The sequence below is a fragment of the Stigmatopora nigra genome, chromosome 17, assembly GCF_051989575.1.
Source record: "Stigmatopora nigra isolate UIUO_SnigA chromosome 17, RoL_Snig_1.1, whole genome shotgun sequence".
Taxonomy (NCBI): domain Eukaryota; kingdom Metazoa; phylum Chordata; class Actinopteri; order Syngnathiformes; family Syngnathidae; genus Stigmatopora; species Stigmatopora nigra.
Window position 1 is genome coordinate 9,814,209 of NC_135524.1, and position 144,179 is coordinate 9,958,387.

Genomic DNA, 144,179 nt, shown 5'->3' on the forward strand with positions numbered 1-144,179 from the left:
TGTTCTGAATGCCGTTGTTATTCCTAAATGAATGTTATCAGTAACGGGCCGTATATGGCCCACGCGGCTGAAGTTGAAAAACACGTACACACACGATCCGGGGATGGGGCGAGCGAGCGAATCCCGTTTTGCCGAAACGTCCGTTCGGCTGGCTATCCGTTCGGCTAACTATCCGTTCTACACTCTGCAAACTCTGTCATTCGGCCAAACATCCTTCGGAAGCTAACTTTGGCACACAAACACACATCAAGACAATTTTAAATTAGGATAAGCGGAGGACAAGGCAGTGGCTTCCACTTCCGAGTTTAAAAAAAATTGCTTCAGTGTTGAGTTCTTTGTTTTCGCCCATTCTCCTACTAGCAAACAGAAGACAAAGGAGTGGTGGCTTCCGCTTGTGAGTTTCAGCGTGGATTTACACATTTTTGTTAACTTACAAAGAACATTTCCATTAAAAAAAAAAAGACATTTCCTTCAGAAATCAGCATTCAGGGATGTAGAGTGTCCCCTCGCTACTTCGCGCTTCAGCAATCGTGGACTCGGAGCTTTGCAGATTTTTTTCAGGAAAAAAAAAAAAAATTAAAAATATTAAATTAAAATTATAAATTAAATCATTTTACAAGAGGTGGAAACAAAATATTTAATAAGAATTAGTAATTGCATCAAAAAAGGCCAAAGAAAAGGTCAATAACATGGTGAGAGTTCAGGAATCGCATTGATGACATCATGGCTGTTCTAGGCGCATCTTCACCGCCCAAAAAAAACAATGGTCACAACTCCCAATAACGATGTTTCTTACGTGCAAAAACCCCCCAGAAGATCCTCCATCCGGACTACTATGTTTTTGCCTGCTGGTGCTTTTGTGCACGTGTTACACGTTTCTTTAAGCATTTTTGAAGGGGCACGCCTACTTCGCAGAAACGCAGCTATTGCAGGGGGTCTCGGTCCCCATTAACAGCGATAACCGAGGGAACACTGTAGTGAATCTGCGAAAGTTGAAGTGATATTCGAGGGATTACTCTATACATTTCGCTCATAAAACACTTTTACGCTTATGGTATTTCACATTACATTTATGGAATTCGGCCTGCAATCGAATGCCAAAGTCAATGGTGTACTCGATCTTAGCTGATGAGACGTTTAGGGAGCAAATCGGGCATCATAGTTCATTTTGAACTTTTTGGGTACTTAAGTTTACTGATGTCTTCATAGCTTTAGGAATCGGAATGCATGTTTTGATCTGAAGATCTCAAGTACACCTGCTCTCATACACACAAATAACCACTAAAAAGTTTTCAAGTTTTGTATTTAATGAGAAAATATTTATAATATATAGAATAGGCAAATAACTGTGAACCATACATGTGATATAAATTGGAACACAATTTAAACATAAGAGTGGTTAACATAAGCCCGGTGGTTATAAAGAAAATTATAAGGTTGCAATGTCGCACACTGAAGTGACTTAAGTCAAAAACAAAGGTACTATCTAAAGAAAAATACATCATCTTTGCATCGAGAACTCAAACAAAATAAGATGCAAATTTACCACTGAGAATTGCAAACACATTCAATGCAACTTGTGTGAAGCAGCAATATGTTTTGTGTCACTGGACATTAGAAAGCTGAAGCTGAAACAAACAAAAAAAAACGTTTTTGTTGACAAAGGTTTTTTAAAGTAAATGGGCAAGAATCAACTGGTGCTGTGATATCATCTGATTAAGCCTCTAAAATGACAATGCCCTGGACATTTTTCATCCTGCAGTGCACTTTATGAAAACCCACATCAGCACACCAATACATTTAAAATATTTTTATCCACAAAATATATTATTAAATGTTCATTAAATATGATGGGAAGCCTTAGTTTAGTAAAACACCTCGGCACATTCTGTTTTTAACTCTGGTTTCTTTGACATAAATTAAAAAGACGAGTAATTTAAAGCTAGGCTTATGTCCTAATAAATACAATCGAAGCTGGTGGGTAGGATAACTGCAATTCCCAAACTAGTGTTTGTAATGCATTCTAGTTGGGCATTTGATTGAGTGTCAGCATTGGGACGGGCAGGCAGGATAGTGTCTAGCTCGAGGACACTTGGACAAAACACTGACTGGTCAAAATGGCGACTACTGTTTTCAAATTATTCAAACCGCACAGTCTTGATATTCTCAGAGAAAAATGACAAAGTAGTAGAATAATTTTGCTGCCACTTTTCAGATCAAGTGGTATACAAAAATGCGGAAGTATAAAAAAATCGTAATTAAGTTTTTCATTCCTTAAATTAGTCGGGGTTTTACATTCATTCCAGATGTCCACATTCAGTGACTGAGTTTCGTTATATTGTGTAGAGACCATTTCCTGATTAATACTATTTCCTTAAATAGGGGAAATGGTCCTCTCCCATATTCATACAAAACGTGTTGTTCTCTAAAACATTTGTTGCTGCACCATGAAAAGCTAGTGAATACAGTATAAGTACACTGGAATACATGTGCATTTGTCATATATGTAGCCCTACCTCAGTTTTAGATAACAGCTGACATTGTCAAAAAAAACAAACAACAGAAAACAATGGTAAAATAAGTGATTTCAGACTATATATACCTAGTATATACAGTAATCCAACCCCCTTATGAAGACACGATAAACGAGTTTGACCTTGCAGTCATCCTATTTAATTCTAATATCAAAGAAGTCATCAATAAGTCATAACTAGTGATAGAGCATAATTTATTGTAAATTGTTGCTTTTTATCCTAAAAAATTAAACTGTTAATATACTGGATTGGAGATTACAGTACATCATCATATGCGTCAGGTATCCAAAAGTCTAAGGCCAAGAGGTCAAGCAAGTACTTTTCCAAGATGCAATGTAGTAACTTGGAACTCTCAAGAAAAACAAAGCCTTCTACGTATATTGAAGACAAATATAAAACGATTCTAGCCTCACATCTAGACTAATTTAGACGACGACAGGCGGTCGTTAAGAGCACGAGACTTTCAGGGACTCAGGCAAATTTTCAAGTGAAAATCTATGTATTTAAGTTTCTTCCTATGAATGCTTAGCAACCACCATTCCAAAAACTTTCATCCCAAATTAAACTTCTCTTCTCACCTTCTCACTTTCATCGCCTAAATTCTGATACACCTGCAGAATCCAAATTCAAACTCCATTGGTCAGCCTAGAGGGTCACGTGATCATCAGAACACAAATAGTAAAATAAATACTGTTTCCTCTGCATGTCCTTTATTTCCAGCATCTTTTTTCACTCTTCTTCTTCTTCCTCCTCTTCCTCCTCCTCCTCCTTCTCTCCTTCTCCATCCTCATTTGCATATGTACCAGCTTCCCACTTGAGCGCCATATCACTTTTCCTTCTGGTTATGCGAGTGGCCTCCAACACCTATTTGAAAGAAAAAATCACCTATTACTTCCTACTGCTGGCCTCATAATATCACAATTATGCATGCTCTCCTAAACATTAACATGCACAGTGGGCACTTTTGGTTCACTACAGTTATCCCTCCATTATCGTTACCTCACTTATTGCGAATTCAGTACTTCCAGATTTATTTCTGTTATTAATTATTAAAAAAGATATATATTTTTTTACTTTAGTGCTGAGTCCCGGTACAAGTGTGGCTTCCGCTTACGAGTTTCAGCATCAATTTTCACAATTTTATGTACTTAAAAATATAATAATAATAAAATCAAAATGTGAAAATCCATGCTGAAACATTGAAGCAGAAGCCAGTCTTTCTAATAGGACTCATCAGTGAAGTAAACAAATAGATATGTGGGTTTTCTTTTTAATGGCGGTGACCCTACTTCACGATTTTTCGATTATCGAGGGATTACTGTACCACCACGATGTTACCTATCACTACTGTTCAATATATAAAATAAAACCTTTATATTGCAAGTGACTCAGTTTACATACTATCTTTTGTGATGTGAACAAACATTTGAGTGGTCATTACTTTGCTTGGAATTGTGTCCAAAAACTTGACACACAATGGCACTCCCATCAAGTAGAATTTTGGCGGTACTCTGACTTTTGGCGGTACTCGGACATTTGGTCGCCTGGACGTTTGGTCGCCCGGGCGTTTGGTCGCTCGGACGTTTGGTCGCCGGAAGTTTGGTCGCCAGTCAAATGGTGACAGAGAGTAAGTACTGTTGAAAACAGCTCTCAACTAGAGTTTAATATCTAAATATCTACTGTTGATTCATGAGAGAGAGGTTAATATCTAAGTTTTGTTTAATATCTAAGTACTGTTGAAACCAGCTCTCAAAATTATATTCACGAGAGTATAATATCTAAATGTCTAAGGTTGATTCATGAGAGAGAGAGTTTAATATCTAAATATCTACAGTTGATTCATGAGAGTTTAATATCTAAATATCTACTGTAGATTCATGACAGTTTAATATCTAAATATCTACTGTTGATTCATGAGAGAGATAGAGTACTGTTGAAACCAGCTCTCAAAATTATATTCGCAAGAGTTTAATATCTAAATATCTACTACTACCACTTTTCCCTCTTCATTGTGCAATTTTTGGATTGTGTGACTTTACTCAGATGGGACTTAAAGTCCTGAAAATATGATAATTGTCAGTCTTTTAACAAGGTGTTTCAACATAGGTCTGGCAATGGGAGTGAGAGGACTTAACCTATGACCTGGCGTCCAAGTGTGGACATTACATTTTTGGTTGTCAAAGACTACAATGTTAAATTTGCGTCCACTTATGATGTGGACATAATTTTTTTTTCAGAACCTACATCATGTAAAAAGATAATTCTTTGTTTTTACGCTCATGAGATCCCACTATGCCTAAATATCAAAGAGAAAATAAAAATCCATGCCTTGCAAGAGTCGTAGGAGTTTAAACAAAGCCTCTACACAGGAAACTGTTGTTGAAATGTTTTTGTTGTGTGTTTTTGTGAATTTGATTGTAGTATTTTAATCTTAATGTGGTGATAAATGTCAGACACACAGGCAGCATATTATTTCAACTTCTCGCTTTGTGGGTGCTACACTGCCACTTAACTTTGTTATACAAAGAGAGTGGAGTGTACATTTGAGCAATCTAAGTAAACAAAAATTAAACATGATGGCTGATGATTTCTTAAAAATATTAAACCTATGTATTCTCCAATGTATTCATTCTGGTGCAGCGGGTCAAACATCACTCCAAGTCCAAGTGCAAGGGCATGCATCAACAATACCACTTTAAAAGTGGACCACACACACAAACCTGGGACATATTTTTCTCTTTTAGATGCAAATGAATCAGATGTATTGCCCTGTTTACTGCTGAGTTTTCGTGAATACCAAAACAAAGTCATACAAGTTGTATTGGGCTGTGGGTTGTCCATTTAGAGGATGAGTACAAAAGCCTCATTGTAGTACTCATGACAGCACATTTACATCTTTTATTTTTTTTTAAAGGAAAATTAACTTCACATTGCACAAAGACTGTCCCAGGTCTGCTAATAATAAAGGTAGGAATCAGGGATTTTGGTGTGTGATAGGTACCTCAGTGGTTGTTACTTCATTTGCCAGCAACAAACGGGCATACTGAGTAAGCAGCAGGAGAGAAGCAACAATACAATGGAATCAACACACATGATGCCACCATGGACAAAAATGGAAAACAACAATCTTATATTGTTGGAGTTATGCACACATAATTATCATTTATCATACCTTTGCAACATTTAGAACGAATTTGAACGCATTCTTATTTTAGACAAAGAGTTGTCATCGTTTCATTTCTTCCCACCAATAAAGGATGTTTTGTTTATCCTTATTCAAAACGTGAAGAGCCAAGATGCGTTAGTCGCATGAGTAAATGCAACGCTCGGCAATAGATCAGGAATTCAACATGAAAGTAGCCGAGGAGGAAGCAGCCACCATCGCAACAGCAGAAATCAGAAAAAAAAACAGTCGTGCCTACTTAGACGATGTTTGTCTTGTGCATTTTGGAAACATTATTAAAAGTTGTCAAAGCTAATTGTCTTTGTAGTTTTTTTTTCAAAAATGTTCGTCAACCAGCACTACAGAAGCAGGTAAGAACCAGTTGTGACTTATAAAATGGGTGTAAAAGTACATCTCAAAGAAATTATAAAACTTTAATGTTTGTTGTTGATTAATGTTGTAGTTTGAATTCTTAATGCTGTGTTTTTTAAATGTGTGTTCATGTTTGTGTGCTATCTCTATGGGTTAGGGTTGTCCCCGTAGCTTTCACTTGTTCTCATGCGTTTCAACACGGGTAGATTATGTATACATGTTATTCATTTAGTGACATTAATAAATATGTCTATGATCATTTTATCTCATTTTTGTGTTTTTCACAGCTTTCTTACAAAATTGGGACATGTTGACCAATTTTTAAAAGGATTTAGTTGGTTGTTGTGCTAGGACTGTGGAATAAATTAGAGAATTTACATATGAAGTACAGCTCTAGTTATGAAATTTGCAAGTTACGACAAAAGTTCTGGACCATTTAAAATGTCTTAAATAGAGGCATGACTGTAAAAATACAAATGCACCTGTAGGTTAAAGCAAATTAACTTTAGGATTAGGAAGGCAATTGAAGCCAACAATGCGCAATCCTGTGTGATCCTGCGATGATAGTCACAGGGTTGCATGGGTTGCTGAAGCCTATCCCAACTGACTTTGAGCAAAAGGCAGACTACACTCTACACTGGTTGCATCTGAGCCATAGGGCACGCAGAGAGACAAACGACAAGTTCTACTCACAATCATATGACCACCAGTGGCAATTGAGCCTGTGCCTGCCCGCATTGAAGCCTCTACACACAATGAGGTGGCGATTTTATTAGGTAGACCGTATAAATTGCCACTGTTTACTATAATGTAGGAATTAAATGAAGTTAAATTAAAGGAGTACAAGAGGTAAACATTAGAAATTGAAATTATGATTTTCCTTCTACTCCAAACAAATTAATTTGTTCCAACGATCTCAAAAAAACACCAAAACATCGTTATTACTATAATGGACATTACTCAGATGAGAGAGGCAGAAAAAGGACAGGAGAGAGACTTGATGGATGCGCTCGTAACATAACATAAACTTTAAATTTAACTTAAATGAATTTAGATTAGTATATATGCACATTTAAAAATAAATTTTAATCTTATGTTAAACTAAATTTAAACCTTCTTGTACGATAACCGTGGCAAAGATGGTAATGTATTCCACTGCGGCTTTTGGGGCGGAACTTCCTGCTACTCCATGCCTCAGAACCGAGTGTTCTGCCAGTTAATATTATTTTTTTTAATGTAGATGTTTTTTTTCACAGATTATCGACAGGGTCACGCTATCTCAAGTAAAAATTGCACCCTGTATGCCCAGTGCTTGTATATAGAGAGCTTAACTCGAGGGAGCTGCGGCGAGAAAGAGAGCGCAATGTTATCATAGGCAGCTTTTATGTTTATATATTTGTCTGTTTCTTTGTCATTGTTATTTGTACATTCATGTATATTCATGGTGAAGGTTTAAATGTCATTATACTTGTATAATGACAAAAGCATTACATTCAATTGAACTCAATGTAATGCACGGTGGATTAATTTATGGTGACGCAGGACGTCAATGTCGATTCAAAATCCAAACAATGCTGGAAGAGGCTCGCCATAGTCTTTGTGTGTGCGATACGAAAGAGGAAGAGGCAATGTTGTTTGGTGTGTCATTCTTATACAGTGAAATTCTCTTCTGTGTTGATTACCAATCATTTCAGCGCTAATAAACCGCGATGTACTGAAGCCAAGAATGTTGAAGCTGCGAACTAGTGAAGGATCACAGTGTCACTCGTGTTGTAGAGTTAACAGCTGTGAAGTTTTTCTTCATCTTTACTTAGCTTTACAAGGTAATTTTAATGGCTGCATATTTCGAATACTTACTCTGTTGTCCTCGATTTTCTCCCTTCTCTTCACCTTGTGTGTTTCATAATCTTCCATGAGAGTCTGCATGAAGTTTTTTGGTCTAGATCCTCCAGAGTCCTCACTGCCAGCATCAGATAGGGCTCCCTCTGATGGAGATGGTGAAACAGGCGGAGCGGGTCGAACCTTCTCGATCTTTCCTATGACGCAAAAGTGTAAATAAACAACTTAAGCATAGATCACACATCATTTAAATTGTCCAATTGGAACACAAATTGTCATTAAGATATAGGTAATGATATAGATATAAGTATACACCTACATACAAGCAGTAGTCAGGGGCTCTCTCTCTGCTTGTGCACTCTTTTTATGAGTTTTGTGTGTCTTGTCGAGAGCTGTTTGTCAAAACCGGACTTTAAATTTGAACATCATTGCCTGCATCAGCATTGATGTAGAAGCAGAGCTATTGAAATAACTTACCTGGCGCTGTCCTGGATGTCAATGTGAGTCTCGTTGGCAGGCTATTGGTCTTCAACTTGTCTGCTGGAGGTATCATGGTTTTTCTTATTCCTGTTGTTGCAGGACCTTGACTGCTGCCTGATGAGTTCTTCATGTGATGAATAGCAGCTGGTTGTGTCTCTCTCTGTTTCTTGAGTTCTTGCTCTCTATGCTGAGCTGCTCGGATCTCCTCCTCAATCATGGACAATGTGTGTTGTTTCTTGGAGCGAAGGCGGAATGGCCCACTCGCCACTTCTGCCTCAGGGCCTTTTGTTGGGACTGCTGTGCTGCGCAGTTCAGCTGCTTCTGAGTACTTACTGAAGTAGCTGAATTCTTCTTTTTCTGGGCTCGGCGGAGAAGGGGGATAGTATTCTGTGGCTGGCCTGATTAAGTTTGTTGTGCTCACAGGGCAAGGAGCCGGAGCGGCCGGGGTCGAGGAAGCCAGTGCTCTGGTGTAAGAAGACTGGATTTTGATTCTTGGCCCACCCTCTTTGGATCTCTGCGGCAGAGAGACAGGTTGTGGAGTTGGAAAGGATTGCAACGGTTGGGTTGGACTGAATGACTCTTTCTGGGCCACAGGATCTTGTGTTTCTGTCGGGTTCTCCAGAAAAGCCACTTCTGGCAGCCGGTTGGGCTGTGGGGATGGGTTTAACGGAGCACTGAAGGAGACAGGTGAATGGAGATGTTCATCTTCTCCAAAAGAGAGAAGGGAGGAAGAGACCGGCACTGGACTAGTTGTTGAAGCCGAAGACTGTGAGCTGTTAATTAACGAGGAATCTAAGTTTGGGACAGAAGGCTGCCAGTCATCTCCACTTGTCGAGAGGGCATTTTGGATAATATTTTGGACAAGGACTTCTGCCTGGTATTCCAACTCATCCTCTATGGCAATTCCAGGGATTCGCTCATTGACTGGAGTAACAGGCTGGGGCACCGGGGTAATCGGGAGAGGAGTTGGGGGAAGCGAGGCCCCACTATCTGAAACACTATCCAAGCTAAAGAGTGTCGTGTCTTGGGAGCGAACAGATAAATCTTCCAGTCCCGAGTCAGTCTCCTCGGGGTAATAGATTTGAAGCGACTGAGTCTTTCCTTCTTCTTCATCACTTACATTTGTCATCACAGCTTGAATACTGGTAAATTCTTTTGCAACTTCTTCATCAGACCAGGTCACATGGCACTCTCTTGTTTCTGCAACAATGTTGCCACTCCCAGGACTGCCCTTGTGTACTGACTTGGAGAAGGGTCTTGCAGAGTATATGTGAGGAGCAATGGAATTCTTGGTCACTTCCCCTTGTAGGAATTGCTTCCTGGCAGATGAAAAGTCAATCTTTTTTTCCAAAATGTCTTCCTTTCTTAATAACTCTGGGTCAAAGGTTACCAGTGTAGGAGGCCCAGTAACTTGGGGCTGTGATTGGGGATGAAAAGACTGAAAGTCAGCGCCATTAAATCACAAACAAAAGGTCAACAATACATAAAGCACAATGTGCACTGTCCAAGTTATTTTGTAGTGTTTTTTTATGAAGCCGACTTTCAAAATGTATTTAATGTGTGGATTTTTTTCTACCGCATGAGCTGCAGGGCCAACAATACATTACAGGCGCAGTCTACATATACAGTTTTCTTGTCAAATTTGGAGATTCCAGCTCACAGCCGGAAATTAGGATACAGAAATTCACTTAAACATTGCATATATTTCAGAGGAAACATTCTGCTACCTGTGTATACGTATGAGTTGAATTCTGCTTCTGCGTTTTTCTCTCTTGGTATTTTCGAAGTGACTCCAGTTGTTCTGTCTCTAGCTGTTCTTCCAAAGGAACCTAAAAAAAGAGAGAAATCAATCAAAAATCCTCTCAACACGTTTGATCAATGCTATATGAATTGATGTTTACAAAAGAAACCAACATTTAATAATTTACTACCTCTTGTGGTGGGTTCCACCAACGTTGAGCAATACCAGGGTTTTTCTTTACTGCCTGATCTCGGATCAACTCCTGACGCTCACGCTCTAACTCCTGGACCTGTAGAACAGGTAATCCATGATAATCCGCTTTATATAAACATTGCCTCAGTACTGCAAAATTGGATCTCGCTCTTTTCCAATCTCTTTGAATTTGGAATAACATCTTCCCTATTGAAACAAATATATGACTATTCCCCCTCTGCCTCCATTGTCTTAAATAATTTTCATTATTTTAATTAATTGGAAATGTATAATTTTTTAGTCGCAAATAAAGACCACAGGACACATAAATTCATGACCCCTACTCTTATTAAGACATTCCGCTATGGCAATGCAAGTGTTTCAAGTTGAGCCCTGTGGTTTCTTAAAAAACATTCATAATCTAATAGATGACCCAATTATCGTATTTTTTCGCATATTAGCCGCCTCTGTGAATAAGACGTACCCATTAAGTTGCCTTAAAATTGTTGAATTTTACAATTTCTCTCGTATAAGACGCCGCTGATTCACAATTTTCACCTTCATATTCATGGTTTTAATAAGGAGTAAAAATGTGTTACTTTGAAGGGAAAATCTTAAGAAAAACTATCGCACGTGGTATTACTGAGATAATGTATCAAATCGATTGCTGGATTGCACATACCTAAACGGTGTTGCCTAGACGTAGACGAATTAAAAAAGGAAGTCATGTGAGCAGTACAACCATGAAGTGTGTGCGTAGCAGATTTGTTTGTCATCCGAGTGATGGCAGGTGGTTATTCCACATTTTATGCAAGATACGGTTTATTTTTTTCTTCATTCATTGACACCAAAATAAATGTGTCCTGCGATATGATGTTTTGAGTTAGGGCGTTGTGCAAGTCAAGTGTAACTTGTGCGCGCATATGAGCCATACACTCGATTCAGACATCGTCTTTTTAGTGACAAATTGGCATATATGTGCAAAAATACGGTACTTCATCTGGATTCCTTCTTCTCGTCACTTTGACTTGCTGCTCTTCTCCAGGTGTGAAGAGTTTTGCTGGCCGTTTGTCCTCCTGAAAAGCTCTCAGCTCAAACTTTGCACTGCTCTGGTTCAATTCCTTCTTCACCATATGGCCATTGGTTTCAAATTCATCCGGATGAAGGAGGGTGTTTTGTACTTGACCCTCCACGATGATTGGTTGGTGATTTTCAGGAGAGGAATATGACACACACACAGATGAATAGTTTTCATCTATGTTGATTGGTTTGGTGCACGCAGACGGTGAAGATGTATTTTTTGGTGTGACTGAGGCTGCATCCAGAATCTGATCCAGGTAGTGGATCTCCTGAGAAAAGAAGAGATATTAAAATTAGGCCAATCGAGAAAATACAGTCTTGTACAGCAAGATTAATAATGATTGCAATTCTTCTAATCAAGCGATAATAAACCTTCCAAACACAATGCGGCACATATTTACTCACAAGGTGCACTTAATAGTAGACGAGGTGCCTAGTCAGTTATTGTGCTTTTTGTATGCACTAAATTCAACATTTTTTAGATGTCGCTGTACAAGGCTGATAGCTTGACATTGCTTCCTGACACGCTATATTTATATAATAAAAAAAAGGCCGACGTGACTGATGCGCATTCACATATCATGCTTTAGACTTTTACCAGACACTCCAAATTGGTGGCTAGACAATCGCAGGGCACAAGGTGACGGACAACCATTACTGCTCACATTCATATGCCTACAGTCAATTTATAATGTGTTCAACAAGCCTACATGCATATTTTTGGGATTTGAGAGAAAACCAAATTAGCTGCAGAGAAACCCACACAAGCCCGGGAAAAACATGCAAACAAAGTGACGACCGAAAAGGGATCGAACCCTACTAACCGCCCCAACTACATCCACTAACTGCTTATATGTGGTCTACGATTACCGTTCCTTTGTGATATTTATCTCCTAATCAGTCAGAAAATCTTGACCTTTGTTTTTCATTCTTTTTTTTTGTGTTACCTCCTAAAATCAAAAAAAGGAAGCTGAGCAATTATGACAATGAAAACTAAAGAGGGGGTTTCAACGTGTTTTTTTAAGTAAGAGATGATGCTAAATTTGGTATTTGGTAGGTCAACATTGTTATATTTCTTCCTCAATGACCTATCCTCGTAAGTGGTTTACTTTAGATTTGATTCAGCCTCAAGGAAATTGTTGTTGTAATGGTAAAAGTACAAGACTGGAAGCACTGAAAATCCGGCAGGTGAAAACTTTTGGTCTAGCCTAGGAGTCATTGAATTAAAAAGAAATACGGTATTATTGATTTCATAATTTTGGTGTAAGCACTGGTTTCCTAAATGTTTGGATTTTGTCTGGAATTTTCATTTCCTATACAAAATACATGGATGAAAAAAAAGCTGTTGGACCAAATAACTATATGTAAATAAACAAATACAAACCATTTAGCATTACAATTGCCAAAATAGCTCTCAGTCATCTAAAGATTGGTGATGTTCTTGAAGTCAAAAAGTGTGACTTCACAAAGGTTTCGAATGTCATTTGTAAATGACATCACAGCTCTATATGCACTTCACAAGATTTTTGTAGTCATGGCTGACCGCTCGAAATTACAACATGCACTTATCAATCATTTTTTTTCAACATGATAATGTAAGCGCAAGAAGAAAAATGTTATCTCGTGCGAGGGACCTAGCATTTGGTCGGTATTATTCGGCCAAACAGAAGCTCCTCAGTGTTTTCAGTGAGGAAGAAAAGAAATTGCTGGAGAATCAAGTTGAAGACCTCAAAGCTCAGCTCAAATTGGCAAAGGAAGAGATCAACTGTCAAGGGCAAAAATTAGCAGACTTGTCTGCTAAACTGAAGTCGGAGGGGAATGAGAACAAGATTCTCTGGGACCAGGTGGAATATTTGACCAATGAGGTCCAAGTAGATAATAAAAAGAAAGACACAGACGTCAACACAGTCAGAAAACCACAAGAAAGATACAGTAGCTTTTGGGAAACACGCCTGAAGACCAAGATTGTCAGGGAAAAGGATGGGGACGTCTTGCTGAATGGCGAAACGTTGCAGCCAGTAAATGCTCACTTGGAAGTAAGGTATAGCTCAAAAGTAAAACATGGAGATACAGTTTCCACAAAGCTAAGTGAGTCAGTGTCCAATAGTGATATGGCATCTGATTGCCAAAGTGTTTCATTGTCTCATGACAATGATGACAGCAACAGTGCTTCATTATCAGAGGACACGTATGATCTAGACTTCAATGAGACAATGTGGGGGGACATTAAGAGAGAATCTATAGAAATACGACGAGACAATAATCAAATGGTTCCAGTAGAGTGACTAAAAGCATGGAAAATTGACTGTAAAATCATAATGTTGTCTTTCATGTTATTGTAGTTTTGATGAAATGACTGTTCAGCAAATTTGGGGAAAAACAAGGATGAGTCTAGTTCAGGATATGTGATAAAACAGTGTGAGATGACACTATAAATATAAATTTATTTTGCTATACAGTTGTCTTTTGATTATTGTTTCAACTTAATCTGAAATCCTACATTACGTACATTCACAGATGCAATGTTGCAAGATAACGTTTTTTACAAAGAAATGTTTTATAATGCTGTTTTATATAAGTTACATTATGTTTTATCTTCCTTGACATCATGTTGAATCAAATGTTTTATGATGCAATGTTTTATATCTTAGATAATATGTTATAGTATTTCAGAAAAGTGAGTACACCCCACTGCATTTTTTTTAATTACTGTATCTTTTTATGAGACAATGTATGATATTCACGGTAGAGCTTGAATAATAACATAACTTTATTGTATCTTCAATGCAACTCAAAAAGTAGCAGCAAATATTTAAAATGATGCCAACAAGTGAGTACGTCCCAAGTGAAAATCGAATGGTCGGAAACTATAAGTTCTAAAGCAACATGCGATCTTTATCGCTGCCCTAGTGGCTCCCTGAATGATTTTCAAAAAGGTTTGAAAATGGGGGAGGAAAAATATATATTTAGTTTTTATATGGATTCTGTAGATTGTGTTTTCCAAGACTATAAAATGTGTAGAATAAATCTTAAATATTAACATTTCTGTGAACGAAGATATGCGTCACAACTGCCGGCACACATTTTTATCAGCAGGGTGGGATGCCAGGCAAGTCGTTGCTGTAAACAAACCAGGTGATGAGTACAAAGACAAGTGTGTCTTGCCTACCTTGTCTATTTATGTCTAAATTGCCTTTCTTATTTCTGCATCCTCACCCTCTTGCTACTGTGACAATGAAATTTCCCGAATACGGGATGAATAAAGTTATCCAATCCAATCCAATGGTCTGGGGCTGTATGAGTGCTGCTAGAATAGGAGAGATAAAGTTCATTGAGGGAACAATGAACGCCCGCCATGTATTGTGGCATATTAAAGCAGCGCATGATCCCCTCTCTCCATAAACTGGGCCGTGGTGCAATATTCCAATAGTATCACAACACTCAGAAAATTGCAGAAATCACTTTTGAATGATACTGTACAGTTAAAATATGAACACTTCGTTGTTCACATTTTCCAATATAGATGTAAAGTGTAGGTCAAATTAATGTCGAACATTTTTGCAATGATTTGCCTATATTTTTTAAACGTATATCAGGAGCTGACAATTTGTATTCTTTTTACATCTACTGATCCAGTAAAAGTATTCGATAAATTTAGAGACATAGGAACATGCTTTGTTTTTTGCACTCATTTCACGAGTCTAGCTTTGTTTTTCCCATCACCTAAAATCATTTAAGCCCTATTTTGAGTGACTTCCACTTTGGGAGATGCTGCATACCTTTGCTAAATCACTGTCAGGTGTCTCTAATTTCACCTCCACTGTGTTGTGGCCGTGGACACTGGATCTGCTGAGGCAGCCATGCTGGATTTGTTGGCTCTCCACCTCCATGATTAACGGTCCGTCAGAGATTATGCTGACTGATTCCTGGAAAGTGACACTCTTCAATGCTCTCTCTTTAAGTGCTGGAACATTACCATCCTCTGGTCCGTCCCATGATTTCTGTGAGACAACCGAAAGAAAGAAAAAAAATTGGCACATTCCAGGTCAAATGTTTATCTAAGAAACATCTATGCCTATATTCCAGTAATGCACAAGCGAATGCATGGAGTGTGTCTTACTTAGTCCAAACATGAATGGAGCCAACTTCTATCCATAAATGTAAACAGACAAGGAATAGCCCAACCAAGAAATGGAGGCTTTACCATGGTCACTTTATGACAAACAGACTTTTATATCCTCTTAAGGACAAATCCAGTAAACCCCCCTCGTAGTAGCTATAAATACAAAATTAATTGGTTTCAGAACTTGTTTCGTAACTTGTATTTTTTTGTACGTAGAACAGTACTTTACACGTAAATTATTTAATTCTTTCTACGATCCTCAAAAAAAACCTACTAAATAAAACTTTTAAAATGATCAGTGTCCTAATTTTGTAGAAAACATGCGACAAACAAGCAATGAGAAGAGAAAATGATAATAAAATTATTAATTTATTAAAATGAATACCATTGCTCATTCATTTTCTGAACCGCCTAATCTTCACAAAGTGAGGGGGTGCTGGAGCCTATGCCATATATATATATATATATATATATATATATATATATATATATATATATATATATATATATATATATATATATATATATATATATATATATATATATATATATATATATATATATATATATATATATATATATATATATATATATATATATATATATATATATATATATATAAATATATAAATATATATATATATATATATATATATATATATATATATATATATATATATATATATATATATATATATATATATATATATATATATATATATATATATATATATATATATATATATATATATATATATATATATATATATATATATATATATATATATATATATATATATATATATATATATATATATATATATATATATATAAAAATATATATATATATATATATGGGATATATATATATATATATATATATATATATATATATATATATATATATATATATATATATATATATATATATATATATATATATATATATATATATATATATATATATATATATATATATATATATATATATATATATATATATATATATATATATATATATATATATATATATATATATATATATATATATATATATGTATGTATATATATATATATATATATATATATATATATATATATATATATATATATATATATATATATATATATATATATATATATATATATATATATATATATATATATATATATATATATATATATATATATATATATATATATATATATATATCCCATATATATATATATATATATATATATATATATATATATATATATATATATATATATATATATATATATATATATATATATATATATATATATATATATATATATCCCATATATATATATATATATATATATATATATATATATATATATATATATATATATATATATATATATATATATATATATATGGGATAGGCTCCAGCACCCCCTCACTTTGTGAAGATTAGGCGGCTCAGAAAATGAATGAGCAATGGTATTCATTTTAATAAATTAATAATTTTATTATCATTTTCTCTTCTCATTGCTTGTTTGTCGCATGATTTCTACAAAATTAGGACACTGATCATTTTAAAAGTTTTATTTAGTAGGTTTTTTTTGAGGATCGTAGAAAGAATTAAATAATTTACGTGTAAAGTACTGTATATGTAATAAGTAATGTATATGTATATGTATATGTATATATATATATATATATATGTATATGTATATGTATATGTATATGTATATGTATATGTATATGTATATGTATATATATATATATATATATATATATATATATATATATATATATATATATATATATATATATATATATATATATATATATATATATGTATGTATATGTATGTATATATATGTATGTATATATATATGTATGTATATATATATATATATATATATATATATATATATATATATATATATATATATATATATATATATATATATATATATATATATATATATATATATATATATATATATATATATATATATATATATATATATATATATATATATATATATATATATATATATATATATATATATATATATATATATATATATATATATATATATATATATATATATATATATTTATATATATATAATGCAATTACTAATTCTTATTGAATATTTTGTTTCCACCTCTTGTAAAAGGATGTAATTTATAATTTTAACTTAATGTCTTTAAATTTTTTATTTTATTTTTTTCCTGAAAAAAATCTGCGAAGCTCTGAGTCCGCGATAGCTGAAGCGCGAAGTAGCGAGGGAACACTGTATAAATCTATACATATGTACATATATACATAGGTACATATATATATATATGTACATATACATATGTACTTATATACATATATACATATGTACATATGTACATATATACATATGTACATGTATACATATATACATATATACTTATGTACATATATACATATGTACATATGTACAAGAATACATATGTACTTATATATATATATGTACAAGAATACATATATACTTATGTACATATATACATATATACATATGTACATATATACATATGTTTCTTTCATTGCTTTTACCCCTGGTTGCAATGCTTCCAGATGTTTTCATATTGAAGAATTTAACCAATCACATTTCAGCCATTATTTGTTGCCAGGGTCAGAAATCTGCCTCAATGCCTTCACAATCAGTTGTGCGAGCTCTGCTGCATTAAACAAGCATCGATAAGACTGTTGCGTCAGCCAATCAGAATTCGATTTGGCGACACCAAGGCCATTTTGCAGATGGAGGGATACGTCATCGCTTTCACCAACTATGATTGGCTAGTAGGCGGACCAAAGCCATAGTGAGCCAACCAGAGATCGCAAACTCCACCCACAATGGCAGACAGAGGAAAACAAATGGATTTGGTTGCAGATTTGCTCACAAAGCTATTTTCCAGACAGACTTTTCCAGAAAAAAAATGGACATCATTAAGAAAGGGCAGTCAACTCCAAAGCTAGCAAGCCTGTTACAGCCGCGAAAAGGTTGTCTCTGCCACTTTCAGTGCACTAACTATGAGAGCTACCGAGCTGTATTAGGAGCGATCTCCATGAGCAAATATATTGGTGTGTTGATTTAAAGCCCTTTTCAAGACGGACTATGGCAGAAATATGACAAGACAGGCTCAACCTTCAACACTAGCTTCGATGGCGATAGAAAAGAAGGAAGAAAGAAAGTAGGATGGACATTGTGTACAGTTTTAGTGAGTAAAATATGGCTATATTCCTAATTAATATTTCAATTGTGGGCCCGGTTCTGATATCTGAAAAGCTTCAGTACATGACAATAACCCCAAACACATCAAAAGTGGTAATGGAATGGCTAAATCAGGCTATAATTATGGTTTTCAAATGGCCTTCCCAAAGTCCCGACTTAAATCCCATTGAGAACTTGTGGACAATGCTGAGGAAATAAGTTCTTGTCAGAAAGCCATCAAATTTAACAGAACTGAACCAATTCTGTCAAGAGAAGTAGTCAAAGATTTAACAAGAAGCTAGCCAGAAGCTTCTGGTATACCCATACCTAGGGGCAATTTAGAGAGTCCAATCAGCCTATCATGCATGTATTTGGAATATGGGAGGAAACCAGAGTACCTGGACCCCAGAGCTGTGAGGCCGGTGCACTAACCACTCGCTCCATTGGGCTGCTCTATCTATGAACATTTAAATTTTGAATGTACAGCACACTCACATTTGGAAATGAATGGCTTCTGGTTTTTGAAAGGGGAACTAACACAACAAAATTCAAATAACTGCATTAACCCTGTGTTCAGCAGTTGCTTTTTACATATCTGGCGTCATCTAGCGTTATGAATGGTTATAATGTCTAGAGAGATTTTTTTTTCAGTCTTAATTTAATGCAAAAAAACTGCTTATATTCGGGCCAATATTGTAATTCATTTGCAGTGCAATCATTGCGCTGGATAGTTTTTCTTTTGCACTGAGTGTGCGAGCAGTGAGTAATTGCACTGTTGCACAACTTAGAGGGAACGATGTGTAAGCCTGATTAAATGACACCAAATGTCATTGAAAAACAACACAAGGTCACCTCCTCCATTACTATTTTCATGCCAAAGGACAGTCTGGCACGTTTTACTTTGAAGTCAGCATACAGTGTCCTTCATCATATTCATTAATGTCGTGTTTGAGGTAGCTACAGTATGTGTGGAATGTCAGGCCCTCCCCAACAACCCCCAAACCCACACCCACACAAACACAATCACACATTAATGTGTTATGATTTTGCTCAGGTCTCAGAGGCAAAATTCCATATGAGAGATTTTCCTGAGGCATTAAGTAACAGGATATCCTACCCAATTCTATGACATCCTCTCTAATGGATGTGCACTCCTCCCACACACCTTTTATAAAAGTGGTCATGATTGAAGACTTAATGTGCGGACAATTGATAGCTGATAGTCATACAAGTATTTTTTTTTAGATTTTGCTCACCCAGAAGCAAAGTGCCTTCATTGAAAGCCATTAGACTTAGTAGCCACACTTTCATCTGACTGGCGAAACCACAAAAAAAATGTATTAGAACACTGAAAATATACACTTCAAACAAACTATATTAAAAGAATAAAAGTGAGCTCAGAAACACATAGCAGGAATCAAAGACCTAAAAAAAGATGTACGTATCGGTCTGTGACTCAGCTGTTACTGTCTAATTTTTCGTTCTCTCCCTGGCTGTCATCATCCCACATCTGGAAACTCTTATGCTCATACTGTCACACATACAAGTCACAATCTCAAATATGTACATGAAGACCATTTTTAGAAACTCCCTTGCATGCCTACAACTGAACAGGGGTTGAGGGGTTATGTGTATGTAAAACAGTCACAACCCAACTCAAAGTTGGTCTGAAGAATTCCGGTCCCGCATTAATTTCCTGAAAATAAAAGTCTCACAAAGGACAGTATTTCAGCCAGCCATTTTCATTCAGCCTCATCCTGGCTTCATTTTTATGATTCCATGAAGTAACTGACACTTCTGTAATACAGTATTTTTAGACTCAATGAACAAAGTTGATTCTCTTTTGTGGTTGTGTCTCTTGAAATAACTTGAGCGTTGGTCTTGTGATGTCATTTCATATTTTCTGATACATCATTGAGTAAATTACATATTTATTTACAATAGATATCTAATTTTAAAAATCATCGCAGAGCACTATTATAGTTAAATCTCTAAGTACAATTTAACAGCAACACCGGAAAATTTTTAAATACGTAAATATGACTATCCTTACCTGTTTTTTCCTTAACAGCACGTTTCTCTTGGTAAGTTTTCTTAATCCATTTATTTCTAAAGTGCCTTCAGGAGACTTTGTTATACAACTTTCAATAATGTCTTATCCTCCTGTGCTCTTCCACCCTTGCTTCGTTCCTGCTCCATATTGTGGGTGTGCCAGACTTTTTCCTGGCCAAGCCTTTTCCTCTTCTTCTTCCCCTCCTTTTCCTCCCCTTCAATTTCTTTCCTCTCCTCCACAAAGCCTGTCCTTTTTCAGCAGCATTCCTGCTGGCCGCTTGCCGAGTTGTGATGTCATAGTGCAGAAGTGTGAGTGCATATGTATGTGCGCTTTTATTTCTCCAAATGTCCTCATGCACAAAGATGCCTTCTGTGCCGAGGGCCAGGCAAACATCTATATGCCTCCTCCTACCTTCCAGTCTTAAAGCATGAACCTGTATTATTTGCCAATGAACAAAAGATGATTGAAGAAAGGTGGAGGAGAAAGTAGGAGAATAATGTTCTTCTATTCACCTTAGGATTGTTGACTCTCGTGAGATTTAGCGAACTGCTGCATGTTTCCTGTTTTCACATTTTATTAAAAGTCTAATGAAATCCTGGTGACAGGAAGAGAAGAGACATTGTAGGAAAATGAATGATAGAAGGGATTGTCAATGGGACTTGCTATATTCGGTGGCTATATGCTGTTTTGGAGTAACATCCACCATGAAAAAGTATCACCAATTTGGGACAGGGTTAAAAAACTGATGAGTCACATTTTATAAGGAATGCTCTGTTCATGAATCGATATCTAATGGTTTTGTTTGTGTTTTGTAACAGGATCGTAGTTAGAGCAACCGGAGATACAGTATCAAGGCTCACTTTCTTTGCTGATTACATGCTCAATGGGGAAACACTTTCCTTGAATGTACAAGAGCAACTATCAATAATGTTAGCCTAATTTACAATACAACAAAAATGCTGCTATAGGCTAGGCACAAATATGTTTTTCTTTTCATTTTCTAAACGCCTTATTCACACAGGAGTCGTGTGATGTGGAGCCTTTTCCAGCTAAATATGGGCACCTGACACCCTGAATTGGTGGCCAGTCGCTTGAAGAAGCAACATCCTCGCCCAAACAGTTTTTCAAACTATAAGGCGCTTACATTTGTCATTTATATAATTTAATTATTGCTATGATCAATAATGTATTTATTGTTTGTTTGATTTATGGGTATGATAAAAGATGAATATGTGTTTTGAGCACTTAACTGGAGCAGGATAATACAGTTATGATCTAACAAAATAGTTTGGAGGTCATTCAGCAAAACTAGAAATGGAAACAAATTGAAACATTGGATTACAGGGTGCAAAGTCTGTGAAGAATATAGTAGTCTAAAATAAGCCTGGGCGATATGACAAGAATTGTGATCACGATAAAAACTATCAGTCGATATCGATAATTCACGATAACTATCAAATCTTTTATCTTTCAAATTTGAAACGTCACACTTCTGTGAAAAGGAAAATAAATAACTCGTTAGGCGGCCCAGTGCCAGTGTGGTTACTATGTCGGCCCCATAGTTCAGACTGATGTTTCAATCCCAGGTCCAGGATTTCCTTTGGCGATGTCGCATGTTCTCCCCGGTCTTAGTTTGTACTCCTGTTTCATTCTACATCCCAAAAACACGTTTGGTAAACTGGTTGAACACACTGAATTCACTCTAAGTGTGAGTGCTTGGGTGGAAATTTTGACCATGTCCTTGTGCCCTGCGATTGGCTGACCACCAATTGACCCCTGCTTGGTGCCCATAGTTAGACTGGATAGGGTCTAGTAGACCTCAGAATTGTTTCAAAGTTCAAGCTCCGGGCGACGTTACAGCGGCCATGGAAGTTAAGTCCAGGCAGCCGACTATCGCTGTTGTTTTAACCCAAAAATAGAGCTCCCTGGACAGGTGATCTGGACGTCGCAGAGGAGCAAAATGGAAGTCCAAAACCCAAATTAAGAAACCTCTGGAACCAATTGATCTCGTAAGTAGAGTTACCACTGTCACGTCAGACAAAGCAAAACAAGAGAGAAGTTAAATTGGAGTATGAATCAACTTTAGCCAAAAAATGTTTTACATGTCCCCCACTCTTTGTCGTCATGTAGCTAAATAAAGTCAGTAGTATTCCTTCAGCAACAAAGAGCAGTTCAAGCCTTTTGAATAGTTGCCAAAAACGACACCATTGCCATCGCATTACACAGTCAAAAATAACAGTTTTTCTGCCAATGCTGACCTCAACACCCTGTAGCTTGGTAAGCTACTACTTTGCAGACACTTTAGCTCAAGAATGCCCAGATCATCAGCTTTTTTCAACTTTCTTAACATGCACATGGGAGGAATAAAGAATTGGACCATTTGAGTAAACAAAATTGTGGTTAATTTTTTTCCACAGATAACCCGACAACATTGAAAAGGATTTTTTTTCAATGACTAAGTTAAGAAGTAAATAATTCATTCATTTTCTGAACCGCTTATTCTCACAAGGGTCACCTGGGGGTTGAATTGTGGTTAATTTTTTTCCACAGATAACCCGACAACATTGAAAAGGATTTTTTTTCAATGACTAAGTTAAGAAGTAAATAATTCATTCATTTTCTGAACCGCTTATTCTCACAAGGGTCACCTGGGGGGTTGGAGCCTATCCCTACGAGCACCAGGCCTGGGGCACCCTTAATCGGTGTCCAGCAGGTCGCAGGGCACAAGGAAACGGACAACCATTCACGCTTATAGCAGCCTACCCTGCATGTTTTTTTTTGGTATGGGAGGGAACCGGCGTACCTGCTGCAAGGCCACATAAGCCCGGGGACGAAATGGAAACTCCACGCAGTGAGGACCGACCCAGGACCCAAACCTCAACCCCAAAACTGTGACCAAAACTAGTAAATGACATATATTTCTTTCAATATTATATTTTTCCCTCCTAGCCAACTTGTCTCCTCTTTATTTTATGCACATGCAGACAAGTTGCGATTGGTATCATGAACTTCATCCATGTGGCGAGACATGCAGTACCTTTCATCCATTTTGTAAACAACAGCACTAATGGCCAACATTTCCATTGCAAAGCGTTGTCAATCTATCAGTGAATGACAAAAAAAATATCTTTTCTTTTGACAATTTAAGTCATCAGAAAAAAAAAGTCAATGGCGGTACAATTTGATAAAATAGCATACTAGTCAAAATATTCTAATATAAAAGTTGATAAACACAGCTGATTGTCAGTAGATTTGACATGAGACAAATATATTTTATCTAATGCAGAATTACAGTAAAAGAATGTAATAGGAGCACACGGTATGTTTAATTTATGCATGTGATTGTCCAAGTGGGTCAGTCTTAACAGGTCACAAAATTTTTCAATTGTTCCCTGCAACAATCCATCATTCCATCCTGACTGAAATCACCAGGACTCTAAACTTGCGGTACCACGACACACAATCCCTTGTTTAATAACTTCGGGGTGAGGTAACATTAAAGGTAAGTGAGGAGACAGTGAGAGGTAAGTGATCCGCTCGGGGGGTGATGCCATATATCCATCACAGCAGAATGCCAAATTACAAGTCTGAAATTATCACTTATCTGGCTCTTTTGCCGAAAAAACACACCTTATGGATCATACGCAGTTTCGGGGTATGATGACAATTAGGCTTTTGTCGAGTCAATGACAAAGCCTATGTCCGATTATTATTATCAACACAGACACTGCTCGAAGCCCTGTTGTGTTATTGTAGTTGCTGATGATTATTTAGAAAGACAGCAGCTGAACAGTTTGGCAATTTTATTTATTCAAAAGATGAGAAGATGAAATTTGAATGAAAGATTTCATATCGCTTGAAGTTAAACTTATTTAGCATGTTTTAAATACTTGTTTAAAGAGTTAATAATATATTTAATAATACAGTTAATAATATATTTATCAAGGCAATTTTCAGACAATAAAAGTGCCATAGAATAAAGACAGCAAAAGCTTTTCACGGTTTACTATATTTTGTGTAAAGTCTATGTATAGTCCAGATCAAATGTCCTCTAAACAGGAAACTTGTACTACCTTGTATCTACGGATATGGCCTCCCAACAAAGGAAATGCAAGCTAGCTAAAACAAAAGGCCACCTGCAAATTACCACAAAACAAAAACAATGCACTAGCACTGTCAGGCTAAACGTTATTACAATTCAATTTATATGTCCCAACCATGTAAAAGAAAAGATTGTCCAACATTTATAGGGAAACTGTCATGGTCCAGTTTCTCTAACTCTTATGTCAAATCTTAGGAAATTTGTGTATGTATTAGTTTAAATCTAATGCTGTGCCCCTATATTATTTTTGTTTTATTTACTATTAAAGCTAATAAAAAACATTGGTGAAATTTGAGACTGGAAACTGACCTTGTCATCATCCACAAAGTCCTCTTCTTTGACAGATAAGAGTTTGGAGCGGATTCTAATAAGGACATCGCATTCCCAGTCTTTTTAGTCCCAAGAAAACATTTTAACACAGAACATTCTTCTTAGTGCTATCTAGCTGCATGCCTTAAGCACTTTGCATTGGTGCACTCTGAGAGCAGCATTGAGCTAATCACCTGTCTATTTCAGGAAACCTGCTCATAAGCCTGCAAAATTTAGATAGAGGAAGGAGGCTCCACACGGGATGAAAACAACAGTTTGTAAGTCAGCAAGTCTGAGCTGCAGATTTCCCTGTTCATTCATCTAGAACTGCCGATTCATTTTCCTGCTGTATTCCCAACTATGGATGCTTCTATATATTGGTGAGAACACATCAAAGAAGATAGTTATATTTTCAAATGTAACACTATTCTATGATCTCATCCCATTTTCTGAACCACTTTATCCTCATGAGATTCGTGGGAGTGATGGAGCCACTCCTAGCTGTCTCTGGGCCAAAGTTAGGGGACACCCTGAATTCGTGGCCAGCCGATTGAAGGGCACAAGGAGACGGACAACCATGCTCACTCACATCCATATCTAGGGGCAAATTAAAGTGTCCAATAAGCCTACCATGCGACCAGCTTTTGTAATGTGGACGAAAACTACAGTACCGGGGGAAACTCACGGAGGCCCAGGGAGAGCATGCAAACTCTATCAAGGTGGACCGGTCTGGACTTGAACCCAGGACCCCAGAGCTGTGAGGCCAACACACTAACCAATCATGCCGGGCCTCAGTGTTAATAAATAGAAATGTATTATATTCTGTGTGAAGAAAAGAGCTGCGGTCAGATTTCATTGGCCACACTATGACACATAACCTCATGACTGCATAGCGTGACCTATTTTTAACCTTAGGCTAACTCTTAATCCTTACATGGAGGAGAAACATCTAAAAATCTCCTACAAGTAGGTCCGATAAATTTTAGTGGGCGTTATATTGTCTCATAAATTATTGCTGATATGCGATAATATTGTCAATATTTATCATTTTTTTCAAAGGCAATATATGGTAATTTTAAATAAAACACAAAAACTATATAAGTCCCAGCCTGCAGGCTGAGCGGTTAACGCATTTGCCTTACAGTTCTGGGGATCAGGGTTCAAATTCAGGTCATTACACCTGTGTGGGGTTTGCATGTTCTCCTGTGTGGGTTTCCTCCCACATCAATCACATTTTTCATAATAGCCGTTACTTGAAAATTATTTTATTGTTGGATCTGAAATAGGTGAGAGTAACTGCAGACATACCTGTCAACCTTGGCCAATTGCTCTCCTTAGTACTGATTGCAATTCCCAGAGCGGCCAACATTTGTCCTCGCCATTTAAGGAGTACCCTTGTCCCATTCAGAATTCCATTTGGTGACACCAAGGCCTTCTAGCAGGCGTGGGGATACTTCATCGCTCTCACCAACTATGATTGGCGATTTATAGAGTGGACTAGCCAGAGCTACCAAACTGTATCTGGAGTGAGCTGCACAAGCAAATATATTGTTGTGTTGATTTAATAGCGGTTTTGTCAACCCGCAATGGCAGAAGGAGGAGAAGAAATGGATTTTTTTGCTGATTTGCTGTCAAGGCCATTTTCAAGACTGACTTTTCAAGAAAAAAAAGCTGGACCTCATTAAGAAAGGTCGGACAATCCCACAGCAAGCAAGCCTGTCACCACTGGGAACGAACCTTTTCATCACTAAATCTATTAAAACATATGCCAGAAATACGACAGGACAGGCTCGACTTTCAGCATTAGCTTCGATGGCAATAACAAAGGAGGAATGAAAGGAGGATGGATATTGCGTACAGTTAAAAGGGATTTTTGGTGAGTAAAATATGGCGAAATTCCAAAATGACGGCACGCACTGACGCAGCAGCTTTATGCTCTTAATAATATTTCAATTGTATGTGGTTATTATTGAAAAATGTTTTGTGTCGTAACTGTAGCTGCAGTAGAGGTTTTATAGCCATAGTTTTTGAGGGTTGGATTGATTCCGATAGCTGAAGGCGTCACTAGGAAATTTGCTTCACTGGACAATGTATGGACAAAAACATCGTAATAAGAGTTTGATTTTGAATTGTCCTAAATTATCTTATTTTTTAGATTTTATATTAATTTTGCGTGAATTGCTTTCACTCCAGATAAACTCTGGTAAGAGGACAAAGCTACTCCTGAAATGGGGTCGGCAGAGGGTCTGCAACACACTCCGTGGGGCTGCATGATCCAGCTATTGAATTTGGCAATCGTACAGGCGCGAAAATATGTAGGATGGTATGTAGTAATAGTAGGGCTGATCCTAATTTGTAATTTTTTGATTATTGCAGCCATGTCTGGTCAACATTATCTGCAAAAAACAACAAACAACAAACATTAGTATATAACCTTTTCCAATGCATTTACTCTCCGACTTGTTCACTGTTTGTGCATGCTTGTGTTTGCAATTTTCTTTGTATTAACACAAAAACTTCTCCAGCACACCACACCAATATGCGGGGGATAGCGTGTGGACAATAGTGGGCAACTGGCCGTTGCGTGATGGCGACCACCACAAAATCAGTTTGTATAATTTCATTTCCTTCCTCCTTTGTGTTCTTTGTCATTCTGAGATGCCATTCAGTACAAAATTATAGATGGACATCTCGTCTCATTTTCTGAAGTGTTTTATCCTCCTTAGGGTCACGGGAGGTGTTGGAGCTTATCCCAGATGACTTCAGGCCGTAGGCGCAGGAGACCCTTAATTGTTGACCAGCCAATCACAGAACACAAGGAGACAAGCAACCAACCATTCACGCTCACACTCATACATATGGGCAATTTAGAGTGTCCAATCAGCCTAGCATGCATGTCTTTGGAATCTGGGAAGAAAACGGAGTAGCCAGAGGAAACCCGACTAGGTTTGGAGAGAACATTCAAACTCTAAACAGGTGGATCGACCTGAATTTGAACACGTCTCCCACTGTGAGGCCGACGCGCGAACCAATCAGCCACCGGTCCGCCCTTAGATGAACATACAGAAACCGAAATTAAAGGTTCCACCATAATGGTGAATAATTGTGTTAGGAGATACAGTTGTATTCAAAAGTTTACATACACTTGTATTCTCCTTCTTCATTATCCCATTTACACTCTGTAAAGCGCCAATACCATTGGCAGCAAAACAGCCCCAAAGCATAACACTACCACCACCGTGCTTGACGGTAGGCATGGTGTACTTGGGGTTAAATGCCTCACCTTTTCTCCTCCAAACATATTGCTGGATTTTTGTTTTGTCTGACCACAGAACTTTCCTCCAGAAGGTCTTATCTTGGTCCATGTGATCAGCAGCAAACTTCAGTCGAGCCTTAAGGTGCCGGTTTTGGAGCAAGGGCTTCCTTCTTGCACGGCAGCCTCAGTCCATGGAGATGCAAAACACGCTTGACTGTGGACACTGACACCTGTGTTCCAGCAGCTTCTAATTCTTGGCAGATCTTTTTGGTGATACTTGGTTAAATTGTCACCCTCCTGACCAATTTTCTCTTAACAGCAGGTGATAGCTTGTGTTTTTTTTCCCTGAGCGTGGCAGTGACAAAACAGTGCCATGCACTTTATACTTACAGACAATTGTTTGCACTGTTGCTCTTGGGACCTGCAGCTGCTTTGAAATGGCTCCAAGTGACTTTCTTGACTTGTTCAATTCAAGGATTCGCTTTTTCAGATCCACGTTGAGCTCCTTTGACTTTCCCATTTTAGCGTTTGTGGGCATTTGCATCCAATGAGCCCTATTTAAATGGCCTCAGAGAAGTCACCAGCTGTAGTCACTCATAATCTCTCCCAAGAAGTTATGAGGCCATGTTACGAAGCTCATTTCACTGACACAACTTCTAAGTCACCAAAATTGCTAATTTGTGTTGCTGTATGTATATTTTAGACCCAGTAGATTTGATCACTTTTTCTAATAACCCATAATTAAGTCATGAAATAACCAAACTTCATGATTTTTTTTTGTGTGACAAAGAAGTATCTGTTTCAATCACTCTAATTGAGAAAATGGCATGACATTATGTTCTTCACAAGTGTATATAAACTTTTGACCACAACTGAAGATAAAATAAAATATAAGAGTAGTATTGGGTACTTTCAGCCACAGATCTAATGAAAATAGAGACCATCCTCAAGCTGTGGACTGACTTGCTTTGATTAAAATCATATAAGATAATGCATGTTTTCTAATAAATTTATTATTGACTTTACTTTTAAAGTTTGATAAAATAAAGAAAGTACAATCTAAAATCAGTGGCAGGTCATCATGACAGTTGTTCCTCTTTATCTCTGATTATGTTGTGATGACGTGTGGAATCTAATAAGAATCTGGAACAGGAAACAACAAAGGAAGAAGTACATCCTCGGAAAAAGATTGTCAAATGATGAGAACAACTGAACAACTTAAAATAAAAAAAAACTGAACACAACTTTGTTTCGCTTGAAGGCCTTTCACATTCTTTCTGATAAGCTATCCACCTTGTAATTCTGTTCTGACCAGCTGGTAGTAATGTTAGTTTTATGGAATTGTTCCCTTTAACTCGAAGTGCAGTACCAAAAAACCTGTCACAAACTGTATCAATCCCACAATATGAATGCCATTTAAAGAGTGAATGCCAGTCCTTCCTGGAATGCAGCCAGTGAAGGCACATCAACAGATGGGCCTTTGAAAGGTGAAAGGCTAGCCCGCTGTTAATGTCAACAACACTTGAAGCTGTGTGAGGCTAAGCAGACTTCCTCCCTGCATCCTCCACAACACACCTCCCCACCACCAATTTTGTCATACGCAGAGATGGCAGTGGCGGGCCGTCAGGGCCTTCAAGGCCTTCTCTGCTGGCCTAAGAAATGTCTGAATCATATATTATATTTTGTCCATTAATACTTATTAAATAATTCCAAATTGTCTGTTAACTTCCTTTCATTGCTTTTCCCCCTGGTTGCACTGCTTTCAGATGTGTGTTTTCATCTTAAAGCATTTAACCAATCACATTCCAGCAATTATTTGTAGCCAGTGTCAGAAATCTGCCTCAAGGCCTTCACAATCAGTTCTGTGGGCTCTGCTGCTTTGAACAAGCATCGATAAGACTGTTGCCTTAACCAATCAGAATTCGATTTGGTGACACCTAGGCCATTTCGTAGGCGGAGGGATACATCATCGCTTACACCAACTATGATTGGCTAGTAGGCGGACCAAAGCCACAATGAGCCAGCCAGAGATCGCAAACTCCACCCACAATGGCCGACGGACGAAGACAAATAGATTTCGTTGCAGATTTGCTCACAAAGCTATTTTCCAGACGGACTTTTCCATTAAAAATGGACATCATTAAGAAAGGGCGGTCAACTCCAAAGTTAACAAGCCTGTTACAGCCGGGAAAAGGATGTGTCTGCCACTTTCAGTGTGCAAAATATGTGAGCTACCAAGCTTTATTTGGAGCGAGCTGCACAAGCAAATATATTGTTGTGTTGATTTAAGGCCATTTTCAAGACGTACTATGCCAGAAATACGACATGAGCTTCGATGGTGATAGAAAAGAAGGAAGAAAGTAAGGAGGATGGATATTGTGTACAGTTAAAAAGGATGTTTGGTGAGTAAAATATGGCTATATTCCTAAATAATATTTCAATTGTGGGCCTAGTTATGATATCTGAAAAGCTCCAGTGTTTGTATTTAATCACTAAATGCTGCTAGGAAGTGGATTTTACCCCATTTTATGTGCAATTTTTGCCGTTTCGCCTTTGACGTCCATTGGAATCTTTTTTCCGTTTGAGATACGAGTAAATTGACATACGAGCTCAGTCCCGGAACGCATTAAGTCAGTATCTTGAGGTACCAAGTAAACCCACAGAGACAAACCATCACCAATGCAGATTTAAACTCTTAAATGAATACCGACTCCAAATATCGGATTTACCCCACCATCCGCAAGAAACATGAGTGTAATACTGAGGCCACCAAACCGGACCCCTTAACACCAGGGCTGCGTCTCGATATTCTGTTCATAAAAGTTATGAACAGGATCAGTAAGATAGGGCAGCCTTGGCGTACACACAAACAACAGTCAGGAAAACTCATTTTGGCTGATCACTAACAATAAATCCTGGTCATGACAGGGGCACATTGGCTAGTTATGATTGTGCTTTCTTTCTCATGGAATGGATACAATGAACTAAGATAAAGAACTAGTTACCTGGAACTGAATACCAATTACCATGCATGAACTCTTCGCCAATCATCTTCAAGCCTGGCTGTTAGACGAACAAAATTGTGATTACAATGCTGCCTAGAACTCTGCTACTTGTGAACGTGTATACTATGTCTCACCATTTATCTTCAAACTGCACAAAGGACTAAAGTAGGAAATTAGCCTTCTGCTACAATCTTAAATATTTTAGGGTAAACGTTCATTAATATGTATGTCTTCATTAATATGTAATGTCCCTTTATTAAATAAATCACACTCAAACTAGAGATATGTGTAAATGTTCCATCTTATAAATTATTCAACTAAATGCTGAGGGTCAATATTTGTTTTAAACAAAAATTCAAGGTTATTGCACTTGATTTTATGTTCATTCATTCATTCATTTTCTGAACAGCATTGTCCTCACTCGGGTTGTGGGGGGTGCTGAAGCCTATTCCAGCTGATTTATGGTCAGAGGCAAGGGAGACCCTAAATCGATGGCCCGCCTATCACAGGGCACGATGAGATAGACAATCCTACACGCTCACACTCATACCAAAGGGCAATTTATAGTGTCCAATCGGCCTACCGTGTCTGTTGTTGCAATGTGGGAAGAAATCGGGGTACCCGGAGAAAACATACACAGGCCGGGGAGAACATGCAAACTCCACACAGGTAGACTGACCTGGGATTAAACCCAAGACTCCAGAAATGTGAGGCCGGTGTGCTAAGCACTCATCTCCCGTGTCGCCGCAATCAATATTTAAATAAAAATTAAAAAATCGAAAATCATACAAATGATTGCTGTTCATTATTCAATTTTCGGCTATGACTAAAAGGGGATGCAAAGAGTATGAAGGACACTGCTGAGAGGTTTTCTGTACATTGACCTCATCTTTCTGCTCTGCAGGGCTGCAGTCCTGTGTCCTTCACCCATTTAAGTCAGTCAATGTCATTGCGGGTTTGTTCTATTTAACACACGCACCTTGTTCTGCTAACAAACTGGCGCGCTTCATGTTTATACGTTCAAGCGCTTACACTGTCCTATAGCAGAGCTCCAGTACAAGCTTTGGTGATATTCGCTTGGAGGAGAGGACTCATGCTGAACCAAACAATGGGAGAAATTCAATAACAGCGACGTAAACTTACCTACTGGCAGTGACGTCTTCTTTCTCCTTTGTCTTGTTTTGTCTTACTAATGTTCTAAAATGCAGTAGAAAAGCGCAACGTTTAACTCCAACGGCTACGGATAATCCGCTAGTGGTCTGTCCAGCGCTGGCGGTTGACACGCGCCAGTTTTGAGCATTCGCCTGTTCTCTTTTTCACTGCTCCCATATTTGCTCACCCCCCTCCACTGTCGCTTGCTCGCTCACTCTCCCAGCACGTGTTCTGAATAATGCAGTTTGCGGGAGTGTGTGCGAAGCCCTTCCAGAGACAATCAAAGCACTAGCGCCAGGCAAGCACAATGGGCGCCGACCCCGAGCGCATCAGGTTACTTCTGTTGAGGGACTTCCTTTAATTTATTGCGTTACACAACGTATTCTGTATGGAGGCCCATAGTTGATGCAGTCTTGAGCCCCCTCAACCAGTCACCCCCCTCTGCTCCCCAGTCCACATGGAAATGTCCAATGCATTCTGTTTCCATATGTACTGTGAAGAATTACATTTGCCACGCATTTGAAATTTGTTATCATTTCATCCAATCATTTAATTTTCTGGAATTTGAAATAACTGAACATCATAGGCGCTGTTCAGGGGGCAGTCAGTTGCAGTAGGTCCCTAAACCCTCACTTGTATTCTGTTTTTACAGCTTTTTTGAACGCTTTTTTAATCCTTTATTTTTACGTTTTATTGTCTCTTAAGATTTTACTTGTTACTTCACTTTATATTTTATACTCCATATTAGAATGTTTTACCATTTTATTTTTAAGACTACTTCAAGACTCAAGTTGTTCGAGAGGCAGTATTTGATCCATTAGTTTAGTTTATCTTTGCAAATTCTGGACATTACATTCTTGAACCATTCAGCCATGCCTCGGCTGTTTTACACAAAGGATCATCTGTTAGCACCACGCAACACCTGGATGCTCCTGGACCTCTCCACAGAGTTAAAGAGTAAGAGAAAAGGATGCAGAGCTGGTCAAAAATGTCAGGAGAGAAAGTGACGCTTCAGACCCAGCATTCCATCTATTATTATGGGGAACGTAAGATCTCTACCCAATAAGATGAAAGAGCTAATGATGCTTGCCAAACTACAAAGACAATATCAGAAAATCTGCATTATGTGCTTCATGGGGACCTGGCTGAATGAACTAACGCCAGACGCTCCCGTCTCCTTGGATGGGTTTCAGCCGGTGAGGGCGGACAGAAATGCTGAAGAGATGGTAGGAAGAAAGGTGGGGGACTAGCTATTTTTAATTAATAGTAGATGGTGTAGCCCTGACTTTCTTTCTTTATTTTAACTCACTGCAGGGTAGATATGTGTAAATTTTTAGTTTATTTGATTGATAGTGTGGCTACACAGCTTTGTTGTGGAAACTGGGTATTTTATTAAAATTTATAAGTTATAAGGTTTATATAGCCTGGTCACAGTAATGTGTGACCACAGTATATGGTCCTGGTGTTTATTTATAAACAATTGTTCCTGCATTCTGACCGTTGCAGAGAATGTTTAAAAGAGAGTTATCGAAAAACTTTTCTTAACCTGTGCCCCGACATCCTGTCCTGCTCTTATACTTCAGAAAGAAGTCTCATATCTTGAGATCTCTGCCCTAACAGATGTTTACGTTAAAACCCACTAGTGTCTCTCCTCATCTCATCTCATTTTCCCAACCACTTTATCCTCATTAGGGTTAAGAGGGGTGCTGGAGACAATCCCAGCTGTGCCCGGGCCAGAGGTGGGCGACCCCCTGAATCAGTGGGCAACCAATCGCAAGTCACGGGGGGACAAACAACCATGCAAACTCATACCCACACCTAGGGGCCATTTAGAGTGTCCAATCAGCCTATCATGCATATTTTTGGAATGTGGGAGGAAACCAGAGTACCCGGAGGAAACCCATGCAGGCCCGTGGGAGAACATGCAAACTCCACACAGGTGGATGTGACCTGGATTTGAACGCAGAATCCAAGAGCTGTGAGGCCGACGCACTAACCACCGCTCCACCGGGCCAACACCCACTGGTTTTTGTTTGATAAAAAAAAAAAAAAAAAACAGTTCCTGAGTCTCGCAATAATCCAGGGGGCTTGGTATCATAAAACTCTCCTTTCCATAAGCCAGAGGTTTGGCTGAATTGCAGATTTAAACTCTTAAATGAATATCGACTCCAAATATCGGATTTACCCCACCATCCGCAAGAAACATGAGTGTAATACTGAGGCCACCAAACCGGACCCCTTAACACCAGGGCTGCGTCTCGATATTCTGTTCATAAAAGTTATGAACAGGATCAGTAACATAGGGCAGCCTTGGCGTACACACAAACAACAGTCAGGAAAACTCATTTTGGCTGATCACTAACAATAAATCCTGGTCATGACAGGGGCACATTGGCTAGTTATGATTGTGCTTTCTTTCTCATGGAATGGATACAATGAACTAAGATAAAGAACTAGTTACCTGGAACTGAATACCAATTACCATGCATGAACTCTTCGCCAATCATCTTCAAGCCTGGCTGTTAGACGAACAAAATTGTGATTACAATGCTGCCTAGAACTGTGCTACTTGTGAACGTGTATACTATGTCTCACCATTTATCTTCAAACTGCACAAAGGACTAAAGTAGGAAATTAGCCTTCTGCTACAATCTTAAATATTTTAGGGTAAACGTTCATTAATATGTATGTCTTCATTAATATGTAATGTCCCTTTATTAAATAAATCACACTCAAACTAGAGATATGTGTAAATGTTCCATCTTACAAATTATTCAACTAGATGCTGAGGGTCAATATTTGTTTTAAACAAAAATTCAAGGTGGATGGAGACAATCCCAGCTGTGCCCGGGCCAGAGGTGGGCGACCCCCTGAATCAGTGGGCAACCAATCGCAAGTCACGGGGGGACAAACAACCATGCAAACTCATACCCACACCTAGGGGCCATTTAGAGTGTCCAATCAGCCTATCATGCATATTTTTGGAATGTGGGAGGAAACCAGAGTACCCGGAGGAAACCCATGCAGGCCCGTGGGAGAACATGCAAACTCCACACAGGTGGATGTGACCTGGATTTGAACGCAGAATCCAAGAGCTGTGAGGCCGACGCACTAACCACCGCTCCACCGGGCCAACACCCACTGGTTTTTGTTTGATAAAAAAAAAAAAAAAAAACAGTTCCTGAGTCTCGCAATAATCCAGGGGGCTTGGTATCATAAAACTCTCCTTTCCATAAGCCAGAGGTTTGGCTGAATTGATCACACTAGCTAAGGACATTGGATGTCCCTTTTAAACTGCAACAGACCCACTAATATTCAAATTAACAACCACTTTTGTCTGCTAGAAAATGAGCTTATAAATGGAGTCAAAAGATCAGAGATCTCTGTAAATAAAGGATGTTGTTCTGAGAACTGACCAAGAAGCTTCATTATGTCTGTCCTGTCCGTGTCTTCCTATGTTTTCACAAAATCTTCCAGAACAAAATTAGGAACACTAACAGCACTAAGAGCAGTGCCCTATCTTATCAGAAGAATCGGGCAAACCAAAATCCCCACAACTCATGGAAGACGGGCACAAGTTAATGAAATGAAGAGAATCTTGATCATTCTTTTCCACCTCCGCTAAGGCTAAGATTGTTATAGAATGCCCCAGCGGGCTGTTTGTGACTCCACTGTCGGGGTAATAAATTCCTTGGCTCAGAACAAGTGGCTTTTGATAGAACTATTATATGGGAAGGGACATGCATGGAACCTTGAGAAACAAGGAGTTAGCGGGTGATTTAAAACGCAGTGTTCCTAGAAATGCCTACTACATTCATTAGCATCATTTGGTAAAGAGTTATAAGCCTTCCCTGTCCTCAGAATTTCATGACGCCCTTGTGTGATAGAAAAAAACTGAGAGCTTTTTTGGATTTCAGAATCAAATGAACAAATACACTTACCATAGCTGTGGGAGGCTGTCTGCTCTGCATTGTGGCTTGATATCCATTGTTTGTTGTACTGTTAATCCCATTCCCTGGTAAAAAGAAAAACAAATGTATATTCTGTTTATATATTGATATTTACCATTTTCTCTCATGATTTGAGTTTCCCCAAGTCTGAATGTTTCAACTTTCAATTGGAAAATGTTATGGTTTTGTTTACACCTGAACTGTATGGGATAAATGATTAGTAAATATAATAAATGCAAATGCTGAATATTTTATGCATGTGTTGGAACATCTAGTAAAGGGGTAGAGAACCTATAGCTCGGGAGCCATATGTGGCAACACTCAATAGGGTTGCAGGGGTTGCTGGAGTCAATCCCACCTGTCTCCAGGCCAGAGGAGGAGGACACCCTGAATCGGTGGCCAGCCGATCGCAGGGCACAAGGAGACAGACAACCATGAACACACACATCCATACCTAGGGGCAATTTTAGAATGTCCAATCAGCCTACCATGCATGTTTTTGGAATGTGGGAGGAAACCGGAATACCTAGAGGAAACTTACACAGGCCCGGGGAGAACATGCAAACTCTACACGGGTGGATGTGACCTGGATTCGAACCCAGGACCCCAGAGCTGTGAGGCCGACACGCTAACCAAAGGGTCCACCGGGCCGCCCAAGTGGTAAAATGACCCCAAAAAAATCACATCTCTTTTTCACATTTTTACTCTTGAATTGTTGAGTATGGCTCTCAAGGAATACAATTTTAAAAAAGGAATTGTTCATGGATCCCTGTGTCGACCCCTGATCTAGTCTGTTTTATTTATTACCTGTGGAAAGGCATTAAATATATATTTTTTATTTAATCCAAATCTATGATTTTCAACTGGCAATATGTAATTTCAAATTTAAGTACAGGTATATACTTTGATTTTGAATTTCAAATATAGACCTACATAGCACTTACTGTACATTCACCTACTTTGTATATTTGGTATAGTGCTGTCAAGTTAGTGTATCAAAGAAAAACATGCTTGCTTAGCTGATTCATTCAGAATGTACAAGCAACTATATTGAATAGGAACTTCATATGTGATTCACCTATTTTATTCCAGAGTTTATGTTCCAAAATGAATACAGTTTAACATTTCTAATTTTGATACACTGTTTTCTTCCATCAAAGCAGATGCGTCCATAAGAAATACCACACTATTTACTGGGTTTCTGCATCTACAAGCCTTAGTCATGAGCACTACAAGATAATGGTGTATGTACAGGCTGAAAGTCATCTGCCTTATGTTAAATTGCCAGTGTCCCAACATAATTTGATAACAGAAGCCAGGGATAGAATATGAGTGTGTGGCCTGGATTTGGTTGTCATGGTATATCTAACATTATAAGCTATCATCCTGTTAGGTCTACTGAAGCTAAGTATCACCATACTTGTAAATTTCCAGTTTATTGTGATGTTTCATTTAATTATAATGTGTAATAGATGCTGAAAAAGATAATAAAGTAGTATTTCACTCACTTTCTCTTCATTTTATCTAGCTGCCCAGTCATATTTCTACGCATATTACAGTTAGCTTATAAAAAGATTGTTGTATTGTTTTGTTATATGATGTATGATGTGTAAAAGGTGAAATACTGAGTAAATGTTATAACATGGTCGTACTGCTCAAGATTATGGTGTGGCGAAGTTGTGGAAAATATGTTCTATTTGTGCACTTTGTCACCCAAAAAAGGGTTTATACCATGCAAGTTTACATTCACCTCGCTTAACCCCACTTTGCTTGTGAGACACCGATTAAATATTTTGCATCATCTACCTCAAATTAAATTTACTAAAGATGTTATTAGATGAATGCAATTTTTGTGAGTTGTACTAATATAAATGTCATTCTTTCTCTAAAAAAATATTTTCTATTTAAAATTCTCAGGTATTCCAATCACTTTCTTTCTCCACATTGTTGTTGTTTTAAGTGTTAGTGTATATTACCAAAAAAGATAGAGCGGCAGTGAAGGGTCCTTGCCTACAATTACCGGGTTCTCCATTGTGACGATGGGGGTGCGGTAAGGTCGGCCCCCGAAAAAACGCCTGTGCTCAGAGGAGCTGTAGTGGGCTGAGGTAGGGGATGTTACCTATAAACCTTAATTGATAAACCATGACCAGCAAACGTCAAAATGTCGGGGAAGCCACGGCGAAGTGTTGGGCAAGCAGGGCAGTAAGCAAGGGCAAGGAACGCAATACTCTGACAATCCGCCAGTTGTGGCCGGAGTTCTTAAATACTGGATGCCTCAATCTACTGCGGGTATGATGATACCGCCCCCGTCTCGTTGGCTTAATCAGCTGCTGAAAAGACTCATGTCATCATAGGCAGTAGAACATGACAGCAAGAGACAGCAGAAGCTGAACTCGAGAAACTCAGCTTTATTTGATCGTAAGAGGATACAAAGACAGGCAGAGAATTGGAAAACTAGAGTGAGGAACAATAGGGAAAAAGAAAGATGTGAACATTATAAAATGGCTCCTTTTGTAATGTACCGTCCCTATAACCACAAGGGGAGCCACAGTGGAAGAAGGGGCGGTCCCCAGTTTAGAACACATCTGTGTTGTTCCTTTTTTGGGGTAACCTATTTTGGTTATATGATTGCAATTTGTATTGTTGGAACTAGTTTAAGACTTGCTACATAATCTGCACAATTCCTGAAGACAAAGATTTAAGACTGTAATTTTAAACACGATAACAATAATTGTCTTTACTGCAAATAAAACCAATTGGGTAGCACAATCAAAACCAGTCAAATGAATTTTAACTTTCTGTGTTTGTTAAGTCTGGATTGTAATTGTTTTTCCATTGCTTTCTCCCTGTGTTGTGATGTTTGTTTCCCTACTCTTGTTTGTCCCACCTGTCTTGCCGTTGCGTTTGCGCAGTTGCGAGTCATTTAAAGTTAGTACCTGTTTTGTCTATTTAAACCCCACTGATTATTATGTCATTTGTCGGATCGTCTGCCTTATTTCCCTTGCCATGTGTCTGCGTTACCTCTTTCCTTGATTCCCTGTGTTTTTCTTAGTCAGGTTTGGTTTTGTGATTTGATTTTTAACTCTTTGTTATTTTTTAAGATAATGCCTAAGTTGTTAAAGTTTTGTTAAGAGCACTACTTCCCTCATCCTTGCCTGCTTCACATGCGATTGGGTCCTAATTCCTGGTTACCTCGCCACAACGTCCTTGCCAAAGACCTATAAGTGTTGTACATTTTAATTGTACTCATTAAGGTGAAGTTGGATCCTATACCCAAGCATTTTTCGCAAGTTGTATATTGTGGCACCAAGGCCTGTTTGTAGGTCAAATTCCGATTTAACATTTGACAATTCTTGATTTGCATTTTTTTGGAATTATAGTGTTCCCCCGCTACTTCGCGGTTCAGCTATCGCAGACTCAGAGCTTCGCGGATTTTTTTTTGGAAAAAAAAAATACAAATATTACATTGAAACAACATATTTTACAGTTTTTTTGTTGTAACATGAATTTCACTCTCTTTACCCGTATTCTATATAGTGTACTGTATGCAGGGGGGTAATTAAGGGGGGAAAAATTAAAAATAAAGAAATATTTTTTTTGAATTAAATTCAAATTAAGCATTTTTGAAGGGGAATCCCTAATTCGCGGAAATGCACTTATCGCGGGTGGTCCCGGTTAACCCGGCTGACCGTGATAAGCGAGGGAACACTGTATTTGGTATAAAATTAACTTAAAGGCTTGAGCTATATTCGAATTCGCTTTCTGAAGCATGGTGCTTGTCACTCACTATCTGATCATGGAGGTTCCTCAGCATTCTTCACAGCAATGTGTGAAAACAGAATGTAGCCCTGGTTGTTTGTTGTATGAACAATTGAGCTGTGTTCTAGAAGTTGTAAAGCTTTTCCTGACCACTTTTATTGTTAAAAGGGAAGTGTTCTACAGTGGTGCCTCGAGATACGAGCTTAATTTGTTCTGGGACTGAGCTCGTATGTCAATATTCTCTTAACTCGAACCAATGTTTCCCATTGAAATGAACTAATAACAAATGAATTTGTTCCAACCCCCTGAAAAAAGACCAAAAACAGGTTATTGGATTGGACTTTTTATTTATTTATTTTGATCGCCATCTATTAACCAAGTAACACAACCAGTGGTTTAATTTGACTAAAATCTCTTTAACAGAACTAAAACTAGACTGATTTCGAGGAGGGTAGAGGGTACCTACTCGTATCTTAAATTGCTCATAAGTCGGCGTGCTTGTATGTCGAGGTACCACTATATCTTGAGAATCTATGTTCCAACAGATGTGTAAGTATAACCAAATAGTATTTGATTTCGAACCAGCCATGTTCCTTTGTAACTGAAACCCACTCACTTGTATTCAATTTAATGCCCACTTTGGGCAGAGGCTTTAAAGAAATAAAGTCAGCATGAGGGTCTTGCCTCTTGTCAATAAATCATGGGAGCTTCATTAATGTCTTGCCTATATTTTTGTTGACACTGGTTTCACCTGATCTTGCAGAAAATAAGAAAAGAACATTCCACAAATGGTGATGCCCACCATTTTTTGTTCTGAAGGTCCAGAAGAAACCATGACTTTCCTTGCAGACTCTTGGAGGACAAAACTAAAAGGCAAGCGGATTTTAAATCCTGCTTAATTTACAGAAAATCAACATTTTAGAAGAGTCTGTGGGGAAATATCTGATATTGTCTTCCTGGTGAGATAAGATTTTTATTGTTATTCACGGATGGCATATTTTTGTTGAAACTGTTAAGGAAACTCGCCTTTTTCTTTGTGGAACTGCGCCAGAAAGCTACATGCTTTTTCGAAACAAAGTCTCTTTTCTATGTGAACTGCATGCAAAAGTTGCTTGTTTATTTGATAAGCCCAGATAAAAACCCTTACACTTTTAGCAAAATAAGGTCACGTTCCTGTGTGATTTGTGCACAAGGAACTGTGTGGTTCTAAAAGGAGTCGCCTTCATGTGTGGATCGCGAAGGGATGTGTGTACTAATAAAAAATGTGTAAATATTTATTGCTTTTAAAAACAAAATAAAAAATAAGAATACAGAGGTTGAGAGAAAAGAAAGAGATAGAGTTGGGGAGGGGGAGGCATTGCATATAGAGGATGTCAGTTTGGTTATTTATTACAGTAAAAAAGTTTTGATTTGGTGTATGTTTAGTTAATTTGTGTAATTGCATAATGGAAAAAAACTAATATATTTCTCAATCTTAACATGAAAGCAATGATCATAATAGAATACCAGCAAATATACTTAATTTTCACTGATATGGCTTTTGGATTTTCACAAACTATAGTGATTGAATATGTAAGATTATTGTGATTTTTGCTTATTGGTGTGTTAAGATAATTTGAATGGAGAAACAAACTAATTTTATTAAAGTGATAAATGTTAAATACTTCATAATGATAAGTGATACAAAAGAGAAGTGGATGAATGAATGTACTTTGTTATTGTGTTATCAATGTGGCCAAAAGGACATGTTACTGTTATTTCTGTGTGATAATGATTTGCTAGTTTGGGGTAATTTTTTAGGTTAAGACATTGTGTTAGAATGCAAATAACAGAGATTGGTATGTTTTGATGTCATTATTGGATGTGATAATGTTATATAATATGTTTAGAGTGCATGTATGATCATTTGTTTACTTTCATTCTTAAGGGTCCGAGGAGTGGAGGATCTTTGTGTTTTTTCACAGATCTGCGTGCGTCTTGCCAAGCAGTTTGCCTCAGCCTGATTGTGAATCTATTTTTTCCAGTATCGGTGTTGTGCTTTAAAGTACTATCCCTTTTAATGTGAACTCCTATATTGTTGAATTGTATCATAGGCACTATTAATTGCTCATTTATACAAAATTAGCATTGTGTTTGACTATCTTGCAAAATCGAAAAAAATGTTAGCTTCTTTTACTACTTTTATTGTTCTTGTTCTTGTTTTTACTTCTTAGTTGCTGTATTGTTGCATTATGAAAGCTATGATCGGGTGATTTATTTTTAGTACTAATATCCCAAATATTTCTGCTATTCAATATATTGTTGTGTATGATTTTCCCATTTACTGTTCTACTATTGGCTCTCCTTCACATGATCATTTAGATGCTGTTTGTGTGGAAGATCATGAAATAATGCCTGTGACACATTGTTAATTTGCTTTGAAAGTGGACTTTTATTGTTAATGGACCCAGACTGAAGAAGAGAAGGAAGAACTACAAGAAGAACTTCAATGGCCATCTGATTGAAGTGGATTTGATGCTTATATTATCTTTCTAAATATTTTGTTACCATGATGAAGTAGTGTGAAAAGTATGTTTTTTTTTCCTTTCCTGTGTACGTCCGATTTAAAAAAAATGTTTTAACAAAACTAAAGGTAATGTTATTTTTATTTGATTAATAATTTGTTACATAGTTTTCTTTGTGTAAACAAGTGGTCTTTTATGAATTATCTGTTATAAGAATTAGCTTAAAGGTTTGAGCCATGTTGTAATTGGCTTACTGAATGAAGCATAGTGCCTTTCAATATCTGATAATGGGGGTCGTGTAGCATTCTTCACAGCACTGAGTGAAAACAGTATGTAGCTCTGGGTGTTTGTTGTATAAACAATTGAGCAGTGTTCTGGCAGTGTTGTAAAACCTTTCCTGACCTCTCTGAATATCTTATTTTTTATGGTTCAAAGCGAAGATACATACTGTACTATATTATACTGTCTTGAGAATCTAGCTCCCAACAGATCTTTCTCTCATTTTCTGAACCGTTTTATCCTAAAGTCGCAGAGGGTGCTGGAGCCTATCCTAGCTGATTTCAGTCCAGAGGCGACGGTTACACCCTGAATCGGTGGCCAGCCAATTGCTGGGCACAAGGAGAAAACAACCATTCACGCTCACACACAAATAGGGGCAATATAGATTGTCCCATGAGCCTACCAGGCATCTTTTTGGAATGTGGGGTAGAACCAGAGTACCTGGAGAAAACCCACGCAGGAGCGAGTAGAACATGCAAATTCCACAAAAGTGCACCAACCTGGATTCGAACCCAGGTCTCCCACTGTGAGGGCTACGAGCTAGCCACTCAGGCTCCCAGCAGATGTTGATTACAGTGAAACCAATTAGTATGTTCCGTTACAACTGAAACCTACCCACTTGTATTCAGATTAATGCCCACTTTGGGCGGAGGCACTGGAGGATTTAAAAAAAAAATGCTTATCACGAGGGTCTTGCCTTTTCTCTATTCAATAAAGAGAACTGGTTAGGGAGCTTCAATAATGTCTCGCCTATATTTTTCTTGACACTTCTCTCACTAGATCTTTCAGAACAAAGAAAAGAACATTCCACAATTTCCAGTGGTTGTCAGAATATTTACTCTAAAAAGCAAAAAATGTTGTGCTCCGTAGTAGGAAAATTCAACATTTGCTTGCCAAGCAGTTAAGGCACAACCATGCACATCATTGAGATGGTTAGTTAAGATCTTGCTTCTGCAAACAGTTTTTGCATTCTCACATGCCTTTTGGAATACCCGTGACACATTTGCAGAAGGAATTAGCTTTCAGGAGAAGATCAGTTGAGCTTGTGAAATCAAAGGGAACAAAACAAAAATTGGTTGTGTTTTAACTGGAGTATGTGGTATTTTTAGTGGTTTCTGGTTCTTTTAAGGAATTTGGAATCATACTCAATCACGGGAGTACAAAAATATATTTTTAGTATCGCAGATTTACAAAAAATACTGGCAAAAATATTTGTCCAGGTAATTCCATGCGATTTTCCCACAAAAAAAGCATACGATGAAAATAGTTACAAAAATAAAATAAAAAAACCTGATCGACAGCCTCCGGTTGAATATGCTTACTATGTTACTTTTATGATATATTTAAATTCTTCACCTACACAGAAACCCCTGCAGAAGGTAACCCATTAGCCAGTCACTCAGCAGCAGTTGTCATGGCAATCAATAAAACCTGTTTATTATAAGGCAGAAAAGGACACAACTAAATTTTTTTGCTGCAATTTAGTTAATGGGCAAAATTTAAAATTGGAAGCTTTGTTAAATAGTGGTAAATCATAAATCATAGTTACAGAGCTGGTTGTAGAAACAACATTTATTAAATGGTGGCAAAATTTAAATTTTAGTTACAGACGTGTCAAAAGCACCATTCAAAGATATTTTGTGAATTGATTAATTTGGATACTGAAATGAGCTCATTTTTATATATATATATATATATATATATATATATATATATATATATATATATATATATATATATATATATATATATATATATATATATATATATATATATATATATATATATATATATATATATATATATATATATATATATATATATATATATATATATATATATATATATATATATATATATATATATATATATATATATATATATATATATATATATATATATATATATATATATATATATATATATATCATGTATTTCTCATTCCTATGCATAAAAGGAAAGATAATCCTCTTTTTGCATCAGCTTTTTTAAATGTTAGCGTTGGAATCTTCCAAAATTGATATAATAGAATGCTTTAATCTCAGTTTTACATACACTATTGCTTCTGTATAGGCAGTGTGTGATATGTCAACTGAGACACACGGCAGTATCAAAGTACATACCTGTTTTTATTTTTGTTGGTGTTTTTTTTTCCTGAGGGGACAATTAAGAAGGTGCTTTCAGTGGTACTTAAGGTGTAGGGTTTAGTGTTTTATCTACACAGAGACAATTAATTGGTGCTTGTCATCTAGTAGAACAGATAAATACAATACAGATGCCACTTTGAGGAAATATTCTAAGCCGACAACATGAAATATTTACATTTCCAATTTATAAGCCTCGAACGGGGTGTGTGAGATTCCAGTTTTTGGAGGCTTAAGGTGTACTCTCTTTCTACTGTATATAAGATGTTGCCCTGTATTTCAAGGAACATTATTGTAGCATATATGTAAACGTGGGCCTTCTACGAGCACAATGTGAGAGCTGGCAGTGTTTCAGTGGAAACCTGCATCACTGAAGGACAATGTCCATAATATACTTATGTTGTTGTGTCTTTTGTAATACTGGTCGTTAGCTATCCATTCCTTTTCGATACCACTTCTCATTAGGATTTATACAACTGAAAAACCTATTCCATCTGACTTTGGATGAGCCGGGTGGGAAAGAATTTGCATTCATAGCTCTGGAAATTTTGGACTACTCTATAAAGCATCTTTCTGGAAAATTAGCACAATAATAGTTCATTATAATGTAATAGTGACATGCAATATTAAAATTAGTCTTTTTGTTTAAGCTGACAGCTCTCACTGTCAATGATTATCCTTATGTTCAATGCGTTCATGAATTAGTCATTGAATGGAAGGAAGTAACGTCATCGGCAGATTACTTTGAGTTGATGCACAAAACAAACCATAACTCGCATGATAACCCATTGACTCCTAAAAATGACAAATAATGAATGCATGAAAAGTGGAGAATATTCTAAACGCTCGATCATGAATGTATTTGTGAATGAACATTGCGACACAACTGCCTTCGTCAGACCATTTGTTTAGTCATCTCCGACAATCGTGGTGTCATATGAAAGGACATTGTGTCACGATGTTGCAGTCTGTTTTGGAACAGACAAGACCAGAAACTGCCTGATTGTCACAATCCGCCTCAATGAGCACGATGGATCTATATGACACGTTCAATCAGTAACGGACACTTAGGCACTTTTTATCATAGAGTGATGGTCATCTGCTCTGCTCGAATAAATCCATTCACCATAAACAAAAGGGAAAAAAACGGACCCAGATTTTAACTTTTTGGTCAATTTTCATCCACAAATAGTAGGAATGTGTCGTATGTGTCACGCTATGCGACACGACAAGCACAAATTTAGACACGCCAAACTTCCTGCGACATGTTTGTGAGCTGCACAGTACGCAGGATAGATATATATATATATATATATATATATATATATATATATATATATATATATATATATATATATATATATATATATATATATATATATATATATATATATATATATATATATATATATATATATATATATATATATATATATATATATATATATATATATATATATATATATATATATATATATATATATATATATATATATATATATATATATATATATATATATATATATATATATATATATAAATATGGCCGTGAAAATGTCAGCCTTGGCAGTCTATGGTTCTCCAGAATGTGTTTGTTGGACTAAAATTGGGCATAAATTGAACTATCTGAGTGAGGCCTAAGTGTCAAGAGCTTCAAAATTACTTTACCGTAAAATGTGCCATTACAAAATTTATCTGGCACTGCCACTAGACATATGGAAATGCACCTAAGTAAACTAAAATAACGTTGTTGGTTTTTAAAGAAAATCTAATTGCGCAGTTGTTTTATTGACTGTTCCGGTTAAAAATACAGTGACAAATGACGAAGACATGGCAATAAGAATCATGTGAGCCACATACATTCTAAACATTACTCTAGTTTCTTTAAATTGGGTGTAGGTGTGTTTGAGTATGAAAATAAATGGACATGAGAGTAAGAAAACATTCATTCATTTTATCCTCACAAGGGATCGTGGGGGTGTTGTAGGGTATTACAGCTAACTATGGCCAGTAGGTGAGCTACACTCTGAATTGGTTCCCAGCCAATTCTAGGGCATATGGAGGCAAACCACCATCCACAAAATCATACCTAGGTAAAATTTGAAGAGGTCAATCAGTCTACCAAGCATATTTTTGGGAGGTAGGAGAAAATCCAATTATCCTGGGAAAACCAACTCAGGTGTCGGCAAGAACATGCAAACTCTTCACAGAAAAGCTGAAGCTTAGTAATGAACCTTTGAAGGAAGAAAACTGTGATTTATAATTTTGTACTTATTTCACAAGGTTTTACCTGTTTCGTAGGAAGTTATTGTTTAGTTTCAGAGTGTATGCTTGGAATAACAATGTCTTTTAGTGAAATCTTGATAACAATAGTAATAATTTGTCTTTGTTGTGATATGACTAGCAATAATACAGTTTCCTTATTAGTGATTGGTTTGGATCTATTCAACAAAATTTTGTTAGGAAGATGAGAGCCACTGTGTTGGCGCAAAGGATTAAATTATGATTGATTAAAGGAGTAGCAGAGTGAAAAGTCAAAAGACGTGTGCAAAAGTGTGGCAGTTGCTCAGAGTCCAGACAGGAAGTGCCTTCAGTTAGTAATCATCCAAAGATAGAGGGAAAAGAGGAGTGTTGTGGGTAATCATAAAAAGGAAGCAGAAGATTCAGTCACATGACCACGCAGCACTTGCAACGTTTCCTCTTGTCTGTACCTGTGGCAGGGGTGAGACCGGGAGGTGGGGCTTTGTTGGCTTCAGATTTAGGCAGGGCTGATGCAGCGCTGTCAGGCTCACGGCCGTCCGATGACAGTTCCGTACTGACTGCCTCTGACGTGACCGGCCGACCCGATACGAGGTCAGCGGCCGTGCCGTCCACGACTGACAGGTCTGTGACTGTCTTCTCTCTCAGGGACTTCTCGTCGTCTTCATCGATCAGCACTACCTCAGCCTTAACGGCGCCATCGAAGCCGAGCAGCTGATGGCTTTCGCTCACATCCTCCGGGTCTTGGTATCCCAAGAATATCATGGTGACAGGGTGCTCGTCGCTGGCTTGAGGCACAGCGTTATGCTCGGATCCCAAGCGGGCCAATGGGCTGGGCTGCTTGATGACAGGACCCAAGGATGGGGGCCGGGTCTCCATCTGCAGGGTGACCTGGGCAGGTGGGCTCGACGGGATGGACGGCGGGGCACAGGAAGGCGGGGACAGATCATCCCCGGCTGCTGACAACGCACAGGCCTGAGGTGTAATCGACACGTGACCCCTTCTATCGTCTTCTGCTTCCACGGGTCCGGCCACTCTTTGGATTAGCTGGTCGACTCTCGAAGAGCTCCACCCGTTCTCAACTGAGGTCGTAGACACGCCGCCAGAGGACTTGACTTCGTAGACCACTTTCCTGTCTCGATCGTAGACTTTGACGCCGCGCGACCCCACTTCCATGGGGCTCACATGGTTTGCAGACAGGACGTGCTGCTCTCCAGTCAGGGGACCTTGCACGTTGATCTCCATGGCAAACATTGCTGTTAGAAAGAGGTGGTGGGGGTGGGGGATATGCAGAAGGTAGACGGGTGTGAAGAGTGGTGGAGAAGTGAGGGGTGGAGAAGTTGGAGGGAGTGAAGTATGAAGATGGGGACACACAATAAACTAAAAACCTTATTAAGTCAGTCACAGCATTTCAAATTAAAAACTATTGGGTTTCCACACTATAAGATGCACCTTCAATGAATGGTCGATCTTAAAATTTGTTTCATATATAAGCTGAATAGGATTAGTAGTGGTGGTGATAAGTGGTGGTAGTGGTAGTAGTAGAAATAGTAGTAATGGTTAGAAGATGTGTTATACTACATCAACTAGATGGAGTTGTGCTAAAGGGAATTTCACCCATATGCATATAAGGCGCATCGGGCATATAAGGCGCATTGGATTATAACGCAGTGCTGGTTTTGGAGAAGTCTTTTAGTTGCGCCTTAAAGTGTGGAAAACACGTTACTTGCATCCAGTTTGAACAAATGCAAGCATAGCATATATTGCACTTTTGCAAATAAAACGATGGGCCATTGTCATTTACACTGCTAACGTGTTATTACTGTGGTTTGCAGCAGTATATATAGATCTGTACATCACCATGTTGAGCATTTTTTCCTGCAGCTGGGTAGACACATACCAGTAGTTTTTTGAATGAATTATTTTTTGTACCGCTTTTCCTCAAGAGGGTTGTATGATCTTGCTGGAACCTATCTCAGCTAAGTATGAGCAGGAAGCACGCCGCACCTCGAACCCAATCGTATGGCACTTATAGACAAACAACCTTTCATACTCACACTCACACCCATAATGAGTTTAGAGTGTTCAATCAATTTACCATGCATGTTTTTAGGATAAGGAAAGAAGCTAGATTACCAGAATAAAACCCACACAGAACATGCAAAGTCCACACAAGTCAGCCGGAGCCTGAGACTGAACTCATGATCTCAGAACTGTTAGATTGATCTGTTACCATATCATCCATCATATCGCTGTATTTAAAATTTTGATTTGATGATTATGCAAGTGGTATTGTTTTGTCCCTGATATCCATGGAAAATAATAGGGGCAGAAGCAAATGTTAAAGATTCACACCTGCCCATCCATTTATTTTGGTCAAAAAACAATTCTGCCGATCTCATTGATTCATTAATCTTCTGTACCACGCAACCTTGACTACTACTATCCTGGACTGGTCACCAGTCAGCTGTAGAGCACACAGAGAGACATACGGCCATTCGTACTCTCAATCATACCACCTGACTGCACAATCAGGCCGCTCACTTCTGACTATCTATGATCTGAAACTTCTAGTTTTATGTCTCAAAATTAGCCCCACCCCATAGTTTTGTTGGCTTGCTCAATATTAGGTGGAAAACTACAATAATTTATATGGTGCTTGCATTGGATATCATTGGGCTAGTTTGTGCTAATATAAATAAGTATGACTGATATGAAATACACTATGAGGACAAAAGTTTTGGGACACCAAGCATTAAACAAACATGAGGTTAATTTTTTTTGGTTGCAGTCAGGGTTCCCAAATTGTACTGCATTGATTTTTGCACACCTGGGCACCAGCAATGCTGAAAGAGAAAATCAACTTTGCCAAATTAGTGGAAGCATGGATTTGTGTCAGATGACTCCTGAACTAAAATGATTGCCACAAAACCATTGTCCATGTAAGTAATACGCATTTGGGAATCTATCCAAAAGAGAAAATGGTTAATAATTTTAATCAGTCGGATTCTGGTGGCCATATATTACATTTGGTCAAATATAAAACTTCATATTTCAAAAATTTACTCTGAAATGCCCAATGTTGAGAATTCACTTCCATAAAATTACCTTATTATAGTGACTGTTGAAATAAAGAACTAAATATCTTAAATCAAATTTTGTTAAAATGACAATTTAAACAATAATGTATTTTATTTCTCTTTTTATACACACATTCTGTACCTTCATTGCTACACAACCCTGTAATTGCCTGAATTCTCCATTTAGTTTCGTGCCTTATTTACCAACAAATTTTCTGAAAATTTTGTTATATTTTAAAAGCAAAAATAGTACAATACAGATCACCCTACATCTTGAAAATATATAAACTTTGTGATGCATCAAGTATTTTTGCGGCGACACTAGGTTGTTCTAAAACAGATGGACACTAATTAAAATATTCCTAAATAGTAGCCAGTGGTTAATTTCTACCCCTAAAATGGCACCTAATTGACCATATATTCCAATGTCGGTGCTGTTCTAAGGTTTAATTCTCATATGTTATTGATGTATTTTGGATTTATTTATATATATATATATATATATATATATATATATATATATATATATATATATATATATATATATATATATATATATATATATATATATATATATATATATATATATATATATATATATATATATATATATATATATATATATATATATATATATATATATATATATATATATATATATATATATATATATATATATATATATATATATATATATATATATATATATATATATATATATATATATATATATATATATATATATATATATATACATACATATATATACATACATACATACAGTACTTCTTTACTAACCTGTCTTTGTGCTGTGCGTTTCTAAACTAACTTCAGCACATTCCAAATCCTTGATGCCTTTTCGTCCTTCATCCCTTATCACCTTTCGTCTTGCTCTCTTTTCTTACCGGGTGTTAGAGCTGCCTTCTCCCCAGGTGCAGGTGGGCAGGTCCGGGGCTGCGTAGCTACGACGATTTGATCGTGGTCGAGGACCGCACCGTCCGAAAGAGCAGCGGACGTGCAGCTGCTGGGCTCAACTGCGCCCGTTTACAAAAGGGAGGGGGGCAAGGGGCAATGTAAAAGACAGTTAGTGTTATAGGCTGACAGAGAAATACACACACATACACACAAATAAACATAAATTTATGAAGTGAATCATAGACTTGTAAAAAAACACACACAACCTTATACACACCCTGTGTCCCTGTCCTTGTCGCACTTCTGTGCCCACGGCAACCGTAGTACCCCAGAGGTTCAAGTGCTTATGCAGCAAAAGCATGTGTGCGTGTGAGTTCGGGAGTTTTTTCATGTTCATGTGATGGGGAAAAACAAAGCGGCAGGGGCTTACATGGCTTTTTGGAGAATAGGGAGTGCATAAAGGCAGCGACTGCAGGATGCAGAGTCATGGCCTTGTGTGAGTTTGAGTGTCAATAGTCTTGCTGAGCGTGGCGTGTGTGCGTGTACGCGTTTTAGTGTCTGTGTTCAGGCAAGTATATGTCTGTGTGCTCTGCTTGTGACGATCTGAGTGTGCGCTTAAAGGTTCATGGGGCTCTCTGGCCAGAATTGGTCCTGCCTCAGCATGACTATTATATCCAGACAAAACACACTGACACATGCAAACACTGGGTAACAACAATGAGTCTCTTGGGTAGGAATGGATATTTTTTGTAGTTTGGGTTTTGGCCCATGTACTATTTGGTATTTTTCAAAGCGGTCCTGGTGATTAAATGATTTTTTCGACAAATACTTACCAAAAAAATCTTTGAAATGTTGTAAAAACAAATACCACTCTGTAATTTACTGTTCCAATTTAAACAATTAAGAATAACATTTTCAAAAATATAAATGGATACCTTACTGTTGATTCCTACAGTAGCATTTTGCATTCACCTTAAAACAAAAAATCCCTGATCCTTTTTTCAACTTAATTTATTTTTGGGGTTGTGTTTTGAATTCATTAATTTTGAGAAATCTGTTTTTCAAAATCATTTATTTTCCGGGGTTTTGAACAAATTATTTTCCATGTCTGTTTCTCTGCTTAATTTATTTGAAAGTTGGTTTTTGAAATTTAGTTTTGCTCTGTTTTATACACCTCATTTCATCTCATTTTCTGAACCGCTTTATCCTCACTAGAGTCGCAGAGGGTGCTGGAGCCTATCCCAGCTGACTTCGGGCACGAGGCAGGGGACACCCTGAATTGGTGAACAGCCAATCGGAGGGCACACACCTACTTAGGGGCAATTTAGAGAGTCTAGCTAGCTTACAATGGATGTTTTTGGAATGTGGAAGGAAACTGGATTCGAACCCAGGTCCCCAGAACTGTGAGGCCAGACTGCTTACTATTCATTCATCGTTCCAGCGTGCCACCTCTTCGTGTTTTTTTGTTGCTTTTGTTGAGACTTGCAGGAAAGAATTTAATGGAAAAAAAGTAGTAGAGTCTAGCTGACTTTATCGTACGACTAGCCAGAATATGAAAACAAAAGTGAGTCAGTATTAACCATTGTTCCAATAAAAATGATTGATTTGCTTAGGGAAAAACTGCTTAAACGTTGGCTGCCACGTGGATGAAATTACACGGATGAGGATGCTAATCACAAAAAAGTCTCCCTCTGCCTAAATCACTTCCGGTAAGTGACTCTGGCTTCCTGGTTAACAGTGGGATGGGAAAAAGCAGTGTTTTGCGTTATTATGCTTTATTTCAGTAAGGAATCCAGGTTGTGTCTCAGTGAGGTCCAATCTACTGAATTGAAAAAACAACAAAAAAACTGAGGTGACTGTTAGACTTTAAACGAGTATCTAACTCTAATCTTAGGGATACCAAGTATCCTTTTGGATTGTCTTGGTGTGTATTATCGATTTGTGTGCATGTGTGTCTTTGTGAATGCATGGGGATTATCATACCTCCATCATGTGTCATCAAACTCTGAAAAAGAAAGAGAGAGCAAAAAAGAAAACCAGTCAGTATGATTTATAATGATAACGAAAGGAGCAACAGTTATGTACTGTAAGTATAAATTAAATATTGTCTCAGGTGAAATACATAATTAATCTGTACAATTAATTTTGGGTGGCCCAATGGCACTATTTAACAAATTGTGGATGACAATTGAGGTTTATCTATTTTACCAAAGAGTGGGTTTTCATGTAGTGTAAATTTGTCATGTTCTTAACTGTATTCAATTCAAATTAAAGCAATGCCCAAGACAGCAAATCAGCATAATCTGTTTAGAAGTGTGCTCAGTTCATTATATCTTAAAATACAATACATGTTTGTATTTTTTCCATGTTCATGTTTTGTACCTTCTGAAGGTCTTCTATAGATTGTTCTGTCTCCTTCAGGCGTTCCTGTAAAACTTGCTCTTTAGCAGAGATTTGCGATTCTTCACCCTCAAGCGCACTGATTTCGGATTCAAGCCTGAAAATACACAACAAACACATTTAGTGTCCATATTGGATATATTTGCACATCTCAAACCAACAAATGAGTTTCAGAAAACTTCAGAATCAATAACAGCAATCGCATATGTGAACTGTGAATGAGTTTCGTAATTTACAATGACCCACTAGCACCAGTCTTCACAGACATTTTCAACCTCACTAGAACAAGCTTCCATGCCAGGCTGCCTTAAATCGGTCACCATCAACTCAGTACCCAAGAATTCATCCACAAAAAATCTGGGGATTACTGCCCAGTAGCTCTCACACCAATCATTACAAAATGCTTTGAACAATTGGTACTGCCACACATCAAAGTCTGTCTTCCCCTCATCCACGACCCACATCAGTTTGCATATTGGCTGAATAGATCGACTGAAGATTCAATAAACCACAGCCCTCCAGGCTGCACTGAGGTACCTTGACAAAAGAGGCAGCTATGTCAGAATGCTCTTCATCAACTACAGCTCAGCCTTTACCACCATAAGACCGGACATTGTTATCCCCAAGTTGGCAAACCTGGGGTTTCCACCTTCTCCTTGATTAAAGACTTTTTGGTCAACCGAGGCCAGAATGTGAAACTGGGTCATCACCCTTCATCTGCCCAAACGCTCAGCACTGGCTTGCCCAAGACTCTAAGCTGAGTCCACTACTCTACATGATCCGTACACACAACTGCAGACCCAGCCAACCTCAGAACATCATTGTGAAATTTGCGACCGGTGCAATGGTGGTAGGGATGATCTCTGGAATGTGAAATCACTGATCAAAGAGGAGAACCAGTCGGCTTACAGGGATGAGGTCCCTGGACTCAGTGTGGTGAACACTCAACAAACCGGCTCTGAATGTCTCCAAAACTTGAGAACTGATCCTGGATTACCGACAGAAAAGGGCAGCTCCGTCCTCCCTGTATATCAACACGGTGAATATGTGGAGCGAGCGGAGACCTTCAGATTCCTGAGGGTCTATATCTCTCCTGATCTCCCTTGGGCGGCAAACACCACAGCACTCGTCAAGAAGGTGCAGCAGCGGCTACATATTCTGAGAGCAATCAGAAAGGAGCAACTAGACACCAACCTGCTGGTGACCTTCTACTGACATTGAGAGCATGCTGACCTACGCTGTGTCAGTGTGGCACTCAAGCTACACAGAAGTCGACAGGAAAATAATGAAGAGGGTGAGCAACACAGCTCAAAAGATCATCAACTGCCCCCTACCTACTGTATTTTGCTGTATATGAAATGATTTTTGCTTTTTTGAGCCTCCCGTTTATGCGCCATTTAATAAATCCCTGCCATTTGATATATCCCTGCCATTTAATATATCCCTGCCATTTAATATATCCCTGCCATTTAATATATCCCTGCCATTTAATATACCCGGTTATATTAAACAGCAACTCAGATTTTTTGGCAAGATTTGAATGGTGTTCATTGGGATGTAATTATAGATACTTAAGTTCATTAAAATTCCAAGTCAGACTTTATTCAGCAGTAAGTAGTTACTAGTCGGATAAAGACTTACAAGTCTGTCAGAAAAAGACTTCTCCTCAATTACAACTTCATCTTCATCCTCTTTCAGCTTCCTACTCCAGTCCTAAATTTGGCAAGGGATCTTTGGTTTTCTTTTTCTGCTCCAGCAAAGCTTTCAAGCCGGAGTTCAGGTCAGCGTTGCAGTGAGCTGCCCCTTTCTCCTTGATGCTACAACATTCAAACGCTTTGCGGAATTTGGATGCATCCAGCATTATCCGTCCTGCAGGACACAAACTTTACTTCCTGATCCCAGCCTGGTCGCCTCCTGTTTCCCTTCTGTGTGAATTCCCTCTTTCCATTCTCGAACCAGTCCTCCCAATGTTCTCGCATTCATGCCTTGAATGCTGAGTTGATGGCGACGAGTAGAGGCATTAAAAGGTTGGACATGCCAGCTGGAATATACCTCAAGCAAGCTTTCGGTTGGTGGGTGACTACTTGATGCTTTTTTAAGGTGTGAGCCATACCTGTACATCACGATTACTCCCGGCGTATTCAGCAGTAACAAATTTCGGGCTCGAGGACTTTTTTAAATCCAATTCTGCATCAGCGGCTCATTCACCGAACCACTTATTGCAACGGCTAGGACGATGTTCTTTGGAATGGTAATATTCGGTATCTTTTTCAACCCATTCAAGATCACCATGGTCTTCAGCACCTTACCCGAGATCGAAACCCGACAGCCGGGAATCGTGTGCATGACCTGTATCCACCGCCTCAACTCCTTTCTTTCCCTTGAAGTGGAGCGTCTTGCTGGATCTCATGACCAGGTAACATGTGGTCTCATCCATTTTTTGCTCTTGGTTTATCCAATTTTGGATCTGCGCTGACTGAATGCTGTGGTCTGAGCACACTTTCGCTTGTTGTTGCTTAAAGTGGTTCGAGTAGATTAGTAACCTTGGCTAAAGTACCAAAATCTCTTGTGCTTAAAGTGCAGCCCTTATTTTGTTTACTAATGAAACAGATTAAGGTTAATGCTGTTACATTCCCAATTTAAACATAATAGAGGTAGTCTACAAAATATTGATGCACTCCGTCACGTGCGTAGTGGATCGTACCTTCCCGTTTGTGCACCATTTAATATACCCCTGCCGTTTGATATACCCAGGTATATTAAATGTGGGGTATAATAAACACCAAAATACAGTACCCTGTCCAGCGCCGACAAATCCCGGTGCCTGGAAAGGGCAGAGGGAATCATATAAGACAATTCACATCCCGACTTCCTCCACTTCAACATGCTGCCATCTGGCAGGCACTACAGTGCCATAGCAGCCGGGACAAATAGAGTCAAGGACAGTTTCGTCCCGAAAGCTGTCACCATACTGCATCTATGAGGACCTAATCAAGATTTACGGCTAATCCCCTGAGTCACTTTGTACCTCCTGTATTTTGCATATCGCCATATTTGTTCCTGAAAAAATTATGACTGAATCGAGGGTATGGCTTTTATGGGCTCTAATGAGAATAGCAGAAAAATGTTAGGTGAAAAAGACGAAATGCCATTATGCAAGACATTGCGGCTGAAATTGTCATTTATTTCAAAATAGGGAAAAGATGAACACCTAAAAGGCTTAACAAAATGTATTTCGACGTCTATGCATGAAATTCAAGAAAGAAAAACCTCATCTTGAATAAAATGTGAAAAAACTCACTAAATTGTGCCTGCCATTGCTCGCTCGTGGCGCCGCCATCTTAGCTAGGATGACAAACTAGACTGCCATCGACACATTTTTTGGTTGTACTGACCACGTACGTGCTTTTTTCATTTATATGAAATAAAACATGTAAGAAATTTAAAAAGATGGCACCGGTCAATCGGCAGCCGGTAGCGGCAGCCAGTTGCAGCAGCCGGTAGCAGAAGCCAGTAGCGGTAGCTCCGTCTGCCCTTGCTCGTTTTGTGTTTTTGTTGCTCTTCATCTTATTTAATTGCATTTTAGTATTTCTTAATGCTTTCCCATATACTTTGCCTTGTACTTTGCGCTTTTTGCTTTGTTGTTTTACAACATTTGCGACTCGTATCCACCCGTCACTTGGCTTGGTTTCTTTGTGCTAGTCCAAGACGTTGTTGGAGCCGTTCAGCCGTGCCTCCGCTGTCATGCACGCGGTATCAGCTGTGAGCAATGGACGATAGTGCCGGGAGAAGAGACGGTGCTCCAGACCAAGCATTCCATCATTGTTATGGGACCGTGACATCTGTCGATGCTTGCCGGTCTGCAATGGAAGGGTTGTGTGCTTAAAACCCAGCCCTCACTTGGACTAGTTATTTATTTATAATTTTTTATTACTTATTGATTGTTTTTTTATTTGTCTTTTTGTTTGTTGTTGTATTTGTGCACTTCATAGTGAAGTCCTTTAACCCTTAAATCTCATTATACTTGTATAATGAAAATAAAAGCATTCAATTTAATTAAAAACATTGCAATGTACTGAAGGCGCGAATGTTGAAGCCGTGAAGTGGTGAACGAACACAGCAAAAGTCAAAAGACTACCAAAACTGACGAAATCTGTTACTTTAAAATTTCTTAATGAGGACAATGCTGGTTAAGATAAATTTTATGGATTGGATGTCTGGCGCCGTCTAATGGCAGCGAAATAAACACTAGACTTGATCATAATGCATCTGAATTTGGCCACAGAGAGTGAGAGAGAGAGAAAAAGGAAAACATTGACACTCACATGAAAAGATAAGGGCAAGTAATGTCAGACACAGTCATGTGAAGAAAGGAATTTTAGTGCATACATATTTACCTTTATACCACAGTGCAGCCCATTTCATTATTTGCATTTTCATCACAGCTAGCCTAAAATTTGAGATGCTCATGTGTAAAGGATGGTGTCAAAACACTAGGCAAAGCAACGTTAAGAGATAGATGCAGAAACAATAGAAGGAAGTGGCTAGGGAGGAAAACCATGCTTGCTTCCTTACAGACTGCCAGCACTGCGAACACTTTAGTAAACTCCTCTGGGATACAAAGAATGTGTGTGCCATATTTACTCTAAGTGTGAAGAACGAAGATGATAGTGTCACACAAGGACCCGAACCTTTGTTCTTGCCACACGTTTCCAGAATAAACAGGTAGATCTTAATTTTTAGCATCATACGCAATTTTATTCACTGCTGACTGTTTAGGGGCACTTTTATTTGCCACATTTTCAGGTGTACCAGGGTGAAAGCATTGTGGTGTTGCCAACTTGAAATCTGATTGGTTAAAGAAACAGTTTTATTGACGCTTGTTTTATGCAGCAGAGCCTGTAGAACTGATTGTGAAGCCCATAAGGCAGATTTCTTACCCTGCCAACAAATAATAGCTGAAATGTGATTGGTTAGATGCTTAAATATGAGAACACACATCTGGAAGCAGCGCAACCAGGGGAAAAGCAATGAAAATAAGATCACAGACAATTTGGAATTATGTAATAGGTATTCATAGACAAAACATAATTAACAATAGTCTGTGGTTCAGATTTTTTTAGGCCAGCAGAGAAGCCCTTGTAGGCCCGATGGTCCACCACTGCTAAAATGTGATATTATTCAGTACAGACAGACGGTAGCGTTTACTGCAGAGTGCACGGACGAGACAGAACAAGAGAGGACAGGAGAGAGACTTGTCGAATGGCAATGCGTTCGTAACATAACAAACTTTAAATTTAACTTAAAATGAAATTAGATTACAATACACACACACTTAAATGGGGGTAACTGTATTGTGCTATAACCGAGGCAAGGGTGTTAATGTAATCTGCCACGGCCTTCAAGTCGGATCTAGCTGCTTCCCCGTGCGTCACAACTGAGTGTATCACAACTTTGTTTTTTTTTTAATTATCGAACCAGCCACGACTCGCTTTGAAGGGTTCAGGCGGTGTCTTTTTCAGATGATTGCTTTGCTTCCAAGTCCATGTAGAGTCCGCTGTTTTTTTGCGATTATTGACTCTGTCAAGCTATTTCACACTAACTGTTTATCTTTTAACCATATTAAACGAAGGTTCTCCATCTCATTATGAATGTCACTGCGCAGCTTGCACTGGCTTGCTTTGGACACATTGCTTTTCCCCTTAATTTTGCACTGATTAATGCAGAAAATGCTGTGTGGCCGGTACTCGTAGATATCTTTACGAGAGGGAGATGCGCCAAGAAAGACAGAGCGATGCTCTTCTAATAAGCAACCTCTCGCATACTCCACCCAGACAGCCGCATCGGGAACCATCTCGTATGCTCTCAAATTTGTCTCGTATCGTAAGGCAAAAAGTGCTATGAATTTTTCTCATGCCTATGCCCGTGTCCCGGTAATGCTTTCTCCTCTGCCACGATGAATGTCCGCCTAGGCATCTTTTTCCAAAAAAGACCAGTTTCATCGCAGTTGAAAACTTGCTGGGGGATGTAACTTTCCTCGGCGATAATCAAGGCAAATGTTTTGATGCGTCCTTCTGCTTAAAGATGGTGGAAATAGTTGATCTATTATTGCCTAGCGAGCTCAATAACATGTACTCCACTCATTTTTCAATTATTTCGCGTTTCATGCCCATTGTCAACGGTCGCCTTTTCTTTGCAAAACTCTGCCGATCCACAGTAATATTGTTTACCTGTAAATGTACCCAACGCCGGGGAAAAAGCTGGCGGATGGGGAAATGCAATGTCCGCCCAGTGGTTGAAGAAATATTTTATACATGAAAGAGATGCAAAAAGCCAGTGCCATGGCCACCTGGCTTGGTCGCATCACAAAATTTTGATCGTATCTCGGGCGAATTATTCGTTTGAATTTTTTGTCGTAAGAGAAGAATGTCGTATGACGGAGCGGTTGTATCAAAACGTTTGACTGTACTTATATGTTTTTGTTTATACAATTTGAAGTGAATTAAGTGGTATAAATCACCTCCAAAGGGATCCATGAGGGGACGCTAAGTAAGAAAAACTGCTTTGACGCCCCAGTTAATCAATGCAGGAATAGCACAAGGCAGTGTCTATTGAAAAGCTAAGATGCTACCTCTCGCAATGTGTAAAATATTTGATCACACAGTGCGTTGTTTGTCATGATCATTTTGATCTCCCGTTGTTACCATACCTGTCAACCTCTGCCGATAACTGCCCTTATAAATGATTATGATTCCCCGTATAAACCCCCCAAAAACCTTACAAACTGTTTGCAAGTTTTTTGGGGGGTTTGTACATGGAATTATAATCACTTATAAGGGCAGTTTTCAGCATAGGTTGCCAGGTATGTACAGTTTCATTTGTAATATTGGTCTACAACTACCAAAGATGAATGATAATGTAAACATTGGATGAGAAAAATAAGTGGTGAGGACTGTGTTTCTGTGTCCTTTTCAAGTAAGGATGGATATATTTCTTCAAATTTCTTCAACTTATGACATCGGCAAGGCTAAAAGAAAACCCAATGTTTCCGTCCTGCAGGCTATTTGCTATGGAAACATTGCACGTCATGGGACAGGGAAAAGTGCATATCTGATCAAAGGCCATCCAAATGATTACGTATTCTTTTGTGAGCCAGTTTACGAGATACAGAGCTGCTGAAAAGATCACATTGGTTGAGGTTAGCCTCTGTAAGTAGCGTCATAAAGCTACAATTATTCCAAACATTTCACGGGTGAAAAAAAATACTTCTGCGCTCTTAAAAAAGTCTCAAATCTATTTTCCTCTCATGAAAGTATCAAGTATCTCAACTGAGCATGTCTTATTTTTGTTTGTGTTTTCATCGGATTCCATCCATCTATTTACTAAACGACTTGTCCTCATTAGGATTATGGTGTAACTAGAAGCAATGCTTAATGACATCAGGAAACGAAGGGCTACAATGTGTGAAAGAAATCACACAAAAAGTGCAACCGAAAGGCCACAGATTTGGCAGAAAATATAACTAATAAGAGACAAACAGCAAACTTTGCATAACAGTTGAAAAGTCAGAAAACCTGCTTTCTGATATGTAATATTTTCTTTCTTTTGTCTGTTGTTTCATTGGATTCCATCCTTGTCCCCAATAGGTTTGTTGGGGAGCTGGAGTCCATACAAAGGAGTTGAATTATAACTTTCCTGTGTGGAGTTTGCAGGCCTGCGAGGGTTTTCTCCGGTTTCCTCCCACATCCCAAACATGCATGGCAAATGGGCTGAACACCGTATGAGACTGAATGGTTCTCCATCTCCCTGTGACCTGTGATTGCTTAGCAACCAATTCAGGGCTGTGATGAGCTTCACGCAGGGGATAGACCACCTTTGACTCTTGTGAGGATAACCGTTACAGAAAATGAATGAATACATGAACCTTATGCGGACCATCGAATGAATGGTTTAGCACGTCGGCCTCAGACCTCTAGAGTCCTGGAGTCTGGGTCGCCTGTGTGGAGTTTGGGAGTCCCCCGAGCCCATGTGGGTTTTTTCTGGGTGCTCCGTTTTCCTCCCACATTCCAAAAACATGCATAGTTGGCTGATTAGACACTCTACATTGCCCCTAGGTATGATTGTGAATGGTTGTCCGTATTCTCATGCCCTGTGACTGACTGACCATCAATTCAGGGTGTACACCGCATCTGGCCCCGAGTCAGCTGTGATAGGGCCGCCAATCAGTATACATCAGTCGTTTATGTTTTGGGATCACTTCTGGTCTGCTTTGGATTTGTTTATGCTTCTATGCTTCTTTGCTTCACTTAAAATGATATGATTCTCAGACAAAGCTGTCCACTCTTGAGAAAATTATTTGACGTAGGGGATTTGGTCTGCATTGCTATTCTAATGTGTTAAAAATGATAGCATCATTTTTCTCTAAATTACACATCTATAAAGTAAACTAGAAGGAGTTTGGCAATGAGTGAAGGTAAGACCATAAAACACCAGTAACAAATGCTATTTGGGGTTTCTTCAAGCAATCGGGGGTGACAGAAAAATATTAACATTCTTCATTGAAATGAACATTTATTGCTCTACAAAGAGGCAAACCAATCTGTTAATTTATACAATTGGTAGTGTACAGGGCGGCCCGGTGACGCGAGTGGTTAGCGCGTCGGCCTCATAGCTCTGGGGTCGTGGTTCCAAATCCAGGTCATGTCGAACTGTGTAGAGTTTGCATGTTCTCCCCGGGCCTGGGTGTCCTTCGGGTATGTCGGCTTCCTCCCAGATCTCCCCCCCAAAAAACATACATGGTAAGCTGATTGGACACTCTAAATTTCCCAGACGATTGGTCGACAGACGCTTGGTCGACGGACACTTGGTCCCCGGACGTTTCGTCGAACGGACGTTTGCTCGCCGGATTTCGCTCGCTCTCAAAATTATAATCACGAGAGAGAGTTTACAATTGAAAGCGATCAACCAGGTAATCTCTCGCTCTCAAAATTATAATCATGAGAGAGAGAGAACTGTCCGTCGACCAAACGTCCGTTTGACGAAACGTCCGGGGACCAAGTGTCTGTCGACCAAACGTCTGTCGACCAAACGTCTGTCGACCAAACGTCCGAGTACCGGGTGTGAGTGTTCATGGTTGTCTGCCTACTTGGCCCTGCGATTGGCTGGCCCCCGATTCAGGGTGTCCTACTCTGGCCTGGAGACAGCTTGGATTGGCTCCAGCACCCCCACAACTTCTCGCCGTCACCACCCCCTCGTCCAGGGGGCGCATCCCCGCTGCCTCCGGGCGCGCAAGAGCTGGGCGGGCAAGAGCTGGGTGGGAAGGATCTGGGCGGGCAGGAGCTGGACTGGCAGGAGTTGGGCGGGCAGGAACTGGGCGGACAGGAACTAGGCAGACAGGAACTAGACGGACAGGAACTAGGCGGACAGGAACTAGGCAAACAAGAACTAGGCAGGCCAGTCGGCACCGGAAGCCTGGTTCGTTGGCATGTGTGCGACTGGCGGCCCCGATGGCATAGGGGGTATTTTGCGTGGTTTCGGCACGGGAATTTGGGAAGCTTGGAACGGCGTGGCCGGCTGAGGCGTCTGGACGGGCGTGGTCCAGCGAGGAACTTAGACGAGTGAGGTCGAGCGAGGAACTTGGACGGGGGAGGTCGAGCGAGTAACTTGGACGGGCAAGGTCGAGCGAGGAACTTGGACAGGCGAGGTCGAGAGAGGATCTTGGACACGCGTCCAGGCCCCCCTTCCGCTTCTCCCTGCGGCGCGGCGCTCTTCACCTCCTCCCGGAGGACGGCACAGCACACCCGCCACCATGTGGTGGCCCATTGTAGATAGGACAGCCGACACGGTGAAAGACCATGCTGCTGCGCCTCCCCACAAAGAAGTCAGACGGCGTTTGAAACTTCTCCCTGAGCCTCCCCGCAGGCCGCCACGCGCTGTTTCACTGTAGATAGCCCACCGAAAATGCAAATGATGGTCCGGGTAATCACGTAGAGGACCAAGCTGGAATTGTACAGAAGCATTGCAGGAGTAGATGGGAAAATGCCGGACGCATGGAGGAACGATCCGACAATGATGCTAGGACTCATTGATGTTTAAAAAGCAAAACAGGAAGCTGCTCTGCCCTGACGGCACGCCAGGATTGACAAACGGGCCGCTCCTGACACACTCCCCTCCTGTCATTGTCCACTTGAGCATACAAGTACCCCAGCAGAACGAGGAAGACCCCCGGAAGGAGCAGTCTCCAGCAGCCCCTCCAAGGACTTTCAAAAAGATGTGTACTCTGAACTGCTGTTAGGTGTATACACAAACAACAGTTAGGTCCCGTCCCCCCACGCAAAGACGGAGGGATGCTACCCTCCTGTCCACCGGGGTAAACCCCGACATACAGCCACCGTGCAACAAGTATGCCCACACCTGCTCGGCGCCTCTCACCATAGGCAACTCCAGAGTTGAAAAGTTTCCAACCCCCTCAAGAGGAGTGGTATCGTAACCCAAGCTGTGCAGAGAGGTTACCCCAACTATGTCGAGCCGGAATTTCTTAACCAGAGAGGTGTCATTACGCCGCCCTTTGGTAGTGATGGAAAGGTATGTGTTAAAGGAGTGTTTTAGGAATATACAAATTACAGTGGTACCTCGACATATGAGCAATCCGAGTAAAATTTTGAGCAGATATTTATCTTAATATAGGGGACACATTTTGATATACGGGCAGACAGTGGACGCGAGACACTGCTCATAAGAACATCATGGGCAGTGTCTCTCTCCCCACATTTCCCTCGTGTAATGTCTCTGTGAGCAATGGGCGGAGCGTTGCATTTTTTCAGTGTTTTCTTTTTTTGTTAGTCAGTGCGAATGACTTCTCGTTGGCAAGTGGTCATGCGTTATCCTATTGTGAGGGCATTTGTGTGCCTTGTTTTGGGAATATTTTGAAGACAATACAAAAGCAAATGTGACATGCTCAAGTGTGTAGGTTATTAATGATAGAGTATGACATGCTAAATGTTTAAGTTATTAATGATTGCATGTTGGGGATTACAACTAGTTTTGGATTGGATGTTTATCAGTGTTCGATTAGTGATGCCTTCATCCAAATAACAAGTAATGTGTTAAAGTCTGTATCGGAATTTGATCATCAATGTCTCGGTGCACATAGGTTGAGGCACGAGAGATTTTTAGTCATTACAGTAAAAGTTGGTTGAAGACAACAACTAATCACTGTGTGATCATTTCTCCCTGTGTTTCAAGCAATAAGAAAATGCAGGGTGTAACACAAAGAATCAAATTGTGCATGTGAAAGTCAGGGTGGAGGCAGGGCAAATAGAACCAACTTGGCCGGGAAGAAGAAATGTACCAAAATTGAAAACTAAATTTGAATTATGTTTAGCGTAAGGTTAGATTAAATTTATTTTTGAGTGTGTCTGTATCATAGTCCAAGTTCATTTAAATTTGTTTTGTGTATCAAGCTCGTATCTCGAGGTACCACTGTATATGGGATTGTACAAATGTGGTTATACAACAAACACCAACATCAGTTTTATGAATAAACACATGCATGGGTAGATCTTTTCGACTTGAACATTTCTTCATTAGCTCGTGCTATAAAAGTGTGAGCTCCCCTAAACATACTGCTGAGCTTTGACGTCGCCCAGAAAAAAGTAGATTGCGGGAGGTTGGTTCCTGGGAAAACAGATCTTGAGCAAAACCTATTAACCATTTGTTTTTTTTCTGTAATAATGGCTAAATGTGTCTGCAACATGAAATGGCAGCAATCCAAAAGTAGAATTGTAATGGCAAACTTCAGGTATGTGCCACATAGTAAAGGGCATTTTACCTTGTTTTTCTTTCTCTCTTGTTTACTCAGCTTGCTGTGTAATGATAGGGTTATTTGTAAAACTCCCATTGCCTCAGTTGCTCACTCAGTGTTTGTCCTTCAGGCAGGGTGAGAGTGAACGTCCTTTGCTGCACACAATGGCTCCTCTTTCTTCTCAACACTCAGTTTTTATATACTGCTCTGGTTGGTTTATGATCCCAGAGAAATGTAGCTAAAGATCCCTTTTTAGACGCTTGCTTCCTTATGTGTACAGAACAACGATTATGCAGTTTTTATAGATTTTTAATGATGTCATTATTTTCTTTTCTTTCATAATATTTTCTTCGGACAATTTTATAAGTTACTTTCTTCTTCTCTGGTATTATTCTATCTCATATAAGCATATTAATAACTACTGCACTCTCTTGGTCTTTTTTTTTAAATCACCCAATAGTTTTGCCATCTGTTTGGAGCAAGCCATTTTTGGGTCGGGCTGGCGCCGTGCTCTCCTGTCGCCTAACCAGCATGGCTGCCTAAAGTGCGCTAACCTCCATTACGGCATCTTAGAGACGCAGCTTTGTTTCCAATGGGACCCCAGCTGAGTGTTGGGAGATCAATGTGAAAGCAAAACATAAAATACTGGATACAGGAAGTGTATTTACGTTTGGGGGATATTTGCTTTTGTTTGATGTTTCAAAACATGGATTGTTTTTCCTATCTTAATCAAAGCTGCTGTTAATGTGAATATTTTGTATGTAGAAGCATTCATAAGTGTATGTACCAATGTATTTGTTAACATGAATCCATGCTACAAATAACAACAGCTTGGAATTCCGGTTACTGGTTAGATTCTGATAAATAGAGTAACTAAACCAAAATGAATTTGTTCGAATCCTTTTTCGGTAGAAAAACGCACCCCATTGGCTAATTGTTACAACATGTGTGTTTGGCACACCACACAGCAAAGGCTGAAACCGACCATCGAGAAAAATGCACTGCAACAATTACTGTACATACACTATGTGATCGTCAGCATACACGAATTGCAAAAGTGATGAAATGTGAAAAAAATGTGTGTTGTGGCGACTGGGACTAGATAATGTTGGAAGTGGCATTTTAGCTATTACACAAAATTTTGCATTGAACAAAAAAGAAAATTTGACGGCGATTTACACAAACATGCTTTCAAACACCAAAACTGGAATACAATCTCTTAAGTCTCAGTCACATCTATCCGTATAATGCAGCTGAGGAGCATCTGCTAATACCACTTCATCATGTTCTCTTGAACAATGTTTCTTGGGGATTAGTGTTTTGATGAAAAAAACTGGCACTTTCTTTGTAGCACCAGTGAACTCACAAACCCCTTCAAAATAGAAATAAGTATAGTAGAGTAATGCTCAATGAATCTTCTTCCAAAGATACAGAAACAGGAAGTACGTACATCTCTATCACATTTGGTCACTTTTCTGCTTTGTCATTATATTCACCTTCACCTTTCTCATACCTCTTGCAAATGTTTTGACTTGATGAGAAATTTCCCCTCTTTTATCGTTTGCTCTTTAAGCTCATATGGCTTAAGCGTTAAAAGCTGTTACTGAAATACCAAGGAGCTATTTTATACACTTTCAGTGTTCATATGTTGATGGGCAATTTGATGACAACAGATGAGAGAATGTTTGTGATGTGCCACTTGCAGTACTACAAAATTAGAATTCTATTTTGAGATGTACTCCAAGGGCCACGTGTAGTTAAGTGTTGGATGACTGCTCTGTGAAGAGTAGATGTCCAGTATTTTTTCTCAAAGAGAAAGTGGATTGTGAATCATAGGGAGTGCAAATTTGATCTTGGCTGGCCTAACTTAGGAAAGAACACAAAACCAATTTTGTCAGAATCAATGTTAAAATGGCAAAAAAATCCTCTTATTATTATCATCACTGTTACGATTTGCATCTGTTAGGCATATCTTCTTATCCAATAAAATAAATAAGGACAAAAACAACACCTTTGTATCATGTCTTCCAGCCTTTTCACGTGCTCCTCGTCCAGTTCTAGCTGTTTCCGGCGTGCCTCCTCCTGTTCCACCGCCATTCCCTGGAGGAGCCATCGCTCCCGCATGGCTTTGGACTGCAAACAGATATATCTCAGGTGATGCTGCTACTGCTAAATATAGAGCTATCCTCTTCAGCTATAAGTTTGTGAGAGGAAATAACTTCCCACCAGCAGTCATCTCCGTCTGAGATATATAAAGCATGCACGTTAAACAGCTTCATAGTGAGCGGAATAAGAATTGTAATACTAAGTTCTACCAAGTCTGTATCACTAGACTTGTCGTTAATTCAGTTTTTTTTTCGATTTGAATGCCTCAAATTCAAGAGGATCCAATTATATGCCAGAGTGGACTTTGCGTCACCAAATCTTTTGATCTTTGACACTTGGCTTCATCTCTAACCATTTTGAGTGCCGACCTGCAACTTCTTTAAATGTCAGAAAGTTCAACCAGTTTAAGTTTATATCACCACCACAAAGTGGTGAAGGATATTACTTTAAAATATACAATACTATGATTTTTACTTGCCTATTGGACATCACATACAATCTGAGAGGCTGCGGCTGTTCTCATCCATTGAGTGAGTTCAAGTCTTCGTAGTCTTTTGGGGCACTGGGTCCCCAGAGGGAATACTACAAAGCATGCGTCACGCTACTTGGCTTCTTGGTACACAGGTTTAATTGCCATTTAATGGGATTCTGTGGCAAGATACTGATTACATCAAGCTGACTGTTGGTGTGTGTGTGAAAAGTAAACAGGGCAGTGTGCTGACTCCAGGGGAGTGTTGTGCTCAAAAAACAAGGTCTCCTATACTGCAGATTCTGCTGCAATAACAATATTGATTATTTCATCCTGGATAATGTTACTGGCCCAGTCAATACTTTTTCATAAAGCAAAAAAGGAATAAAAAAAAAAGAGAGAGATAGAGCCGTTGGCTCATTTTGGCTTTAGAGTCATAAGATTATGCCGCAGACTGTAGTTTTAAAATCTGGTAGCTTTAAAAGACAGACATCGTCAAACCTTGGTTTAAATTTTTTTGCAAACTATTATGTTGTGAAAAAAACTGAACATACAATGAGTTTTCATCCAGGATCCTACCTATGTACTATATTCTTGTGTAAGGACATTGTTTGGCTCATGTGTGCATGAAGAATTCAACTGCATGGAGTACGACACTTTAATGGCCAAAAACAAGAGGTGTGCATGGCTTTAATCAACAATCCTTTGTCGGAGTTTCTAATGAGTGGGTGTTTATAAGTGGAAACCAGAAGTAGTCAGGAATCAAACTTACTTAATAAAGGACTCTTTCATTCCAAGTGTTTAAAAGCCTTTAATTAGAGAAAGGAATGTATTTTTTTTCCCCACTGACCGGATATTCATAGGAAAATGGCCACCCGCAGGCAGTTTCCCACGCATTCTATCTTGCCTCAGCATTTAAAACCAATTCACTTCATATTTTTATATATATATATATATATATATATATATATATATATATATATATATATATATATATATATATATATATATATATATATATATATATATATATATATATATATATATATATATATATATATATATATATATATATATATATATATATATATATATATATATATATATATATATATATATATATATATATATATATATATATATATATATATATATATATATATATATATTCAATTTGATTGAATTTCTTTACCTTATCGAAGCTTTGAGCATTTGCAAGTGTTATCGAGTATTGAGTATGCCTGACCTGAAATATGTTAGCTTGCTTCTCTCTTGAGGTATTGAAGATATTAGCTGCTAATAATAGTAATAAATAATTAATACATGGAATGTGCTATTGAAAAATAAGTCAAATGGCTCTAATAAAAATAATAGATTAATGATTAATAATTGCAGTGTGTTATTGAAAAACCAAAAGGTGTTCCTAAAACATAACATAATCACCTATCTTTTCTGTAATGTTGGTGCCTATACTTCAAATTGCTTGGGAGCTATTGAAGATATTGGGTGCTAATAACAGTAATAAATTAATAATTATAAAATGGAGTGGGTTGTTGAAAAACTAAAAGGTGTTTGTTGAACATAATGAAATTGCCTGTCGTTTCTGTAAATTTTGTCTCAATCTGTCAAATGTCTTAGGAGCTATTGAACAAAATAACAACAATTAATTCATATATAATCCTTATAAAACATGATTTTTGGAAGTGTGAGTATATTTGTCTGTGAATGTGTAAAGTAAGAGTCTTTCACTACGTTTCTCCAAACCGCGCAACGTAGAGTTGAAATGTTTAATGGTGGCCAGAAACGGCTGTCGGATCCTAATAGACGAGTGACTGAATTACTTCACCTTCTCTAAGTGTGTAAACTCAATCTTTCATTTGTTAAACAATCATTTTTCAAAAGAGATTTTTTTTAATAGCGCAACAATTGTGTTTTGGTTCTAAACAAGCAGGGGGGGCCGGCGAAAAAAAATTGTGAATGGAATAAGCCGGTCTGGCTGTTCATTGCAGAGCACACAAAAAATAGCATCTTCTACACTACAGTCACCTCTAGATCCAGCCCTTGTTGATGTGTTAGGTCACAATTAGGGTAAGGGTTGACATTAACAACATGTCACATGCTTACGTGTCTTTGCATGTTTTGTCTGCTGATAATGTTCACGAGGTCAAAGCATTCATCGCTGTGTGAAATATAAAAGAGCTCAATCATAAATTACTCTCTGTTGCGCTATTTTCTTTTTAATTACTAACAACATGTTAGCTGTATCTTCCATTTATTAAATTGCAATAACCTTTGTGAACCTTGGCTATTTTTCAGTTAATTTTTGCTGCGATTTCTATATTAATTCTGCAGGCATTTTAATATTAAAGTATCGTACTGGTATGTGCACTGATGACTTTCTTATGTAAAGACAAAAACTCCAAAAAAATAAATACCAACCTTGATATGTTGTAATTGTAAAACCAAATCATCAAGCTGCCTTCTCCTGTCTTCAATCTCACTTTGACGTTTTCGTTTTTCCTGCATGGCACAAAAGAAAGGATATTAAACACCCTACAATTGATGCATCCATCTTGTCTACCACTTATCCTTACTAGGATCGGGGGTACCAAAAACATTTGCCACCTAACTTGAGTCAGGGTGCATCCTAGAAAAAGTATTCATTTGCATTGGGACCCAATAAATATTTAGAGTTTTCAAAGGTTTTGGCAGTATTGGATTGGATAACTTTATTAATCCCGTATTCGGGAAATTTCATTGTGACAGTAGCAAGAAAGAGGGGAATGCAGAAGAAAAAAAATGTAGTTGGCCGGAGTAGCCAAACGAAACCCACAAAAGCACAGAGAAAAACTGGGGCTTGCGTTTCATCAACATTATAACCTTGCTGCTGGAATTGGAAATGTAAATGAAAGAAAATTAAACAACACCCCAATAAAACTAATAATGAAACAAGGATTGTGGGCTGGAAGTTGCTAAAAGAATCAGCCCAGTTAGAGCTCCCAGTTTGTCAAGGAATGAGAGGACTTAGTAATCATCTGGTATCTAAACTTTAATATGCCACTTGGGCCCCTAAAGAGAGCAACCAGAGATGGACTGGAGAGAAAAAAGTGCAAATGTGAAAAATAAGAGACCAAGATAGTATGAAGTAGTTGTCCACAAAAATACATGGGAATGTAAACAAGACTGCAAGGAGTAGAAGGGCATGAGAATTTTTCGACTGCTCTCTCACACTCGCACACTTCCTCTTAGCTTTAAATAACCACAGAAAACAATGTCCACGAGTGTAGGCCACAATCAGACTTATTCACGGTTGTTGTATGATGAAACCAGTAAATAAAAAAGAGAGCAAAAGGAAAGATGTTACCCAGAAGTAGAGTGAAATGTAAACTGTTCCTTTAAAATTATAACATCACAAAGATTTCTGGCCTAAAAAAATGTAAATGGTTAAACAAAACCATGTTCACTCTTCGTACCCTTTCATTTTGTCTTTAAATTAAACGTTTCGTTACTCCATTGACATATTACATTTTTGCTATTTTGCCCCTTTTTGCACTTTCACTAACTGAATAGGGATTAACTAATTCTGTTGCAAAAAAAGTGAAAACAAGTTCCTTTTATCAGGTTTGCTGACGGAGCATGACATGATGTAATGGAATGGAAATGTGAGAGAGAGTATACGAGGAGTTTGGGGGCACCAGAGGGTAGTCTTGTAGGAAAAGTTGACACTAAGTCTTCATTTGGTGCAGTACAACGCAGCATCTGCTCCAAATAAACCACACACATTCAAATAGACACACCTCCTAGTGGGTGGAACATCTACATTGTGGTAATGCTGGTAGCAAAAATAGCAGTAGTGCTTCTACTGCATGTGGTGAGAAAAAAAATGTTTTGTGAGATTCATCCACGTTATTTCCACAGGTGGCTTCATCAATGCTAATCCGGATAAAAAAATATGTAAGTATTTTAAAACAGGTTAAACAATGTTCCGGTCTTTAATTTATCTTAAATATGGGATTGAAAGAAAATCCACAATATTCACAGTAGTTTCCCCCACAGGCACATTATCCTCCTCAGGAAAACTATGTTGACATTCTTGACAACACATAAATAGCCTCCCACAATCTAACTCACTGAGTCGTTGGCCAAATTTGGTGGGCAACTAAGCTCTCATGCACAGATAACCACTTGTTCCACAGATGGTGGTACACGTCACAAATACAAAATGTCATGGCTCTATTGAGTTTGCAGTTATTTCTACAACTCTGATTTTTCTCTGTTAGAGTGATTGGAACAGATACTTCTTTGTCACAAAAAACATTCATGAAGTTTGGTTGTTTTATGACTTTATTATGGGTTAACAGAAAAAGTGTTCAGATCTGCTGGGTCAAAAAACTACATACAGCAACACGAATTGGCAATTTTAGTGACTTAGAAAGTTGAGTCAATGAAATGAGCTTCATAGCATGGCCTCTGAACTTTTTGTGAGTAATTATGAGTGACCACAGCTGGTAACTTCTCTAAGGCCATTTAAATAGGGCTCATTAGATGCAAACGCCCATAAATGCTACAATGGGAAAGTCAAAGGAGCTCGGCATCGATCTGAAAAAGCAAATCCTTGTTTTGAACAAGTCAGAAAAGTCCCTTCGAGACATTTTAAAGTAGCGGCAAGTTCCAAGAGCAACAGTGCAAACGATTGTTTGTAAGTATAAAGTGCGTGGCACTGTTTTGTCACTGCCACGATCAGGAAGAAAACACAAGCTATCACCTGATGCTGAGAGAAAATTGGTCAAGAGGATAAAGATTCAACCGAGAATCACCAAAAAGCAGAACTGCCAAGAATTAGAAGCTGCTGGAACACAGCTGTCAGTGTCCACAGTCAAGCGTATTTTGCATCTTCATGGACTGAGAGTCTGCCGAGCAAGAAGGAAGCCCTTGCTCCAAATGCGGCACCTCAAGGCTCGACTGAAGTTTGCTGCTGATCACATGGACAAAGATAAGACCTTCATGAGGAAAGTTCTGTGGTCAGACGAAACAAAAATTGAGCTGTTTGGCCAAAATGCCGGGCAATATGTTTGGAGAAGCGGTGAGGCCTTTAACCCCAAGTACACCATGACTACCGTCAAGCACGGTGGTGGCTGTAGAAATAACTAGAAACTCAAGAGAGCCATGACAGTATGTTTCAGTAGTGAAATTTCAGGTAGTGAAAGAATACAACTGTATGCAATTTTTAAAACAAGTGCAACATCAGCCCACATTCAGTATAAGGTAGAAGTTATAAAAATACTCCATCTGATGCTTTGATTCAACGTTAATATATGAGAGGTACGACACAGCTTCACATTCTGCTCATTCCAACACGGCCAAAAGAAACAGCTCCCTGACCGAGATCATCTTCCGTTGGGCCAAATCTACCAGAGTGCAGCACCTTAAATTGATACTTCATGGTAAATAGTATATCTGGAAACTTCGAATGATATTTTTTTGCATCATGCAAGCTTGCCCACTTTTCTGCAGTTGGCATCAGAAAAAGGCAAACCTAGCATTTAACTGAAATGTCCCATTCTGGGGAGATATATGCAATAGTACATGTACTTACAAAGTGAATTGTTTCTCAACGTGCATTTTTCTTTATTCAACTAGTTTTTTAGATGTAAATTCTCAAATTTGTTCCATGGTTCTCCAAAAAACCCAACTATAAACCTTGTACAATGATCAAAGTGTACCAATTTAGTATGAAAGATGTAAGAAACACAAAATTGAGAAAATGATGAGAAAAAGATTTAATAATGTATTAAAACGAATTACAAACAAGCAAAAACATTACATTTTCATGCATGAATGTAAGGAGGAAGCTAATGTTAGGCAACAGACAAAGCACACAAACATATGAACACAAATTATGAATTTCAAACAACATAGCATTATTTAGCTGCTTTTTTTGAAAAAATAATCAATGCTGTCACTGTACCCTCCTCTATTTACAAACACATTCGCATATTTATATATGTATATATATATATATATATATATATATATATATATATATATATATATATATATATATATATATATATATATATATATATATATATATATATATATATATATATATATATATATATATATATATATATATATATATATATATATATATATATATATATATATATTCTTTATTCTGTCAACATTCCCCTCTGTCCTCTGTGATTTAAATGCTGCCCAATCACATTCTCAGGCACAACCATTCAGTAGGCCCAAAACAGCTGCTGCTAATTCTGAATGGCATGCAAATAATGCCTGTGGTGTCCAAGGCCACTTAGTACTTACCAGTACTACTCTCCCACACCGTTGCCACTGCCTGTATTCGATCCAATCATTTTGTCCAGAGTGTGCCCCTCCACACACACACACACACACACACACACACACACACACACACACACACACACACACACACACACACACACACACACACACACACACACACACACAAACACACACACACACACACACAGTTAAACATCAGTTCGAGATACCCTAACCTTAAAATACATTGTCAACTGATGTTAAAAGGTGATGCAAAAATATAAATTAGGTGTTGTGTTCTCTCCGGGCCAGCGTGGGATTTCTCCGGGTACTCTAGTTTCCTCCCACATTCCAAAAACATTCATGGTAGGCCAATTGGACACTCTAAATTGGCTGTCCCAAGGTATGAATGTGAGAATGGTGGGAATTTGGTTGTCTGTCTCCTCAGCTGTCCTCCATTTAACTGAAGTCAGCTGGGATAGGCTCCAGCACCCCCCACGACCCTAGTGAGGATAAAAATGTAATGAAAAAGGCTCTTGTTCGCTGGAAACCAATTTCCATTCATTTGTAATTGTTGGAGAAAATTGTCAATCTACTGTCGTATAAACTGCACAGTGCTACAGGCAACAGAGCCTCCTCTCTATTCACTACTTTGACGGAGTAATAGCAGTCACAAATCTCACCACATGCCAATGTCTAGCCATTGCATCCCCCTCCTTCACGCTCCGTCCCACTCGCTTCCCGCTGTAAGACCCCCACTAAGTGGATCCAGAAAGTCACCAGAATCCGTTACGATCATCATTGAGTCAAACTGGGAGCAATTTGTGGTTGAACCGCGTGTGCCTTAGAAGCTAAACTATCATTACTTTTACCTGATTTTCGATGAGTCTTCCAGAAGTGATTTACTTTATCTAAAACTTTGATCGGCCACAGTTTCTGTGTCGTGGTCAGTCCCTGCAGATCTCCTCCAACTTCCCTCTTTGAAATCTACTGTGGCATGTCTGAAGGCTGCTTAAAGTCCAAAGTACTGAAGAGATCAGTGCAAACATGTCCCAGACACAGTAGTGACCAGTGTGTTCACATTTTTACAAATAATTTGGAATGTGACCTCCCATGTTACTGCTCCCTTGGCTATATGCTACATCTTCTGTATTAGAAAGCTGTTGCACTCACCATTCATTGGCTGAACTTCAAAACACCAAAATATATGCCCGCATCAGTTCTTTTGGGAACCCTGACCAGACTCTACTCCCCAACTACTAAAATTACATGGAAGGAACATTACAATTACAGGCCAAAATTCAAGACTGTGACATCAACTTCATCTGAGGAACCACAGACAGCATCACCACAGCTTTCTGATAGGTTGAAAGTGGGAATTATTTTCCCTGTATTCGACTGCCAACCGACTGATGAAGTAAGATTGAATAGCTCTGTGTTGAAAACGGTGCATTGTCTGTTGTGTGGAAAGAATACAACTCAATATGACCCTGACATTAGTTTATTTATTTTCTGTACCGCTTATCATCCCAACTGACTTTGGGCACAAGGAGGGGACACCCTTAGTGGCCAGCTAATGTCTGGGCACAAAGAGACAGCCAACTCATACCTAGGGGCAATGTAGAGTGTTCAACCAGCTTTGTTTGTAGGTTTTTCAAATATGGGAGTGGTTAGCAAGCCAGCCTCACAGTGGGGGACCTGGGTTCGAATCCATGTTTGTCTACCTGTGTGGAGTTTGAATATTCTCCCCGGGCCTGCGTGTGTTTGCTTCACTCAGGCTCGGGTTTCCTCCCACATTCCCAAGACATGCATAGTAGGCTGATTGGACACTCATAATTTCCCCTTGGTATGAGTGTCCAAAAACCTGGACAACATTCGGTGAGGCTATGGAGAAAGACTTCCGCGTGGCTTCAGGAAAATTTCAGTCCACTATCCAACGTCCCAGGAGGGGAAAGCAGTGCACCATCAACACAACCTATAGTGGGGATGGGGCGATACTGACCTCGACTCGGGATGCCAGCAATCGGTCTGCCGAATATTTAAAAGACCTCAACTCCACCGACACACCTTCCCATGGGGAAGCAGAGCGTGGGGACTCTGTGGCAGATTCTCAGATCTCTGGGTTTAAAGTCATTAAGGTATTTAAAAAGCTCCTTGGTGAAACACCTCGGGGTCGGATGAGATCCGCCTCGGATGGGCTTGTTATAAAGCCGGTGCTCCTCCGTAACAAGAGGAGTCAGACGAACTGGCTCGGGTATCTGATTAGGATTCCCCCCGGAGGCCTCCTCGGTGAGGTGTTCTGGGCACATTCCAACGGGTGGAAACCACAGGGCCGAGCTAGGATGAAATGGAAAGACTATGTCTCCTGGCTGGCCAGTGAATGCCTTGAGATGCTCCCGTAAGAGCAGGATGAAGTAGCTGGGGAGAGGGAAGTCTGGGCTAGCCCGATGAAGCTCCTGCCCCCGCTACCCGACCTCATCTAAGCGGAAGATTAGATAACTTGACTGTTTTTTTTGTATATAGAGACAACATTTTGTCATTGAGGCTTTTCGTGACCTGAATATTTTGTACGTAGATACATTTGTACCCCTGTATTTATCAATTCTTGTCAGGGTCATGGCTGGACCCTATCCTATCTCTCTTTAAACAAGGGTCAGCCTATAACCTCTAATAGACGCAGCCAATAGCACCAAGCTACAATGTCAAACCCTGTTCCAAAAATAGATTTTTTTCCATACAATTTTCAAAGCACGTGGGATATGAAAAGAAAACACTTCAGCAACTTAGCCTTTATACCACTGTTCCACTATTTATTATTATTTCGCTGCCTATACCCCAAACTCTGAGTTGTTCATTTCATCTATCATCTATTTATGACGCTTTTAAAGTCTAATTGTGACATAATAGTGGTAGTTTTATCAATTAATGTGAAAGTATGAGAGCAAAAGCTGCCAACAGCTCACTGCTTCATGTATGAGTGCTCCATCAATGGTACATGAATATGCTTGCATCTGTCTCATACGTCCCAGTGGCTCTCCATTTAAATGGATGAAATAAGACCAGGCATGGCACCACGGTGGTAATGGGCGTGGTTAGTTCATTTGCCTCACATTAGTCTGAATATGTTGGCTTGGGCCTTCTTGTCTTTCTATGTCATATGGCTTATAGGTGTAAACTGTATCTTGAACAGTTGTTTATGTGCTTTGGCTAAGATGTACGCCTAACTCAACTGAATCCGATTTTTGCGACTCAATGGGCTATAACTCACTTTGTTTACTTTACAACAGATTCAGTCCGATTAAGATTTGTATACTGTGAGTTACAGAAAGTTCAGTAGGCCTGATTGGTCTCTCTATGAGTCATTCATCAAGCTGGCTAAACAATGATGGAAAGAGAAACTGATGTAAATGATAATTAAATTTTCAACCATGAATAATTGATGCAATGACTGACTCGCCAGCTGGAAAGCACGTATATTGTAAAGCTCCAGATGAGTATACTGAAGCTTAGTCAAACAAAATATATTTTTTTAAGAAAACAGAACTAATTAGTAGTTAAGCATTAAATGCATATGCTGCTGAACAGTCGTTGAATTCATATCATTGGCATAATATATGTGCAGTTTATCATTGTCATATTTCCACTGGTGCTCAATTGGCTTCTGTATTTATTTACATTGGACCTGCTATGGTTCACAAGTGCTTAGTGACCTCTGAGAATTGTCAGCAGTGTAATAATAACCCTCTGATGAGTTTGCTTGAGAATCATAAGTGCTGGTGTAGGCTTTTGGAGACAGGTTGCACTGACTCAAATGATTTACTTGCATCTAACTGCTCAATGTTCTTTATATCACATATTTTGGCTCAGCAAGCAGAACCTCAATAGGATATTTCAACTGACTTCATGGCACAATTCTTTATAGGGGAAAGTTTACAACAGCTGCCACCTTAATCTGCATGCTTTGCTTCTTTTCTTTGCCACATGCATCACCCAAATGTATAAAACTACAAGATGTGTTACTTTTACCAGTAATAGGAAGTTTCTGCTTGTTTTTTTTTTTAATATACCAAGCTTGGGAACATAAATAAGGCGTGTCACAGTAGCTAATATTTCATTATGTTGGAAATAGTTTCTCAATCTGGAGTAGACATTGCTGCTGTTCCTTTTGTTTTTATGTAATGGGAATGCGTGCGCCAATTGCTGGCGCCAAATTTAGTCACATACACGGGCTCTATGTCTGACTCTTGCTTGAAAGTCCTATCAGCAGACAAACCAACATTTCGACAGTCGCGTCTGTCATTTATTACAAATGTGATTAATAAAACCCCAGAGAATATTCTTGTGTTTTTACAATAAATAAATAAATGAAATAAAGATTTTAAGCTAATGAACATCAGCACTTCCGAGACAGAAGTCAAGCCACGTGAGACTGCAGGCTTTCAAATCGGCCTTATTTTGTTGCTGTGTGCTGAGAAAGAACTTCACAAATCAATTGAATATATTTTCAAAATGGTGCCTTCTTCTCAACATTCTCAGTCAACTGCATGTGAAGTCTACATAGCAAAAATCATCTATTTCCATTGGCTCCCTAATCATTCATACAACATGATTTCAGACTGCTGACAATAAATAGTGTTCGCATATTTTCACTGAAACATTTCAATTCAAGTCACATAAAAGAATCAGGTGGCAACATCAGCCATTAGCCTTTGAAAATGCAGATATAATTGTAAAATCACTCTGACAACATATTTTCCGATGTATCTGCTACCGTATTTGGCCACAGAGGCACACTGCTTAAACTTAAAGACTGCTTAAAGATTACTTGATCAAGGCTGTACAGTACACCATACATTATTGGCTGATAACACTAATTATCATCTAAAATAGCACAATTAATGTGTTATTGCATCTATCAAACCTTACTTCATAGTCTGCATAACGTTGTCATCACTGTGGCAGCAGTCTCTATTATTTTTCATACAAACACTATACTAAACGCTATCATCTTGACTACTTCAAGCAAATTTATGTGTCTTCCAACCGATCCATACCACACACACACACACACACACACACACACACACACACACACACACACACACACACACCCTGTGTCTGTTATAGATAATGACTGCATTAACTGAGCTAGATGAAAGACAGATAAACGTCGTGGGAGATGAGACAGGCTGGTGACAGAGGAAGCGTGACTGGAAATATACACACAGGCAGATGGGAAGTGTTTCAGCAGTCCATTTAGGAGTTTGAGCCAATCAAAGGCAGATAGACAGATGAACGAGGGCACAAATAGGTAAGCGGAGAAAGTTTGAAGACCATGTGACTTACCGCCAAAGCCTGCAGCCTCTCTTTGTGAAGCTGAGCCTCCTCGCACGACATCCTGAGAGGGGAAAGTAGGGACGAGGGAAGGCGGGATGAGTGAAAGGAGAACAAGAGGTGAGACTGTGGGCAAGCTAGGGTCCGATATTGGAGAGACGGATGGAGAAGGTCAAAAGGGCAGGCAGAATAAGGTCCTTCTTTAGGAATAATCCAACAGACAGAGGATGGCTCACAACGATATCTTATTCACTAGCCATGAGTCTCCCACTCTCTGTTGCAATCAGTTATTCTTTCTTTTGGCCGGCAGTCTCTACTCCCGCCCTTCACCCTTGCTTCGCTCCCTCCCTCTCTTTTTTAGGCGAGAGCCATGTGCGATTAAACAGCTGGGAGGAGCAGCTGAATGAGAGGGAGGGAAATGACAGCATGTGGGACAGGGTGAGACTTAAGGGAGAAGGACAAGGAATAACATAAACATTTAAGTATGCCAGATCATTTTTTTTTACCTTATTATCACATTCATTCTAATCCCACACTGGACCAATGTCATTTCCTCTCATCATCTGGCACTTTCAGGAATCACCCTCTGTTGGTTTATTGTACAAAATCCCCTTTCCACTGTGCACATATCAATTCTGATTTTACTTATTCCAGTTTTGAACACTCTGTCAGTGTGCATGGTTGTTTGTCTCCTCGTACCCTTTGTCATCATCATTGACTTGACGAAAAGCCTAATTGTCATCATACCCAGCTGCGTATGACAAAATTAGCCTTAAATATTGTTAATTCATGCACTGTCTCAATCAAATAATTGGATAAATATATCATCCTTTTTAAACTAAGGACCCAGTAATGGAAAAATGTCTATGTTTTAATGTTCATTTTTATAAGTAAATTATCACTCCTGCTTAAAATTCTACTAGTAAATAAAGGATCCAATGTATACTTTTTCTACAACAGGACATACCACTTCAACGTCTCTACTTGTTTCATATAAACATTTTCATTCAATCACTTTCTTTTACGACCCTCCTTCATTCCTCTCCCTACTCTCACTGCCCCCTTTTGTGGGCTAATATCCTTATAAGGAAAAAACCAGCAGCTGTCGTAGTAGACTCACTGGAGAATACAGAAGCATGTAACACAAACACACCTACACTGTATATGAAAACACCGCAGACATAACATACACTGGATTACTCAGTTCGAGAGCTGGAGAGTTGTCCTGTTAGTCGGCTGCCACTCAGGACCGATATGGAATTTGGAGAAAAACAAGTCACGAGACTTACACATTCTGACAATGTTTCATACAGTTTGGTGGCAGTGAACTCATTCCATTTAATAAGGTGCCCAAACATATCCACCGACTGATGTTTTAAAATATATTTCATTCTATTATTAGTTTTTCTATTGTTAGCTTTTTATTTTTATAGAAGGGTTTACTTTTATTACACAGTTTTTTACAAGCCTGTAAGAGAATGCAAGAAGACAAATGGTTAAACAAACAACTACATAATATAGTGTGCAAATAGCAAGACAAATTAATTACCATTACATTTTCCACATAATCGATTTCATCAAACCAAACCGCAAGAAGCAACGGACAAAAAATCAAGTTCAAGGAGTGTGTGAGCATGGCACACGTGGTCGCACAGTCGCTGCTAACACAAGCACAGGTAACTGTTGTAGTTCATTTAATTCAATCAATGTCCGTTCTACTCATTATGATCACAGGGACTTCCAGAGCCTATTCCAGCCAACTTTTGGCACCTGAACTGGTTGCCAGCCAATTGCAGGACAAAATGAGACAAACACTCCTACCCAAGGACAATTTTAATGTTCAACAAGCCTTTCATGCAGATTTTGGCATGTGGGAGGAAACTGGGGTACCTCGAGAAAAAACCCATACAGTCCCAGAAGAACATGCAAACTCCACACATGAAGGGCTTGACCTGGGATAAAAACCTCAATCCCACCAATGTAAGGCCGAAGTGCTTACTCGCTCACCGGACAACCCACATATTAATGTTACATTTTTCAAAATTATATATTCATATTCTGTACATAAAATGATTTGTAATGCTAACCTATTTTCTTTTATGTTAATTACAAATATGTCTTTGATGCCAAGTATATTAGAGTATTTTTTTTCAAAGTAACATGATTTTTTCAAGTTGTATGAATGTTATTTATGCTTATTAATGTATATATTTATTTTTTTCAGCTGTACCAAAGGAATTATTTGCGTGAATCTAACCTAACTTTCATTTACCCATTCATTGTCAGAACGTCGCGGAAAGGCAGACTACCGTATTTTCATGACTATATTGCGCACCGCATTTAAAGGTGCAGTGCAGTGTCAGTAACGGGTGCTATTTCTGTATTTGACGCACACACAAGATGCACCGGACCAAAACACGCTGCCAGGCATGGCAAAACATACACCAGCTTAAACATACGGACACACGCTAAAAACACATTTTTAAAAAGGCAACGGAAGCAAAACTGAATTTGATTGTACTTTATTTAGCCATTTTACAATGTACTCACGGTTTTTTATCAATCATCACCCATAAATCCATCAAGGTCCTCATTTTCTATGTCCGAATTGAACAACTGTCTAAATAATTCATCAAAAACGCCGGGTTCCCTCATCTCCGTTGTCAGAGTCACTCACATTGCCATGTGGCTCGACAAAAATGATGGCAAAAGCTCGAACAACAGTGCAAGCAGACACAATCCATTTGCAAATAGTGGCGTAACTAGCCTGGCGCTGCCTGCCACCCTTCCTAAAGCTCTGTTCGTCACCTATCATCCACTGTTCCCATGCCGCTCGCAACTTTGCTTTGAAAGCCCGGTTGATGCCGATGTCCAGCGGTTGGACTTCTTTAGTTAAGCCTCCAGGAATGACGGCATGCTCAGAGTTCATTTTCATGACTTGGTTTTTCACCGTTGCTGCGAGATGGGCACACACAATTCAACTTAGCTTCTTCTTCTTGACTTGGCAAAGTTCATTCTCCTTCTTCCTCCATTTGCTAGCCATGGATTAGTTGATCTAAAATTCCCTCGTGGCTGCTCTATTGCCATGTTCCCCTGCATAATTGATGGCTTGAAGTATGAACTGAGCTTCGTAAGCGTTTCTATTTGTATTATTCTCTTTCAGGGGGCCTTAGAAACCAAACTGAAATTGTTTTGCAATAAACATGCCCACACTATATACGAGTACCTGGTAGGGGTGTCCTTTTAATGTCCGACCCCACCCACGTCCACATTCTTTGTATATAAGTTCTCTCAGTCAGGCTTTGGAGCTTACACACGGCGCTCCGCATTATAAGGCCCCCAGTCTATTTTGGAGAAAATTTAAGACTTTTTACTGCGCCTAATAGTCATGAAAATACGTTGTACTCTTGTCTGATCGCCAGTCAGTCGTAGGGCACATAGAGACAGACAAACAATCAGACTCATAATTGCCACCCAGGCACGGGGAGATCATTCATTCATTCTCCAAACTCCTTAAATTACACAAAGGTTGCGGGGGTGCTGTGGCCTATCCCCGCTAACTATGGGCACCAGGTGGGGGTCACGCTGAATCAGTGGCCAGCCAATCGCACGGCACAGAGAGGCCAACCCTTCACATTCATACTCATACCTAGGGGCAATTTAGACCGTTCAACCAGCCTACCATACATGTTTAAGGAACCCAAGGAAAAAAAATGTATGAAAAACTTGCAGTGATTGTTTTTAAAAAGGGGGAGATAAGGAAATGTAATGTATATCTATCATCATTTGAATTTAATCCTAAAACAGAAAGTCGGCCCTATTGATTTTCTTTCTCGGGACGGACAAAATGATGCAGCGGGCCAGATTTGGCCCCCGGGCTGCCACTTTGACACCTGTGCTTTAACCAATCAGATTTCAAGTTAGCAACACCACAATGCATTGTCACAGGCGTAGAGATATGTCATTGCCTTGTCGCAGGCATAGGGATACGTCATTACTTTCACCAACTATGATTGGATAGTGATAAAGTGGACTAGCCAAATCTGACAAACTGTGTCTGGAGCGAGCTGCACAAGAAAATATATTGTTGTGTTGATTTAAACCCATTATCAAGACGGACTATGCCAGAAATACGACAGGATGGGCTTGACTTTCAGCATTAGTTTCGATGGCGATATGAAAAAAGGAAGAAAGAAAGGAGGATGGATATTGTGTATAGTTAAAAAGGATTTTCGGTGAGTAAAATATGGCCATATTCCTGAATAATATTTCAATTGTGGGCCAAGTTCTGATATCTGAAAAGCTCCACTGTTTGTATTTAACCACAAAATCATGCCAGGAGGTGGATTTTACCCTATTTTAGTGCGATTTTTGCCCTTTCGCCATTGACGCCCATCGCTGTCTTTTCCCAGGGAAATGACCCCCCTGCCCGGTTGTAATGTCTGAAAAGCTCCAGTATTTGTATTTAATCAATAAATGCGGCTCCAAAGTGGATTCTACCCCATTTTAGTGCATTTTTTGCCATTTTGTGTATGTCTTTTCCCCGGGAAAATGATACTCCGGGCCTGGTTCTGATGTCTAAAAAGCTACAGTATTTGTATTTAATCAATAAATGCTTTTTTTGGCTGGAATTTACCCCATTTTCGGGCAATGTTTGCCGGTTTGCCATTGACATTCATCGCTGTCTTTTCCCGGGAAAATCACCCCCCAGGCCGGTTGTAATGCCTGAAAAGCTCCAGTATTTGTATTTAATCATTAAATGCTGCTAATCCGTGGATTTTACCCGTTGAAAGCTCTACGAGAAACTGCACTGACCGCCACTGATACAAAGTATAATATTACACAAAAATCAATGTATTCTTTGATATTTGGGCACTGTGTCTAACCATCCACTGTATTTTTTGTTCATCAAAATGTTGACCTTATTGGCTTTCCCTGATCATTGATAAAATTGAAAATTTCTGCAGCTCCCTCTTTATTGAACTGTGATGAAAATGTACCCGTACTTGATACACAAATATGCAGATGTGTAGTATTGTTGTTTTCTAAAAAAATGAGTTACACCAAAGACTTGTCTGGCTGTGAATTATTACCAATCACACTGTGCATCTAAATCGGTCTGTGCTCACGGCCATTGCCCACATGCTTCTTCTCTTTATCCCCAACCTTTTCAATTTCTCACAAGACTGTACTCTGTTCCGATTCAGTAATACTCCTTATTTGGCTCCTAAAATTCTGCCATCTTATCCCCAGAATTTTGGCGTCAGTTACATTACATTAGTTGCCCACCTATGGCGACAATGGCAACATTGTTCATTTGCATTGCCACGACAACACTGTGACCTCATTGGAGAGTTAACCCAGTTCCTCCCACATTCAATCCTAACTCGGAGATGATGGCCTCCAGATGTAGAACCAGAAGCAAAACACATTCACTGCCAAACACACATACAGAGGAAAATAACAACACAAAGACGGCTTAATGGAGGAAGGGAATCTTAGCAAAGATCGGCTACAAAAGTAAACTCTGTGTGAGTGAATGTTTAACCTCAAGAAGTTACGTTCCTGCTAATGGGACTGGCAGAGCTTGACCTCATGCATATTTTATACATTAGGGAGGTCCACATGTTTACAGGTGATGTGACACTCTGCTTGTCATCTTCCCGACATTCAGATTCTAACCCAATCAGAAATCTTAGACTAGATCTGGAATCACTCATGTGGTATTTTCTGTAATTATTAGCTTATAATGTATGCATTGCAATACATCAGTGGCGGTCCATGCATTTTTCAACGACGCCTTCAATCCAACCTTCAAAAAAAAAAAAAAAAAAAAATATATATATATATATATATATATATATATATATATATATATATATATATATTACATTTTAAATGAAAATCCAACACAACCTTAAATGCATCAATCTTAAAATGTTACTATCCCCACAATGTCAATTAATTTGATTAGCATAACGTATTTACTCGCATGTAAGCCGCTTTTGTCGGACAAAAAATTATGAATAGAGGGTACGGCTTATATGCACATAAAAACACGACATGCACGAAACTGTAAGTTTCACGACAATATGACGCGCTGACGTCATGCGACCGATACTGTCATTTATTTCAAAATAGAGATAAACTGATAAAAAGCTAAACAAAATATATTTTGTCATCTATGAATATATTTCAAAGAAAAAATAAACAGTAACTTGCATAAAATGTGAAAAAACTCACTTGTGCCAGTCACTACTCGCTCAGGGCGTCGCCATCTTACTGCAATTACACGTGCGCTGATGGGCCAGACGTGAGTACACTTACTTGTGCCTGCTATTGCTCGCTCAAGGCGCCACCATATTCCCGTAGTTGAACGTGCTCAGACACTAGCATTTACTATGTTATCACATCCCAATAGTTAAGGCTGATCGAAAGTCTTGCGGTCGATCGCTAAAATATAAACGTAGATACCTGCGTATTGTGTATGCTATTATTGCACCCAGAAACTTGGTGAATGCTACATATACCGCTATGGGCATATTTCCTGGTTGTGCTTACATTACTTCCTTTTTTAATTTGTCTACGGCCAAACAACACCCTCCTTTTCGGAACACAGAAAGGAAAGGATTGTAGATTTGTGATTATGAAATAAAACAAAATTCCTCTTTGATTTTTTCTTCTTTTTATTTCTTGTTCGGAAGTGACAACTATTGCAGTAATATGAAGAAATTTGGCCCCCATCTAAAACTTCTGGTAAGAAAATTGGACTTTATGTCCTTAAAAAGCATCAGGTTCTCATCAAAATAGACTTATTTCTTTCTTCAAATTAAAAAATTGGCTATTTCGCATTAACAAAGATAGGCATATTAGCTTATGATATTGACCATAATAATATGTTTCTGATTCATACGGTATCTCAGAAATACCACTTGAGATTATTTTTCTTAAGATTTTCCCTTAGAAAATAGATTTGTACTCCTATTAAAACCATATATATGGAGGTGAAAATTGTGAATCATGGAGGGTCTTATAGACGAGAAACTGTAAAATTCAACAATTTTAAGGGTGTGGATTATACGATCAGGGGGCTTCCAAGAGAGTAAATAGAGTATATAGACCTCCATTATCCTCTAATAAATTCTATAATGAGCTTCAGGCCCTACTTGGGGAATGCAATACAAAAATGTTATCTGGCTTGAAATTTTACAATTTACCTATCTTGATAAATCAATTCGGAAACAGTTGAAATCACTGTTCTTCCGATCTGCACTTATCAAATAAGCATGAGAGGATCCAAAATATATTCAATATGACTACAGGTTGATCAGACCATAGCTTCATCCTCTTCTCAAGAAATCTTTTCTCATTTCATTTTCTGAATCACTCTAGCCTCATTATTGTTGCGGGAGTGCTGCAGCCAATCCCAGCTGTCTCCGGGCCAAAGGCGTGGGACACACTGAATCGGTGGCCAGTCGATTGTAGGGCACTCTTGTCAATAAATATTCCTAAAAGTAGATACTCATTTGCTCGAAGAAACATATCAGAGCAGATAAGACTACCAAAAACAGAGATCCCAAATCTGACCCAGGCGTTAGGTAAACATTATCATTTGGGACGATTAGCTCTAACATAACCATACTGAGGACAGGTGCAATACTTTCATAACCATTACCCTGGACTCAGTGTCTACATTCACAAGAACAATTAAAACAAAACCATCAAAAAATAATCACCTCCCATGGTTAAATGATGACAAACAAACATTAATGAAAAAACTGTTACATGCTCGCTCACTCGCTCACTCACTCACTCGCTCACTTGCTCACTCGCTCACTCACTCACTCGCTCACACGCTCACTCTCTCACTCGTTCACCCGTTCACTCGTACACTCGTTCACCTATTCACTGACTCGCTCACTCGCTCACTCATTCACTCGTTCACTTATTCACTCACTCGCTCACTCGCTCACTCGTTCACTCGTTCACTTATTCACTCACTCATTCAATCATTCACTCACTCGCTCATTCAATCATTCACTCACTTGCTCACTTGCTCACTCGTCCACTTGCTCACTCGCTCACACGCTCACTCGCTCACACTCTGACTGGTTCACTTATTCACTCACTCATTCAATCTGCGTTGTGGATAAAAAATCCAAGAAAAGTCAGACACATACGTACATGTGTCGCCTGAATGAAGATGACAGATAATATGTCACAATTCCGACTGCAGTGTGCTTTGCAGGGGTAGCACGGTTAAAGCAAGGGAGGAGTGTACACTGCATTCCGCGTGTTTCCTCTCCAGTCTTGACTGTGCAGTGGCCACACCATGACGGGGCACTGGTTCCCATGACAACCCATGTTAAATGGATGGTGAGAGATGAAGACGTACATACAGGGAAAGGAGAGACAGAGGAAAAATAGATGGAGGTGAATTATGAAGAGTCCACTCACCGTAGCGTGGCCGTGCCATTCTGCTGCAACAGCATGTCAGACATCATGGCTGCAGCACCTTCCCTGTGTCCTTTTCCTTGCTTCCTTCTCTCCGTCTTCCGTCCAATACCTTTATAACTGAGTTGTTGTCCTTCTCCTCGTTCCCTCTCCCTTTCCTCCTCTTCTTCTCCTTTCTTTTTTATGTCTGTTTGTCATGCAACGTATCAGAAACACTGCCTTATCTCCCACCTCCCTGCATCACCCTGATATAAAAGGGATGGAGGAGAGCCTACAGTTTGTGTTCATGAATGCCCAAGAGAGAAAGTGAGAGAGCATTAAACAGCTTCAATTGTATGTCCAAATATGCAGAATTCCCCTAATTAAATCATTCCAAAATTAATACAGATAAACAGTGGTACCTCTATTTCCAATTTATTTGATTCCAGAAGTGGTTTAATAACTTGCATTTTTTTTGTAAATATAGACACAGTTTACATTGATATATGGTAAGTCATTTAAACCGTTCTAACATCCCCAATACTACCCCCAAATCTCTTAAAAATTATAAAAATATACCAATTTTGTATGAAATATGGATATGTCAAACACAAAAAAAGAGATAAACGATCAGATTATTTATTGAGCCATTATAATGAATAAGACGCACAAATAAAAAATTCCATTGAGGTGGATTGGCAAGTGCATACATTTGGGAATGACATAAACATATGTACACATGCAGCAATTTAAAATAAAAAAATATTTGGTTACATATTGATCCAATGACGTTTGCCATTGACAACTTTTCATAATTTTCCTAAAATGCAACCTGGATGCATCGTCAAACTGAGCGAAAGGCAACAGCAAGTGTGACTGGATAAAGTGTAAGGCTCTCGGGTGGACCACATTTAATAAAATAGCATTTAGCACGCTACCCTCGGCCGCTATTATAGTTAGCATTATAATGTGCAGTGTATGATGGTCGTAGCAAAGGAAGCTATGTAATTGAGATTCCATTGTTTGCTCCTGCTGAATAGTTAAGGACTTCTCTAAGTTGGAAAAACAAAAGGTAACACAGGTTACACAAGTTATGACTGTTTATGGAACAAATACATTGTTTTGTGTTCTGACGGGTTGTTTATATATATATATATATATATATATATATATATATATATATATATATATATATATATATATATATATATATATATATATATATATATATATATATATATATATATATATATATATATATATATATATATATATATATATATATATATATATATATATATATATATATATATATATATATATATATATATATATATATATATATATATATATATATATATATATATATATATATATATATATATATATATATATATATATATATATATATATATATATATATATATATATCGTATTCGGGAAATTTAAATTTGACAGTAGTAAGAAAAGGCATAGTTATAAGTTAGACAGTACAGTCAAAAATGGCTACAGAACAACAAAGCAAAAGCAGAAAGATTAAAGCAAATCAGTATACTATAGTATAGTATATCAGTAAATGGGATCATTGGGAATCACAAAACTAAATCCTTAAGGCAGAAAAAGCAGCAAAAACACAAAACGAGCAAGAGTGGACGGAGCTACCGCCATTATATATTATTTGTTGGCAATTATAGCTATAATCATTTAAAAAGTGTATATGGAATACAATTACTGATTTCATGTATTTCTTTTTCATGAATCAGGTGGCCCGGCAAATGAATTGTTAGCACGTTGGCCCTGGGGTCCTGAGTTTGAATCCAGGTTGGTCTACCTGTGTGAAGTTTGCATGTTTTTCTTAGGCCTGTGTGGGTTTTCTCCGGGTACTCCAGTATCCTCCCACTTCCCAAAAAACATCCATGGTAGGCTGATTGGACACTTTAAATTGCCCGTCGGTATGAGTGTGAATGTGAATGGTTGTCTTTCTCCTCGTGCCCTGCAATCGACTGACCACCGATTCAGGCTGTCCCCCGCCTCTGGCTCAAAGTCAGCTGGAATGGGTTCCAGCAGCACCCGTGGCCCTAGTGAGGGTAAAGCGGTTCAGAAAATGTGATGAGATGAGAATCTGCAGAGTGTAACGCTTAAAACTACCACAAGAGAGCAGCAAGTTAAGATATCTGATTTTTTCCTATGGAATGGAATCTATAAACAAAACAGTAAGCTTAAGGGGATACTTAGACATAAAGGACAAAATATACAGAAATTCAAATGATATGCATACTGAGTTATACTATAACATTCTGCATCAGTATGATTCGTGTCATTCAAAGAATCTCCGCACACTGCCCTCTTGTGGAGTGTTGGGGACATTTGAAAGACCACCAGACCCTCCCAGTTTATGCTAACCTGATTCAGTTCATTCTTGGTTCTTGCTCACTACTCATTTTTTCTGGAAGCCGTGGTACATTAATAATTCTATTGACTGAATTAATACGGTAGTCTTCAGGATTTAATTCAAACATTTTAAAATAGACCTATTGTTATCAGGGTCACATGGTGCAAGAGCGCAGATTCGAAGTGGCGGTCTGGGTGCCAAATCTGGCCCATCTTATCATTTAGTGCAGTCCGAGAAAGTAAATCATGAGTGCAGACTTTCTATTTTAGGATCAAATTCAAACGAAGGTTATAGTACATTATCTTTCCTGATTTCCCCCTTTTTAAATCAATAATCGCAATTTTTGGATCCAATTTTATTTTGTTCAAAAAACATTTTGTTAAATCTATAAATAAATACGTACATAAAAATATTTTCTGTTTTCCACTTTAATAGTGAACATATTTAAAACTATTTATTTACTTTTCTTTTGAAATGAAAAACAAAGGATTAAAAGACATTTTCACTTACCAGGAAAAAAAGCTCAAATAAACATTGATTTAGGTCTATAAAAAACTGCTGAATATTTAGGAATTCTGATCCAATTACTTTTTATTCGATTTTTTAAAAAAATGGGTTAAAATATTATATCTAAAATCATCCGACCCAGATGAAATCGAGTTGATGTTAATGCGGCCCACGAACCAACTCAAGTTTGATACCCTTGTGCAAGAGCAGGGCCGGAACAAATCTGATCAGGGTGTGATGGGGATGGGTACGACCGGGGGTTGCTATAATATGTACCTCCGCATAATTAGGCCTCCTTTACGCCCACACACTGGACTCTCCAAAGGCCCCGCAACCTCTGGCCCCGACAAAACTGGTCGGCTAAATTTACATTACCTGAATAAATACATGAATGATAAAAAAAACATCCAAAGGCTCATGCAGGGGTCGAGAACTTTTTGGACTGAGATAGCCATAAGCAATTCATATTTTTAAATATAATTCCTTTGAGAGCCATTTGCAGAATTTAAAAGTAATTTTTGTTGTTGTTGTCATTTTAAGTACAAAAAATATCTAAATTATTTTAATAACATTGTTACCCTGTTGCTAATAAATGAGTATATGCAGCATGTGCAAGAGAGTGTATTGAAAAGAAAAATGATTACTAATGACTAAACAAGCACTAGAATTAATGTTGGCACCTTTTAACTAATAATGTGCTAACACAGGGGTGTCAAACATACAGCCCGCGGGCTGGATCCGGCCTGTCTGGTGGTTTGGTACGGCCCGGGGAAGAAAGCTGCATTGTATTTTTAAAAAATGAATTTTCTTTAAAAGTTGTAGTTCTTGTATTATCCGCTAGGGACGCAGTGTTTTAGTACGTGCAGACAACATGAATTGACATTTATTTATGTTCTTATGTTATTCTCTTGTTCATAATATATTGTTCATAATGTAAAAGGAAAATTATTTTAATAAACATTTTGATAATTTACTCATTCTTTGCACTAATTATTAGTATTAGTGACTAATACAAAGGAAAAAAGTGGGTTTATTGTTAGTTTTATGTAATTTTGCAATGAGTTTACTGGTCCGGCCCGTTTGATCTCAAATTAAGCTGTATTCGGCCCGCAGACCAAAGGGAGTTTGACACCCCTGTGCTAACGCAAAGCTCCCATTGGTCAGTGGGACGCGTTCAACGTAATGTCGTGAACACAGATGTGCCAAGACGAGGCTCCCATTGGTCGATGCAGCGGTGGTAGCGTTAGTGTTGGCACCACTTTGATATATCAACGCTAAGCTCCCATTATTTGATATACCAGACCTCAAGGAAGTGTCAGGGACACAGTGATGGATCAACATGAGGCTCTGATTGGTGAATTCGAGAATCAGCTCTCTCACCAGCGTATTCCACATTTTAGCCTACAGGTCCGCACCCATAACAAAGACATGTCATGCTTGCGAGCCGTAGGTTCCCAACCCCTCATGTAATGGTTCATACTCCTGACTTCGATGCAGGTAGTGTTGAATTGATGGACAAGCGGTGTTGAAAATGAATGAATCAATGATTTAAAGTGAAAATTTAAAAAATAAACACCATGTATTATCAGAAGAACCCCTTTAGAGGGTGCTGTGTACCAGAACTTCAGGCCCATGCACGGGGGATTTAACTCAGCTATAAATATCAACTCTTGTGTGAGCAGAGGTCACCAACTGCATTCCTTCAGGGTACCAATCCAGCCTTTTGCCATTTCTTTTCCTACAACACACCTGAATCAAATGATCAACTCATCAGCAACCCATCTAGAACCCTGATTATGAGCCTGATAATTTGTTTCTGATGTGTTGGAGAACAGTGACATGGAAAACAGACTGGATAGGGAGAATCAAGGATTGGAGTTGGTGGCACGTGCACTGGAGTATGCACAAACATTTATAAATAGCCATAATGGGTAATAATAGTAACATCCATTTGATGTATGCCATTGTGTAGAAGTTATAGTCTTTGTTTTCCTCCTACTAATCTGAACAGAAGGTTTAAAAATGTCATTTTATTATCTTTTATTCTCTTCTAGGTGATTTGCTAGGGATTTCTCAGAATTCCTATGTTTGCATTTGAATTAGAATTTGGGGGAAGCTAACGTTTAGTGACTTTGTTCTTAATATTGTAAAGTCATTGAAACGAATGAAGCATCTTCCTATAATTTTTTTTCAAATTAAATACATTTTTTTTGCTTGGCAAAGCTTCTATTAATAAATATAAAATACAGCACCAATATGATAAAGCTGAACTAAAAATGATTATAGAAAGCAGCAAAGCTAAGGGAAGAGAGCCAAAGGTTTTTCATATGGCAGTCACATGAGATGGTGGGGTTTAATTTGACACTCAAACATGCTCAGAAAAATATGAACAAAGACTCCATATATTGTTCAAATATATAGGCATGATTAAACATTTGTAGTTGATGAATATGACAAGATTCATGTTGAAACTGACAGAAAACACAAGCCATTAAGGTTAAATCCGTGACCGGACGTTTTGTTGTCGGACACTTGGTCGACGAACACTTGGTCGATGGACACTTCGTCCCTGGACGTTTCGTCGAACGTACGTTTGGAAGAAAAAGTGGAGCACTGACTGCTGTCATTTTTTATCCTGTCTTCCGCTTGCGAGTTTCAGCACAGATTTTGAGATTTTTATGACATTTTATAATTAAGATTAAAAAAAACGATGTACTGAAGCCACAAATGTTGAAGCTGCTAAGTGGTGAGGGATCCAAATTTGTGTTTAAAAAAAGGCTTGTATTTTATGACTTGTGTGATGATTGCTGCCTGAAAGGTCGAAGTTGTTTCATCCGCATGAGTTCACCATTAGTTGATGATGGCATAAACACAATCCATATTAAAAGAAAAGCTGCATTGACATTTCGAAAATATGTCCTTACTACTGTTAGACAAGTTTTAACCTCTATGCCACCAAATTGAGACCAAGGTTTATTTCTCCTTTGTCTTAGGTTTTACTCTGAAGCAATACCGAGCACCATACCTGAATTTACCCTACGTTTTAGCTTTAGAAGAGATAGCTGGAGCCTAACCCAGCTGACTTTGGGCAAAAGGCAGACTACACCTCCACAATTATACTGCCAATGCAGGTTGTGAATTATATCCTGTGTTTATACGAGCAAAAGTCAGGCCGACCTGCCAATAAAGATCCCGGCCGATGTGTTTTTCCCAAAATGACGACGAAAGAGTGCAGATGTGTGCTGGTTTCATTGATAAAGAGCCTATAAAAGACTCCAAAGTTTTGCAATAAAGGTCTTTCCTCCTGTCTGAAATTAGAACATAGTGTGCATTTTGTTCAAACTCCAATAATTGGCGCCACAGAACTGGGAGCTGAAGGGGAAGGCGTTGAAGGCTGACTGCTCCACGTGCTGCATATTGCGAATCTATGGCCATAAAAGGTAGGATTTCTTGTCATTGGATTGGCCATACGGTGTATGTGTGAGTGTCTGGAGTCAATGATGTAGTTCTAATGATAATAACTATTATTGTAACATCCCAGGCGAAAAGGACCTTGTTGAAAAAGATAGGAGGCAAGACCTCATTTGCATCGAGACAAAAAAAAGGGTCTCCATGTGTTTTATTAAAAGGCTCAAGCCCAGCGTTTAGTCAGCTGATTGAAACCTCATTGGAAGAAAGGAAAATAGTTTTGAAAAGAGGGCAGTGAGCCTGCGGCCATCAACCTGAGCTGCTTTCCTCAGGAGAAACTACTTTGGGTCCAGAAGCTAATGTAAAAGTGTTAAATTACTTATGACTTAACTTAATTGTAATGTCTCTTTGAATGTTACTTCCGGTGTAGCGCGTCGGCGAAATTGTAGTCCTCACCTCCAAAAATGCCTCAGGAGGAAACGCACTATCAATCCCGGTTTGCGCCTAAAAATAAATCATGGTTTGAGTGAATATTTTTATTGATATTTGGTTGGACCGACCTGTGAGTGTTTAAAGTAGCATGAGCGTGAGGACATCAGTCATACAGTTGCTATGAGAATGGACTCAATAATCATGCGTGTTTATTAATGTATACTACAATTAAAAAAAATGTTAGGATGGCGTGTGTTTCCAAGTCTCTGCGTGCGCGAGAGCATAGGAGAGTGTATGTGTGGGTGCATGTCTTTACCAGATGACAGGCAAAGAAGTATTAAGGCATTAAACATAACGAAATGTGCCGGAAAACGTGTGATATGCTTGGGACTGTGAGGAAAATAAAAGTGTTAAATATATCTTGTTAGAACTCCTTTTGGAAAAACGTTGTTTTAGTGGTCACTTCTGGAACAGTAAACACAATATTGATGTTGGTTAGTTTGCAACCAGTAGTAGTAGAATTTGAGCAAAAAAATTTGTTGGTCGATATTCTGTTGCGGATTGGCTAAAGAATTCTGAATTAAGCGCTGTGGAGTTTTCTCTGTGCATGCGGCTCGTGGCTATAAACAATCACTTTCCACCTGAATAGATGATCGAGAGCTGTATTGAAAATCTCTGTTGAGAAGAGCAACTTGAAGTGTGAGTATTTTGTGTGCGATGAGTTGAGATAAGACTTAAGCTGTAATCGCTATAGTTAGAATCTCTGCAAGTGTTGTGAGCTATTTCCCTTTCGGAAATGAACTGAATGTTGAGTGGAGCATCTAAGAGAGTAAATCAGAGGGCATGATAAATCATCCCTCCCTTCACGGAAGTATTAGGCACAAGAGATCAGTGTGGATTTTTATTTTTTGCTACCATTGCATTCTTTTGAATTGTATTGCTCGCTTGAGAATTTAGATTAACTCTATGCATACACAACCATCATTGATTAAAGCGTTTGAATTGACAACAGTTTGTCTAAACAGGCCACTATCCAGCTTCATATAAACAGACGGTCTGCGTTAGATCTTGATTAATCGACATTAAACAAAACGAGTTGAGTTTTTTTTAAGGTAGCTCCACGGCATAACTAAACATTTACCAACTTGTTATTTGGAAAACATTGTTAAGATGCCTTTTCCTCCGACGATTATTTTGGGAGTCGAATATCCAACGAAAAAAGACAAAATTGAAGACTTGTAGGAAATGGGCCAAGCGCACAAAGAGTTTTAATCCTAGCTAGCCTGCAGGTGGAACGTTTGATATAAGCTTATGTAAAGATATGGAAGTTAGAATCAGGGACTACAAAAGATAAGAGCGATAAAAGACGGGGAGAGAGAGATAGAGAAATGTACGTTTTACAGTTGTTACAGTTGTTTATAAATAAACGTGAATTCTTGAGGAAAAATTAAAAAAACTAAATTGCTAAACCACATGGGGAAATGAAGCCAGGATGAAAAACAGGATGCAAGGGCATCTTAATGGTCAGTGTTCAGATGTGATGCCATCACGTCTATGTCCTTTCACCACCAGTGATGTAAAAAATTCAGGGGATGTGGACTTAGGACGCAGGAAGTCATTAACCTTTGTCACCGTCCCAAAGGATGTCAAGCAATGTTCCCTCTAAGCTGCGCACGTGCGCAATTGCGTACTACTTTCATCTTCTCCACGCACCAGCAATCATTTGTTTTGCGCACAAAATAAAATCCAAACAGTTTTTTTCCGACATGATGGCGCCGTTTTGGCGGCATCCAGTGGCAGTAGCTCTGTCCACTCTTATGTTTTTTCGTGTTTTAAAGCCCTTCTATCTGTTTTTTAAATTACATTTTAATATTTCTTAATACATTATTTTTTACCTTACTGTACAGTTAGAAGAACAAGCGGTGAAATCGGGTGAGAACTGTCTAAATATGCTGGGTGTGTGTGTGTGTCTAGTATGTGTGATCGTTTGTCTTCAACCTACACAATTGACTATAAATGGAAATAAGCCCTCTGCTACAATCTTACATATAGATCTGCATTAACATGAATATAAATATGTGCTATCCCTTATTAAATAAATCAAAGCAAAATCATGGAAAAATATTGCATATAAATGGAAACTTGAATATCGCAAGTGACACAATGAGCAGAAAAGTCAACTGAAGTGATTTATCCACTTTATCACAAGCTGGAGCCTATCCCTGCTGACTTTGGGCCAGGAGCGGGGGACACCCTGTATCGGTGGTCAGCCGATCACAAGGCACAAGGAGACGGACAGTCATGCACACTCAGAAAATATGCAGAGTCACTCTTCTTAGCTTTTCCGCACTGTGCCTCAGTAGTCTGGAACTGAAGAATCAACAGTCACATAGTACACCCTCTCAACTTTGTTTCCGGCCTGGTAAGCGCCGGCAGGTCTTCCATCTTATCAGGGAGGGGTCTCAATTTCCCAGTGGCAGGCCGTCAGGGCCTTCAAGGCCTTCTCTGGTGGCCTAAGAAATATCTGAATCATATATTATATTTTGTCCATCAATACTTGTTATATAATTCCAAATTGCCTGTTAGCTTCCTTTCATTGTTTGTTTCCCCTGGTTCCACTGCTTCCAAATGTGTGTTTCTCTGTTGAAGCATTTAACCAATCACATGTCAGCCATTATTTGTTGACCGGGTCAGCAATCTGCCTCAAGGCCTTCACAATCAGTTCTGCAGGCTCTGCTGCATTAAACAAACGTCGATAAGACTTTTGTCTTATGTCTTATATCTTTGTCTTATATCTTTTTGTCTTTTGTCTTATGTAAAATGTAAGGCTTTTACCGACAAGATTTCAAATTGGCAACACCACAATGCCTTCTCGCAGGCGTAGGGACACGTCATCGCTTTCACCAACTATGATTGGCTAATGATAGAGTAGGCGGACCAAAGCCAGAGTGAGCCAGCTAGAGCTCGCAAACTCAAACAAAAATGGCCCACGGAGGAAAACAAATGGATTTGGTTACAGATTTGCTGGCAAAGCCATTTTCCAGACGGAAAGGTCGGACACCTCCTAAGCAAGCAAGCCTGTCGCAACCGGGAACGAACATTTTCAGCACTAAATCAAATAAAAACGTATGCCAGTAATACGACAGGACAGGCTCGACTTTCAGCATTAGCTTCGCGATAGGCGATATGGCGATAGAAAAGAAGGAGGAAAGAAAGGAGGATGGATATTGTGTATAGTAAAAAAAGATTATTGGTGAGTAAAATATGGCTATATTCCTAATTAATATTTCAATTGTATGAGGTTATTATTGATGTTTTTTATGTGTTGCAGCTGTAGCTGCATTAGAATTTTAATAGCCATATAATAGTTTTTGAGGATTGGATTGATTCGCTGAAGGCGCTGCTAGAAAATGCATGGACCGCCACTGCTCTTTCCCCATAATAATAGATGGAATGGTTGGTCTGAAGCACTTTTGACCAGCTCTGGATTTCCAGCGGCATCATGGTGTTGCTCCTTCTGCTGCGTATTGTTCACAGCTAGTCGCATGTGTATGACAGCGTAGGCAAGGCTGAATGTGTAATATAAGCTGAGTCACTACTTGCAATTGCTTGTTAGTATTGCATAAGTTTGTCGTGAGTAATGTAAAATGTCGAGTCATGTTGAGACATCTGCTGTGCAGATGTCAGGGCGTATCAGCCCACACCCTCTTTCTGTTCTCTTCTCTGTACAGCATATGTTTTGTCACATATAAATAGACACACAAACTGTTTGTTTGGAGAGAGTCGAGGCGAATAGGCTGTGCGTTCGCAGCCGTTCGAGCTCTTCCTATCTTGCAGTCTGGTAATAAACTTATTTCCTTTAAATTGGTCTCCCTCTTTCTAAACCTGCTCCTGAAGTTGTTTTACAGAGATCCAACAGAATGGTTCCAAAAAGGAAGTAGCAGAAAGAAGCCAGGCTAACAGAACAAAGAAAGTTGTAAATATATTAAGGTAAAAAGTATAAAGTACAAAATAAAGTAAAATAGGAATGTATTAAGAAATATTAAAATGTAATTTAAAAAAGATAGAAAGGCTGTAAAACACGAAAAACAAATAGGAGTGGACAGAGCTACTGCCACCGGCTGCCGCCTGACGGCGCCATCTTGAACATTGGAAACTCCTTTTGAACTCCTTTTGAAGGGGATCATGTTTTGCATGTCTATCATTTGGGAGCTGTAACTTGAGCTTGGTACAGAAGACTTACCAAGAAAATCACATGCATTTGGCCAATGAGCTCTTTACCGAGAAATGGCGATTTGGTGATGAGCTCTATACCTGATCACTCGGATACACATCTTCAACACCAACCCACCCCTCTGTGGATTGTAAGTACATAGCTGGTTGCATTCACAGAAAAATTCATGTTCAATGTTTTTTGCCATCTGTCCTTTAGGGTTCTTGTCATTATACACACTAGAATCACCTTTCGCTTGGACGCAACAATGTTCTGACTACAATGTCACATGTGACCATAATAAATAAAGATTTTCTCTAAGAATCAAATTTGAACATGTTACATTTTGAATACATCAAGCCCAGTGGGCAAGTGGTTAGTGCGTCGGCCTTAGAGTTCTGAGCTGAAGACCTTCGGGATCAGTTCTCACACCAGCATTTTTTTATTGCAAGTGAAAATTACAACCTCTGATATTTTGACTCCCATTTACAAATTGTTATTCAATAGGTAAAAGTGGGCGTTAATTTAAATATTAGTGGGCGAGTTTCAGTTTAAAGGCAATTTCCAAATGAGGATTTTTCCTCGACTAACTAGTCCGTTAATTAACTTGATTTAGCACTTAAGCCTAGCAGGATGCTTCAGGCTGGACTGAAAATAAATCTTTCTATTTATGTTCAAGTGAGTACTTTGAAAGTGACTTTTTTTTTTCTAACCCTAACCCTAACCCTAACCCGTAGACAGCAAGGTTGTAACAGGGAAGGAATTATAGTGGGGAATGTGTAACACATACAAGACTTGAGTGATAATACAAAAAGAATACAGTCATACCTCTACTTACGAAAAAAAATGGTCCCAGAATTTTTAACTGCCCAATAAAGCTTTTAAAATTAGTCAAAGTTTCCCAATTGTGTATGAAAGTTTTGAAAAACACACAAAAATGAGAGACAATTATAATTATCAATGTCTTAAAATTAATATAATGCCCTAAAATCCCTGTGAAAATGTGCCCCGTGACACTGAATTGTTCCCTCCCCTGTAATATTCGTGTGAAATATGTGCTGTGTTGCTTTTGTGCGGTTTGTAATCACTTAATAAGGGGAATTACAATCATTAATAAGAGGAGCACTTAGCAAAGGTGTACAGGTATGTAAAATAGAATCTTGAAACATGGATAGTGGTTGATATGAGAGAGCCAAGTCAATTGATTGAATACTTTAATTGTCATTACATGAGATAGAATGTGGTCGATGAAATGAGAGCCCAGTAGCGGTTAGCCAGGTCTCTAAAAGTGAGAATCAATGCATTCGCGACAATATTTTCAAAATAAAATAACGGATGAGGAAATGCATTTACTTTTGAGGGGGATTTCATAACTTGGATCTTTTTTGCATCTTGAGTAACTCATTTGCATGTAAAAAAAATCGTAACCTGAAAATTTCGTACCTAGAGGCATTTTTAAGTAAAGGTATGACTGTACATCATTAACGTGAGTAATGCCAAAAGGGTTACAGGCTGGTGAGGATATATTTTTAATACATGGTCAAATAAAATCAAAAGCCTTTATTGGATATATTTTGAATACATGATAGTCCTCACTGCGTGGAGTTTGCATATTTTGGTCAGGCTTGCATGGGTTTTCTCCAGGAACACCAATTTCCTCCCATATTCCAAAAAACATGCATGGTAGTCTGGTTGAACACTTGTGACTCAGAATCTTATCACCACCAATCTTTACATAGTCCAATCTGAGTACAGTGTTCCCTCGCTTATCGCGGTTGATGGGGACCAGGACCACCCGCGATAACTGCATTTCCGCGAAGTAGGGATTCCCCTTCAAAAATGCTTGATTTGAATTTAATTTAATTTTTTTTACCCCCCTGTATACAGTACACCATATAGAATACAGGTAGAGAGAGTGAAATTCATGTTCTAACAAAAAAAACCTGTAAAATATGTTGTTTCAATGTAATATGTGTATTTTTTTTCCCCAAAAAATCTGCAAAGCTCTGAGTCCGCGATAGCTGAACCGTGAAGTAGCGGGGGAACACTGTACTTGTATAAAGAAAATAGAAGAAAATGTAACTGTCCCGTATGTAAAGAAGTCCATGTAATTGCAATGTTTTCTTTGCATTGTTTGTGTCTTTATCAGTGTGTAGCTGTGGGGGCGTGCGTGTGCACATGTCCGTGTGTGTGTGTGTGTGTGTGTGTGGTGCTCTCAATTTTTAATGGCAATTCCGACAGAGCCCTTCCAATCTCCATCACCATGGCAACCAAGCGGGAAAGCAGCCACGTTTGTCCCGGGGGCCTTAGCCTTCTTTTACGTGCCATAGCTACACTTGAACACATCCCGACACACACACACAACGCTATGCTAACACATTTTCAAATATTCCACTGTACACATACTTAACCCCACCAGACCTACAAAAATACATTTTCACTCATCTTAAATTACAATAAACTAAATCAATATTTATCTTCACACATGCTGCATTGCACCCACCCCACAATCTTGATCAAGAGAGTTCTTTTTAAAATGATTCAAACCTCCCCCACCTCCAACCAATGCCTAGTATTTCTGAGTCATTCGCTTCAAGGGCCTTCTGAGATTTTTAATCCTTATCCTTATCAGGAATTTCCCCTATGCTACATTTATGACAATGGCTGGCTGTACTGTGAGATTTTTTCCGGGTAAGATATTTCATCCCTTAATATCCCCAAAATGGTATTCTGTCATATTTTGCTACCCATAAGGAATGGCTACTTAGGGATTCTGTGCTTGCGTGCTATGTCATTCATGTTAGGGCCATAAATATTTTCTCCCTTTGTCAAGATGCTCTCAAACATCAGTAACTAGAGCACGTAACCCGATTTATTTGATAGGGTGCAAATGGAAGATCAAATTATATTCCCATTAAAATGTAAAGATTGAAAATGTATTTATTGATCAGCTCAAGAAAGGAACACAAAATCACCTGTTTCCAAAATGTGGACAGGGAAAGAAATTCCTGAAACAGAAAGCAAAGAAGGTCGTCATGTCCCAGCTTTGTGACTAAGTGACACACTGGCAAAAAACACTAACAAAGAGTATATAAAATGGCCAGTCTCACTACACACAGGTGTAGACACTTGGATGATTTTGAGAGAAACTTGCCATGGTGAGCACTGTAGACAGGAACAAACAACGTAAAGCAGGAAACATAAATAAGATAATTTACACAAAATCACTTTGCTCACTGCAACACGTAACACAAATGAAGTGGACGTAGGAAAAGTATGTATCCTTTTCCTTGTACAAAACTATATTTGTATAAAAAGAATAAACAGAAGCCACAACTGCCCATCACCATGTTCCTTCTGCAGCGAAAAGCTCTTGCAAAGGCTTTTGCTTCGCCTTGGACGCCGCTCGAATGTGACAAAGAGGCATTACCTGACTTGGAATAAAACTCTCAATAACCTTTTCGTACATCTTCATTTTCATCCTTTTCGCTTCACCCTCATCATAATGCACAGGTCTTTAAGTTTTTCAGGAAAAAAAGTAAAAAATTTAAAGATATTAAGTTAAAATTATAAATTACATCATTTTACAAGAGGTGGAAACTAAATATTCAATAAGAATTAGTAATAGCATCAAAAAAAGGCCAAAGAAATGGTCAATAAGTTCAGGAATCGCATTGATGACGTCTTGGCTGTTTACAGGCGCATCTTCACCGCCCAAGAAAAAACAATGTTCACAACCCCCAATAATGATGTTTCTTACGTGCAAAAAAACTGCAAAAGATCCTTCATCCGGACTACTATGATGTTTTTGCTTGGTGGTGCTTTTGTGCACGTGTTATACGTTTCTTTAAGCATTTTTGAAGGGGCACGTCTACTTCACGGAAATGCAGCTATTGCGGGGGGTCCCGGTCCCCATTAACCGCGATAAGCGAGGGAACACTGTATAACCACCCCAATTTAAAAAAGGCACACTGAGAAAAACTCAAGAATTTAATTTAATACTTTTATGGTCATTATTGTATACTGAGACTTATAGCCTCACCTCCAAGTGCACAATAATGACAACCAACAAACAAACAAACAGAATACATAGTCAATATATAATAACAACAAATAAATAATCAATAAATAAGTAATAAAAAATTAATGAAACAGTCAACATAATAGGTAGTCAACAACATAAATAAGTAGGGAAATGCACAAATAATAACGACAAACAAACTAATGAACAGATAAATAATCAAAAAATAACAATCTATAAATAATAATAGTAATAATTATCAATGTAATGTTATCAAAGTGCGTGGGTCTGCAGTTGTGCGTGTAGAGGGAGTAGTGTTGTGGATTCAGCACACAGCCTTGGGGTGAACCAGTGCTGAGCGTGTGGACGAATGAGAGGTGGCGACCCAGCTTCACATGCTGGGGTCGGTTGACCAGAATGTCCTTAATCCAAGATGGGGTGGAAGATAGGGGCCCCAGGTTGGGCAATTTGGGGATCAGAATGTCCATTTTTAAGCTATAGTCAATAAAGAGCATTCTGACATATTTTTCCTATTTTCTCAGGGTAGCTCAGTGCAGTATGGAGGGCGGTGGTTATTGCAACAACAACTCCGTGACAAGGGGAAGCGCAGGAATCAGTATATCACCGCTGGAAAGACAAGGTGGGTCTTATCTTGACTCATTAATTACTCGATGTGATCACCTTGCACATATATAGTGCCACCGTGGATCGGAGGCCAGCGAAGTTTTGGGAGATAATTGGAACCCTAAACTATGACAATAAAAAGAAAACATCGTATACAGATTCAAGAGCTCAAGGGCTCATGGGCTCTGTGCCCATGATTAAGAGCCTGTCTTGCTTCCTAAGTCTAGAGAAGGTGCTCAAGAGAAATTCTTTTCAACACTGTTATCTTGAAGTATCTGCACTTGTACTTCACTTGATCTTTTGTAAATTTGACAGATTTATATTTCTTGGAACAGTAATTCACATATCAAAGTGTTTCCTAATCTGAAAATTTCAGACGTAGAAGCAGTACCACAGTATTATGTCTGCTCTTCACACACCAAAAACACTGGCAATATGCTTTGGACTGCAATGTGTGGGTGCTAATGGAAACAAACCAATTGTCTCGTCCTCCTTGCTTGCTTCCAATCCGTGTGGTCTGCAATTGGCCTGCTTCTCATCATCAGCGCACATTGAACCTACGTATATTTGGGGGAGGAAAAAAGGGGCTCAAGAACGCCAAATATCAACCGGCACCAGGCAAAAACGCCAAATATTGGATCGCACAAGCCTAAAAACATCAAATAATCAATCAGTAAAGTTGGATTTTGCCACGTTGTCCCTATGGCCAGTCTCGGCCTGTTGATGACCTACTAATTGAGCTTGGTAGGTATGATTTTGAAAATGTTTGTCCAATTTGGCCAATGCACCAGTGGACCAGAATGAAATATTAAAACTAGCCATCGTTAGGGTTCTTGTTGCAGATACTATTAATATTTCAGATAGATAATATTTGGAGGGTCCCAAAGAGTAATTGGCATGAATCTTAATTAGTTTTATCTTACTTCAAACATATGAGCGCATTTAAATGCATGCACCTCTGACCACCTATCAGAAGTAGTCTCTCAATTCAATGTTTTCTATTTTATACAGTGCGCTCACATTATTCAACTTGACAACAATACATTGCTACAAATGGCATAGAGCACGTGTCCTCATTTTAATGAGTCATGCCTCTACTGGTTGAGTACTCTAGACTCCCCGAAGCTACAAAAATGACCTTTAGAACGTATGTGGCGTAAGCCACTGGCAACTTTCTTCCATGATAAAAAAATTATGAACTGAAGGTAGGAGGATTTGTTTTAAAACAATTATTCTTCAACAGCTGGCAACTTGAAAAAGCAAGCTGAGTGTCATTTGAATTGACTCAATCAACTGTTTCGGAAATGGTGTGAAGTAGACATGGGCGATATGACAAAAATGGTTGTCACGCAAAAAAAATGAGTCTATCGATAATTAGCACAATAAGTATTACATCTATTTTTTTCCAACTTGAAATTTCAAACTTCTGTGAATAGGTAAGTAAATTACTTTCCTTGTTTTTAATTATTAAACTAACTATAACCTTATTTTATAAGAAGAGAATATAAAATTTGATGATTTTAATTTTGTTGTTGTTCTGTTGTACAATGAAGATAAGACATGTCCTTCCACAAAAAAAATAAAGAACAAAACCTGCTGAATTTTTCACAGGTGTCTGGATTTGTATAAGCAAAGCAAAACTTGCTGTGCAATATGAAATAATCAACTTAAGATATCATCACCATTGGCAAATAGAATATTTTAAGCCTCACAAAAAGAGACAATAACATTTTCCTTGGCATATGGCCATTTACAAAAAATAATTTAAAAATTGCTTAAGACATTTTAATCCAAGTTAAATAGTTTTAGAGATAAATATTACATGCTGTCCTCAAATGAGGACAGTGGGATAGGGAAATTTTCAATAGACCAGCTGTTTGTGCACAGGAAATTACATGGGATTTAAAATAAAACAAAAGAAAGAAAATGGAGAATTGCATTGGATCTTTCAGTGGGTCGGCTCGGTGTTGTCCAGCATTTCATAATCTATTGTCCTTTGCGTTCATACTACATGTTAGCTGCTCTTTTGCCAACCATGCTAAAAACAGTCCTGAAGACCCCAAGGAATCTTCCAAAGGTCCAGTTTTCCCTCCTCATCGGCCTGTGACTCGTTCCCAAATCTTTCAGGAACCCATGTTAGCCAAAGTTGACCCGGACAAATGTGAACAACAGGTGACATCCGTGTTTTTCTTACACAACCATGTCCGCTTTCACAGTTGAACATTCTAATGCAAAATTCAGGTTTCTCTTTCTCCCCAATAATCAGGCTCTTACGCAAGAAAATTACTTGAATTTGTCTACAGCAGGGGTAAGGAACCTATGGCTCGGGGGCCACATGTGACTCTTTTGATGGGTACTTATGGCTCTCCGCTAAACTGTGAGCTAAAATCTAGACACTACGTCTAGAGTTGCTTTAATCTTCCAGTTTTTAATTAAACCTTTCTGCATGCATCCCATTGATTAGCATCAGGGTAACAATTTTGTCAACATGTTCTTTTTCTACTTTAAAGGCAGTGAAATGACAAAAAAATGCACACGTTTTCATGTATTTTTACTTTTTGTAAATTCTGAGTATCGCTCTCATTGAATAACAATTTAAAATATGAATTGTTTATGGCTCTCTCTGTCAAAAAGGTTCCCGACCCCTGGTCTACAGCTTTAGAAACTTCGGCTGCGCCTACGCGATCAGCGGTCAGAGCCTCTCTCTACTTGTGCACTCTTTTCTTATGTTTTGTGTATCTTGTCGCGAAACCAGACCTTAAATTGAGCACCAGTCAGACATTTTCAACTTTCTACTAGAACTAGCTTCCGCTCTGCCTGTCTAAAATCAGTACCAGTGCTAGTGGCTAGCATTACATAGGTATGCTTTGGGGCTAGCATAACATACGCTAGCCTTGTGTCATGCTAGCGCCTTATCGGAAGAAGCGTCCAATGTATGGACAAAAAACAGAAAATATACCCATAAATGAGACTGCGCCCTATAACACGGTGTGTTTTATAGGTATGAAAATACGGTACTACACATACTATGTCGAGCAATTATTTAACTATTACTATTTACTAATTATTCATTTATCATTACTATATAACAGTGGCGGGCCGTGAATTTCAAACTGAAGCCTTCAATTCTATATCTAAATCAATCCAACCCTGAGAAACGATTTTATGGCAATAAAACCTTTACTTCAGCTACAGCTGTGACACATAAATAAGTATTAATAATAACCTCATGCAATTGAAATATTATTTAAGACTATAGCCATATTTTACCCACCAAAAATCTTATCTGTACACAAAATCAACCCTGTTTTCTTTCCTCCTTCTTTCTCGCCATCGAAGCTAATGCTGAAAGTGAAGCCCGTCCTTTCGTATTCATGGCATAAAGTTTTTATTCGATTGAGTGCTAAAATATTAGTTACCAGTTGTGAGAGGCTTGCTTGCTTTGGGGTTGTCCGACCTTTTTTAATGATGTCCAACTTTTCTTGAAAAGTCTATCTTGAAAATGGCTTTGACAGTATATCTGCAAACAAATCCATCTTCTCCTTCAGCCATTGCGGGTTGACAAAACCGCTATCAAATCAACACAACAATATATTTGCTTGTGCAGCTTGATCCAAATACAGTTCGGTAGCTCTGGCTAGTCAACTCTATCCCAAGCCAATCATAGTTGGTGAAAAGGGTGACCTATCCCTACGCCTGTTAAAAGGCCTTGGTTTCGCCAACTCGAAATCGGATTGGTTAAAGCAACAGTTTTATCGATGCTTGTTTTATGCAATAGAGCATGCAGAACGAATCGTGAAGGCCTCAAGAAAGATTTCTGACATTCACAAAAAATAAAGGCTGAAATGTGATTGGTTAAATGCTTTACTAGGAAAACACAAAAGCAATGAAAAAAGCTGTGAATTATTTAATGAGTATTCATGGACAAACCATAATTAACATCTGTCTGTGAATCAGATATTTTTTTTAGGCCAGCAGAGAAGGCCTTGCAGGGCCTGACGGTCCACCGACGTTATATATTGTTCATCTACGGCGGCCCGGTAGCGCGAGTGAATTGTGCGTCAGCCTAACACCTCAGGGGTCCTGGGTTCAAATCCAGGTCACGTCCACCTGAGTGGAGTTTGCCTGTTCTCCCCTGGCCTGCGTGGATTTCCTTCGAATACTCCGGTTTCCTCCCACATTCCAAAAACATGCATGTTAGGCTCATTGGACACTCTAAATTGCACATAGGTATGGGTGTGAGTGTGGATGATTGTTTTTCTCCTTGTGCACCGCGATTGGCTGCCTAACAAATCAACGACCCTGCGACCCTAATGAGGATAAAGCGGTTCAGAAAATGAGATGAGAGATGATACGTGTTTGTTGTTTGTTGTTCAGTCCATTGACTGAGTGATGCACTATCATCAACTTGGCGCTGAACGTCCCCAAAACCATGGAACTAATCCTGGACTTTAGACGGAACAAGGTCGCTCCACTCTGCTGATCTCACTTTGACTACTTATTTATTCATTTCTTATTTATTGATTATTTATTTGTCTGATTGTTTGTTGTTATTATTTGTGCACTACATGGTGAAATCTTTAAATCTCGTTAAACTTGTATAATGACAATGAAACCATTCAAATTCAATTCATTTTCACATGCATGCATTAAAATGCTCTCATATGTTTGAGGTGAGATAAAACTAAATAAGATTCATGCCAATTACTCTTTGGGACCCTCCAAAAACAAAAGCAATTACATTCATTGAGTGATGTGAATGCTTAATTTGTCTAAATACACAACATATGATTTGCATTAATTACACTATATGAGGCTAGACTAAGTTTGCTCCTTTCAAAGTGAGTGCCTGACAAGCCAACCAAATGCGAAAGGAATTGCTCCTCTGTTTCTATGCTTCACAGCGTATGAATACTTGTGATTCACTCATCTATTTGAAAAAGGCTCATCTGACCTTTTTTTTTTTTAAACAAGTGTCTTTAAGCGCCCCTTGAGCTCAAATGACCTATATTTCTTTAAAGTTATTGGAGAAAAACTGGAGATATAATTTGCCATATAAATTCTGAATATCTGCTAAGCTATTTGGACATAAATCCCTCATTCTTCAAGCTATGTTACACAATTGTTCTATACTTTTAACCAAGTAATATTCCTGCTTCATTTCGATGGAATAAATGGCATAAATCTTTTTGTTGGGGCTACTGGCCAACACTTCAATAAACTCGAACACAGGAACGCACACTGAGGCAGATTAAATGAAATTTAAAGGCCGCGTCTGCAGAGGCGGGGCATGCAACAATTCAGATGCCGGAGAGTCTGACTACTCTGCAGGCTCCCCAAAGCTATTTCCCGCCGAAAAGCTGCTTCAACTGTGTTTTTAATAGAGATAAGACAAGTCTTAAAAATGGGATGCGTTAATACAAATGAAAGAGTACAAAAGGTGTAGTGCACATTTTAACCAAAAGGTGTAAATAAAATTCTATTCTAGTAACTTAATACACCAGTGTGCAAAAGGGTGCAAGATTAAAAAGAAGAATACAATTCATATTTCACACTTTTCTTTTGAGGGTACTGTGAAAACATTTGCAAGTAATTCAGAATAATTTTGCTGCGGAAGTAAATCATCTGGTTGAAATACCATTTCATTTCCATCTTTATCATAACTTTTTTTATGCTGAATGTTTAGCACATTGTGTGAATCGGCTATTGTGAGTACTTCATACCCATTCAGTACTGGAAAAATGTCCAGATAAGACCAATCAAGTTTTCACATAAATTTCAAAATGCTTCTGTCCTCCTTTGCTTCATGGCACAGGAGGCTTCAGACAAGTTAGCCAGGCAGGAAAAGCATAAGACTCAAGTGTGGTAGACAGAGAACAGAGTGTAATGTAGCGTGTAGTGTCAAATCTAGATCAGTGAACACACCAATGTTTTCTTCACTTGCTTCTTGTAGAATCAGTGTGCATCACAGGCTACCAAGTATCTGGCCTCCCAACCCTCAATTTTCTCAACTCCTATTATTCATTCATTCATTTTCCAAAACGAATATCCTCACAGGAGTCACAGGGGGTAGCCTTTCCCAGCTAACAAGATAACAGGAGGGGAGTGCGGGGAGAACATGCAAACTCCACACAGTGAGGACGGACCTCGGAACGAACACTCAGCCACAGAACTGTGAGGTGGTCATGCTAACTATTCCCAACTATTATATAATTATTAATTATATATATATATATATATATATATATATATATATATATATATATATATATATATATATATATATATATATATATATATATATATATATATATATATATATATATATATATATATATATATATATATATATATATATATATATATATATATATATATATATATATATATATATATATATATATATATATATAAAGTTTACATAAATGTTAGGTTCATTTTAATTTATCTTTAATATAATATAAAACAATACAGGAGTAGACATTGGGGACATCTTTGGCGTTACTTGTAAGGAGAATCCATCTTGACTTCGTCCTCGTCACAAATGATTCTGCGAGTGATAATTTCTCCTGCCCATTTAAGGCCACAAATCAAAACAATAACATGGTTATTGATTAATCCAATTGCGTAAGCAAAACAACACCTGTAATAATCATCGCATATCAGATATTTAATGATAACAAATAAGGTCAGAACTCAAAAACAACTCCATTGGAAATTAAACAAACAAGCCTCCATTCGGCAAAACTATTCCATATCAGGCGAACCGAGCGTCACAATGTAAAAAGTATATGCGAGTATTCCCGGAGGTTGATTGATAGCGATCTGCTGGAATCAAAACAGTTCAAGAGTCCTTCATGGATATTAATTGCAAACCCAGATCAGCAGTCCTCGGAGCCCGGGACTGGGTGAGATGTCACGTCAATAGTCCTCGGAATAGGGCAAAACAATTAAACGTCTTCGGAGCCAGCTGCAGGGGGAAGTGTCTTTTGGTAACAGTTATACTGAGCGTTTGTCTCCGTTGCAAGCACATATTTTTATATCTACATATAATGATTAATGCTCACATTTATAATAGTATCCCAGAATAACCCCAACATTAAACTTGTGAAGAACATAATGACATGGCTCTTTTGAGTTTCCAGTTATTTCTACAACTGAGATTTTTCTCTGATGGAGTGATTGGAACAGATGCTCCTTTTTCACAAAAAAAAACATTTATGAAGTTTGGTTCTTCTATGACTTTATTATGGGTGAACAGAATAAAGTGGTCAAATCTGCTGGGTCAAAAATATACATACAGAGCGCTAATATTTGGTAACATGTCCCCTGGCCATTTTCACTTTTATTAGGTGCTTTTGGTAGCCATCCATAAGCTTCTGGCAAGCTTCCGGTAGAATCTTTGACCACTCCTCTTGACAGAATTGGTGCAATACAGTTAAATTTGATGGTGTTCTGACATGGACTTCTTTCTTCAGCATTGTATACAATTTTTCTATGGGGTTTAAGTCAGGACTTTGGGAAGGCCATTCAAAAATCATAATTCTAGCCTGATTTACACATTCCATTCCAACTTTTGATCTGTGTTTTGGTCATTGTCCTGTTGGAACAACCCACTGTGCCCAATTCCCAATCTTTGGGCTGAGGTTATCTTGAATAATTTAATCAAATTTAATCTGTGTAAAGCACCAGTTCCATTGGAAGCAAAACAGCCCCACAACCTAATACTACCACCACCGTGCTTGACGGTAGGCATATTGTACTTGGGGTTAAAGGCCTCACCTTTTCTCCTCAAACATATTGCTGGGCATTGTGGCCAAACAGCTCGATTTTTGTTTTGTCTGACCACAGAACTATCCTCCAGACGGTCTTATCTTTGTCCATGTGATCAGCAGCAAACTTTAGACGAGCTCTTAGGTGCCGCTTTTGGAGCAAGGGCTTCCTTCTTGCACGGCAGCCTCAGTCCATGGAGATGCAAAACACGCTTGACTGTGGAAACTGACACCTGTGTTCCTGCAGCTTCTAATTCTTGGCAGATTTGCTTCTTGGTGATTCTCGGTTGAATCTTCACCCTTATGACCCATTTTCTCTCAGCAGCAGGTGATAGCTTGCGCTTTCTTCCTGATCGTGGCAGAGACAAACAGTGCCATGCAGTTTATACTTACAAACAATTGTTTGCACCGTTGCTCTTGGGACCCGAAGCTGCTTTGAAATAGCTCTAAGTAACTTTCCTGACTTGTTCAAGTCAAGGATTCACTTTTTCAGATTCATGGTGAGCTCCTTTGACTTTCCCAATGTAGCGTTTGTGGACGTTTGCATCCAATGAGCCCTATTTAAATGGCTTCAGAGCAGTTATTAGCTGGAGTCACTCATAATGACTCAAGAAGTTAAGAGGCTATGCTAGGAAGCTCCTTTCACTGACAAAACTTTCTAAGTCACCAAAATTGCTAATTCATGTTGCTGTATGTATAGTTTTGACCCAGCAGAATTGATCACTTTTTCTGTTAACCCATAATTAAGTCATTAAAGAACCAAACTTCATGAATGGTTTTGTGACAAAGTATCTGTTCCAATCACTATCAGAGAAAAATCAGAGTTGTAGAAATAACTGGAAAATCAAGAGAGCCAGTGGCAGTAGCTCTTTCCTTTCTTATTTTTTTGTGTGTTTTACAGCCCTACCTTTTTTTACATTTTAATATTTCTTAATTCATTGCTTTTAACTTTACTTTGTACTTTATACTTTTTAGTTTAATGTTTTTACACCTTTATTTGTTCTGTTCGCCTGGCTTCTTTCTGCTACTTCTTATTTGGAGTCTCAGTATGTCCTGTATCTCTCCGTCTGTCTTCCAAAAACCTTCTTGCACAGAAAACGAGTATGCGGCTTTGTAGATGCGAGGTCAGAAAATAAGCAAACGCCAATAATATTTACTTTCAGATGACTCTATCTGCACATAAATATGTATAACCAGTGGAAACCCCCTAGGAAAAAACAAAAACAATGGTTGTTATTGGGGTTGTAAAGGGCAGCCTGCCTGGGAATAGGCGGACTAGACAGCCCACTTTGCACGGACCACAAGGTCCCTCCAACGAGTTAGACACGCTCGACTGGAGCCCACTGTGCGTCTTGTCCCCGCCCTCCCGACAAAGCACAGCATCCGTCCTCATCCACGCCGCGTGATGCCCCTCACGACCACGCAGAACAGCCCTTTCAATAGTAGTAGTAAGGGTAGTAGGAGTATAGTGTGTAGTAGTATATAAGTGCTCTTCACACCTCGCTCGTTCTTTCATGGATTCGCCTTGTTTCTGGAATATTGCTCCATCCCATAGCGGTAAGTGTGCGTGGTTATCGAGGCTGTCGTGGGGGAGAATTCCGCGCGCACACACAAAATTCGCTGTGGCGCTATTGTCTATTTCCGAGGCAAGTTGTAGGTTTGAACGCGAGGGTCTCGTTCGGTTTCAACGAAAACATCTCGAAGCGTCAAATCGCTTTCAGCACTACAATGTACTGTTTTCAATTATTGGATTTGAATGATTGCTACGATCGTATTCCTGATTAAGAAAAGACACCTGTCTCTCCACCAGCAACAGTGGTCGTTGATGGGTCCGATACAACACGCCCTAAACACTTAATATTATTAAATACTACACACACTCGTATGCGCGAATCGTATCAATCACATGTTTTCGGTGGACATTCGTTGCCTTTCCGCCAAATATTGCCAAAATGAACATAATGAGGCCCTTATCCCCGCCCCCAACACGACATCCATACAAACAACCCCCCTTTGTGGACTCAAGGCGCTCTTAAAGCCTCTTGGATCACTCAGAAGACTGAAATCCCACGCTTATTAGGAGGTATCAATGAGCTGCAATAATTCAAAGCAGTACCCAATTTTCGTACCTTCGCAGCTATAAGAGCAGTGCATTAATATTTTCTCTTAAAGGACGAGCTGATTAGAATGTGGAGGAACTCCATCATCTGCATTTATTTTCTCATTGACTCACATTTGCATCATGTGTCCGCACGATGTTTTGAATTTTTCTAGTGTACCTTCTACATAAATGATTGCTAATACACAGGCACAGACAAAAACAGTGATTGACCTCCTTTTAAGTTGTGTTGTTATATAATCATAATATTACTTAATTTAGTGAAGGACGAATTGCATGAAATGCATATATCACAGTGGCTTACTATTATAAAATAGATACCTACTAGGAATAAAACCTCTTTCTTATCCTCTTTCATCTCTCATCTCATTTTCTGAAGTGCTTTATTCTCATAAGGGTCAGGGGGATGGGTGGTGCAGGAGCAAATCCCAGCTGACTCCTGGCCAGAGTCAGGGACACCCTGAGTCAGTGGCCAGCCAACCGCAGGGCACAAGGAGGCGGACAACCATGCAGACTCACACCCAAACCTAGGGGCAATTTTGAGTGTTCTATCAGCCTACTATGCATGTTTTTAGTATATGGGGGGAAACCAGAGTACTCAGAGGAAAACCACACAGGCCAGGGGTAACATGCAAATTCCACTCAGGTGGACGTGACCTAGATTTGTACCCAGAACCCCAGAGCTCTCAGACTGACGCGCCAACCACTCACTCCACCAGGCCACCTATCCTCTTTCAATGTAAAATATTATGTTGGTACATAGGCAATAACAAGAACACTAAGGGATTTAATGATAATCATAATTTTATGAAAAAAGTCCTCTATTTTCAAGGGAACATTTTTACTAATTCATTCATCTTTCAAGAGACGTAGCCAATCACAGAGAAATAAGAGACAAGCAAATTTATGCACACACCCAGTGTTAAGCAGCCCACCATGGATAATTTTGGGAAGTGGGAGGAAACACAGGCACAGAGCTACTAACATACAAACTGGATTAAACCCTGATTTTAGAAGTTTGATGTTCTAATATTTATCTATCATGATGTCAAAAAAAGTTGTATCTATTACTGAATGAAGGAGTGACTTTTAACTTCTAGTCTAGTTGTGGTTATTGAGTGTTAAATTACCATTTGACATAGTCTTGGTGTCCTCAGCCTAATGCATATGTCTGGGATAGGCTCCAGGATCTTTATGAGAGGTGATACGGAAAACTTATGATTGAGTTCCTCTTTCTGCAAATACCTTGCTGAGCTCCCATTGGCTACAAGGAGCCTCCTCTGTAATACAGGGACCGAGGTTACCGCGCTGTAGGCGGACGTTAATAATTATTAATAAAGTGGCAACCACTCCGACCTGAAAACAGCGTGCTCTCAGCGGACACGGTCCTGGCGGGGTAACAGGTCAACAGTATAGATTCTTAGTGCTCATTTTAATCTTGTGTCAGACAATGTTTGATCAGCTCCGCCCCGGTGGTTAGTTTCTGATTTGTGTGCCTTTGACCCTCATTTGTCACAGAGTTGTTTCTTGAATTTTTTTGTGTGGCTAACATATTGTTAAGTTTGTTTACCGAGCTGGCACTTGTAATTTTGCACCATTTAGAATTGTCTTTATTTTTTTTATTCATGTTACTGACAAAATACATTATTTTCTTCTCTATTTTTCCATTTTTGCATACACCTTTCATACAAAATTGGCATACTTGTATTCTTTTTAAAAGGTTTAGAGGGTAATATGAAAGATCCTGAAACGAATTATCTGATAATGCTAAAAAAATGTTAAATGTGATTCTACCAACGAAAAGTTATGAAACTACATCTGGAACCTTATTTTTAGAGATTCAGTAGAGGTTCCACTGTGATGTGAATGCTATTGAGATGTCACAACACAAGATATATAAAAATGCAAAAACTATTGAGTGGATGGAGCGATGTGATTAGTATTCCAGTCCCAGAACCCTGTAGTTCCGGGTTTGATTTCAACCTTTCATGTGTTATAATCATGTTCCCCTTGTTCTCCATGTCAATAACTATTATGTGAATAAAAATATCAGGTCTGGTCTGGCAGCACTGTATTGTAACTTGTCCACTGACCTGAAGGCGGTGTTACAGCATTTGATTTGTCCCCGTGTCTCACTGGTCATAGAGTTTTTGGTTACGACACCCCCAGATACATTTATTAACAGTGAGAGTGTACATTTTTATGTGGGAAAGTACAGTGTCCGTGTAGTCCTGGAGGTTGTGATGTTCAAAAAGTTCCCAAATGTTGCTGGGAAAAACAGCCCTGCAGCTGAGATAAGGCATCCTCAGGCCATGTTTTTATTATTATTTGTGGCCTTGTTAGCCTCCATAGTGCGGTGTATGAGGGGGTGAGAGACAGGCAGAAATGGTCATATCCAGCAAGGTGAGGGAGGGATGTGGCTCTGTTAGCATGTTTGATGTTATAATACACATGATCCAGAGTTCCCCTCTGTCGTGAGACTTAACGTACTGGATAAACTTAGGCAGGACAGTCTTTAAATACGCTTCGTTGAAATCACCGGCGACAATAAAGACTCGATTGGGGTGGTCAAGCTGCTGTTTGTTTACAGTCGCTTGCAGGAGGTTAAGTGCCATGCTAACGTTAGCATCCGGTGTGATGTAAACAGCCATTACAATGACAATCGTTAGCTCTCTAGGTAGAAAGAAGGGCTTGCATCGAACTGCAAAGAGCTCTAAATCAGGGAAACAGTGAGTGTTAATGATCCTACTGTTGCAGCACCGGTTGTTGTGTATGTACACGCAGAGCCCCCTCCCCCTGCTTTTTGCCTATTCTGTCATCCGATCCTGCCGGTATAGCGTGTGGCTAGCTAGCGATACCGTGGCCTGGAGGATTTGCCGTGTGATGGATCTGGCGACGGTCAAGAAGATACTCGGAAGCGATGCACTGTGCGGTTGTTTCCTTAACTTAGCAGCTAGGCCCGCCCGGCATCCCCGCTTTTGCTTTTTTTCCCCTTCGCCGCCTCTGTCGTACTCTGAGTGGGCCATTCTTGGGGATATTGTAGGTTCGTTGGTAATCTGTTGGGATGGATATACAGACGCTCCCCTACTTACAAACATTCAAGTTACAAACAACGGTACATACGAACATGTCTGCAAATTGTCGAAAAATGTTCGTAAGTTCGATTTTGTATTACGCGTCCAGGGGCGCTGGAACATCGCTCTTGCCTGCCCCCTCGTCCAAGGGCGCCAAAGCGTCGCTCTCACCAGTCCCTTCGTCCAGGGCCACTGGAGCGTCGCTGTCACAGTCCCCTTGTCCAGGGTAGCCAAAGAGTTACTCTCTCCGGCCCCCTCGTCCAGGGGCGCTGGAGCGTCATTCTCGCTGTCGCCGGCCCCCTCATCCAGAGGCACCGGAGCATTGCTCTCGCCGTCGCCGGGCCCCTCATCCAGGGGTGCCGGAGCATCACTCGCGCCGTCGCCAGTTCCCTTCTGGGTGGACGGGAGCCGGGCGGACGGGAGCCGGGCGGACGGGAGCCGGGCGGACGGGAGCCGGGCGGACGGGAGCCGGGCGGACGGGAGCCGGGCTGTCTTGCCAGTCAGAGCAGGTTTAACTATTGTAAAATGGCAATGCCCTGAGTGGGTAGTGGCAGGCACAAGTGAGTTTTTTCACGTTTTATGCAAGGTACGTTTTTTTCTTCTTCTTGAATTTCATTAATTGACGTCAAAGTCCACCAACGAGCTGGGCTGGGACCTTCTTCTTCAACCCCTTTAAGCCCTGACCTTGCCCTTTCAGATTTTTAATCTTTTTGGTCGCTTGAAAGCCTTCATGAGAGGTACGAATTTAAAAAATGATGATGATATAAAATTTGTTAATTTAAAAAGCATTTTTGTTGTTCTGTCGGCAAATAGGAGATAGGACAACTCCATCCGAACATTATGAAAAGTAATGGATAATAAAACCTGCAGAAATTTTTATCAGACACATTTTAGAAGTTTTGAAGGCTCAGAATTGCTGTGTAATAAGAAATATATAAATTGACAATAATTATCAACCGTAGACATAACCATTGGGAAGCAGACTATTTACAACCTCACAAAAATAAACTTTATATGTAAATTTATCTCACATATTACTATATCAAAAAACAAAAAAAATGAATGAACGTAACCCAAGTTAACACATTTTACATTTTTGTCACATTTTCAGAACATTTGGATCAAATGGGAAAAATCCTTGGTATTAAGTTAAAAAAATTATTACACAAGCTGTCTTCAAATGACTACAGTGAGTGAAAATGGGATTAGGAAATTTTCAAAAAGGCTGATGTTTGCGCACAGCTATTTAAAAGGCAAAGAAATCTCTTTTGTGTCTTTGTTTAGAAGACATGATGTAAACCGCTGCCTAGGTTCAGTCAACTGTGTTTGCTCTCAGTATGCCTCATGTGCATTCATAAGTGCAGATAAAGTACATGCCTGGGAGACTCCACTTGGATCTTTTAGTGAGGAGGGTTGGTTTTGTCCTGTATCTCATAATCATCTCATTTTATCTCAAAGGTATATTTTCAAGCAACAGGCTGACACATCAGTCCAAATATTTTTAAATTAAGGGAATACGGAAGCTTGTGCACAGATGAGAACCGTTGGTAACAGTGCTATGAGACTATGTTTTGAAAAATGGTTTAAAAAATAAGAAAAAGTAAGCCTCTATTTGTATTAGATTTCCTAATCCAGAAAAAAAATCTTATTTATTGATGGCCAATGTAACTTGGAATAAAGAAATACAATAGAGAGAAACTGCCACCGTTATATGATATGATGACTGGAAGCTGCTAGAAAAAACATGCATTCACACTAAACCCTTGATAAGATCAAAACATGGCATTGTTGAATTTGACCACAGTGACTATTGGTATATTTCTCCTAAAATGAGGATTGACTGCTGCACTGAATGCCTCCTAAATCTAGCACTTTGAGGATAAAACTTGGGACCAGTACATTGGAGAAAAAAAATGCAAAAAATAAGTTGATTTATTGCATTATGAAACCTAGGTCAAAACATTGAGTTATAAAATATGAACTGAACTATTTATTTTGAAATGTATAATCTGTGCTTTAAAATAGTTGAGATAGAAAATTAACCCAACACCACTACTTAGAATCAGAATGGCTAAGAATTGGTGCTCATTTTCCCAGTTGAGAAGGGAATTTGACAGAAGACATGAATATTTGAATAAAACATTTCACAAGAGGAGTGATTGAAGCATTTGATTTTCCCAAAACACGAGAGTTACTCCTACTCAACTTGCTCACTGTCATAATTCAAAGAGACGGTAAGCCACAAGATGCCGATTACAAAGCTGACGAGCGGGGTAAGGAATCCAATGAATGTATAGTTGAGTTACATTTTCCAAGAATTTGCCATGTCATTTGAGGATGTTCTAGTCAGCTCTAAGTAAATAATCACTTTGCTACAGTTGAAGAACGTTTAATCGGGCAACACGCACTGCTCTACTCATTCAAACTAAGTTGAAACCTTGTTTACAGGGATAATAAAGTGGTGTTTCAAACTTGCCACCCTACTCGGATTGATGGGCAAGAGCTGTGAAGTGGCCAGATGTTTTGTAGCTGTAGTTCTTCGGTAAACTGACACCAGCAGATGGTTCTGTCCTTGAAGCGTGGTCTCGCCAAATGAGACATTAGAACGGATGTGAGAGTGACAGTCAGGGTGCCTCCATCAAGTATCATTGTGGTGAGGGATTTAGTGTTGCATTGAGATGGGGCACACACTTAGTGTCTGATTAAGTCTTATTATCATCACTGTCTTGCCTGTGTCTAATGATTGTCTCTGTTTGGCAGTATGCAAGCAGTTGTTGTTCTTTACTCTTTGTTTAACCTTCTAACGAGTAGTATTGTATTATTTTGGTTCTTTATCAATATCCGCCATTATTAGTGATCCGATACTCAGAATCACCATTGGCGCCCAACACGCCTATTAGGTTAAAAAAATACTTCATTGTATCATTACTAGATATTAAACCTAGGCCTTTGTTGATCGATCATCTACATTGGCAAAATGTGGACTTTTTTGTATATTCATACATAAAACTACAGCAGTAAATAGGTTCCAAGAACAAGATCCAATGTTATGTTCTTCTATAGACATGTGATCAAAGTAGCTTCCACGCAGAGTTGTCTGTCTTACTACAAGTGATGGAAGACTTCTTACTGTTAGCCTCATCCTTTTGATAAAGTGAATGGTAGACGTGTTTACTCAAAAATTGAGCCGGATGGCTGTGTAAGTGTTCCTTTTCTTTGTCATATTGATAACCTGCACTTTCCTGACGATTGTCATAATTCTTATCTGACATTTGTGCATAGTAACATTCTTGAATGAAGAAACACTCTTATGAGGTATGTGAAGTGATCTAAGCTGCATGATAGATGCACACTGATGTAGCGCAGAGACCAGCAATGTTAAAATACACGCATACCTCTACTGTTTTTTAATGTAAAAAAAAAAAAAAGTTATTCGGGAATGAATAGCCCACCTGTAAATCCGCATAGATCATCTCCATCTCCTTCGCAGTCCATGGATCAGTTAAACACAGTGCTGGTGACACAAATATGGATGGGATCAACATTTTAAGATGGGTTAACATTTACTACCTGAAGATATTCAAATGTGAAAGAAATATAATTAAAACCTAACAATGATCTTTGCTACTACAACCTACCTACTCTACATTTTCCAAGACTTACCTATCGGCAAGTGTCTGACTTTTTTTTTTTTAAGATTAGCGTTGACACTTTGTGTCTCTTACAGAGTGAGGAGTCGTGTCGAGTGGAAAGCTTTCCTGACAGGAGACAAGATGGCGTCCAACCACATCCTGCGTAGCTACACCATCATTCCATGTTTCATCTTTGTAGAGGTGAGATTTTGTAAAACCTTGCTGTATAAATTTCAGATTTCTATGTGGAGCATCAAGCCTCTGGATGAATGTAAAGCAAGCTGTGTGTGCCAGCTCTTCATATTTAATTATCTTGGTAGCGAGATAAATCTGAGGGATGTTTCTACATGTCGACCCAAATCAGCTTCTTTTCCAAGTCCCATCGTCAAAAGATAGATACATTGACGTATCCCTAAGAGGAAACTTTCCTAATTTCATATGACATTACTGCACTCTCACCGCTTAACCCCATGGATTCTCTTGGACTTCCCTCCTAAAATTTTTTCTCTTGGCATGCGACCTGAGGCGTTTGTGTATTTTAATCTCCTGTGTTATTTGCAGAACTCTACCTTGCATTTGGAGCAGCATCATGCCTTTGCACTTATGTAAGAATCACATGACATTTATGCTTCTATTTTCGCCACCCAAATAGCAACCAGAGGCTTTAAGAGAGTGATGTGCATAATGTACATAAACGTGCAACTATTTTGAAAAAGAAGAGTGATTTTAAGTTTGTGTTTTTTTCTTTCTTTATTTTTGTCATTTTTTCCTGTTAGTTATGTTTTTTTGACAGCCTGTATGTCATGAGAGTGCTGGTGCACATAACTAAAGGTTTTAATAAGAACTAACAGACCCTAAGTCATACAAACTTAGGACTAAAGTTAAATAAAATAAAGAAACAAACCTAATTTTATAATGTTTTGATAATTTATTTATTATTTTTTAATAAATAATCACCATGAACCATAAACTTATTTAATGCATCTCGCAACCTAATAGGAGGTGCAATATCTTAGTTTTGTGTTTTTTATGGTCCCTTACGATACTGAACGCATCAGAAAAACAACATATTTACAGTGATGCCTCAAATATCGTGGATAATGTAGACCAGACAGAACGCATTATTAAAAAAAAAAACAAAGTCGGATCATACCTATTTTAAAAAAACATTTCTTTGGGGAGCTTTAGTCCTCTTTGTCAGATTCAAGAGGCTTCGTTGGAATTTTTCTCAATTTTTTAAGGGGTTTAGATGGTATTTGTGTGAGGACTAGGGAATGGAATAGAGAATTCACATATACAGTACTGCTCTAGTTATGGGAATGTTGAAACTGCGAAGTGGTGAACCATGAAAGGACTATTATATTAGGGGGATCTCTACTTCCTGTGTGGAGTTTGCATGTTCTCCCTCGTTCTTTCAGGGCACTGTCCCCTGGGAAAGGAGCCCTGGGCGGAATATGGAAATACGGCAGTCGCCTTAAAATAAAATCTGAAAAGCTTCAGCATTTTTCTAAGTCTGCACTCGCCCCTGCTAGAAGGGCATTTTTAAGCTTTTATTTGCCATGCCCAGGCCTGGTTTTCTTCCGTGCCGAGGCAATTTATCCTCCGTGCCCTGACGGTATGTGTGTGTGTAGTCTGCCATTTTGCCTTCTCACCTGAAATCTCTGGCGTGACAAAAGTTCAATTGAAAGGTCAATTGAAAATGGCAAATGTCGAAATTTCCGCAAAATCTTGCGATTTGGTCATAAAAAGCCTCATGCATAACGTGCACCCGAACTTTGCTTCAGTTCTTTGGTACAAAATTTTGCATGTTATACTCAAATAAATACGGTAAGCTTCTAAAAATCGTTCAGTTTGCTGTAGAAGATGACACAATTGTTTTAATTATGTTATTTGATTAGAAATGGTCATACAATGTTCCTGTTAATTGTGTTGATGACAACCAACTCAGATACTGTATTTTCACGTCTATATGTCGCACCGCATTTACAGGCGCACTGTCAGTAACGAGTGCTATTTCTGTATTTGACGCACACACAAGACGCACCGGACCAAAACACGCAGCCAGGCATGGCAAAACATACACCTTAAACATACACCAGCTAAAACATACGGACACACGCTAAAAACATGTTTTTAAAAAGGCAACGGAAGCAAAACTGAGTTCGGTTGTACTTTATTTAGCCATTCTACAACGACTCATGTTTTTTGATCAATCATCACCCACAAATCCATCAAAGTCCTCATTATCTGTGTCCGAATCGAACAATTGTCCAAGTGATTCATCATAAACAATGCAAATTAAAGCAAAAAGAACAGGTTAGATTAATTAATGGACATTGCTGCACCTGTGGGTCTGATTACACAACAATGGAATTTTGATGGAAAGCTATGGAAAAGACAAAATGCACAATCTGCCACTTAATGTTAACAGTTATAATTTGGTTTTCCTTCTCACAAATTCAGAGCTGACAAAAAGGCCACCTAAATATTTAGTACAGGCTAAGCTTTTATTAAAATCATTAAAGAGATTTTAGTTGGGGGAATGCTAAATAAAGGAGAAACATGTTTCATTTGGGGATGACTTGGACATTCTGGGCGTAACTTGTATCAGCTTATGCTTTCTTTGACACTATTTCTGTTGGTCCCTTATTCAACCGATACTCCCAATATGCACACTGGAAAGCAACATTCTACCCACAACCCAATTGAATTTGATTGCATGTTGGTCATTGTTATTTTAGTCGACTTCAAAAATGCATTACGGCTGATAATTTATTCATATCAACCAGGATGTCTTTTGCCTTTGTATTCAGCATACAGCAAGTTAGAAACATACTCTATAATTTCTGCTCCCTTCTCCTTGTATTCTATTTAAATCAGCTAGCGCATTAGGCTATTAGTTTGAATTTATCAATCTGATTATTAGCAGGCCAGAGGTTCTAATGAAATAAGTTGACACATTGAAATGACAACGAATCATTATCTTATTGTGGTGGTGGGGTTTGTGTATCCCAGTGATACTTGGAGCTATGTTGTGTGGGGCCTTGTTCCCCTGGCAGGGTCACCCATGGCAAACTGGTCTGAGGGGAGGGACCAATGATGAGCATCATTCTTGGTCTTCCCTCGCCTGGACGCGGGTAACCGGGGCCCCACTCTGGAGCTAGGCCTGTAACCGCGGTGCGATGGCGAGCACCTGGTGGCCAGGCCTACACCCATGGGTGTCTTTTGTGCATACGCAGTTCAGAGTACCCACCCTTTTTGGAGTCGTTGTTCTGCTGTTGAACTTCACTGCTCACGTGGGCAATGACAGTGAGACATGGAGGGGAGAGATTGGGATGAACGTCCCCCTTAATCAGAACCTGAGTGATGTTCTATTTTTTTATTTTTACGCTCATCTCGGATTGAAAATAATGATGTTCAAGCATAAGGCTTTCTATATGTGCACTTGGCACCAGGATATACTAGCCCGCAGTTTGATGATCAACTTTGTGGTCGTGTCTCGGCCTCGGAAGAGGTGGAGGATATTGAGTCAGAGTTGACCATGCTACATGTGCTTCTATTGCTGAGGCGGAAGACCGGATCTGCGGCCGCAAGGTGACTGTTGTGGCGGCAATCCCACAATGTCCTGGTTGTCACCGACGGTGAGGGATGCTGTCAGGCTGAAAAATTAGTCCTACTGGGCCCCTTTGGCCCATGGGACTCTGGAGGCAGCTGACAGGTACCGAGTTGCCAAGCGGCACGTGGCTCTGGTCGTCTACAAGGCAAAAACATGGCGTAGGAGGAGTTCGGCGGGACCATGGAGAATTGCTTCAAGGAAATTTTGATCCACCATCCGACTTCACAGAAGGGGGAAGCAGTGCACCATAAACATAATGAATAGAGGGGATGGGACGCAGCCGTCACCGGACACTTGGTCTTTTGGTCGCCGGTCTTTTGGTTGCCGGTCTTTTGGTCGCCGGTCAAATGGTGACAGAGAGTTTACTGCTGAAATCGGCTCTCAACATTATATTCATGAGAGAAAGTTTAATATCTAACAGAGAGAGTTTAATATCTAAGTACTTTTTTTTATATCTAAGCACTGTTGAAACCAGCTCTCAAAATTATATTCATGATAGAGAGTTTAATATCTAAATATCTACTGTTTTCAACAGTACTTAGATATTAAACAGTACTTAGTTATTAAACTGTACTTAGATATTAAACAGTACTTAGATATTAAACAATAATTAGATATTAAACAGTACTTAAATATTAAACAGTACTTAGATATTAAACAGTACCTAGATATTATACAGTACTTAGATATTAAACAGTACTTAGATATGAAACAGTACTTAGATATTAAACAGTACTTAGATATTAAACAGTACTTAGATATTAAACAGTATTTAGATATTAAACAGTACTTAGATATTAAACAGTACTTAGATATTAAACAGTACTTAGATATTAAACAGTACTTAGATATTAAACAGTACTTAGATATTAAACTCATGAATCAACAGTAGATATAATTTTGACAGCTGGTTTCAACAGTACTTAGATAATAAACTCTCTCTCTTAGATATTAAACTATCTCTCATGAATATAATTTTGAGAGCTGGTTTCAACAGTAAACTCTCTGTAACCATTTGACCAAAAGACCGGCGACCAAAAGACCAGCGACCAAAAGACAGCTACATATAACGAAATATGTCATTTCAAAAAGTCACGTCCGGGCAAGTTAATAGACAATGAAAACCTAGAATATTCTAAAATATCGCACAGAGAGGATTGTGTGTCGTGGGCTCTGGGAAAATAAAACTGTCCGAATTCTATTTATTCGTGTTTTGTAGCGCCTGCCAGAGCAGCTGGAACAGCTTGTAACCAAGGTGGTATGGGTCCCTAACAATGTGCCTGGCTCTACTGTGGTAGCAAGGGCTGGCATCGTCATACAGTGAGGGCAGATAGCAGCCTATCATCTTCTGGGCGGGTTAATGTCTCTCTGCATGGCTTTTCTGTCTGCTGCCGTGCTACAAGCGTACCACTCTGTAATGCAGTATGCCATGATGCTCTCCACAGTTGCTCTATAGAAGGTTACCAGAAGCTTAGTGTCCAAGTTGTTGTTCCTCCTGAGTACCCTCAGGAAATTGAGCAGTTTCTGGGCCTTCTTCACCAGTGCCGTGGTGTTGGTAGACCAGGATAGATTGTCCGTGACATGGACCCCCAGGAATTTGAAGGACTGGACCTTCTCTACGCATACTTCATTTATGTGGAGTGGAGCCAGATCTGTGCTGCGTTTGCGAAAGACCAGGATTATTTATCTAGTTTTTGTGATGTTTAGTTTGACTGAGGGAGGGATTCTGTTCCTGATGTGATTTTAGCCTATTAGTAAGTGAACATTATGAATGAGAAAAATGTCCACTTAAAAACGCTTCAATATGCCTTGCATTTTGCATTGTAGCTTTAGTTCGTCATCATATACTAAAAATACCAGACTTCATAAAAAGAAGCAAGAATGCCTGAAGCTGATTGTGACAAGAGTGGGGTAACAGAGAAGAGACAAAAGCGTCACATGGATAGATTAAAAACATGAAGGGGAGCTGTAGAGGAGAGATGATGGTGGTGAGGTAGCAACACAAAAAAGAGAGAGATGTGTTTATGTGTGTATTGTGGGTTAAGAGCTCTAAGACAAGCACAGTCGAGGCATTCTCCTTTTCATTGGGAATGTTGAAAGACTATTAAGTCTTCCTCATCTCACAACATGTTCTTCTTCCAGCTCGTCATCATGTCCGGCACGGTGCTTCTGGCCTACTACATGGAGTGCACCGACCTTTTCAGCGTTAATGTACAAGGATTCTTCTGCAACGATGCTGAGCTGATGAAGCCGTACCCCGGGACAGAGGAGGCCAGTTTCGTACCCCCTCTCATCTTGTATTGCATTGTGGCCACCGCTCCGATTGCTATTGTGAGTATATCAGCGTCATGATTGAAGACTTTTAGTCTATAGCTAGTATTGTTTGTTGTACCACATGCCTTTTACCTTTTTCACCTCGTTATGGTCAGGCCACATATAGACAAAGAAGCTTTCAGACAAACATTTCAATCTATTGAAGATTTTGTATTTTCTCATTCAGAATTTTGCATAGAACCCAAAACTAAATCCCCAAATTATGAGGCAGGTTAACTGTAATCTAGACCACTTAGCTGCCTGTTATTTCACTTTTATTATTAATATACCTACAGTAGTCATACCTCTACTTAGGAAATTAATTGGTTCCAGAACTTTTTTTGTAGCCTGAAAAATTTGTAAGTAGAGGTGTATTTTATGTAAATTCTCTAATTTGTTCCATGGTCCTCGCACATCTACCAACTAAACCCTTTAAAATTGGTCAACCTGTCCCAATTTTGTAAGAAAGATGTCAGAAACAAACACAAAAGAGAGAAAATGATCATGAAATTATTAATGTCACAAAATGAATAAAAAGAATAACAAGAATACAAACCAGTCTTAAAACTTATGGTAACAAGAGAACGCTTGGGCAAGAATGAGATGCAACATAGAGATTTCACACAAACATGAACACACATTTAATTTACACAGAATTAAGAATTCAAACAAAAACATGAATCAACAACAAGCATTAACGTTTTATGATTTCTTTGTAATGTAATTTTACAAATCGTCTTTGGATAGTATTTTTTGTTGAATTTGTCAACCAGCACTGCAGAAGCAGGTAAAACCAGTAATGAGTCACTACTGGCTCTTTACCTGCTTCTGCAGTGCTGATTGAGGAACATTTAAAAAAAAAAAAACTTTACAAAGAAGATTGCCTTTGATTACTTTTAAAAAGTTTTCTAAAATGCACAAGATAAACGACGTCAGAGTAGGCACAACTTGTGAACACTTTTTCAGGATGTTTTTTCCACAAAGTTGGAAAGTGCGTTTCTACCCCGTTTTTCTCCGATTTGTGCTGTTGCGATGGTGGCTGCGTCCTCCTCGGCTGTCTTCTCGTTGAATTCCTCGTATATTGCCGAGCATTGCATTTACTCATGCTCCGTTGAGAGTTCGACCAGGATGTTTTTCCACGAAGTTGGAAAGTTCCTTTCTCCTCTGTTTTTTCTGATTTGTGCGATTGCATTGATGGCTGCTTCCTCCTCTGCTGCCTTCTCGTTGGATTCCTCGTGCATTTCTGAGCGTTGCATTTACTCAAGATCCGTTTTGGTGCACATCAACCGACTAACTCATCAACGTCGGTATTACTGACCACATGGCCCATCGCCTGTCCCGAGACACAATTTCGCCCACCGAAGGCTGCGGTTCAGGTTGTGGCACTCAGCCACAGCTTCCCCAAGCATAAATAAGGTTAAGCAGACAATGGGTCAAAGAAAATGGAGGGTAGTTGTGAGACAGCCAATGAAAGCCCAGTATATGGTGAAGTGAGCTTCTAAAGCGCGAATAATTGCATCCGCAAAAATATTTTCAAGATAAAATAACTTATAAGGGATGCATGTACTTTTGGGGGGGTTCGTAACTTGGATACTTTTCTTATCTCGGGGCACTCATTTGCATATATAAAGCTTTCGTGACCTGGAAATTTCGCACCTGGGGGAATTTGCATGTAGAGGTATGACTGTACAGTGGTACCTTGAGATACGAGCTTAATTCGTTCCGGGACTGAGCTCGTATATAGATATTCTTGTAACTCGAACAAACGTTTCCCATTGAAATTAACTGGTCTACATTATCAGCAAAGAAACGATGGATTAATGTATTTCCACATACCATACTACATGTTTTCGCATCTATACAAAATACAAGTGCACAAGTAAAATTATCAAGGAAGTGTATTTATTAAATATTGCAGTTATAGGCATCTGAAAAGACTAATGGATTGGTATCTAAGTATAATCTATCAATAAAAAATGTAAATACTTTAAGTACTGAACTCATAATGCTGTTTTTTATTCCTCAGAGTTGGAGGCATGCCTCTTCAAAGGGGAAGTGCGTTCACTTCCTGGCGTAACCCATTCCCATCAACATGGTTCCTACAATGTGAATTATGTACAAAAACAACGCCACAGTGTTGATTAATCTAAACGAAAAGGCGTGCTACGCCTTTTGCATATTAAGGAACGTCAATATTTAAGTGGCATTTTCAACGGCGACTCAAAATCCAAATAAAACTGGAATAGGATCAGTGTAGTCTTTCACTACAGGTAATGTGCGCAATTCGAAATACAATACGAAGAAACCAGGAAATATCAAGGAATAGTTTTATCATCATTATGGTCGCGGGGGGTGCTGGAGCCTATCCCAGCTGACTCCGGGCCAGAGGCAGGGGGACATCCCGAAGCGATGGCCAGCCGATAGCAGGGTACGCAGAGACGGACAACCATTCACACTCTATTGAGATTGTCCAACCTACCTACCATGCTTGTTTTTGAAATGTGGGAGAAAACCAGAGTAGCTGGAGAAATGCAAAACATGCAAACTCCTCACAGTAGGACTGACCTGTATTCAAACTCAGGACCAGAGAACTGTCTAGCCTATATATACATTAGTTTTAACCTTACTGCAGTTAGTTACACTATACATATGTATGCTAGAAAAAGAATGATTTGTCGCTCTTTCTGTCTGTAGATGTAAAACAATGATAGTTGAGAAGAGTTATTTAGGTGTTCAATTTGATTTAAATGTTGAAAAGTCATTTTAACCTGGATTTGTAACTTTTAATTTAGAATCCGGCAGAAATCATACCTGTGGAAACCTCATTCAATTTGATAATGACGGCATACATGATAGGAAAGTGAGGCGATTAGGCCACTGGGTGCCAGTGTTGCTCCGTGCTGATTATCCTGCACTATGTGAACGTTGAATAATACAATTCATATGATATACAAATTTCTTCTTTAATATTGCCTGAAATTGGTCATTGATTGGTATTTGTTAGAAAACACATGAAAACCAAATTCTGCTGCTTATAGTTTGACAGAAATTAAAGGCCATGCGAGATCCGATCTAAGAGTCCAGATGAAAATCTAAAAGATCACTTAGTGAAATGAGAATAATGCTTCTTAATGTATAACTGGTTTATGTTTAGTTATGTATTTAACTCTCAAAGAGAAACATTTGTTTCTCAGTTTGGTCTTTATCTTGTGAGATGACAAGATTACACAAAATCGCTGCAGTGCAACAACACAAAATTAGGACGTAATTGATTGACTGCATCAGCACATACCAAAATGATGTTTAGCTTTATTATTTATGATATGCACTCCAATTTCACCCCACCTCCAGTTGTGCTTGCGGTAGCCCTGCTCAGGTTTTAGCAATAACATGAATAAATACATGATCGATGGCAGGTACTTTAATAAACTAAATCCCAATGATGATTGTGCTATGTAATAGTTTAGCTGATTTGTTGTGCACTCACAAAGGTTGTGCTTTGGCAACACTATGTAATGGAAGGGTTGGGCATCGTTCATCAGTTAGGGCATTCATCCGGGCACATCCGTGTGGCTTCCTTCACCGTGCTAATAAAGTGATCCGATAGCCGTCTATAGACATCAGGGCACAGGGCGGTTGATTTATCCGGTAAGATGTGACGATGAAAGGAACGACGTCCATTTGCGTCCATTCGGCCAAAAATTGCAATGAATTAATTTGTCCACCAGATGGAGGAGTTCTGCCGATTCAAAACTGTCGAGTGCGTAGACGAAGCAAATTCACAGATGGTGTTTTTATTCAAGCAGTAAAAAAACTTACAAATGATTTACAAAAATTACAAATACAATACAAACTATTTACAGAAATTACAAATGTAATACAAACTTAAAAAGTGTGTACAAAGGGAATTCACAGATGTCAGTTTTTATTAAAACAGTAAAACTTACAGCAGAACTCTTCTATCTGGTGGACAAATTAATTAATTGGAATTTTTGCATTATTACATTTTTTACACTTGTACAAAAAAACACAGGAAAAAAACATGTCGTCAATCTCTAATGTTTATGTCAAAATGTTTAACAGATTACCATTTACTGGTCAGACATCATCCATATGACAATGTCCTCTTTCTCCTGGTCGGAGCCCAGGCGGAGACAAAAACCTCCTCAAAGACAACATCTCCGAATGAACGTTTTTTTTTCTCCCAACTTTGTTCATAGGTTTCTAATGCGAGCGCAACATGATATACAGTGTTCCCTCGGTCATCGCGGTTAATGGGGACCGGGACCACCCGCGATAAGTGAATTTCCGCGAAGTAGGGATTCCCCTTCAAAAATGCTTAATTTGAATTTAATTCCAAAATATATATATATTATTATTTTTTTTTACCCCCTGTATACAGTACACCATATAGAATACGGGTAGAGAGTAAAATTCATGTTATAACAAAAAAAAACTAAAATATATTATCTCAATGTAAGATTTGTATTTTTTATTTTTTTTAATTTTCCCCAAAAATCTGCAAAGCTCTGAGTCCGCGGTGGCTGAACCGCGAAGTAGCGAGGGAACACTGTATTATAGTAACTAGTCCAGAGATTATGCTTCCACTTGTCCAAAATTAGATAGGATTGACTCGATCACACCAGAAACCCTCGTCAGGCATAAGCAGGTCAGACATTGGACAGATATATGTATGGGAACTAAAATTGCCAAATGTATCTTAGAGCATGTGTATTGATGGCTAACTAGGTGGCCCGGTGGAAGGATGGTTAACCAATTCAGGGTGTCCCCCGCCTGAGGCCCATAGTTGCCTGCAAAAGGCTCCAGCACCTCCTCGACCCTTTTGTTATAGGCGGTACAGAAAATGATTTAATGACTAACTGTATTACAAACTGAAGCGATACGTTTAAATCACCTTTTTAATTTGCGACATTAGTGATAATCTCAGCCTGAATGATTCCCTGCGTGAGAAAACAACGGAAAAGAATTGTTTTCATCTATTTTTTTAACTTCTGCTGGTGCCCCAGTGCTAATGCTGTAACGGGCAGCTGGCAATGTTGCCTTTATGTGTTTACCAGTTGATAAGGGATGAAGAATAATTTTTACCACGTCTCGTACATCTGAAGAATCGGTCATGATGGCTGAAGAAATTCACAAAATGGCTTGAGGATGAGTATTTTTCATGGCATTTGTTCAAATAAAATACATTTTCTTAAACACACTATTACCATATTTTCGGGACTATGTATCGCAGTTTTTTTAAATTGTTTGGCCAGGTGTGCGTCTTATTCTACAGTTCGATTGTGAAATTAATTCATTCATCATTTTCTGAACAGCACATCTTCACAAGCCTCCAGCTAACTACAGGCATGGGACACCCTGAATTACTATTTCTGAGAATGTGTGTGAGTTTGTGTGTGTTGGTCCGTTAACATCGGACAAAATGGAGACAACACCATACACCCGATTAGAATGTGGTTTTGAACAAACAATTGCAAATGTACAGCTCTAGGATTTTACCATGCTTAATTTTTTAATTTGGGCCCCAGAGAGCTGCTGTAAAATAGTCAATGGTCAGTAACTGAGTGCATAGAGGAACAAAGAGAGACACTTTAAAATATATCTTTAAAAAGGCCCCGTGATTGAGCGGAGGCCCAAGCCTGGGGCAAGTTTGTTTTATTCTTCCTACAATATGAACAATTTGAATGACGTCTGTTATTTGTTTTGGATCATATCAGATAAAATTCCACCCAAAATACGACGTAAACTCTAGTGCGACTTACTGTACATGTTTTCCGCTTTTCATTGTGATTTTTTTGGGCAAATGCAACTTATACATAGTCATGTGCGACTTATGGTCCCAAAATGTGCTACTACTACTGCAGTTAAGTTAAAACCCATTAAAACAAAAATGACATTTTTGGAGAGACGCTTCGTTTCAAGAAAAACATTACAAAGGTATCTGTGAAAGTTATAATGAAGTTTATTATGAGCAACACACACACTTTTGTGTTTCTCACCATAGAAATTTAATTCGATGTGTCCATGAAGTGTTTATTTTTTTCAGTGATAATGAAATGTCAGAAGGAGATGACTGAGAACTGCATTAAGAAACACTATTTGTGTACACCAGAGCCACACAATGTTATCTCTATTCCCCATTACAATGCCTTTATTTTCTTTTTGTCTTTCCAGATTTTCGTCGGGGAGGTGTCCATGTACGCCATGAAATCGACAAGGGAAACTCTCTTATCCCAGGAAAAGACGATTGTAACTGGCGACTGCTGTTACCTCAACCCTCTCATTCGCCGCGTTATACGCTTCATTGGTACGGGCATTATTTGTTTGTTGAGCTAAGTTATGAAGTCATCATATATTCAGGATGACTGATTGTGTTTAAGTTGCTAAAGGCCTTGTTCAGACTGATAGTTCAAATATGGTTTAAAGTGCATGGCTCTCTTGTATTATAAACACTTACAGAGCACTGAGTAAACTGCAATATAGTGGCTAATATTATGTTATGGTACCATTGGTTTCCTACCACGTCACACACTACACACATTAGAATGAAACCTTCATTGCTGCAGTAAACTGTTAGATGGATCAATGTGGCCCAGTTTTAAGAGGCATGATTCCGATTTGGACAGTGGCTAAAAAGAACATGTGAACAGCCAGCCCGAAAATCAGATATGAGGACGAAGCACATTTAAATCAGATATGCTTGTAGTCTGAAGGCAGCCAAAATCAGAAACTTGCATTCTATACTAAAATTGTTTGATTATGCATAGTAATATGCACAGTGATATTACAATTCATGTAATAGCTGGCAATAATACTTTTTGTAAAGCAAAATACGTTTTACGTTGATGAAAAAAACAGTTTTAAATGAACCCCATACCACATTTAAGAAATAGCAAACTTGCAAAAAAAATTACAATTGAAGAACTGTCATTAACAAACAAAAGAAAATTCTTTTTATTATTAAAGCGATATTCCAATAAATAATGTGAGCCCGGATGAGAAGCCTTTGTGAATTTGTTTGATGTGACAACCGTCTTTTCTCAAGACAAAACAAAAAAAAAACACAAATTAGAAAAAAAGTGATATTTTTGCCGTAGAGTTTGTATTAATAAATGCACAAAGTGCTTCTCAAAATTTTGTCCGTGACAGTCTTAAGAGTCATTACTCATCTACTACAGTAGGTGACACTGGCACACCTGTTGTTGCCTTGCCGTCAGTATTCTTTACACAAAACAAATAAAGAGTGAAAACTGACCCTCAAGAGAGAGCAATTTGCACAGGGATGAATAGAAAACCTGCTTAGAAAAGAGATCATGAGATCAAAGAAAGTTACAAAATGCTAAGAAGAGGAAGTATAAAGTCTATGTAGTGCTTGGCTTATAGTTTAAATAAGATTCTATGACAAATAGTACGACTCTAACCCTTAACAAAAGACAACATACACCCGGAATATAATTTGCTACGAAATGATGCATCTGGCGGTGGCCTAGTAGTTTGTATACTGTGTGGAGTTTGCATGTTCTCCCTGGGCTTCTGTGGGTTTTCGATGGGTAATCCAGTTTCCTTCAATATCCAGAACACATGCAGAGTAGGCACGTTGAAGACTCTAAATTTGTCCTTGGTATGGGTCTGAATGGTTGTCCGTCTCCTTGTGCCCTGCGATTGGCCGGCCATCGATTCAGGGTGCCCTACCCTTGGTGCCCGTAGTTGGCTGGGATAGGCTCCGGCAACTGTTGGGAGGATAAGCAGTTCAGAAAATGAGTGAATTTTAATTCATAGACACGTTGATGCTTTGGAAGACTTTGGTTCGTTGCAATCCTTCTGCATCACTACAACTGACCCAAAGCAGATGATAATACAAGACCAGGTTCATTTCTTGGCTAATCAAACCAGATGATCAAGTCATTGTTCATAGGGAAAGGCAGTGCAATACAGATACTGGTCAGATTCACTATGGTTGACAACAATTTGCATTTTAGGTACATATTTAACCATGCTGGATTTTTGTTGATGTAAACTGTCCTTCCTTATTTTTTCTAAACTGATGCTTTTGCCAGTTGACTTTTAACTCACCATATCCATTCTTTGCTCAAGATTATAAAATTGCCATTCATTTTGAATATCATCAATTCATTTAACGGTCCGGAGGATCGAGTAGTGGCGCGTCTGGCTCATAGCTGTGGGGTCCTGGATTCAAATCCAGGCTGGTCCACCTGTGTGGAGTTTGCATGTTCTTCCCAGGCTGACATGGATTTTCTCCGGATAATCCAGTTTCCTCCCACATTCCAAAAACATGCATGGTAGGTTGATTGGACACCTGGCTCCAGTTTTTTACCTAGGTCTACAATGCCTTCTGTGTCTGTCTTGTTGCTGCAAACAAGGAAATTTCCCGAATACGCAATGAAATAAAGTTCTAAACAAATCTAATCTAAATTGCCCCTAGGTTTGAGTGTGTGAATGGTTTTCTGTCTCATCTTGCCCTACGATCGGCTAGCCACCGGTCCCCTCCCTCTGGCCCGAAGTCAGCTGGGATAGGCTCCAGCACCCTCGCGACCCTAGTGAGGATAAAGCAGTTCAGAAAATGAATTAATCAATTCATATATTCCATTTAAAAAATGACAAGTCTCCAAATCACACATTTTTCATCAGAAAATGGACAAACCCCCGCCCACAGCTCTTTTGGTATAGTTTTAACTCACCATATCTATTCTTTGCTCAAGATTATGCAATTGGCATTCATTTTGAATATCATCAATTCATTTAACGGTCCGGAGGATCGAGTAGTGGCTCGTCTGGCTCATAGCTGATGTCTAGTGGTATGACATCAGAGTCACAGGAGAAAATTGCTACTCTGGAAAAAAACGGTCTTTTATAATGTCTGAAAAAGGAAGTGAAGTCTTGAAGTTCATTTTTTTTTGGAAGGCAACAACCACCAGATTATCCGATATATAATGAGAACATGCACTCTGCAGCAAAAATTATGATTTTGGCTAAGAAAAAGGAGAACACCGCCCACGTCTACACTAAATGTCAACATTCATCTTTTATATTCGCTGTATATAATTCCTACTGCTGCATTAATGCCACCTCAATACTTACATTGGTATTCATTGTGTGTCCGCAGGTGTGTTTGCATTTGGCCTATTTGTCACAGACATCTTCGTCAATGCGGGCCAGGTGGTCACGGGTGGTCTCTCGCCCTACTTTCTGTCAGTGTGCAAACCCAACTACACTGGCAGTGAGTGCCGCCTGACTCACCAGTTCATCACCAACGGCAACATCTGTACCGGAAACCCCATCATCGTTGTGAACGCCCGCCGCTCTTTTCCGTCCAAAGACGCCTCTCTCAGCGTTTACTCGGCTGTTTATCTGACAGTCAGACATTTCTTTTTATTATTAACTCCGTATTTATACAGTTGTGGTAAAAAGTTTACATAAACTTTTGAAGAACATAATGTCATGGCTCTCTTGAGTTTCCAGTTATTTCTACAAATCAGATTTTTCTCTGATAGTGATGGGAATAGATACTTCTTTGTCACAAAAAAACATTCATGAATTTTGGTTCTTTAATGACTTCATTATGGGTTAACAGAAAAACTGATCAATTCTGCTGGGTCAAAAATATACATACAGCAACATGAATTAGCAATGTTGGTGACTTAGAAAGTTGTGTCAGTAAAATGAGATTCATAGCATGGCCTCTTAACTTCTTGTGAGTGATTGAGTCACTACAGCTGGTGACTTCTCTGAGGCCATTTAAATAGGGCTTATTGGATGCAAATGCCCACAAACGCTACAATGGGAAAGTAAAAAAAACTCAGCATGGATCTGAATAAGCGAATCCTTGACTTGAACAAGTCAGTAAAGTCACTTGGAGCCATTTCAAAGCAGCTGCAGGTCCCAAGAGCAACAGTGCAAACAATTGTTTGTAAGTATAAAGTGCATGACACTGTTTTGTCACTGCCACGACCAGCAAGCTATCACCTGCTGCTGAGAAAAAATTAGTCAGGAGGGGAAAGATTTAACTGAGAATCACCAAAAAGCAGACCTGCCAAGAATTAGAAGCTGCTGGAACTCAGGTGTCAGTATCCACAGTCAAGCGTGTTTTGCATCTACATGAACCGAGAGGCTGCCATGCAAAAAGGAAGCCCTTGCTCCAAAAGCGGCACCTTAAGGCTCGACTGAAGTTTGCTGCTGATCACATGGACAAACATAAGACCCTCTGGAGGAAAGTTCTGTGGTCAGACGAAACAAAAATTGAGCTGTTTGGCCACAATGCCCTGCAATTTCTTAGTAGGAGAAAAGGTGAGGCCTTTAACAATACCTACCATTAAGCACGGTGGTGGTAGTGTTATGCTTTGGGGCTGTTTTGCTACCAACAAAATTGCCGCTTTACAGAGAGTAAATTGGATAATGAAAAAGGAGGATTACCTTCAAATTCTTCCAGATAACCTATAGTCATCAGCCCGAAGATTGGGTCGCAGTTGTGTGTTCCAACAGATCAATGACCCCAAACACACATCAAAAATGTTAATGGATTGGCTAAATCAGGCTAGAATTAAGGTTTTCTTCCTTAAGTCCTGATTTAAACCCCTTTGAGAACTTGTGGACAATGCTGAAGAAACAAGTCCATCTCAGAAAGCCATCAAATTTAACTGAACTGCACCAATTCTGTCAAGAGTGGTCAATGATTTAACCAGAAGCTTGGCAGAAGCTTGTGGATGGCTACCAAAACCTTATTGCCAAGAGACATGTTACCATATATTAGCGCTGCTGTATGTATATTTTTGACCAAGCAGATTTGATAACTTTTTCTATGTTCACCGAATGTTTATGTTCATGAAGTATCTGTTCCAATCACTCTATCAGAAAAAAACAGACTTGTAGAAATACCTGGAAACTCAAGAGAGCACGACATTATGTTCTTCACAAGTGTATGTGAACTTTTGACCACAACTGTAGATGTCATTGTGTACATTTTGGATAGTGACTCTTCATTGAGCGTTAAATATCATTATTTGACCAACAGCATCTTCAATCGATGATTTTGTGAGATACTCACAAACATTTCAGTCATTAGAAATTTAAGGATATAAAAAATATTTAAAAGTATACTATTTCCCCAGTAAATGTGTAAGGTTCATTTTTAGTTATCTTTAATATAATATAAAGCAATACAAGGGAGGCAACGGGCACATATTTGGCGTTACTTGCAAGGAGAATCCATCTTGATTTCCTCCCCGTCACAGATTATTCTAATAGACCGGATTCATCTACTGCCAATTTAAGACATTGAATCAAAACAATTACAAGGTTATCTATTCAATCCAAATGCATGAGCGTTAACCTTAAGGTAAAAAAACAACTGCAGCAACAATTGCATATCATGTCTTCAAAACAACAATTAAAGTCGGAAACCAAAAACAACTGCATAAGAATTTACAAAACAATTTCCATTTAAAACAATATGCGAGTATTTTCGGAAGTCAATTCCATTATCGCCATCTGCTAAGCAATTTAAGAGTACTTCACAGATCTTCATTGCGAACCCAGATCAACAGTCCTCGGAGCTCGGGACTGAGTGAGATGTCAGGTCAATAGGGCAAAACAATCAAACGTCCTCCGAGCCAGCTGCAGGGGAAAGTGTCCTTCGGTAACGGTTATACTGAACATTTTTCTGCTTATAAGATTAATATTTCACATATACATATAATGATTAATAATCCACACCGACATACAATGATTAATACGCACATGTATAATAGTATCCCGGAATAACCCCAACAATATGGGTGTTACAGAGTGGCTTGGAACACAACTTAATTCACAACAAGCTGAATAAAAATTTAAAAAAAGGGTTAACTGGCTGAGTATACAAACCCGTATCAAGATTGTCATGTATTCAACTAGAGATACATTGTTCTATGATGTACAACTGCAATCTAAACAACTGTATCCTATTTTCCCAGATGTACATCACCAGTACTATCAAGACCAAGTCCAGCCGCTTGGCCAAGCCAGTACTCTGTCTGGGCACGCTCTGTTCAGCCTTCCTCACCGGACTCAATCGGGTCTCAGAGTACCGAAATCACTGCTCAGATGTGGTTGCTGGATTCATACTAGGATCAGTGGTTGCACTTTTTCTGGTCAGTAGATTTGATCATGCCTGACTTATAATTTTTTTAATTTTTGTAGTCATCAGCACTTTTTTTAAGGCAAGCGCAAAAATGAAAAAATAAAAAGTCCAATCCAGGGTGAAAGTCTTAGATAGCCTCAGTTTTACTTACATTGCATTTTTGGAACACAAGGGATATCACACTTATTTTAGTCAGAGGGGGTGCACATGCTTACAGTAATTCATTTAGCCTGATTGCTGCTGGGTCCTCCAGTGTCACTGCAGAATAGAAAGAGGAAGGGACAGAGTGAGTGCTAAAGAGATGAGGAAGTAGACACAGGAATTCTATAGCGGAACAAGAGCCTTTCTGGCGCAGAATATCGTTTTAATCAAGGAATTGGATTGTTCCTTCTGCCAAGGTTTTAACCCGCATCTGTCTGTTTGCTAGGTGGTCTGTCAGCAAGTTTCTGCAAAAACTATCAGGCTAATTTGCCTCATGAGAAGCATTGCTGCTGTCAATAGAAGTCTGCACTTTAAGTTAATGACCTAGATTTTTTTTGCCATTGCTGTCCAATTTATTGCTTTAGCAGACAGAAAAGGGATGCCCCCAAATCTAATTTCCGGTTGGGGGAACATGTTCAGACCACTGAACTGGAATTACTTATACAATGATCTGTACGTCTTCATACTGTTGATTGGACAGACGGAGAGATAGGCAAGGCAAACAATATACTGCGATCCTTCTTCACTTCGCGGCTTCATTAAATCGCAGATTTTCTGAAGTATGAAAAAAAATCATAAAAATATCAAAATCCACTCTGAAACTCGCAAGCGGAACCCTCTTCTCTGGCTTCCGCTTGCCACTAAGAAAATGGCAGAAGACAGAGGACTGTTGCTCAACTCAGCACGCATAAAAAAAATGCTAGGCGTCATTTTAATCCAAAATTTGAGTTCTTTGAGCGGCCGGGAGACTTTTAAGGGTGGATTTTTATTAAAAATGTGAGCCCGGTGCAACATTACGCCGTGGTGCTTATTTGAAAATAGAACTTCTGAATTGAACGAGAGCAACGGTGAAGGAGGATTTTTTCAGAATTGCGAGCCTCAGGCGACGTCACGGTGGACGCCATGGTCCTAACCTGAAAATAGAGCTCGTTCAGCAGGCTTCAGGAGCTTTGTGGTCGCGGGGCTGAAGGTGGACATTCTCCACAAATGTTTCCAGTGATGTTGCGGCGGACGACATCGGCCTTGTTCAAAAATAGAGCCCATTGGGTGGCTGAGATGGCTGGACGTTGCGGTGGAGCTGACGGTGGAATTTCTCCAGAAATGTTAACAAGTGCAAGCTCCTGGCGACGTTACAGCGGACGCCATTGGCCTTGTCTTAAAATAGAGCACTTTGAGCAGCGAGGATAGCTGGACGACCTGAGGGGCAACGTGGAAGTTCAGATTCGATTAAAGTCCGGACAGCTGGCTAACGTTGTTGCACTTATCTGAAAATAGAGCTCTCTGGACGGCTAATTGACAGCTGTTCGACGCGGAGAAGCAAAGTGCAAGTTAAATTTCCCCCAAACGATGACGGCAATAATGATGAAGAACGTGGTCTTAGCACTTTAAAAAATTGGCTGGAAACTTTTAATATGGCTCACAGTTTGATGAGATTGATGACAACACGGTCATAGCCATGGAATATGGCAATCATCCTCACAGTTTCATGTCCTTGACAAAAGCATATTTGGACCAAAACAGAAACAGCGGACACAACTCCCCATCAACATCTTCCTTGTGGGCCAAAAACTTCTCCAGAAAAGCTCCCCTCAGACGCCTCCTGAAGATTCCATCGATGATACAATGCCTCTCATTAATACATTATTCTTTTCATGTTTATATTTGTAATATATTTGAATTTATAATAAAAACACTTCTCGATCATTGTACTTGAATTTCTGTATAGGTGAGAAAACATGGAAATATGCTAGATGCTACGTTGCGTTTTTCCAATTATGAATCAATGAATATATAATTAAATATGAAAAATTATATGTAGCACCTAACAACCACAAACATAGTATGTGTCAATTCTTAAAGAATGCCAGTTATGCCCCATGCACTGCATGTCTTATAGTACAGGTTTACTGTTGCCAGATTTTTTTTGTACCTACAACTTTTTTTGTTTGTTGACGTGTCTTTGTTCAAACACAACAGGGAGTGTGTGTGGTGAACAACTTCAAAGGTGTCCACGGTGCGACAACTAAAGAGAAGAGCGAGGAGTTTCGCGGCCTCCCCCTCATGACTTTCCCCCGCGTCGAGAGTCCTCTGGAGACCCTCAGTGCACAGGTACAACCTCGTATTGTTTTGGGGAATTGACAGAACACCTGATAGGCTTTCAGGCTCCTTCTGAATACAGATTCCAGCCAAACGCATTGCACTTTGTCAGCAATAAGTATCTTTCTCTTTTTTTTTCAAGGCAGAAAGTGCTTAACTTTCTTTACAAATGACTCATCAACAAAGCACAGGCATGAGTGCTTGCATGTACCTTGTACTTGTCTCCCTTATGAAACACTAACAGAAATTGTGTCGTATCACTTGCTTGACGATGTTTTCCTCTTTCCATTCACCACACGCCCGCCCTTCCCCCTTTTCCACACTACTCCCAATTCCTTATCTTGTTCCTATATCATTTTCATCTTTCTTGACCCTGTTCCTCCCGCATCCATTTTCAGAACCACTCTGCATCAATGACGGAGGTCACATGACTAAAGGGGCGGCACCGGGTCACGTTTGCGTCTCCGCAGCACTTCCAGACACAATGACGAGGACGCATGTCACGTGGCTTCGATTTCTTACCAAATCAAACACTGATATATCTCTGTAGTTCACCCCCAAGCAAACAAATCCAAAATGTTTGTAATGGGCATCCGTATTATGAACCAAACTTGAACACAGATACTTTTCTTTATTACAGTTCATTGGAGCAAGGGACATTTATGTTCCTCCAAGGTGTTCTCATTTTCGTTGGAGGATAGTTTTGCACTTTTTTGTATGAGTGATTGCTATTTGACCCACCCTGTTAGCGTTGCACCTGCGCGCTTCCCTGTTTCATCACATCCTGTCAGATTTCTTCCCTTTGCCACCTTCCGTCCCGTCAAGTCCCCACTCAGTTCGAAAATGTGCTATGAAAAATTAGCATTGTGGATGTTGTCACACTGTGATGTCGGTCATTTGTACAGAAAAAAAAGAGTTCTTTTTTTAACAGGTCAATAAATCAATTGACCACATCAGGTTGAATTTTGTAAAGATTTTTGTTAATCTATATTATGACCCTTTTGGACCTGTTTGCCTGATGTAAATGTCGATATGATTTTGTTGTCAATCAGATACACTCGAGCATTGCTGTATTATCAGCCATGCCTATGACTATGTATCTATCTACACACTGTGTCCCAACAATGTGACATACATTTTTATTCAAATCATTATGCACAAATCACCTAAACGATGTGTAAAAAAAAAAAAAAAATTAGCCTGAGATCACAAATTTCTTACCTTTTTTGAATTAACAATTTAAAATACATCCCAGGTTTCCAAATAATATTTTGCATAGAGATGGTTATATAATTCACATGTTTTTAAATGTATTGCTGGTTGGGATATAGTTCTTCAAGTACAGCAATATTTGCCAATATTTAAGTTCAGCTTTAACATAGAATTACCTGTCCAACAGTGCGTCTAAAATTTGTCCGAGGTTTTATTCCCAAAATGTTTTATTAAAAGCCATTTTAACATTATGCAGAATTTGACCATTTACAATTTTACACGGATCTTAATTATAGGAAAATTCATAAACTATTACCTAGTTAAATCTAATTTGTCCTTGTAGTGGACGTAATATAAAATATTGGATTAAAAATAAAAAAATTAACAAACTACGTTGAAATCTGTATTCTTATCTGCCTTACTGCTGTTATTGATTGGAGTTAATCACGTTCATGTTTCTTAAATCTTAATTTTTGTGGGAAGGCATCATGGTTGTCCAGTTTAGGGGAAATACTACTTACTCATTGTGTTTCTGGATTCATTGTTTTCTATGTTGGACTTTCTTTTAAGAAATGTTCTGTTAGCAGTCTGCACCAGACCTACTCGAAAATATAGAAAAAAATTGTCCGAAAAAGAAAGTTTTTCTATAATGTCTAGCTAATCTGTGAACACGGCTAATAACCACTTCACCTTTCCTCCTTGAGGTATCCCTCCCTCACCCACCAGTGGATTGTGATGCAATGTTGTGACTCCATGGCCCAGCATGAAGAGAGGTCAAGATGTTTTATAAATATTTATGATTTTAATTCTGCTCTTTAACATTGTGATTATAAATGTATTTTATGACATGTTTTAAAATACCCTTTTTAATTTAAAGAGCTGCATATATATTTTATTTTCATGGTTTGTTCTCAAATTAAATCGGCATAGCAACTTGTTTTTGTGTGTCATTTCTCATAATAACATTATTGCATATGAACTATTCCACATTACAATCAGATCTTAAAAAAACAATTGAAAAGTGCTATTTACTGCACATAATTATCTTACCTATGTCATTAAATAAATTAGGAATAAATATCAAAATTGTATGAAATGACAGTAGAATGCTATTAAAATTACTTGATGAAAAGGAAATCTTGTCCAGCTTCAGGTAAGTCTCTAATTTTCACGAACCACAATAGCAATTTCCTGTGAAGAGATTTGGAGGTTTTGTAGCTCCCAGCATCCAAAAGAAATTAATTCATTCTCCGAACTGCTTAAACTCAAAAGGACCTGAGGGGTACTGGAGCCTATCCCAACTACCTATAGGCACCATGCGGTAGACACCCTGAATCGGTGACCAGCCAATCACATTGGACAAGGAGATGTACAACCATTCACCCTCACGGTCATACATAGGCGCAATTTAGTGTTCAAACAACCTACCATAGGTATGAGGGTGAGCGCGAATGGTAATCTGTCTCCTTGTGCCCTGCATCTGGCTGGTCACCAATTCAGGTTGTCCCAAAGCTAGTATTGTAAAATGATCTTGGTCAATTGAACTATATTATAATGCGATTCAAGGCACATTGAGAGAGAAGCCTATTTATGCCATGTTGTGGCACACGGTCCCTGATCATAGCCATCTGAATTTCAGCTTCTACTGCACGGGCTCCAGATGCTCATGCCAGAGATGTCAATTTGCGTCATATGATATCGCTGAACACTATTTAAATCCCGTGACAAGCAAAGTTTGGAAATCCAAACTAAATCTGCAAGTGTGCTATGATGTATTTTTTCAACATTTGACATCACAGACAGGAAAAGACTACTACGCTGTGGTTCCTGCCGTGCATCATATCGCGAATCGATGGCCATAAGAATTAAGGTAAGATTTCTTACCACTTAAGATTGGTCTAGTGTATGTGGGTTGGGGGTGGGGTTGGGCGGTGAGTGGAATGCTTTTAAAAAAACAACATTTTTTTAGCATTGAAAGGGCATGGCATTTAAAGGGCACAACTGCAGATTGATTATCAGCTCACT

At 38.8% G+C, this 144,179-nt stretch overlaps 4 protein-coding genes across 14 annotated transcripts in view; 1 reads left to right on the forward strand and 3 right to left on the reverse strand.

Moving 5' to 3' along the window:
* Positions 1 to 1,289: 1,289 nt before the first annotated feature.
* Positions 1,290 to 88,654, reverse strand: palm2akap2 (PALM2 and AKAP2 fusion). Of its 7 annotated transcripts, none has more exons than XM_077736754.1 (16): positions 88,389 to 88,654; positions 79,944 to 79,995; positions 70,731 to 70,811; positions 67,728 to 67,849; positions 53,896 to 54,010; positions 53,497 to 53,518; positions 51,504 to 51,632; positions 36,565 to 36,638; positions 15,181 to 15,402; positions 11,317 to 11,670; positions 10,320 to 10,418; positions 10,116 to 10,217; positions 8,386 to 9,805; positions 7,927 to 8,105; positions 5,536 to 5,577; positions 1,290 to 3,398 (listed from the first exon to the last, which is right to left on the reverse strand). In XM_077736754.1, the coding sequence occupies exons 1-16, from the start codon at positions 88,433 to 88,435 to the stop codon at positions 3,264 to 3,266; spliced, it is 3,195 nt and encodes a 1,064-aa protein (XP_077592880.1). In that variant the 5' UTR covers positions 88,436 to 88,654; the 3' UTR covers positions 1,290 to 3,263. The 7 variants fall into 7 exon arrangements, with proteins under 7 accessions (XP_077592880.1, XP_077592878.1, XP_077592881.1 ...); XM_077736752.1 differs by having other exon boundaries at positions 79,944 to 80,068; XM_077736755.1 differs by lacking the exon at positions 79,944 to 79,995.
* On the reverse strand, positions 47,027 to 51,545 carry LOC144210223 (paralemmin-1-like). Its single transcript, XM_077736760.1, has 2 exons — positions 51,397 to 51,545; positions 47,027 to 48,774 (listed from the first exon to the last, which is right to left on the reverse strand). The coding sequence occupies exon 2, from the start codon at positions 48,770 to 48,772 to the stop codon at positions 47,927 to 47,929; it is 846 nt and encodes a 281-aa protein (XP_077592886.1). The 5' UTR covers positions 48,773 to 48,774; positions 51,397 to 51,545; the 3' UTR covers positions 47,027 to 47,926.
* A 24,409-nt stretch (positions 88,655 to 113,063) lies between the features above and the next one.
* On the forward strand, positions 113,064 to 143,091 carry plppr1 (phospholipid phosphatase related 1). Of its 3 annotated transcripts, none has more exons than XM_077736730.1 (8): positions 113,064 to 113,290; positions 120,654 to 120,759; positions 126,317 to 126,505; positions 132,683 to 132,815; positions 135,633 to 135,883; positions 138,478 to 138,654; positions 140,823 to 140,954; positions 142,859 to 143,091. In XM_077736730.1, exons 2-8 carry the CDS (start codon positions 120,700 to 120,702, stop codon positions 142,901 to 142,903), a joined length of 987 nt encoding a protein of 328 aa, XP_077592856.1. In that variant the 5' UTR covers positions 113,064 to 113,290; positions 120,654 to 120,699; the 3' UTR covers positions 142,904 to 143,091. The 3 variants fall into 3 exon arrangements, with proteins under 3 accessions (XP_077592856.1, XP_077592858.1, XP_077592857.1); XM_077736732.1 differs by having other exon boundaries at positions 113,065 to 113,290; positions 141,341 to 143,091; XM_077736731.1 differs by lacking the exon at positions 113,064 to 113,290 and adding an exon at positions 118,249 to 118,384.
* The window catches only part of grin3a (glutamate receptor, ionotropic, N-methyl-D-aspartate 3A), a 42,280-nt gene continuing 30,793 nt past the window's right edge, over positions 132,693 to 144,179 (reverse strand). For 2 of the 3 annotated variants that reach the window (XM_077736728.1, XM_077736727.1), the window contains one exon: positions 132,693 to 134,238. In XM_077736728.1, coding sequence (XP_077592854.1) covers positions 133,925 to 134,238 — 314 coding nt within the window. In that variant the 3' untranslated portion in view covers positions 132,693 to 133,924. Of the gene's footprint in view, positions 134,239 to 137,948; positions 138,903 to 144,179 lie in introns of those variants that run through there. The other variant, XM_077736729.1, reaches the window with a different exon arrangement.

What these genes read in the sequence shown, in the direction of transcription:
- LOC144210223 (XM_077736760.1), bottom strand. Translation starts at nt 48,772, where the DNA reads ATGTTTGCCATGGAGATCAACGTGCAAGGTCCCCTGACTGGAGAGCAG.
- palm2akap2 (XM_077736752.1), bottom strand. An exon ending in CTGACAGTGATTTAGCAAAG is followed by an intron (nt 11,671 to 15,180) that starts GTATGCAGCATC and finishes TTCTTTTCTCAG; the next exon opens with GAGATCCACTACCTGGATCA. An exon ending in GACATCCAGGACAGCGCCAG is followed by an intron (nt 8,106 to 8,385) that starts GTAAGTTATTTC and finishes TTTGCGTCATAG; the next exon opens with GAAAGATCGAGAAGGTTCGA.
- plppr1 (XM_077736730.1), top strand. Translation starts at nt 120,700, where the DNA reads ATGGCGTCCAACCACATCCTGCGTAGCTACACCATCATTCCATGTTTC. An exon ending in ACTCGGCTGTTTATCTGACA is followed by an intron (nt 135,884 to 138,477) that starts GTCAGACATTTC and finishes CTATTTTCCCAG; the next exon opens with ATGTACATCACCAGTACTAT. An exon ending in TGGAGACCCTCAGTGCACAG is followed by an intron (nt 140,955 to 142,858) that starts GTACAACCTCGT and finishes TTCCTCCTTGAG; the next exon opens with GTATCCCTCCCTCACCCACC.